This window comes from Aplidium turbinatum, chromosome 7 (assembly GCF_918807975.1).
Source record: "Aplidium turbinatum chromosome 7, kaAplTurb1.1, whole genome shotgun sequence".
NCBI classification, from domain to species: domain Eukaryota; kingdom Metazoa; phylum Chordata; class Ascidiacea; order Aplousobranchia; family Polyclinidae; genus Aplidium; species Aplidium turbinatum.
In genome coordinates this window covers 27,754,455-27,898,633 of record NC_137478.1, presented here as the reverse complement: position 1 = coordinate 27,898,633, position 144,179 = coordinate 27,754,455, and the positions used below count along the sequence as shown (strand labels likewise).

The 144,179-nt window shown below is 37.5% G+C and overlaps 7 protein-coding genes across 9 annotated transcripts in view; 3 read left to right on the top strand and 4 right to left on the bottom strand.

Annotated features, from left to right (window-relative positions):
* Positions 1 to 2,895, bottom strand: part of LOC145774708 (WD repeat and FYVE domain-containing protein 2-like) — a 10,386-nt gene extending 7,491 nt beyond the window's left edge. Inside the window, exons 1-3 of the mRNA XM_082586000.1 lie at positions 2,697 to 2,895; positions 1,773 to 1,840; positions 554 to 627 (exon numbers count right to left, since the gene is read on the bottom strand). Coding sequence (XP_082442126.1) covers positions 554 to 627; positions 1,773 to 1,840; positions 2,697 to 2,836 — 282 coding nt within the window. The 5' untranslated portion in view covers positions 2,837 to 2,895. The remainder of the gene's footprint in view (positions 1 to 553; positions 628 to 1,772; positions 1,841 to 2,696) is intronic.
* A 9,552-nt stretch (positions 2,896 to 12,447) lies between these two features.
* Positions 12,448 to 19,255, top strand: LOC145774790 (ninjurin-1-like). Its single transcript, XM_082586101.1, has 5 exons — positions 12,448 to 12,674; positions 13,854 to 13,958; positions 14,078 to 14,171; positions 18,309 to 18,459; positions 18,962 to 19,255. Exons 1-5 carry the CDS (start codon positions 12,531 to 12,533, stop codon positions 19,011 to 19,013), a joined length of 546 nt encoding a protein of 181 aa, XP_082442227.1. The 5' UTR covers positions 12,448 to 12,530; the 3' UTR covers positions 19,014 to 19,255.
* A 364-nt stretch (positions 19,256 to 19,619) lies between these two features.
* On the bottom strand, positions 19,620 to 42,788 carry LOC145774185 (transcription factor EB-like). The gene is made up of 14 exons (XM_082585356.1): positions 42,660 to 42,788; positions 42,248 to 42,323; positions 41,378 to 41,509; positions 34,308 to 34,458; positions 33,743 to 33,819; positions 28,384 to 28,467; positions 27,827 to 28,004; positions 27,196 to 27,271; positions 26,561 to 26,708; positions 24,749 to 24,881; positions 23,348 to 23,538; positions 22,981 to 23,164; positions 22,202 to 22,317; positions 19,620 to 21,460 (listed from the first exon to the last, which is right to left on the bottom strand). Exons 2-14 carry the CDS (start codon positions 42,293 to 42,295, stop codon positions 21,365 to 21,367), a joined length of 1,614 nt encoding a protein of 537 aa, XP_082441482.1. The 5' UTR covers positions 42,296 to 42,323; positions 42,660 to 42,788; the 3' UTR covers positions 19,620 to 21,364.
* Positions 42,789 to 70,249: 27,461 nt separating this feature from the next.
* Positions 70,250 to 71,382, bottom strand: LOC145773904 (uncharacterized). Its single transcript, XM_082585029.1, has one exon. The coding sequence runs from the start codon at positions 71,380 to 71,382 to the stop codon at positions 70,300 to 70,302; it is 1,083 nt and encodes a 360-aa protein (XP_082441155.1). The 3' UTR covers positions 70,250 to 70,299.
* Positions 71,383 to 82,531: 11,149 nt separating this feature from the next.
* Positions 82,532 to 103,848, top strand: LOC145774835 (serine/threonine-protein phosphatase 2A 56 kDa regulatory subunit gamma isoform-like). Its single transcript, XM_082586159.1, has 17 exons — positions 82,532 to 82,560; positions 85,725 to 85,829; positions 86,678 to 86,728; positions 90,015 to 90,180; positions 92,525 to 92,724; positions 93,380 to 93,490; positions 95,412 to 95,504; positions 95,920 to 96,050; positions 96,525 to 96,584; positions 97,008 to 97,116; positions 97,643 to 97,696; positions 98,230 to 98,400; positions 99,435 to 99,562; positions 99,917 to 100,018; positions 100,331 to 100,403; positions 100,797 to 100,943; positions 101,893 to 103,848. The coding sequence occupies exons 2-17, from the start codon at positions 85,791 to 85,793 to the stop codon at positions 102,025 to 102,027; spliced, it is 1,770 nt and encodes a 589-aa protein (XP_082442285.1). The 5' UTR covers positions 82,532 to 82,560; positions 85,725 to 85,790; the 3' UTR covers positions 102,028 to 103,848.
* LOC145773903 (zinc finger BED domain-containing protein 5-like) lies at positions 83,978 to 84,397 on the top strand. Its single transcript, XM_082585028.1, has one exon. The coding sequence runs from the start codon at positions 83,978 to 83,980 to the stop codon at positions 84,395 to 84,397; it is 420 nt and encodes a 139-aa protein (XP_082441154.1).
* Positions 103,849 to 104,196: 348 nt separating the features above from the next.
* Positions 104,197 to 130,764, bottom strand: LOC145774002 (endophilin-A2-like). 3 transcript variants are annotated; one of them, XM_082585129.1, is made up of 12 exons: positions 130,631 to 130,764; positions 130,170 to 130,241; positions 125,336 to 125,455; positions 124,584 to 124,680; positions 124,075 to 124,208; positions 116,515 to 116,572; positions 115,188 to 115,253; positions 110,796 to 110,896; positions 107,455 to 107,589; positions 106,995 to 107,109; positions 106,367 to 106,515; positions 104,197 to 105,702 (listed from the first exon to the last, which is right to left on the bottom strand). In XM_082585129.1, exons 1-12 carry the CDS (start codon positions 130,673 to 130,675, stop codon positions 105,652 to 105,654), a joined length of 1,143 nt encoding a protein of 380 aa, XP_082441255.1. In that variant the 5' UTR covers positions 130,676 to 130,764; the 3' UTR covers positions 104,197 to 105,651. The 3 variants fall into 3 exon arrangements, with proteins under 3 accessions (XP_082441255.1, XP_082441257.1, XP_082441256.1); XM_082585131.1 differs by lacking the exons at positions 110,796 to 110,896; positions 115,188 to 115,253 and adding an exon at positions 114,210 to 114,310; XM_082585130.1 differs by lacking the exon at positions 115,188 to 115,253.
* Between the last annotated feature and the right edge of the window lie 13,415 nt (positions 130,765 to 144,179).

The following is a 144,179-nucleotide window of genomic DNA, read 5'->3' as shown; positions in this document are numbered from 1 at the left end:
GATGCAAACAAGAATTTTAAGTATACCGTAGTTAGTACGTAAAAAGTATTACAGTAGTTTTGAATTGTTCTAAACCTGTTTGCAGTTTTCAAAAATATAATCATTTCAAATAGTCCATAACAATCCCTAAGAACGTTAAACCTTAAAATTTTAAGTAAGTTCAAGACAGGTTTATTTCCAAAAAAACACAATAAACATAAAAGGTATTTCAAAGTTGCTTCAACTACAAAATAACAAATTCTAATGCAATCAATACACACAAAAAATTACATTACATATATATACAACATATAATCATTTCATAGAATGGATAATAATTAACTTAAGTCGCTCAATTCATTAGTTATAAAGCAACATGTAGATTACAAAATGTTTCTCAGCAGAAACAAGTTCATGTTGGAACAACCATAATACCATTGTTGTACAACAAGTACCAAAATTATACAAACATAATCGCCTATATAATTAGTTGAAGCTAACCAAAGACATATATATATAAACATAACAACAAATACTACAGACCACACTTTTAAACCTGCAATAAAACCAATACCTCAATATTTCCACTGTCCTGTCCCACAAACAATAGTTTCTTTTCAGGAGAGAAACACATGGTTGAGCAGGAAGCTGATCACAAGGTTATATTAATTAGCACAACACAAAGAAGGTTTCTATTTAGGGAGCAAAATTTTAAAATATCGTTGCCAAATGGATTGCAAAAGCCGGCTTGATACAAAGACGTTATGCACTATGCAACCAGACAGTGTGACACTAGACTATCATATGAGCTGGCTCAGCTTTGGCTGGCTCCATCACACAAGTAGTGAAGAGCCAGAGGCAATATAATGGCGGAGACAGGATATTCTTGCTAGGGGATTGTTGCTCTGACTGGAGCTTCCAGTTTAAAATGGATCGATTCGGTGCCTCCAATTGGGAGATATCCTGTTTGGAAAGGACCAGTTTGGAGCAGACGCGCTGTCAAACAATGTTTCCGTGCGAACAAGCAGCGTTTTATGGTTAAATGCAATTGACTGTAAATGGATGGAATTCTCTAAAATCCCACGATGGCATCTGTTTATTTAAAGGAATTATAAGAGACATTATTCAGGGGAGTAATCAACTAACTTAAAACCTTGTTTCTTTATATCGCTGTCAAAACGTTTCATGATCAAAATAAAGCTAATTGTTTGTATGGAAACAGTATTGAAAACCCACGATAGGATGATCTGCTTATTTGGATAATTATAAGGATTATTCAGTGAGCGATATACATATTCTAACAAATCATTTACAAATAAAACCTAGTTGTATAGAAACAACAGTTTTAAGTAAGTGTGAAGTGCTGCATTTCGCATCTTTGTAAATTAGCGCTTGACAATATAATTATAGGCCGAGTCATTCATGAAAAATTTGAAAACAAAAAGACGTATGTAACACATTTGCAGTTACGTTTATGTAATATCGAGATGAAATTGCTCTTATTTCTTTTATTTGAAAAGTTTATCGAAAAAAAATGTGGCAATCAGTAAAGTATAGAAATGTGCTTCATTTAATAGTTACAGATATTAATGATAATGCTCAAAGCAAAGCATCAACAAATTTTAAAAAAGAAAAAAAAATGAGTTTTTTGCCTTTTAGTCCAAAGTGTAAAAATGCACTTATGACTTTTTTGTTTTCGACCGTCGATATGTACTGTATGAGTATATGAAAGTAAGGTAATGACAAAACTGAAAAAATATACAGAATTGCAAAAAGAATAACTCCAAACTTACATGTTAAAAAATGGCAAACACTTGGCCAGTACTGCCCAGTTTCACGCTTCAACCATACTCTTATTGATCTGAAAAATGACAAACTTAAATTTGCTTTGAATCTAGTCTAACAACACAGCTAGTTGATACCAGGGATATCTATAACTACGGGATTGGAAACTCTATCCAGTGCTATACATCAGTACTTCAGTAGGGTTATCACATTACTACGACTACAGAAAGATTAACAAAATAAAATACCGACTAAAAGATATACAAAATTCGATTTTACAATAATAATACAAAAATACAAAATGTACACTCACATTAAAACTTAATTGATTATAAAAGTACATTTACGCTGCTAGAAAAAAAATGATGAATCTAAAAAATGAAAGAATGCAACGAGTTCAAAAACCGCCTACTGTTGTTCTTTAGCATTTTGGTTACTGCAAATCGGATCAGAAGTAAATGAGGAGTGTTCAGCAATCAGTGAAATATGCTGTTGTATCATCAACTTGTTCACAGACCAATCCAGTACGAAACCAATCCGTTTACGATGTCATCAGATCTTAAACCAATAGTCATTCTGGAAATTTTTTAAGCAGCAAACAAAATACATCATGACTGCACTAATGGAATACAAACAAATAAACAAACCAGGCAAGCGTAGTCCTTACAATTTACAGCAGGTGAATTGATTGTTACACTTTTGGTTGTTCGTTAACCTACCACTTGCTGCCCTTTAAGGTCAATTTATGTGATTATTTATCAAAGCAGCGCCCAAAGAAAAGTGACCCTACTGGTGTATAAAATGGTTTTGAGTTTCACATAGTTTCCAATCCGGTAGTTATAGATATCCCTGGTTGATACATTTAAAAAAACTGTCAAGCAATTTAGCAAACAGAAACACTGTGCATACTGCTGTAGAAAAAACGTTTTTACTTGTCTTCGCTGACAGTGATTAAACCATCTTCATTTGGAGTAAATACAGATGCAGTAACCACATCCTGAGTGTCATCTTCAATCCGACTTATTAGGGTTGGCTGCACTTGCTGAGACTTGGTTTGAATAGCAGCAGCCATAATCAGTCTATAAAATAAGTTTCTAACAAGCAAACAGCATTTATTTTCAAAACATATACACTTTTAGCTAAAAAAAATACAAATTTTGCATGGTCAGCAAATCAGTCCAATAGATCCCTAAATTGTAACTTAACTGCGTTCATTCCTTTGAAAATTCATTATATATGCCACTACTTTCGTTAGTGTCTTTAACTAATTCCAAGAAAGGACATTATTGGATTCTGAAATTTAAGATAACCCTAGAAACTTTTTCTACAGATTATAGCCCGAAATAAACACTGTTTCAGTGTGTAAGTGGATTAAGATTTATAAAATAAAGGATGCAGGATTACAGGGTTTACCACTTTAACAGGTTACCTTTATAACAAAAATTACAACAATGATAGGGGCATGTGCCCCCAGTTAAGAACCACTGCTATACAATGAATTACAACAATGTTCAAGTGAACATTTGTGACTTGCTATCAAATGGAAAACATTCCCAAGCCGTTCAAACAACTTATGCTGTTTTAAATGTATTTGAAGGGTCCTGTAAATATTATCTTATGTGGTTGGTGTTAGCCATGATCTGAAACATGGCTTTCGTCATGTGCTGCAAGTAAGTTAAAAGCTTAAAACCTACAAGACACCATGTCTCACTACGTAAGTTTTGTTATAACTGGAGTTTGCATCTTAAAAGGTGAAACTCTTCAAGAAATTGATTTTATAAAACATGTGTTATAAGAATATGTCAGGTTAGAGCTGAGTTTTTTTTTTTCTGTCATTTATCGGTCATTGACCGATTCTTTTAGCAAAATGTCCGAAAAAAATATAGTCAATTCGGTCAAAATGTCCGAAAAATTATATAGTCATTTGACTATATATGACCAAACATGACTAAAAATGATCGAAATAAATAAAAAATGGCCGAATTTTTTCAAGTCATTTCGGACAAATGACCGAAAAGTTTCAGCGAAAAAAAAAAAACCAGGGTTAGAGCAGTGGTTTTCAACCGGTAGGTCATGACAACTTCCAGTGGGCTACAAAGTTTGACAGAATAAAGGCAAAGTAAAATGTAGCGGCAACTGGTCAGAGTAGTTTATAAATTATATGTATACCGTACCTATTACTTATCATAGAGGCCACTTCAAATTAATTTTTGAGTTATTTTATATATGTTTGTCATATACTGTTTTTTCGTTGTGATGGTCAGAACTAAAAACAAACTACACTGAACGGCCACAAAAATGCGTAGCCTAACGATTGAGTCACTTCGGGTTTGAATTTAGTTTAAAAAAAGAAACACCTCTTGGTGGTATCGAACTCATATCCTTGGGAGTACGAGCCAGACAAAGATCGCACGCGCCACAGATTCACTTGGCAAAAGCGGTTGAATTTAGAAGTTATATACAGTAGAACTCGGTTAATCCGGATTCGATTTGACCGGCAATTCCATCCGGATTAGGCGAAGATCCGGATTAACCGATGACGGTTCTATCAAGCCTGACGTTACCTAGATAGAAGGGAATCGGTAAAAATCACCGAAATTGAACGCATTAGTGTGGTCATCTGCCAATTCCGAGACGCGCGATCACCATATTAGCGATAGAATTCTTTTAAAATGCAGTAGCCTATGCATGTAAAACGATTGTAGGTTTGTAGACTCTGCGTCTAACGCAAGAACACACTGGCAAAAGTTATATCTTCAGACATGCGTGTAGGAATAATCTGTAGTCACTCAAAACTTTTGAAAACAGTTACGAAAGACGAGTTTCTTTGGAAAACTTAAAAAAATCAAACAAAGTCTTCTATTGGAAAAACATCACCGACATACCGCCGAAAATTCCACCGACATCTTTTCAAGTTACAGTACTAGTTTGGGCATTTGCGCAGGAATTTTGCGTTAGGAGGGATTACTGTTCATGAAAAGAAGAAATCCGCAATAATTTATTGCGTCACATTAACGGAACAATAGATAAGAAATTTCTCGCAATAAGCCACGTTACGTTTTAGCATAAAATGGCAAAACTGTCTGGAAAATCCGGATAAAGCGATAGAGAAAGCGCAACTTTTGTCCGGAATAGGCGAAGATCCGGATAATCCGAAGCTGTTTCTTAAGAAAAAGATTACAAATCATTTGTACTTCCAGTTTCATCCGGATTAGGCGAAGATCCGGATTAACCGAATCCGGATTAACCGAGTTCTACTGTATATACGCACTTTTTTTCATTTGTTCTTTCGAGAAAGAAGAAAAAATACACACCAGCGCGCATGCGCAGTAAAAGCGACATAAAGATTAAAAAAAGGCATAGAACGGCTGTATTTATGGCGTCGTAAATGTAGCCAAGTGCTTCCTATTTTATATGTTAATAATTATTTAGAGTAACATCAAAGATTTTATTTTATTATTCTCACCTCTACCTAGGGTGTACTGTAATAAATTGGGTGGGCAGAATTGCTGCAGAAAAAGCAGACGTGAGAAAGGAACTGGCCACCCTAATCTCCTTACAGCTGAAGGCTTAACTAACTGTACAACGAGATATTGAGAACCTTATCTTCTCATACCCGACATTTGAATCAAGTATGAGACCAACTTTACTTTTACGGGCCACCACTACCGATAATTTTTACAGATTTAGTGGGTCAGGAGCAAAAGAAAGGTTGAAAATCACTGGGTTTAAAACCAAAACAAGCCATGGGCCTAATACATGATAAAAACTAAAATATGTGACACTGCCAGAATTACTGTTGCAAAAAGGCTTACTCTGTACGAGGAAAAAAGAATCATACAATCAATTATTCATTATATCCTACCTTAGGCTGTATGTATATTGTATAGCCTACACAGCAAGGCAAACTGCAAAGACCTTGCCAATACACAAACTGATAATAATGACAGAAAGCTGGTGTGTGTAACTTTTCTTTCGAACTCTACCCTAAAGGTACTATGTATCACTTTGAAATGATGGTTTTAAGAAACCAAATTACCAAGCATATTTACTGAATCTGGATCCAAAATCACAGGAAAACTCCTGGCTGAGTTCACAATTTACATCTCACATGATCACATCACTCATCACTCATCACTGAAGTCACTGAACAAAACGAAAAAAAATTGTTACCTGTGTTGCCAAAAACTTTTCGGATTTTTAGAAACAAGGGACAAAATCTAGTTCAGCGTTGTATGCCATGTGTGGGGACAAGAGTAGGGCTACCCAGTGTTGGGCGAGACAACTCATTTTTCAGTTACGCGATATCGATAAACGAAAAATACCTAAAGCGATAACGATAAACGATAAATCAAAAAAAAGTTAAGCGATAACGATAAACGATAAAATTATCGCCGATAATGTCCGATAACGATAATTTTTTTTTCTTGATTACCGCTGCCCCATCCCATGCAGCACGAACTGTTTTCATCAACATGATGAAAAATCGAACATAATATAGGCCTACTGTAAAGGGACAAAACTTTTTGTAAGTTATGCATGAATAGAATCGCAACAGCGGCATTGGGTATCGAATCTTCAACTTCTTGATCCAGAATCAAACCACTGAGGTAACCGCCGTGCTTATAATTATACCTTCAGATACCAGTTGGATGCTTTTATCAATTGAGTTACACTGCCGCTTACGTGCAGTAGGAAAAATAATTAAATCAAATGAAAATACCATAAAAATTCATACTTTATATTTTGCTTTCTGCTTAAAGGGCTGTTTACAGCAAAGTCAGCAATAACTGAAAAAATTTCAAAAAACGCAAAATGCTTAAAAATTTATCAGTACGGTAATCTTAAGCGTTATTGGTAGTAAAAATGTGCATACTGTGAAATCCATCAAGCTTGTCAAATTAGTCGTGCTTGTTTTAGAACAATAACATAATTATCGTAATTTTCTGATAATTTCAGATAATTTTTTTGTTTTCTTTCTGAACACTATCATTAAACCAATGGCAAAACGCTGACTTGTTGAGATAAGAATTACAATATAGGCATTGTATTAATGGAAATAAAAATATTTGATTGAGGTAGGCTATGTCGCATAGGTAAATGAGAAAGGTTATACTGTACTGTATTTAGCATAATTTTACCACGCAACTCGATGCGCCTATTGTCATGCAAAAACTACTACAAGATGCAAAAAATGTGATGTCGGTTTGCATGTCAAATGCTTCAAGCAATATCATATTCCGCAATGACTTGTTTCAGTGATGTTGTGTTACTTTGAATTGTTGCCTGTATTTCATTGCATTGCAATTTGCAACTCTAAAAATGATGGTGTTGTCAGGGCCGTCGCTGCAGGGGGCGTACCCCTTCCCCTGACAACGACCTGTGCACACACACTTCAGGCACTGAAGAAGAACTGGTTTCAATTTTAGTTTCATTAACTAGGTGACTAGTAAAAATATTACTTTTTATGGACTTTCCACTTGTGTATTGATCCGAAATAAAATTTATCGGCGATTATCGGCGATAATCAAATATTACCTTTGGCGATAACGATAAACGATAACTGAAAAAATAATTGAGCGATAACGATAAGCGATACAAATTTATCGCCGATAATGCACATCACTGGGGCTACCATAATGTCCTCTTTTTTCAAGAAAAAGGAATTGTTCTCTGCGGACACTAAAAAATGCTCAAATGTCCTCTTTTTTGACAATTTGGGTTTTCATGCTTATATTTTCAACGGGATTATATTGCTTGATGACGTTTCAACGACGGCTTGTAGACTATTTGTTTTCTAAACATTTTGTATACCAATGTAACATGCTGATTTATAAATTCTACAAGAAATTGGTGCATTTTATGGAACCGTTGTTGAACGTTCATTGTGTGGTTTACTGTAGGATATTAAATGACATTTCGAAGGCCATGCTCACACTTTCACAAAAAATTATTCTTTTACCTACATACGTTTTATATTGGTACCGTACAACGCTGGTAGACGTTGTTGATTACCGTACCAACTCAGTTTGGTACTTGAACAAATCGAAACGAATGTCTAAAACTGCAATGTGTATAACACCTACAGCTTTGCAAAGGAAAGGAACAGCTTTTTAGTTCACGCCGTATCTTAGCACGGTAGGCTAATGTGCAGCCTACTGTTTTAGTCATATTTCCTGCAAATAATTTAACAATTTCGTTAAGGCTGACCAGTGCCCATTCCTTGTTGAAAAAAGTTAAAGCTTGACCTGGAGGTCGTGCCTGATTTGTCACATTTTGCAGATTTTTGCAATCATTGCTGTCTGACTGAAACTGTCTGAAAATTAGGTCTTTTTTCACTTTTTGCTTAAAAATGTCAAATCATTTGTTGTCGTAAGGAAGCACTAGAAATGAGAAAAAATACGTTAAACGTTCAGTCAATCTGTTTTCTTGTTTTTTTTTGGTAACTTTTGCAGCGTAGTGCTATACTGTAATGATCTAAAAACATGTAGGCCTAGGCCAGGGATATCTATAACTACGGGATTGGAAACTCTATCCAGTGCTATACATCAGTAGGGTCATCACGATCACATTACTACGAGTCTACGACTACAGAAAGATTAACAAAATAAAATACCGACTAAAAGATATACAAAATTCGATTTTACAATAATAATACAAAATGTACACTCACATTAAAACTTAATTAATGTATAAAAATACATTTACGCTGCTAGAAAAAAAAAATGATGAATCTAAAAAATAAATCAATACAACAAGTCCAAAAACCGCCTACTGTTGTTCTTTAGCATTTTGCGTACTGCAAATCGGATCAAAAGTAAATGAGGAGTGTTCAGCAATCAGTGAAATATGTTGTTGTATCATCAACTTGTTCACAGACCAATCCAGTACGAAACCAATCCGTTTACGATGTCATCGGAACTAAAACCAATAGTCATTCTGGAAATTTTTTAAGCAGCAAACAAAATACAACATGACTGCACTAATGGAATACGAACAAATAAACAAACCAGGCATGCGTAGACCTTACAATTTACAGCAGGTGAATTGATTGTTAGAAGCTACTTTTGGTTCTTCGTTCAATCTACTATTTGCTGCCCTTTGAGATCAATTTATGTGATTATTTATCACAGCAGCGCACAAAGAAAAGTGACCCTACTGGTGTATAAAATGGTTTTCACTTTCACAGAGTTTCTAATCCCTTAGTTATAGATATCCCTGGCCTAGGCTAAAAGATTCTTCAAGAGTAAAATTTACTTGCTGGCGAAATGTGTCCTCTTTTTAGGCGAGACAACAGCAAAAAGGACACCAAAATATACACAAAGACTATATTTATCAACTATTTAGGATTTATCACGTTAAAGTTGCGTTGTTTTACCTGTGTTCAGGAGCGTTGACAGGGGGGTCTAGGTGGTACTTTTGGACCCGGGCCCGGAATATTTAAGGGGCCCGGATTTAAAAAATTCCCCGCGACTTCAAACATCGCCCAGAGCCAACTCGCCCAGTGTCACCAAGTTGAGTCCGGTTCATGCTTGGATGTCGTCTTGCCATCGTTTTGGTTGTCTGCCACGTTTTCTTTTTCTTTCTACTTTGCCTTCTGTGCAAACTTCTGTGCAAACAGTTTTAAATAAAACATGCAATATTTTTTATGTCTATTGTTGGAAGTTTTGGAAGTTATTATGTCTATCTTATGTCTATTGTTGGAAGTTTTTACGTAATTTAACGTGGAAAGTAACCGCTCACACATCATTGGGCAATTTTTTAAAATATTGCGTGTTTTATTTTTTCTTGCCTTCAATCGCACTGCAGTATATAACCTGGTGAAATTTTATTTTGTATGTTATTCGCTCTGAGGATGCGCATTGTCATGGTGCGCGAAACGTCAGTGAAGCAATAAACCATCTTGTTTGTTGTTAATTTTACTTTCAATTTCATCAGATGAATGTAGCAACTAGTGCTAGAAACGTTTTATTTATTGTCGCTCTACAACAGCTAAAGTCTTTTAGCTACAGGGCTCATGTTTTAATTTTTAATAGCAGGTTTACGATGTTATCACATTATTACCCGATTTATTCTCACTGCGTTATGCAAGAAAGAACACAATCGGTACCGTTTTTAAAGTCTTCGGTTTGACCCGACCTGGAATCGATCTCAGATCTACCAGCACCAGAGGCGAAGGAGAAACCACTCCGCCACTGAGCTGGTCACAATCTGTAGTGGACCTCGATAAACTTGATGAAGGCTTATGAAAGCAGTCAAGAGGGTTTGGGAGTGAGTTGTTCCTGGCAGTTTTGTGAGGTTAAGTGGTTTTTGAAGCTTTATCCTCAGACCGACAAAACCTGTCTTCTTCTCTCGTTTGACTTGTAGTAGCTTAGATTGGCTAGTTGGTGCATCATGGCTGCCTCATCGTGCAGCCATGATACGGTAGTTGGGTTCAGTTGTCGAATACCAATGATTCCACTTGGGGGCCGTAAGATGGGGCATTCGTGGAGTATGTGTTGCATTGTTTGTTCTACCGCTCCGCAAACACATATCGGCGTATTATGCAACCCCCACCTAACCTGTGATAAAACCTGTGATAAGTTATTTCTGGCAGTTCTGAGTGAAATTGTAGAGGTTTTGACTCACTGATAAAGAGTCGGTTACTGAGATTGACAGAGTGAAGTTTTCCGATTATTGAAGCGTTGTTGCCGGGGAATTATTCTATACACAGAGTGCCGCTGAATTAGTATCAGCCAAATGGCCGCTTTATGCAACTGGCTCAAATTTTTAAGTGATTTTATTTATATTTTAACCCATATTTATTTCTTGCGTTGAATAGACAAAACGTAATCTTAAATCCAGAATGGACGTGCGTAAGAGCTTTTAAATTTAAAAGTTTGAAGTAATCTGCGCTTTATTACTTAGACCAACCCTACAATTCTTACTATAGATGACTGATAAGGACTACAAAAAAAGATTGTTTTCGCAAACATGGTTCACACACAAAAAGCACTACTTCTCGACCGAACTGATGGTCAAATCTTGTCTTCTGTTTAAAAACAAACTTTGTTTGAGATTTACGACGACTTGGCCTATTCCAATTGCACACATCTATATTCCATGGAAATTTTATGTTATACAGTAGTTTCAACTTCAATGTAATAAGAAAAACTCGTACGCTATTGTGGAATGGAACCAGCCATTTCTCCTTGGAAATGTGTCATGCTTCGCTTTTGTTTACCAGATCCATTAAAGATAGTCTAATCCGAGTTGAAATTACGCAAAATTACGTTGCTGCAGAGTTGTTCTAAAGATGTCACCAATGACGAAAGCTCCCCGCGGAGAAGACATCTGGTGTTCGATGTTGAATCCTCTGAAAATTGAAAAACAGCTTTGCACAGTGAAAGTCGTGTTTTTCTTTGGATAGTGCAGAAGTCGAATTAGTGTTATTTATTTCTTGTAATATTCCGTGTATTTTATTTCTTTGCATGTTTGCGCCAGAAGTGAATAATAATAAACGCTGGTAGCTCTAATAAATGCTGTTTTTTTGTTTTGTTTACCATAAGCATGCTCGTTGCCAGAGGTGGAATCAATGCAAACCAACTTAACTTGTAACATGTATGCTGGGTTCAAACGAGAAAATTAGTTTGTTTTTACATTGATTCAATATCTACAGATGTAAAATCAATGGAAAAATGACTTGATTCGTGGCTGGGTGGGCAAAAGATTGTTATTAACTTTTATTTAATATTCATTCGCATCAGACAAGAGTGTCGATATTCAATTCAAAAAAAGAGAAAAAGACAAAATTAAAATGCATAGGCTACAGTCGTATACAAACATGAAACAGCAGCGGTACGAAAGTATTTGAAATGAAATCAAATTTTGTTCAATAAAATCAAATTTTGCTCATTTTGTTCCCATTTCCAGTCCCATTCCAGGTCCAACTCTTGGTGATTGCGCTGATTTACAAGCAACAAAAATCTAAAACATTGAAATGTCAATCTCTGTGAATGATTGGGCCTTTGGGCTATCAATGATTCAAAGCCTTTGCAAATTGCAAGTAGGGTATCCAAGCTGAGCAAAGTAATTGAGGTGTAAAGTAACAAAAGTGAAAACCATTGAAAAGAGATTGTTTGCAAAATTAGTTAAAATTAATGTTAAGAAAAACGAAAAAACTGAGGTATTTGAGGAGAAAAACATTGGTTCAGACCAGTTTAGTCTCACACTGTCGCTATTGAACTATCGACCATTGCTGACTGTGCATCACTGCGGTATCAACAAAAGAGATGCAGTGTTACGCAGCTTGTGAATATGCAGCATCTGTCATATCAAATCATGTCTAAATTTAGAGCACCCGCAACGTGCCTGCAACAGTGCAGAGGTGATATATTACTTTTCAACAAGCGCTAAGACTTTTGGAAACCAAGGATTACGCTGCCACCATCATTTTTGTAAGTATTTTGCAGCTAAACCGTAATAGAAAGCAGGTTTTATTATAAAAACAGGCCCTACCACAGTTTGCAAGGCAAAGTTTTTGTGAATGTTTTTTAGAACGAATAAAAGCAATGGTTAGAAGCGCATTTCCGGCCAACAAAGCAGACCTTTTTTGTTGGTTCAACGTCTGCAGACTTGAATTAATGTAATAAAAGGACTGACTTATTGGCTGGGCAACTTGATTGTGCCACTTTTGACAGCTTTAGCGTGTATAGCATTGCAAGTTTTGTTGCTATTTTCGTGTTTGCTTTTACTTCAAAAATCCCAAGATATCTAAAGCAATCAGCATGCAGCAAGATGAAAGTGACAACGTTGTTCCTATAGTCGACATTACAGCAACAGCGAAGAAACAGGATAAAAAGGAACAAAGAAATTACCGCAATCCTGCAAGCAAGCAGGAACCAACTCGACCTGTTATTTACGAAGAAAAGGTGGGATAATTGCAGAGTTCTTTTTCTTTATTTTAAGTTTCCAGAAGTAATATGATTGTATTTGTATACGTAGGCTACAGCCAGAGATGGGCAAGATCACTAATTTTGGCGATCTTAAAGATCTAAATCACCAAGAATAGGTGATGTTGAAGATCAAGATAGATCAGATAACCAAAACAATATGATTTTAAAGATCAAGATCGTGATCTAGAAGATCAAGATCACATTCAAGATCACTTTTTCTGCACTTGAAAAAATGAAGTTTTTGATCAATGTTGTTGCAAAAAAAAAATACTACAGTTTCAGCAACCTGGTTTGTACTGCTAACTGTTGCTTTTAACTACTAGATCGCTGACCTAAGAATTGTATTAAATTAGTGACTGTTGCTATTTACATCTATCAATCGTTGTCGCAATCTTTGCTACTGTTCTTTACTACCAAAAAAGTTTAGAGGTCTGCGTCAGATGAACTGCTCCAAACAAGAATAACAAAGCTATACAAAAAAAAGGCACCATATGTTTTTACATTTAATATATATGTGTTTATATTCAGACCCTGAGCAATTCCTGATCTGGTTGTTTTGCCTCATTAGTCTGTGAAATATAGACTCATGATTCCATTAGTCTACTATAAAATAATATAAAAAAATAAAAATCATTCTACAATATTCCCACGTTCATACATGTCAAAACAAAGTTTTTAACTTAGTTGTTTAATTTTCGAAATCAAAGTTGGGGACGTCACTTTCGAAGAAAAGCACTTTGTCGGGTGCTCTTTCAAACTTGAAAAACAAAAGGAAATCTTTTTTGTGTTAAAAGAAGGCGATGTTATCTCATGGCATGTATGTCCCAAGTTATGTTTCATGTCCCACACTGTTTCACGACCCGAAGTTTTGCGCCTTACATTCCAGATCTATAGCTTACCTCCTTAATGTTTTTTTCAAGAGCGTATATAAAAACAAACAGTAGGCTAGGGACTTCAATTTTTTCTGGATTTGCTACCCCCAACAGCCTACACACGATAATATGCTTACAGTCATAAAATGATGTCGCTTTAACAAATTTATTATGAAAACAACATAGTAGCTAGCAAGCAATTATTTACAAACACGTATAAAATAAACAAATAATTCTTACGATATAGGCGTAACAACAATTTAACAAAATTGAAACATTTTAGTTCAGTTATGACCGATTTTCCACGATAAAATCTGCGGCTGTTGGGCTACTGGACGTTGCGCTCATCGTGGAGTCCGCGTCACTGATAAGAAGAGTTGTCAGTTTGGTAAGTGTCATAAGATTTCATGGTTAGGATGCATGTCACGTTGAGAAACCTTTGCTCAATGGTTTATTGCCTGTTTTTAGTCAACGGTAATTATAAATGGAAATATTTTACGTTTTTAGGGTCCAAACACGAATTGGTTCTTGCCAATGCTTATTTTGCTGTCCATTCAACTTGGATTAGAAGTGCTGGAAGGAATTTTACTTCTTGTATTAGGTAATGATCTTTAGTTTTCTTCATTAGTCTAAGTCGTCAGCAAGAGCAGAGAACATTGATTCATGGCACCCAAAAATATCGTTTGTTGTTTATTCTCCTTGACATTCTGAGGGTGTGCGCTTGCGCAACGCACTTTCAGGGACAGCTCGTCGTTCAGCGGCACCTAGTGGATGGAATATTTTACAGACAACAGAAATACTTAAACAATAGGCAGACATTTTACTTTGTCAGTCTCCGTGACCAAATAGTCCCAGGATAAATATTTCCATCTTTCAACAAATACTGCGTAGTTATTGATGTACTACATTTACTTTAGTAGAAAAAGAGACTTTTACAATTTTGGTAAAGAGGTGATGTTCTTGAACCATAGACAATGTAGATCAGTGTTGCAATTTCAATTTATGTAGAATATCAGTCGATTGGTCACTTGACAAGAGCTAACATGAGTAGATTTGGCCGACAACGTTTGTAATTTTTAGTTTGATTTAATGTTACAGTATTATATTATGTTAAATGCTGTGTGGTTGTTAAATAGACTATTGTAGCTAATTTTCATATTTACGGTACTAAAAAAAGCCAAAACTTCGTTGGCTGGTTTGGTTTTGAATCTCTATCCTCGGACTGACAAAGCCTTTGATAAGTTATTCCTAGTCATAGGAGCCAGAGGTGCAGGGGTGCAGTGCAACCGCATCTCCAAACGTTTTAATTAAGTTAGTCAAAAATTTGGGCAAATTTGATAAAATTAGGGGCTAGGAACTTTCAGCATGTTTTAAATTTTTATTAAGATTGAACTTAGTTTTGATTTTTGCTTACATAATCAAACTTAAATTTTATGTTGAATTCAATGCATGTAAAATTAAAAAATTGCACTACAATTGAGCATGATTTAAGTTGTGAGAGTTAAGAAGTAAAAGTGTAATTTGTTGAGAGTTCAAAAAATTTAAGCAGAAAATATCTAGATCAGTGGTTATCAATCGGGGGTCCGCGAAGCGATTTTAAGGGGTCCGTGAAAGTTTCCGAGTTTGCAACATGATTAATAATAATTTACGAAATTTAAAAATTGGTTGTGATTTATTTGTGTATTAAACGTGATTCTCAAACTGTACGTTGCAACGCACTGGTGCGTCGTTTGAAATTTCAAATGACATCGCACAAAGGTTTGGTTTCCTAACTAAAAAAAATCATACAAATGAATTACATTTTTTAATAAGGCTATGTTCAATTTAATTCTTTTGAGACAGCGGATTGTTGATCAATGCTTAACTTAGAAATGCAAACGTTAGTCAGCAGGCTATTAGCACTGACAGTTTTGCCATGATTATGATTACCACAAAGTATTGATTACAAATGAAACAAGGGAGAAATTCTTTGTAATGGTCGCAAAAATTCTATTACTTTTTGATAAAATTTATAGAAAAACATTAAATCAGTATGTATCTTACTGAATTTTGATCCTGTGTGCCGACATATAGCTCATAACATAATTTCTTCAATGTCATCCATTGTCATAAGTGCGTCACGAGTTAAGCAAATTCTTCTTAGAGGTGTAAAACTTTGAAATATTGGATTCTATTAGGAGACGCGATACAGGATACCAAAATTTCAGATAAATTTTGTTTAGGGGTCCACGACCACTTCGAAGGTACCAAAAGGGGTCCGCCAAGACAAAAAGGTTGAGAACCACTGATCTAGATGTTTACAAATTTTATGAAAAGTAGCTTATATCCCAATCCAATGTGCTCTAATGATGAAAGTAATGCCTCAAACGCAGGGGAAGGCGGGGCAAGCTGTGCAACGGGGCAAGCTGTGCAAGTCCCTGTTTGAAAGGAAATAAAGAGCGTAATAAATCTTTATCGCCATTATTATATTCTACTCATAATGCCTTTAAAGCATATGAGTCGCAGTTATCAGTTTTTTGGGCAGGTTAGGCTTGATCAACAATAGGCTATAAGGTGTTTAGGTCTTAGGATCTAAATTCGGATGCAAACGAAATTTTGATTTTTTGGATGCATAGTAGAACAAGTCAAACTTTAGCATCAGTAGGGGTCAGTAGACATGGGATGTAGTTGTATTTTCGCAGTTAAAATTTTTTCGTACACTTGCTAGTTTTCTTGAAATCTTCTGTTCTTTGAAAAAAGTGTAAATGGGGCAAGTTGTGCAATTGATGACGGGGAAAGTTGTGCAACTGCACAACTTGCCCCGTCAACTGCACAACATTATCTGTTTTTTATTTAACTCAAGTTGACGATTGGTTTCAGATCAGATTAGGCCTAGGTCTAATTTTTGATTTCCCGGAAGCTTCAACTAGGGGCTAGGATCTAGGGTGATGGGGTGTTTACTCCCCCCCACACACATACACACTTGAATGGAGGGTGATTAATACAAAATTACCCTCCCCACTCATTTGGCTTTGGCACATCGCTTGACTGAAAATCACCCTCTCCTAATTCAGAAAGTGATCCTAGGCCCCGGCTTCAACAACAAATGTATTTATTTTACTTATTTCTTTTTTTACAGAGAATTGAATTTTTGAGTGCCTCAAATTTTTTTTTTAATATTGCTGAAAGTTCATGTAAACCGCCTTTGTTAATAGCCTATTAGCCAGTTTTACATAGTTTCAAAGTCTGGAAAGGTTTAATCAGTGTAAAAATAGTTAATTTGTTACAATTGTCTGTGCTTTTGCTGGCCGTAATATGTTGCTTAATTTCCCCCTAGTGTTGCACAACTTGCACCATGGTGCTGCACAACTTGCCCCATGGTGCTGCACAACTTGCCCCGGAAAAAGAATTCGGGGCATGTTGTGCAATCGTTACTTAAGCTCGAATACAGTGCAAAATAATAAATAAACCCAACCAGTTTTTGTCTTAAAACTAGGCTTATTAGCATGTGTTTGAAATGCAACTTGAGTCTTCGAAAAAGTTAGTGAAAAAAAAAAAGATTTAAAAAAAACCCTTCTCAACTTGCCCTGCCTTCCCTACTTACAATATCAACGTGCTCAGCTGAATCTTTTATTCTTTTTTCCAGCCACATTTCGTATGATTCTGGCCTCATAATATATTGTTTAGTGTCCGTGCCTTTTTGTATGGTATACCAGTGTAGAATAGATCCCAACTCCACTATCACTAGATTGAAGCTTGACTACATCAAGGTAGTTATCAATTTCCATCCTGCCGTGATTTACTGATTTATTTATCAAACATTCTCTATTTCACCAAATACCGATTTTTGGTATAGGCCCCTACCCTAATGCTTATTTTGTAGGCCAATTCGTCTGAGTCTCTGCACGATTGCACTGACTCAGGCCTATTCTAAGCGCTTCACAGCACAAAACAGACTAATGCATAGCCTAAGCTTATTTGCAATCGTCTCCGTTCGTATGAACATGGCCACCTAAAGATACGGCCTGATTTGTCACATTTTGCAGAAACTTCCAGGTTCTTCTAACTTTGGGCGAACGTTTAAATAAATTTTTCTAAAAATTTGATTTTTACGCTTTCTTTATTCTTTTCCCCAGATGACACAATAGGTTTTAACATTCTCACATGTTGAAAAACAAAGAAAATTTGATTTCGAAGATTTTAGTCAGACTGTTGATTTTCAATAACAGTCTGATTTTACGTTTTTCAACTTACTTTTTCTCATTTGCTACTGCTTCCCCAAGGCAACAAAAAGTTTTTTGTCATTAGGAAACCGCAAAAAGTAAAAACATCTAAAAAAATGTCAGTCAAGCACTAGCAGTAGGCCTAATCAAAATCTGCAAAATGTGACAAATCAGGCCGCATCTCCAGGTGGCCATGGCATGAAGTAGAAAATTTTGGTCAATCGAATGGAAAGACTTGGGGCCAATTTTTTTGTGAGGTCATCAAGTTTGCGGAAGCCTGTGATACCGTTGAGAGCGGAATAGCCTACACGGGACAGCCAAAGACAATGTAGGCCTACTTGGCTGTTTGCTCCGCACTGGCACGGAGCCGAAACCCTCATGCCTCAAAGTGGCAAGCAAGCGTTAAAACGCCCAACTCCCGTGCTCAATCGGTTTAGCGTAACCCACTCTCGTCTCTAAGCTTGTAAGCCTTGAAAGCTATCCGCGATGGACAAGCTACAAGGCTTCATCTCTGACATATTTTACATTTATTTTAGGAACGCAAAATCTGGAAAATCCTGCAAACCAAGTAGCTTTAAAGCGAACAAACATCTTGAGCACAATTCTTGCAGCTTTGATTGCAATCCTTAACTTTATTGTGCAACAAATAATTGGTGACGCAGGAATATACGCTTCAGTGAACATGACGTAAGACAAAGGGGCTGGGCATATTATCATATAACCTTATGGTCGAAACATGTTTCTAATTTTTACTTTTAGTGTGTTATTAAAATTATGCATGCACCGTATGTACTTTTACGATAGTGATTAACGTTTTAAGCTGATAAGGAAAAGGGCTCAGTGACACCGGTTAAAAAAAGAAAAACATCACAATATCGTCAGTGTAAATATTCTAAGAAAATGTAAACAAAAAATGGGTGATCAAACAACTTTTGACTCCTTGTGGGCTACCTCATCATCATCGGCCACGCCCGGATAAGGCGTCGGCTACTGTGATTTTCCACAACGATCAATCGTCTGTTGGCTACCTAGTTTTGGTAAAAACAAGCATTTTCTTTCAGTTTGGGAACATGTGGTTAAGTAGGTTTTCCCGTGAATTACTACGGTCAGGCACGATTTACAAACAAAAAGAAAGGCCTGAAGCCTAGTCGCTAGCGATACAGATAGTGTAACTGGCATTTTGTTACAGAAACACCATCAATACGCTGCCAATGTCACCCAGTGAAGGATCGGGATTTTAATCCAGCAAAAAGTAAACTTGCATGTTGTACAGACACCGAATTGCGGACTGCAATGCTTTCGTGGCGAGGAAAAACAGCTTTTAATACAAATCATTACATTTTGAAAAAGATTGTGTAAATTTCTTAACTATAATTTTATGAAAACATGTATCAAACTAAATAGGGGTCACTTGGAGACAATTTTAGTGATATTTTGGTAAATGAATGCCTTGCAACATAGTCCTGAATGTTTCATGCTAGTGACGAGACAAGTAGAGACTTGGTAGGTTTCAGACTCTTTTAAATTTTATATTTTCACTCAACAACAAATTAAAATATTACAGTATTAATAGAAAGTTATAGCCTTACTTGTAAGGCCAAGCCTCGATAAATTGAAATCGACTTCAGACGAACTATCAAGTAACAAAAAAGAATTTGGCTAGGAAAGATGTGACAAGGTGCATGCAACAAATGCAGATTAACCATGGCGTCAAATTTTGATTTTCAAATAAAGCTCTTCAGAGAAAGCGTAAAAACCCATACAGCAAAGTCCGCCATTTTCACACTGATTCAACGTCTGCAGACGTACAAATGAAGGATTTTACTGTTTGGGATGTATACTAAACATTCCAAGTTAATAAGCTACGTTCTCACAACCTTCTATTGTTGTTTAAACTGATAAAACTAAAAATCGGAACGGTGAAAAAGACGCAAATTCTCTTATGCTGTCGGGTTTAGTAAAACTACCTTGTAAGCCTCTTCAAACCATGGTCGGTTCAGTATACGAGATAACACAAGACAAGCAAATTCGACTGATTTTTATTGAAAGATTTCATTCGAGATTCGCTACAGTTTTAAGAAACGAGTTATAAAAATGGCGGAAGAGGCAATGTTCAATGATCAGAAGTTGTGGAAAAATGGAGTTGCAACATAGAAGCTTCTCTTCTCAACAAAGAATCTTCTGAATATTTTTTCCGCAGATAAGTTACAGCGCTCATTTTAATTTGCGCACAAATACCATCCGACAACATATAATCGACAACTAAAAGTTTGAAAAATAGAAACTGCAGCTTCTGAAAGTAGACCGTCTCTGACGTCAATATGAGATTTTTCGTCAACATACCTCACTCCAATATTACGACTCTGCCAACCCTTCATATTATAAGGGGGTATGTGATATCTAGAATCCCTTGACATGCAAACCATCATCAACCCATATTGTTAAAAGTCAATATGTTGATTTTAACTTTTGTAAATCTGCAGCTTTTCCAATGGTTAAGGGAGGTGCAGGGTTCTTCCTTTAACGACACTTTTTTCATCCCAAAAATCTCTTGGGACTAAGTTAAAGTTAACACTTACATGAAATGGTTTAAAAATTTTCTTGCGTTTTTAACGGGAATAATTTTTTGAATAAGACACAATCAATGCTATATTAACAATTTGTAACACAATTTTAAAACGTTAAACATTGCACAAGTAAGCAATAAAATTTCAATTTAGACTTTAAAATAATATGAAAAATTCAACCTCTTCTTAAAATCAAAAACAACTAATTTTCTCTTATAATAATAAATACTTCAACGATTTTAAGCAGCGCAAAATATTTCCATTAATTAAAGTATGTTTACACTGTTGCAATACAGTGTGTTGGTGCTTCTCACATCACATTAGCATAATATTGAAAAAAAGAAATCATTGAACTGTTCGTTCCAGTTTAATTTCAGCAACAACTCTCCAAACAGCAAAATCCATTATTTTTACATTGATTCAACGTCTGCAGACGCTGAATCGATGTAAAAAATGACGGATTTTGCAGTCTGGGGATCTGCACCGCTACTGATATGCATAAGTGATTGGATACTAAATTCTTTCCAGAAATCAAAAAAATATTTTCAACAACTCCAGCGAAAAGACGAAGAAAATAGTCAGCTTACCCAAGCTAGAAAAAAATGTTGCTTTTAACGACGTTGAAAAGATGTAAAATGGCCATTTATGATAGCAAGGGTGGCTTCATTGAGACATATTAAATTGCGTATTGCCAGCTGGACACTGAGCAATTAATTTTTTTCTAAGGTTTACTTCCTCTTTCTCTGAAAGTCTAAAACAAACAGCATCTACTTCATCTGTTGCTAGAAGCAATATCACCAAAACTTACAGATGGTTTGTCATGGCCGGCGCTGGCAAGTCACAAGACCAAAACACACGAACCTTTCGAAGACTTAAAAAATAATTTTACGCTTGAATGAGTCAATGATCATGTGACCTTGATCACAACGCGTCCATCTCAAGCCTCCTGGCACTGATCCAATCACAACGCTGCTATATGATGACATCACCGGTTTGGCAAGCACAAGTAAACGGCTGTGTCTGGATCATTGCATTATCCTTCTGTTGGTCTGATTGTTGGCGTCCGAGAGAAATATATCGTCTTTCAAAATGGTGTCGTCGTCCATTATGACGTCACTCAACTGAACAGTAAAGTTAGCAATAATTTTTTTAAAGATGCTGTCAAAGTTAAAGCAGTGACGTAGCTGGAAGGAGAATTTTAGCGAGCTAAAGCAACTTATGGGGGAGAAAATGTTGGAGACAGAGGTTCTCTCTCTTTTCAGTTACCAACAAAAAGTATACAAACGACGTTTAATCAATGAAAAAAATACAACTGCCAGCTAGGTTTTCAAGCACTACCATGAAGTAGTTTCAACGTTTGCTGAAGAACATGTGTTTTCCTTTCAGACATGACCGCTGTTGGTTCAATAAAATGTTTTAAGTTGAGGCCGGCATAATTCCCTCAAAGGGTGGAAATTGACATCGTGCGTCAAATGTTCATGAAAAAAATTTTCAAATTCAGCAAACGAGCATTGCTAGAAAGAAGTATACAATACAGTGTATTACGAATTGCATGACAAACAGCAGGTTCGTCCAAATCGAAAAATTCCAATAACAAACTGGCGCCCATCCACAGAAAGTAGCTTGGCAGGGAGGTGACAATACTTCACTAAATCAGTCTTTTTTGCAATGCAAAAAAGATGATTCGTTGACTCGATATGTCATCAGTTGACTTACAACCTCGAGCATAGGCGTAAGAAGATGCAATCCAGCACTAGATGAACACCTCTAACAAAATCGTCCTAGCAAGTTTTGGACCAAATTGTAAAGATACTAGGGGCAAATTACTGAGTCGATCAAACAAAAGTAAACGGCACACTCACTGTAGGATTGTTGCTGCTAGCCAACAGAGCACTGAAGCCACCATCAACCAGAGTAGATAGGTCGGCGTTGGAAGGGTTGTCATACGGAAATGCGGACATATCGACATCGACGAGATCTGCAAGCGAGTACAAAAGTCAACATATTCAACGGTGCACTCAACAACGTGATATCAACAGCCAAAATACAAATTGATGGATTGGTTTATTTTGCTACGAGTATAACAAGATGAGGGTTAAAAAAAGAACAGTACATATTCAAAAATTCACATTTACAAAGCGATATCAAATAAAAAGAACTGTCCTTTAGAATGGCTGGCTATTAAAAGCCTTCCCGTTCATGTAGCACCTTTTGCGGAGATAGACCACCTAATAAACGGGATTATGCATCACTGTTTGAGCGTGTTAAAAACTATTCGAAAAAATTGAAGTGCAAAGTATTTTATTTTAAACTTTGCTTGAAATCTAAAAATTTGTCAAAAAAATAAAATTGTGGAACTTAAACTGAATTAGTAGACGCGTTTTAGAACGAGAAACCACCTCAACACTGTTAGTCTGCGATCTAACATGGGGTTTATTTCATTATTTTACATTCAAGTGCCACGTATAGTTAAGAGATTATTTCCTTGCCAACAACAGAATAAATTTAAACCATAGCAGTTAAAAATCCCCGCGCTTCTTCGGGCAGAGTTGGCATAAACTCGATGAGTCATAAAATTCAACCTCAGATTTACTATTATGGCATTACAGGGACAACAGACGAATGAGACCAAACAAATTACCTGACAGACCCAAATCGACATTCGGTAAATCGGAATTATGCGCTTGCTGGATATTCGCCACTGAGTGAGGTGACGTGTTGCTCGATACGCTACCTAGCGGCGAGTATGGCATCTGATTGTAGGAGGTATTTTGGGAAATTTGTTGTTGCTGATTTGACAGTGGATTGGAATCAATAGACAATAACTGGAAAAACAAAAAACATGTTATAATTAAAAACGCTGAGTAATTCTACGTGTCACCACATAATCTCACAAATCGTGACGCATCAGCATTGTTGCTGACATCATCCTGGTCATTAAGAAAAGTAATTTTCAAAAAAGGTGACCAGCGAAAAAGAAAAACATCAGTAAGGAATTATAGACAAACCTGCTGGGAGTGGAACTGGTCTTGCGACTTCAATTGGTAGCCCCCAACACTATTCGATCTGGAAGATTGGCCAGGCCGTATGACACCCATGCCTTGCTGCTGGCTTGGAGCCTGGGTTACCATGACAACCGGTGACGCGATGTGCGATGATGCGGGTGTAGGAGAAAAGTTTGGAGTCCGCACGCCATCCTCTGTGAAGAAAATTAGAATGTGAAACGAGCTGTGGAGTCATCCGTAGCTGACGACTTCAATGGATGTATATTAAGAACCATTCTCACACACGTCTCGGTTGTGAAGAGAGAAGTTTTTGAAAAAGAAAACTTCGTACGTATTGTTAGGCTCACGTGATCACTGTCAGCCAATCAATGAGGTTTATTTTCGGTCTAACTCCACAAACGGTCTGACCGACGTTCTACAGGATGCGGGTTCGACACCTATTGAGACCATGTATTCGCAAAACACTTAGCCAGACCTCAAAATCCGTCATTCTTACATTGATTCAACGTCTGCAAACGTTGAATCAATGTAAGAATGGCGGATTTTGTCATCTGGGTAATGACATGCTTGAAAGAAGACACCGAGAATCGAAGATTAGGTTACTGGCTTTCCCATACACTAAGAAATCTTTACACCAGCAATGTAATCTGTACGCGATGACACAAGGTGGGAGGGCATTATGAAACGCAGATAGTAAAATACATAGCCGGTTTACAAATAAGTTGAAACTCAACTGCACAAAACCTCAAAAAAGCCGTGAAGATACCGGCTATTTGGAGACACGCCTTGATTTGTCACATTTTGCAGATTTTTACGACTGTTGTTGTCTGACTGAAATTTTCTAAAAATCAGATTTTCTCATTTTTAATTGATTGGCAATGATGATATAACAGCTCATGTTGCCTTGGGAACGCAGTAAAAAAGAAAATGTCAATTAGACTAAGACCAAATGGCCTACAATCTGACTGAAATTTCCTGAATCAAATTGTGTTTGTTTTTCAAAGTCTGGTGATGTTGAAACTCATTGTTTCACCTGGGGAAGGCAGTAAAAAGGCGTAAAAATACATTTTTTGACAAATTTCGTTCTAACAATTGACAAATGTCTGCAGAATGTAACAAGTCAGCCCGTATTTCTAGTCGGCTATGTCCCAAGGCTCAGATGTTCCAAGCAAAAGACTTCTTTACGAACGCTTTAGTGAAATGTTGAAATAACAGAAATAGATAAAATCAATTCAAACTTCTTCTTATTCTCGAAAGCAAACTAAGGAATATCAAAATAAATTTGCAACTTACGACAACAGTGTGCAGATGGGAAAGCCACAAGTACAATAGTCAAATCAAGAAAAATCAGTAACTACAGTAAAACTCGAACCAATAAAAATGATTCTACAAAATGAACTGCACCTCTCTTGAGAGCGGAGGCGCCTGCATTGGGAGCGGGGTTGTTATAATTTAATATCGTGTTCATCATGTGCTGTTTTTCCACGCCGTCAGTAACAACGTTGAGCCCGTGTTGCTGCATGGTCATTTCCAATTTCTAAGGAGAAAGAAAACTTCTACTTTGGTCGGTTGAAATGGTGATGTTTTCAAATTGAAAAAATAATTTCAAAATCTTCAATTTTCCAAAGGATGACTAGTTAAGTAGTTAACTACAAGACATTTACGAAAAAGAAAAGTGAACACCCGTGAAAGAATCGACCACCACCGCTAGTGGGGACAAATGGAATTTGGATGATGGGCAATGCTTCCAAACACCTGATGGATCCCCGCGTAACGCAAGAAGTGCCAAAATGGTCGGAATGGCCCGTTTCGGTGAGTCCGATTCGTTGAGTCCGATTCGGTGAGTCCGATCTCTATTCGGTGATTTTTTCAATTTTTTTTTTTTAAATTATCGGGTACCGTAGCCTAATTATAATTGCCGTTTTAGGGTTAGGGGTTCGGGTTAGGGGTTAGAGGTTAGGAACTCACCGAATCGGACTCACCGAATAGTAGCAGACCTATTGTAGCCAAGATATTCGTCAAGTAAAAAAACAAAAACAATTGAAAACCTTTTAAAAAACAAGGTTCCGTAATCTACATTAATACATAACGTTGTAAATATTCCAAACTTTATACTTTCAAGTCAAAACTGATTTCAAATCAACTATTTTTTTTTTCGATAACGACTTTTTGCTTGAGAAATTGAAAACAAAGTGTTGTTAATTCCTGGAAGTAGCAAATTATGCACCATGCTTTCCAATCATTTCCAACTACATTCGTGTTCGCTTGAAAAGTATTGGAGAGAAGTTAAAGCCATTTTCTTTTTATGAAGTTGCAACAGTTTTAAGAAATATTACTCAACTGTCTGTGAATCAACACAATTCGCTTCCGCGTATTTCTATTGCCAGTTTGCGGAAAAATCCCTAAACAGGCAGTCGCAGCAACAATACAACTAACCATGAAATTGCATTTGAAATTGCTGATAATTTGCTGCTTTTGCATTATTACAATAGAGTTTAGAGTAGACTAGCTATTAAAGCAAGAAATTTCACGTCTTGTTTGAAAATAAGGTATAATTTTACATTGCAAAGGGTATGTGTGCTCTCATTGTCTCGCATGAGTACACAAAGGTAAAGGCCCGGCCTTCTACCATTGCAACTGCTCAAGTGAAGAGAATGAATTAAAAGTTTTTACTAGTGAATCCCCCTCCATAAGTTCCAAATATCAAAACAATTTCAACATTTTAATAAATTGTCAGACATTCAAGAAACGGTTGGGGAATTCTGGAACATTAGAAATAGTTGGATTTGCTGTATTGTATAATTGTCGGTAGTTTTTTTTGTGATAGAATGCATTTATTGTGAAAAGAAGTTTCGAAAAATCCAGTTCAAAATAAAACATTTTAAAATTCTTTCGTGGAAAGACGCAAATGTAAGAAGGTGCAAGAACTTCTTGTGCAATGAAACTTGCCACACATGCCGCGTTGTTGGAAAGGTTTGACCCTTCGTCGCAATAAAATAAAAGTTTCGATCAAAATTAATAAGAACATCAGTTGGAAACTCTGGTAATTTCTAGACCAAAGTAGGGCCAACTCTTATTTTAGAACCCTTACACTGGCAACTTTGATTTTATCAAAACAAATATGACTTAAGCAGGTGGCATGAAAGTACAACTTCTTGCGCAATTGAAACTAGCCAACGGATGCCGTAGCAGGTGGCACAACTTTTCAACGCTTACCTGGACGCGAAGCAAGAGCTTCTTGTTAAGAGTTTCTAATTGCTTGTTTCTGTGTTCGATCAGTCGCCAACGATTTTTCTCCTCATGCAAGGAACGAATGTAGTCGACTGCTGCCTTCAATATCGATCCCTTGTTCCACCTCATGTCTCTATGATGAGATAGGTTTTTGAGACATGAATGTAACAGTGGAAGGAAAGGTTGATCCTTAAAACCGATAGCTAGTTTCTTTCACCTAACTTTAAAGATATCTATACGAAGATTTTTTCAACTTGTCTTCATTTCCGAAATCCGTGTTAAAAGTTGCAAAAGTGAAAGCTTTAATCGTTGTACAAAATGCCAAACTTCAACGCTTCAGCTCGAATTAGAACCGTCATTTTTATTACGAACTTATTAGAATTGCTGAGTTTAGGAATGAAAAACGGGTTTAAACGACAACCATAACTAACTGCTTCTTTGAACCATAAAAAATGTCAACAATAAACAAAAAATCACCGCTAGCGAATCCTGATGGTCCCACATTTAGTTTCACTGAATTATAGAAAAGCTTGCACTTAAAAATGTCATCATGAAGTTGGGCTACATGATAAAGACAAGGTCTCAGTGCAAGAAAGTTGAAAAACAAATTCATCACTCACGGGTCCAGTGACTTGGGAACCATATTCCCAAGCTCCTTAATACGGTCGTTGATGTTATACCTCCTCCGCCTTTCAACTGAGAAAAAAAAACTGACATTGTTTACAGTAGAAAAAACACGGATGAAAACATTCCTCTCACAATGTTTTCGGGTTTGGTGGCATTTGTGAAGTGGAATTATACCCAAGTGCTCCGTCACCAAACGTTGTCGTTTATGCATCTTTACACATCGTTTCAATGTCGCCAGTAGCCTAACTACTATACCAGAGGTGGTCAGGCTATTCAGAACAGGGCCTCATTCAAAAACTAAATTAGTGAAATAATTGATTCTTAAATGAATCAAAACTAATTTCTCTTAGAAAGGTCGTCGTTAACTTCCACAAAGTAATGTCAAACAACAGAGATTTTACTCGAACACTCAACACCGCAGTCGAAAAAGGCATCACTCAGGTTGCATAGAAGCTCTTGGTGGGCTCAGTGAGTAATCTTTGTCAGGGGCCCAGAGAGCAAAATCCGTCATTTTTACATTGATTCAACGTCTGCAGATGTTGAATCAATGTAAAAATAACGAATTTGGTTGTCTGGGGGAGTTTAGCCTTGCCGTACAAGAGACCTTAAACGAGAGTGACCTACTTATGTTGTGGTTGTCTTTCTTGATGCGGTCTTTATTGAACAGCCGTATGCCATCATCCGTGAACTCTTGCTTGATCACAGGGCATGAGGAGGAGGTGTTCTCCTTGATCATCACAGGGAGCTTGGTGGTGGACATCCGACCAAAGCGATCAAGCTCAAATGGAGAAACGGTGGAAAACTGGAAGATAAAAATTTTATTCGTTCACTTTTTCACAGTTTTACGTTATTTTCTTGGTAAATTACGTTACAGGATTAAATTTTGTTTGCCACGTTTACCCAAACGGCAAGTTCAACTGCACCTTAAAAGATGAAGACTTTAAATATATATAACTGAAAACTTGCACCAAGCAATTTCAGAGCTGAACAAGCAAGTAGATAGCGACAAACAATGCTAGCAATAACTCTGCGACAGAAAAGTAAGAAAAAACGAAACGGTGCTGTGAAACGCAATGTATGAAACGCTGACAATAGCATAACCGGAGCATTTCAAGCGCTTTGAACGGTTTTTAGAATGAAAGCAAACTTTTAAAATCGTCTTAAATAATAATGGCTCTCACAGTTGTCGAAGGTCTGTCGTATCTCGCATGCTCTTCGCCGAAGCTGGACTCACGGCTCACAATGTCGTCAATGAAGTCATTCACCTGAAAACCCAAAAGAAAAATCAATCCAGTTACCAGTGGACCACACCCCCCACAGCTTACACCCATCTCATTAAGCTAATACCATATATTGATAATTACAAAAAACAACTCATAAAATAGCATTAACGTTTCCAAGAGTAAAAACATAGTCTACTGTCATTCCTCAGAGATTCCTTTTGCGGATCCAGCGGTATGAGGTCATTACGAGTGACGTTGTTAAGGACTGAAAGCACGTGGTTAAGTATTAAGTAAATTATCTTCTACCTGGTCACTGGATTGCAAGGCTTGGTGATGTGACCACCAGGAGCGCCACTGTGCATACTCATATTCATACATCCAGGTCATGGCGTAAACACAAATATTACTAAACTTGCTAAAACTGTGAAGAACTGAAACTGAAAGCGCAATTTATGAGTCACAAAAATGGCTTTTTCAACTGTCAATGCGGACTGCCAGATGGGCGCAGAACCCTTTGTTTACATTTACTGCCTCTACTTCCACATACAAACGTATGCAGTTACTTGGTACCTGACAAGCACACATTATCTGACGTACGAATGAAAAAGCGGAAAGCAGGTTAAAAAAACTGGGAGAAAATTAGTCCAAAAAAATGTGACCAAGTTTCGTTCTTGTTTTGCTATCAATCAGCACTGGAGAGCGGGGCTAAGATAGTTTAATAATGTAATTTACAGATCACACTGCAATGTACTCCGCTGTGTTGAAACTGTCCGACACGCAAAGTGTTGAGAACAAACCCTATCTGTGATTTGCGTGGCGTGATATAACCACCAGTGGTGTCATCATGAATTTCAACACAATCGTTGAATTGCACCATTTTGCAACAGGCGCGGTGCAGTTGAACCATTCAAAATGGACATCAGACAGGATACATCTTCAACTATAGCTAGCCTAGGTATAAATGCGATTAGTTTTCTTTTATTGCGTATTTTGATTTCAACATGCCGTTTGGAATAGACAATATGTAACACAGATCAACACAGTTTTAACTTTTGCAGTTTGGATACAATTGAGCATGTAAAAACATAACTGCAAGTTCTGCTTTGTGAAACTTTATTTTTCAATAAAACACGTGTCTATGATAATGATGCTAATTAAACTCTGTTGATACTATGAACTACACTTGATTCGCTCCTGCAGTGCACAAAATTCGAACTAGCGCTTAACTTCTGGTAAAGTTGTTAACTTCTTCTCTACTCCGCCCACACATACCACTAACTGTCATGTTTTAAAACTAAAGTGAAAATATCACTTTTACAATAGATTCTGAATACCAGTATATCAAAAGCAACAAATTTCATTTAATTGTTGAACCAAAATTTTAACATCGTTAAGAAATGGTGATGGCGACAGTCTCAATTTCAATGCTTCAAATCTACCCTCACAAACTACAAGCAAGTTTCTCTTCAAAATCTCCAAGAATCCCGAAAAACTGTTAAATAAAATTTATCTGGCAGGTTGCATTAATAAAACAACTTTGCACAATCACATGGGCAGATCATCCTTCTCTAAAATTTGCCAAAGTTGAAAAAAGCTATTAGCACTGGCTGCACTAAATCCATGGCAAGAAATTATTCTTTAACTTTGGAGTAAAATAACTGCTGCTATATGCTGTCTAAGCTATCGAGCAAGGAAAGAACAATTATTGGCCACATGCTTCCGCGTATACTGAGCTGGACAAGCTATCACAACATTACTCTGAAGGAAAAATGAGGTTTAAAGTCCACGCGATGAAAGCAATTCCAGTTCTTCATTCGCACGAGACAAGACGCACAAGCGTGCTGTTGAAATGAACGGTTTGAGAAGACCGATGCACAGTCACACAATATAAAGGACTTTCTGACAAACAGGAACTGGACCAAAGCCCCACACGTGCAGGTACCACCCACTTGATATTTTTAAAGCATTTTAAGTAGGTCAATTTGTAACGGTGACTAATGTGCTCGCCTGCAGTTTAAACCAGTTTGTTCCAGTAACTGAAAACAACGCAACCTCATAGCACGCAGATTTTTTTTTTCGAAATTTCTGAAGAATCATATCAGGCAGTTCTGCCTGGCAGCTCGGTACTACCGAGGACTTCCCACAGAAGGTGATTTATCTAAGGGATTTTTATTTCACGAAAAAGGGATCGAAAATTGAAATCGAAAAAGGAATTTCGTTTGTGATGGCAAGTATCTTGAGTTACCATTCTTCATTTGCGATCTCCAGCTGCAAGATCAAATTAGCTATTTCCTTAATCAGTCAACGTCAGACCATGTTGAATAGCTGTGAAATATTGAACAGTTATAACGTTTCCCAATATTAACATCCGGTTTCTTAAAGACGTAAAAGCAGTGAATTGTGATTCAGTGAAGACAACTCCGTCCAAACTTTCAAACAATGCAAAGAATTGGGCGGCGGTTGTCAGTCATTTCCCTGGCTCTATCCTATGCCGTTGGTGACAGGTGCGGCGGTCCATAATGAAAGTTTCGCTCCTTTGCGCGTATTGCAAGAAAAAGGCCTGTGGTGTGGAAATCAAACCAGATATAAAGGAAATTGTCGCTTTTTCCATTAAGACATTTGAGACAAGGAAGGAAAATGTAATCGGGCGATTGCCCTATTGATGAGTACAAAGGAATAAAGGTATGAAGATTCCACTTGGTTGAAAGAATACGGAAACGGTAGCAATGAATTCCCTCAGAATGTTGATTATTCGCCACCAAACACGCATACGTTTGGTGAAGATTGCCATTTTCATTTGTTTTAAGATAGCTGATGACATTTTTGGGGCCGTTGTGATAAGCATTGAAAAAGTATAAGAATCCTGATTACATTCATTTTATTTCCAAAAAGCTAATTTCTCTGAAAACGATTTTCAGTGAGTCATATGAGACACAAGTGCAGAACAGATCTGTTAAGGCGTGCTGTTGCAAAATAAGATATTTTATTGTATAATGCAAAACAATGTACTTTGAGATACGATACAGTCCAACATTTCCAATTTTCATGAGGGAATCAAAAATACGACTGCATCGACTTTGCTATTCTATGAACAAACTACACAACTTTCACTTGTAGTGCAAAACTCAACTAAATGTATCGTATGAAGTTTAATGGGTTGCAACCACAGCGACTGTAACACCGGCTGCGCAATCGAGAATCATCACAAAACCAGAGCATTGCCTTAAAAAGCAATCGCCAGTCATCTTGCATGGCCACAACTTCAATGCATCATATCATCAATATGGGCATGTTTCGCATTGTGGAGGATGAAGCTAAAATTTCCTCCTACACTGTTTTTGTTGCGTAATTAACTGTATATAACTATATGGCACAATGATGCAACATTTGAGAGGTGATATAGCTGTAGCCTACTGAGAGGTAGCTTGGTTAGTAATTCAACCAAGTGCCCGATACATCACTTTTTTGGTCTCTTTCGTTAACACAATATAAAAAAAATCTGGAATTTAAAAAATTAAAAATGGCAGCACCCGAATCGCACAATATTTGGCGCAACGACAAGTACTATGCACAGTACGGTACGCAATACCACATATCACAATTTTGTAAGACAACTTTGGCCTCTAAACGGACAGTGGCTTCAATTTTTTTTGTTTTAAAAACAGAAAAAAAGCGCGAAAACTGGTCAACTGGCAGCAATTTACAAACTTAGCAAAAGTTGCAATTTTTATGACATATTTTCTGAGCTAAGAATTAAAACTACATACAAACAGGCTTTCCGCATTACAAAACAGTCGATATATATGCAAAACATTAATAGAGCAGTTTGTGCACAAATACCAGCCAATGCGTAGACGAGTCAAAGTGCTTCTTCAGTACGTTGCAAAGTGTGTTGCAATCTCGTGAAAATGCAACGTTAAAAACACGTTTTGACAGGTTTCTACGACGACTTTCAAACGGGGTTCTATTGTGATGAAAACAAAATTTCATGGCAATACGCCCCTATCTCCAGCAAAATGCCATTATTGCCAAACTATTACGTTTGTTATGGTCGATACATCGAAATTTCGTTGGATGAAATACGAATTGCGCAAATCTGCGTGAATCATGAAAATAGAGCATTTGTAATATATAGAAACTGACGAAATCGCTTATTTAACCGGCACGCCGGGATATAAAAGAATGTAGGCTAGATGTATATAAATATAATTATGAAAGTGTTGAGTCACAGACGTGTCGTTCAAAGAGCAGAGTAACATGAAGTAAGCAGACATACGTGAATCATATGTACTCCGCAGTGCACGTGCACACTGCACACACAGTAACATACCATAAAAAAGAAATGGATATAGTTTGTGTTGTATCCAGACTACTGACCGATAGGTGAAGCTTTAGATTAAATATTAAATGGACAGGAAAGTCAGGAAGCAAACCTTCCTGTGCGCCTTCTAATATTCATAGACAACGGTAAACGTATTGGTGTTGTAGAGTCTTTAAGAATAGACCGATCATGCAAACAAAACACTTTTACAAGGAAGTATTTTTGCTTGCCAATTGATTTTCTCCGACCCTGGTTAGAAATCTGACATGAGTTGACTGATGAGGTCTGTCTATTGTGGGTTACACGGAAGGAATTGGACTGATTTCATGACTAAGAGTTCGAACAGCGATTGTTTAGTTTTTCAACCTCAACGCACATAAATACTTTAACGTGAATGAGAAATGAAACATCTTCTTTGGTCTCACTGCAATATGACTTGCAATAAAGCAAATTTTCAAGATCAAGTTGATTCACATAACGGCAAAGCACAATTGCAGAAGTGAAAAGGAATTTTAAACATTTTCATTTTTAATGCTGATAAACAAATAATTTTTATAAATGAAACAATTCTGGTGGAAAAGCTTTTTTTTAAACTGCAAGCAACCGAATCTAAGCAGCGACATGGCATTTAACAGGATATAAAAAAATTTGAACGTTTTCGGCTATTTGTCGATTCAGTCTTTGCCAAACCTTTTTAAAAAGCTCCTTCTCAATGCTCGAATAAGAAATAATACAGCGCCAAGGTTTCTTTCTGGTTTCACAAATAGACTTAATATAAAGTTGTTCATTGCTATCAGCAGCAAACAAAGGCTACTAATCGCACCCGAAGTATCAAAATGAGATAATGTTGTCGTTTTAAGAAGTAGCGATAAAGTCTTATTCTACCTTCAGTTCAGAAGACAAAGTCCATTAGAATAGAGTGGACTCACGTCTGCTCAGTGCACGTAGCCGTCAGTACAAAAATAAACAAATTATTGGCACTTCATTCACACTTACGTTTTCGCCAAGGTTATCGGCCGATGAGGAAATATTTAATCGGGCCATCGGGCTTGCCGGTGTGCCGCCATGATACCCTGCGCATAAGACGTCATTAACGCTTTGTGGTAACAACTCTTCCCTTTTTCGACTGACAACTCGACAATCAAATACTAAACGAAAGAATAAAATAAACGTCCAGGTCTGAGTTCACAAAAGACTATAAAAATTTACTAAGATTATTATGTACAATATAATATGCATTACTATTACTTTATATCGCCCGTACCTACACGATCCTTAAAATCTTTTTTTTTTTTAAAGGACTGTACTTAGTTATGTATAAGCTGTTCACAATAATTAATAATCGGGGCATCCGAAACGAAATGCTGACGGTCAATGTTTCAGTGTCGGGAACACATGTGACAGTTTTGCTACACCCTTCCGCAGCAGCTATTCTGCGCTAGATATATGATTTTTAATACCAATTTACAAATGTCCTTTAATAATTTCTATTCAATTGAAAACGACCATTTGAAGATATCTTTACCCTAGTGACTGAGTTTCAGTGCCGATTAGTATTTACCTCCGCCGCCAGGAGGCGCACTAGACTGGGGTGCGAGTACTTGTCTGACAAACTTTGAGCCATCATGCGACTGGCTGAGGAATTCCTTTACTTGATTTCTTTGCGTCTCTTTCACGTGATATTGCGTTGGATTCTGTAACCCAGTCTCCACCTTTAAACAAATACACTTGTTAAAGATAATCTGATTTAGACAGTAAGCAAGTGTCAATGATAATATACAAGTTCTATTAAGAAGTTCTATTATACAAGTTCTATTAAGAAGAGAATTTCTCTATGGTTCAACAAAGCAAACTCTCTACCAAAGCTTTATTCTATTAAGAAATGCACTAACGACAATGAAAGCAGCAAAATCAACTCCACGACTCTTGTTATTTATCACATTTTCAACTTTCATCAATTTGATTTTAACTCGGACTAGCTGAGTCGAAATACCACTTGTTTAAAATTGCAACAGCCGACACAGAAAGACCAAGAGGCTTCGCACAGGTGTGGAAACCATCAAAATACGAAAGTCTGACGTGAATTACGAAATGAAATGCAGTGATCCACTTTATCAAGTAGGTTAAAGGAAACTGAGAATGAATTTCGTGTCTTATGTTAAAGACACGAGAAAACAGTGCTGCAGAATTACTGGCATCTAAAATATAAGGTAAAATCAAGCAAGGGTAAAAAGAGCAGGGTTGTGAAGTCGAAGTGATTTGTCGCCACTAAAGTCGATCTTTAAAACAAGGTGGAGTGATGGTAGTGTTTTAATTCGATTCCAGAATGGTTAAAAATTAGTCTTAGGATCGACGCACTTGCATCTGCCAGAGTAGGGTTGGTAATGGCCTCCAGACAACACAGTATTAATACCGTGTTGAAGGCTTTACCAAAACGTACAAGTCTTATTTAATGAATATCAGAACTTTTCCTTGAGATTGTCACAGGCGCCCAAAATATGTGATGACATCTATCTAGTCCTTATCCATTCAGTAAAGCAGACATAGAATCATTGTAAAAAAGGTCTGGCTTGCTAGGAATGTACAGCGCACATATTACAATTTATTGCGGCACACCAACCGCCTACTTTTTATTGGTTCAAGTATGACATTTTGTCATTGCCTAATCTCTCAAACGCAATGGAGTCACACCTTGCGTCCAGCGCTTATTTCCTACTACGTATATGGGATTTTTACATGCCTCAGAGGTCTTGCAGTCGGCAGAACGCAAACAATCAAAAACGATTAAAAGTTTGAATTTTCAGCAGCGCTTCTGATGCTGTGATGCAATATACTTTGTAAACAACAAAATATTCCCCAAACCAAAGCTAAAAATGACCTGGCAATGGTAGTACGATCCATAAACTATGCTTTGTTTCAAGTGGCTGTCGGCTGCGAGTGGTGAACTACAGCTGTGAGAATCTGGCGATGGACCAATATCGTTTTCCCCATAGTTTTGTGAATCTTCAACTCCGGGATACGAACAAAGATTTCCTTCCCAAGTCCATTCTAGACCATCACTTTGCCACAGTCTCTCGCGATCACCATTCATGCCGTACAAGTCCTTCTTGTGGTAACAGGGTGAAGGCATGCAGCCCAAAGATCCCAGTTGGCATGGTGATGGGAAATAACCAGGATGGTCGTCACAATCTCCAAGATGCATGCAGCAAGAATAGTTTCGAAAATTCGAAAGCAGATTATTCTGCCAATCTGGAAAAGTATCACTTCTTGCCATTCGTTGTTTAGTAAAGCAGCGCATGCAACATTGCTACCGTACTGGGGATTTTCTTAGCAACAGTGGTTACTAATTTCAATTACTCATCGAATTTTTGTAAGTTTTTAACGTAAAGTATGCCATCACACATGGCTGCGTCTTTTCATTTCTAAAAAACTGATTACAATTATTACGTTGATTACAATCATTATAGACATGCAATTATTAGACTGATTGAAAGTACTACTGTGGTACTATTTTTCTAAGTAATAAATCTTTTTGCAGAAAATCTTCTATTTCAAGTTAGAATTTCTGCATCAGAAGTCTACAAAGTAGCCTGCCTACGTATCCACATGTTCAGTCAATAACAGGACTCAGCAAACTTGATAATCTGACGAAAAACCGGCCCCAAGTCCTTCCATTCGGCTGATCACAAACTTTCTGCTTCATACGAACGACGACTTATTTTATTAACTTTGCCAATGTAAAAAAATAAAACATTGTTTCCAAACGTATCATCCGCAGCCACAATCTGACGGAGCGTTATTCCACCCTTGAAACAACGAAAATTCCTTTATCTGCAGCTAATGGAATTTCACACTTTCTGATCTGCATGGCGAATGTTTCTAAAAAAAATAAAGTGCTGTGCAACAACAGATGACTTCAGAGAGTGTGAAAAAGTAACTTCTCTCGCAAAAGGAAATCTCATATTAATTTCATATCGAATTAATAAGCTGGGCTGTTAAGACCTTCGCAAAGTTAAAAGGATTTGATAAAAGAATCAAGAAACATAGTCTTGCAAACAGCTACAGCAATTGCCGTATGCGGACTTAAGCAGAAAACCCGATTTGCAAAATTAAGCTAGAGTCAAATGAGGAAAGAAAAGACTTTGATAAGTCAGTAAATTATAGCTTTCAACATTGTTACAACGTACAAGAACATTGCATTGCAAAACCCGACAATAAGTATCACATCGACCAATTAATGGTCAAGGAAGTCGGCTAATGAAACTAGAAGATATTATAAGCACAATCTATGCTGTTAAAAACAACGCATTACTTAAATTTCGAATAGAAGCATGCAAAACAAGAGTTGTACTCCAACTTTGGAAGCAATTATGTTTTCGACTACACAAAACTCAACTGCTAAACGTTGCACTAGAATTAAATCAATCAGCTGAAATTTTCAACACTCATCAATACAGTCATTTTTATGCATTCCAATAGCTCGGACCAACGTCTCTCCTCTCTTTATAAATCTCAACAAAATAGTACCATCATTTTATCGAGAAAAAAAGAGTACGGTGTTAAAAACATGAACTGGCATTTGTGATGATGAACAGCCAGGCGATTACCGCAAAAACTTAGAAACTAGGCTAGCAAATATACGGTAAAATATTGACTTTGGTACGATAGATATTGGCACTGTACGGCACTCACAACTATAAGCTTCAGGGTTATCTGAAACAAGGCTCGTTTATGCTTAACACATTAATCCGTAAGAGACGGTTCGTAAAAGTAAAAAAGAAGATATTTTGCATTTTTGTTTTAACCACTCGTAAGCCAGAATTATTCAAAATTTTCAAGAGCATCTTTGCTTCCAACATTCCTCATAATCAGCAGCTTTTATTGAACGCAAAAGTACAAATTGCTGATGTTATTGGAAATTATTGAACTATCTCTCACATCAACCATCGCTCTTAAATCTCATTACAAGCGTTTGATGTTGAAAGCAACTAAGCAACTCGCCATAACAAACAGTAGCCAGTCAATTCATCGAAATCACCACAAGTATTGAAAAACTGACAATGGCTTGTGAATGATAGTGAAAAATAAGCTACAAATTAACTTACCACATCACTGGCTTGGAACGGTCATAAAGCGCTAGTCAATTAGTAGCTAAAGGTCATTTACTAACCGGTGTTTTTGATACCACGAAGATGTGTGTAGTCCACAATAACAATTGTCACTGAAACTGCTCTTAAAAAGCAAATGTCTTTCCCAGCTAGTAAAATCCAATATCCAATAAAAGATCTAACATGCCAGCGAGTCTTTGTCTTACAACAAAATGACAGGAAGCACCGACTAGAGTTAAACAGGTTGTTCGTTACAAATAGGTCAGTACTATCTGTGGCGTGAGGCTAATAAAGGCCGAATAACGTAAACGCGCATTAATTATTATCTAAAATTACTCGCAAAAAAGCAAATAATGTACATTCCCTCGGCATGCCTAATAAAGGCAGCACTGCACGAGTGTCTAAAAAGAAACGGATGATCTTCAAAACGACGTCTCCGAATCGGCCATTGCGACTGAATCACAGCAGACTATTTTCATCTAGGAAGAAATCACCTTTTTGCAACAAGTCAGCAATCACAGTTCTTTTTCCGCACGCATGTGTACTGTGTAGTTGCTTGAATAAGCTGTCATGCACAATTGTTTACAAGCATTGTTTACATTTGGCGTTTCATCTAATTTGAGTTTTCAAATTGCTTCAAAGCAATGCGTGCCACATGATATTTTTTTCAAATACCGTATACGAGATACGTAGTGGTATGATGTTCAGTAAATCGCTTTTTTTAGGTGTTGCAGCAGAAAATAATTTTTGTAGAAGTTATATCATGATTACGTACTTCAACTAACTAGGACCTAAAAGTAAATGATAACCTCTGGTGTAGTCAGCAGATCTGACCATGTTTTTTTTTTTAATATATACTTGGCTATACAAAGCACACGCTTTTATAACAAGTTAAAATTTCCATTAAGCTTTTAACTTCTAATTGGAAGAACCATTTTTGGAGGAATTTGATGATTTTACATCAGCAACTTACAAGCGTGATTAAACCAACGGTTAACAGTGCCACACAATGTTGATGTGTAGCTTTCGCATTATTTGAGGAAGCGGAAGTTATCAGAAAATATTGTTCTGACACAAAAGTTATTCATTGGGATATGTAGAGACACTAAAAAGTGCTTGGTGGGCTAATCTTTTTTTCTCTGCCGACGTAGCTAACAAAATCTATTCTAATCACATTGATTCAACGTTTGCAGACGTTCCACCAATGAGAGTGACATGAGTTTTGCTAGCTGTAAAGGGATCAGAAGTTCAGTATGGAAAGCCGAAAAAATTACCCATCAATCGGCATGAAAGCTGAGCTTTAAGTCTCTAAAACTGAATTAAAGATTGCCTAATGCAGTGGTTCCCAACCTTTTTTGTTGCGTTCCTCCCTTTGCCTATTTTGGAACTATTCATTCCTCCCCATATTACTAAAAACAAAAAAGGGAGTCCTAAATTTTAGAAACCCTAGAATTTTAACAAAAATGGTTTCTCTACAATTCCCCCAGATTGTAATAGACACCATTATGTTAGGGTTCTAAGACTCTTTCCTCATTCCGATCGGAAGTAAAAACGGAATCAGGGACCGCACAGCCGGCGGTCTATAAAAATGTCCGGATAAGCCAGTTTTCGGTTTGGCTTATCAAAACCATCGTGTCGATCATCCTCATTCTGCGCAAGCGGAACCCAAGGTATGTGAAGGTTTTTTAGTGGCGTGTTGGCCAGTGGCGTAGCCAGAAATGTTTTTGGGGGGCCAAATATTTGATGGATCGAAGAGAACGACAAAGTGTTTGATTAAAGACATCGTCACCTCATGTGCAGTGGCGTATCCTGGTGGGTTGAGCAAGAGAAGCAATACAAATGGTGGGGGGTTAGAGTGTGCCGAAGGCACGCGTATTCTAGGGGGGTCCGGGGGCATGCTCCCCCGGAAAATTTTGCAAAATTGCACTAAAATAATGGATTATAGCGCTTTCTGGAAACACTTTTAGGGTAATATTTGTATGAAATTTATTAGCAAATAAACAGCTATTAACTTATTAAACGTAGCTCTTTCACACGAACGGGCAAAAACTGAAATTCCTCCCCTGAACTCATGAAATTCCTCCCTAGGGAGGAATTCCTCCCCGGTTGGGAACCACTGGCCTAATGAAAGGAGCATAAGCATACACCAACTTCTTGTGGTGCTGTATTTTGAACGTTTGTTTTCACACACTGTATATCATATCGATTGCATAATTGGACAAGTCTGCCATGTGTCAAGCACTACCATGCCGATTTTAACATTAAAATGAAGTGTCTTCAACGTAAAAACTAACGTTACTTTCCTGGTGAGGGTTTCACAGAAGCCAAGTTGTTTGTCAAATATGAATCATTTTCGAGTTAAAGTGTGATGAAGCCCAGCCAGCAAAGCAGTCCCTTTTTTGGCAATGATTCAACGTGCACAAACTTTTAATCAATGTGAAAAAGGATCGGCTTATCGGCTGGGAACGGTAAGCCTTGTTCTATCACTCTGGACCTTCTACGACCTACGTTGGTGGTAAGCCCAATAGTAAGACATGTAAAACGAAAGTCATTGCGCTGCACAAATGTGTCTTGCTCCAAAATGCCGTCAGAAATGCCCATGTTAAACATTGCTGGGGGTAGAATACAAAATAACCTTCCTGACGATTATCATAGCAATGGTCGCTTTTGTTGCGGCACAGAGGTAGAAAAGCGGAGTGCCATTTCATATACGGTGATAGATGAGCCCATGGCCCTCACTAATGAATTATGCGTCAAACAGTCATACTTTTTTTTTGTATTATTAGCAGCACCTTGACGACCAGTTCATGAAACCAGCACATATTGAACGAATTTGTATCGCGAGACCGTTACCGACCAATTCGTGAGTGCATTAATTAAGTTAGAAGCAATCAAACTAGGTTTCCAGTTCAGCATGCTTTTGCAGTTGAGATTTATTTACAAGTTGTGACAATACCAAAGTACGGATAGGAATATAAAATTAATTGGCATATCACACAACCAGAAAACAAACCAGTCGTCTATAGACGTTGGATCAATGTAAAAAGCGATTGATTTGCTGTCTGGGCGTGCATTACGCAACATTACATTTTCACTTCTCGTTTGATGTGATGTAAGCCTGAAATCGTCATGCCACGGCGCATGAATGCTGAATGGTACAAAACGTCTTGGTAAGCAGATAATTACTAACACTTCTGATTGGGGACAACACTAATCACTAGCATGCACAGTGTTCTTTGTCTAATGCATTTAAAAATTCTTGTGTCTGTACAGTGTACATACGTTCAAGGGAAACATGTTATCAGTAACTAAGGCTTTTACTTCCAACCTTGTCTTGATGTGGAGACAAAGTGGTCTTCAGGCCTTAAACAGCACTGGTGTTGGTTGAGTAAAATATAGCATCGTTTTGAAAAAAAAAAATTTTTTTTCAGCAACAAACATCTGCACAGCATCATGCAAGTCAATCGACTGTAACAACATAGAAGCAGTATGTTTTTCACAACATATGTACTATGTATAATACCTTGAAAATTTGCGCAGGAAGTTCAGGTGTTCCCACAAGCAAACTTGGCAAGCTGATGGCTGGTGTTGCAGCACTTTTAGGAACAGAATTTGCATTACTCCTTTGAAAGTTTTGCTTCTCCGCTTGCAAAATCTAAGAAAACGACAGGTTAAGCAGTTGGACACATTAAAAAATTGTCAAATTATATAAATATCACAAAACTAGGTGTACTATCAATCATAGATGTCAGTTTATGGTTGAAGGTTTCAGATTAAAGGTAAGGTAAAGGTGGGTCCCATACTTGATTCAAGTGTCGGGTATGAGAAGATAAGGTTCTCATTGTACTAAGCCTTCGGCACTAAGGAGAGTAGGGTGGCCAGTTCCTTTCTCTCGGCCGCCTTTACTTCAGCAACTACGCCCACCCAATTTATTACACCCTGGGTAGAGATGAGCGGTGTTTTCAACAACCAGCTGAAGCCGGGATTCGAACCAGGTTTGCATAATTGGAAAGCCAACGCCTTATCCGTTGCGCCATCCCACCGCTTCAGATTAGTGAACACATAAAAAATGAGCCAATTTTCACATTTCCTTTGTATATATGTCATTAAGTGTCTTGCTAAGATACAGTTTAATAACCTTGGTTGTGATTGAATTGAATAACTTTTTAAGCTTAAAATTAGTGCTTTCAAACTTGACTGCGTATGAAATGTACCGGACATAGACCATTACATATAGCAGATTTTATCACAAAAGGTTTAAAAAAAATTTCTTAAAAGTTGATTTAATAGAAGGTTTATTAGCTGGATACAGATAAAGTAAACAGTTGATCCAATACAAATATTGAAAGACAAACCAACTAGCTTAAAAAAATTAAAACTTCAACACATTTACCCGATCTCTCTGCAGTTGCATCTTCATGTTCGCCCTTGTTCCAGACATCTTGTCAATTTTGTTCACTCGGACAACACTAAAATCATATAGAAAAAATATTACCAAAAACCGTAGGTAGCCATCACACATGGTAGCCTAAAATATATTAGGCTACCATGTGTGATGTGTACCATGCATAGTTTGCATACCTTGTGTGATGAAGTTGCACGGTATATACATGCAATTGTAAAGTAAATGCTGTAGAGAAAACTAGACAAAGATCACTATTTTGCAAGCGAGTTTAACCCAAAACTGAAAGAATTTCAGAAAATATATATATAGCCTATACTAGAAAACTACATTTGCTTCACAAAGCAATTACCATAACCATTTACTTATGACACACATCAAATCTCCTGCTTGTTAAACCCACCAATAAGGTTTGGTTGAGTTGAAACTTTTGTCAACAATACTCTACTTTCTTCCGATGGTCGTGTGCTTGATATGCCAAATAAACAGTTAAGCGGGCATCAACTACATGACCTTAAACAATGACATGCCTAAACAAGTGTAAAACCAGGTGTAACAAAGTTAGTTTTTACCAAGTGAAGCAAACTGTTATCATAGTCAACACAGTTCCAAGCTACCATGTGGTAGTTAGAAAACGATGTTTGGAATTCTCAAGAGAGAAAGAAAAACAAATACAATGAGAACGTACTACTCAATGGAGAAGACAAATCTGTCATAAAATACCTATGCACATAGTGTAAACGCAGCCGCATGGCACCAGCCTGGTTTTAATGTCAACACTCAACAACCTGTTTAGTTTACTGTTGAAAGTTGCTAACTTGGAAGCACAGAACAGATGGTCAACAGTTGTGAAAAAAACACATCTCTCTTTATATGTACAGTTTTGTGCACAAATCATTCACACAATCAGGGCTGCGATTTTTGCCTTTTTCGGTGACGAGGTCACTCGACACGCGCCATCACTATTCGACAAACGCCGTGCCTTACAAAAAAAAAACGAAAAAAAAAAGGAAAATAAAAAGGTAAAAAAAACTAAGAGAGGACTAAACGTCGTCAGGTCGAGGAACAATCGGGGGGGGCATCACTTGATGCAATCATAAGAATGCTGACTTACGTAAACTTTCTTGCGCCAGATACTTCAAGGCAAGGTCTAAATGTGACGCTTCACACGAGAAACTCCCAAGGCGTCAGCGCCGCCATTTTGAACGCTGCGGGAGAATGCTTTGATCGAAGTTCCAACGCCTGGCATCAAACATTTCGCCACACACGTTTTGTGCTATTTGACACAACGGGTTTCTTTTATAGATAAAATAACCGAAGTAGGCTACTTTAATTGTCAACGTGCTTGCAAGTTTGTATTTATGTCTGACTTATGCACTTGTTATTCCAAGCTTGCAGTAATGTTTTGCAATGTGAATAAGGAATAGTAGACAGATAAACACGGTTGCAACTTGATTTCCATCCACTAAAAGGATTTCTGTGATTACGTAATGGGCGATTTTGCATTTGCATTCACAAAAGCACACAACCCAGCTGGCAAAACCCGTCGTTTTTACATTGATTCAACGTCTGCAGACGTTGAATCGAAAAACCGAGAAGCGAAAAATATACTAGAGTAGTCTATCACGAGTCACGACCGCACTGTTTGATTTGTAGTGATGTACCAAAAGTAGCGATACGCACGCTGTTACGTTAAATAACTCAGGGGGAAAAGTAAGTTAATTTTGGGTTGATTCAACGTTCGAGTCAGCACAAATCTATTAATTTTCCTGGCGGGTTACATTGCGTACCCAGACAGCAAAAATGATCATTTTTGCATTGATTCAACGTCTACAGACGTGAAGTCAATGCAAAAATAGCGAATTTTGCTGCCTGCGTAACAATGCCCAAGAAATTTACGTTTGTTTTACATTAATTCGACATCTTGCGACTTTGAATTATCATAAAATAACGTTAATTGTTCAATCAGGTACCGGTAACAAATTAATATCTCATTGCGAGATGATTGCCTCGATTTATGAATTTACGTTTGTTTTACATTAATTCGACATCTTGCGACTTTGAATTATCATAAAATAACGTTAATTGTTCAATCAGGTACCGGTAACAAATTAATATCTCACTGCGAGATGATTGCCTCGATTTATGTTTACACTAACATAATTTCGGCACAATTGAGATACCGCGAGCAAACACGAGTCTGTTTGATAACTAACTAGCTGTCAGAATCGGAATCATAAGACGCTGTATGGGAGGATGAGGTTGTCGCGTCATCACTGAAATACTTGAAGACGCAAAACTGCCCGTTCATGAACGCGCAATGCCATATGATCAGAATCATTATTTTTCTTTTCTGCCGAAGAACCGTTTATCTAATTTCGTATTACTTTTTTAACTTGACCCTGTAGCTTTTCTAATTCCGATTTGTTTCCGTCATAAAATTCTTTACAAATTTTTCAAAATACCACACTAACTTTTCCTTCTGTTTGATAATCTATAGCAGGTAAATTCCACTTTTTAACTGTATCTTCTTTCACGATGATTTATATTCGCAACGACACCGGTAAACAATAAGCATTCGATGAAAGAATAACATTTGCGTAACAATTAAGCCAGTATTCATAAGGTGGCAAACTTTTTACAGTTCACAAGAGCATTGTCAGCGCATAAAATAGCTTGCGTGATGCTCTGGGCTACCGCCGTGTGACACGCGATGAAGAAGCGCATAAAATTTCGTTTGATTAAACATTAAAGCATACGGCAATTGTCGCAGCAATCTAAGGTGTGTTGATTTGGCGACTGCAATGTTTTTGCCGTCGTAGATGGAATCACTCAACCAGCGTGCGATTAAAAACAGTAAGTGACTCTGACTCTGATACCACACAACTTGTGCGGTAACTCGCGGCCAAACGCTTATAATCTGACTCTTGTGACGTCATATTACTATTCGACAAACAAGCGTAGAATTTTTGGTTGTTCGACAAGAAAGAAAAAATCGCAGCCCTGCACACAATAATCAAAATGAGTTGGAGTGCTTCATAACATGCACTGCATCTTATTTGAAAAACAAAGAAATGACATTACTCATCTCCACAGGACATCTGCTATGCATCCTGAGCACAGGTTGCAGCCAGATGGAACTTTACTTAATCTGTTATCTTTTGCAATTACTTCTACTCGGGATGGAATGGTCGTGTGGCGAGTGCGTATGAGACAACGCTCCACTACATGAATTCATTTCTATAGAGCATATGAACCCTGGCTACAAGTTGCAAGCATAATGGTGTGACTTTGCTTGTTATTAAACCTAGTCAGGATTTTGACGGAAGACTTTAGCCTACCACCCGCTTGAATATAGGCTACGGTATATTTTTTACTGATGTTTAGTGTAGTTATTATTTGACTAAAAGTGAAGTCAGTCATGTTCGTAAACTTGAATAAGTTATTGATAAAGCTTTCGCCGACGCAAACCTGGACTAACAACAAATAAATGGCGAACATACGCATTAAAATACAATATATTTTTCTGTTCAATATAACATTTTGTCTGAAAAGCATTGCCGGTTTAAGCAGCTTCACTCACGGAAGCCATCATGACATATTTTTCTGTTCAATACAACATTTTGTGTGAAAAGCATTGCCCTACCTGCCAAGCTGATACAATCTGCAGACTTTACTAGGCATAGCACCTAAATGACCGGGCGCCACAGTGCTCCGCACCTAAATATCCAGACGCCAGTGTGCTGTGCGCGCCTATTTGACCGGTGCCTTACTGTCTGCACCTAAAAGACTTGTTCCCACATTCACCAGGCTATTCTTTACAATTTTTAAACACTATTGGCTGATTGAAAAAGTCCACACTTTGTTTGCACTCACTGTTATTTCTCGGCATAAACCTTCAAAATTAACCTATAAATACAGCTACCGCAAAATGACTTCGGACCTTTTTGCGTACAGCAAACTTGACACCAGGTTTGTAGCTGTGCGTTTTACATCAAATCATACGACTAACAATAAGCATTTATGACTAACAATGCAAAAATTGTGAAAAATGTAAAGATTTTAATAATGCAATATGACAAAATATTAAGAAAAGTTTTTATTAAAAGGTTTCTTTGTATACAAACAGATTGTTTTTCTTGAAAATTAAGAAAGGTCCGAAGTAATTTTGCAGTAGTCTACATTTTTATGTTTCAGACGTAAATATTTATAATACTAAATTTTCAACAACTGTGATTGAGAATGTTTATCAATTATATAAAAGCAGTAATCCCCAAGCATGTTATGTAAAACTGTGTCATTTCTAACACATATACGTCCGGAACGGCCCGTTCCAGAAAATCCAATTCGGAGAAGCTGATTCGGGAATATCCCATTTCAGAAAAAAAACAGTTTCGTGAATTTTTGAGAATTTGTAAGGATTATTAGGTAAGCGGTTTTGTGTTTACCTTTCCATTCCTATACAAAAGGTTAGGCAATTAACTTGACCCATAACACAGGTCAACAAGGAATTTTTAAAAGACAAACTAACCATTTTCAAGCAATTCTGGTGCTCAAGTAAGTAATTCAATACTAGGCCTAATACGCAGCCAGAGCTATGCTTGGTCAAAATTCATGAGGTAGCTTTCAAGTTGCTGTATTTTTGTTATTAACATAGCTGGCAAGAGCGACTGTAACAAGTATGAGTGCTAGACCAAGTAGCTCAAAACGAATTCAGGTCATGTAACACCAAAACTCAGGTTTATTCTAAACTGCCACAAGATTTTAACATTTGATTATGAACATCAAACGCTGTTTGACCACTGCTTTATTTTTTGGCTGAGAGTTTATTTAATTAACCTCTTGACATTTTTAAAATCTTCAAAAAAGGCTTTCTCCGAATTGGGATTTCTCCGAATAGTACCAGATCGATATACGACACGTCACGTCGTCAATAGCTATAGAGCAGCTCCATCTAACCATGTAATAAAAAATAATATCAAATTGTTTTCACTAACTCTAATGTCATAAGCAATTAAAGATCTTTGATCATTTAGGCTTCTTTATAAGCCAAAATGTGACAATTTTATTAACAAGAAAGACAAAGCGTGGAGCGACTGCCAGAAATAAGCACTCAATCTAATCTCGTCAATCTCACTGCAATATGTTGCGTTCCTACAACTGAGCAGTTTCCAACTATCATTCATTGCATAAAATTTATCTTATATTTCATGTATATATATATGCCAGAGATGGATCTTTGCTTCCTGTTGCAGATATGCCAACCTGTGCTGACTGTCAGGATAAAATATTCTAAAATCACATTTTTATGTGTTGTTAATGCTTTGCCCAAATGACATAATGAATTTTAAAAAACAAAGATAGTTTTACACAAGAAATTTCAGTCAAGACTGTTGCCTCTAGCTAACAAGCTGATTGAAGATTTTTAAATTACATTTCTAATATTTTATAGCATTTCTATGGCAAAATAAGCTGTATAAATGGTGAATCCCATATATACACCCAAGCATCCAAGGATGAGAAGATAGGCTTTTCATTATACTAAGCCTTCAGTACTAAAGAGAGTAGGGTGGCCAGTAGGCTGGCGCAAAATCTCGAAAAAAAAATTTTTTTCTTTTAAATCTTTCGTCAGTTTGGAATATTGTTCCTTTTGGTAAATGTATCTGCTACACCAAATTTCACAAAAAAATATTAACGTTTGACCCTGGTTCACTTGGTTTGAACTTTTTCAAAATATCGAATTTTCGCTTATCCCTGAAACTGCTCACCCGCTATCTTCTAATGCACTCTAGCATCTTAATGGACACAATAAGAGGCAGTAACACAAACTTGTAGCAAGCAAAATGGTTTAATTAGCAACTCCATGAACACTGACACATGTATTTCTCTCAAAATGTCGAATTCTACCACACTTCAGACATGATTTTCTTTGTGCACTCTTCACGTAATAAATATCTACTGCTTTCAGTTTCTTGAATCCTTTGACGATGTTTATCGATTTTCACAGGCCAACAAAAATTTTTTTATATAAAGACATGTGAGAGTCATTTTAAGGTATTTTGAGGCCCCTGATTCTAAAAATGCACTAAGTTTTCTCGAATTGGCTTTAGATTTTGAGTTACAGCAAAAATATTTTTTTTTGCAATTTTGAGTCCCTATAGATTTAATGTCGTGTCGTTTACTACATAGACAAAACTGGAAGTAATCCCAGGCACATTTCTGAGTTGTGTAAACGCTATTTGGAACCAATCACGCTGATTACAACCCAAACAAACAGCTATTTAACGTTTACTGGCCTAGTAACAATCAAAATATGATGTGAAGCAAGCCTGAGGATACAAGATGTAGAATATATAACTTGCGTTTTGCATTAATATATTTGTTGATTTCAACAGTCTCAGACTTACTAAGTAAGCTTCTAAGTACAAACAAAATGCATACATTGTTTTGCTTAACAAACTAGACAAATAAACAAAACAAAGCTATCGATGAACAAACGCAACTCTTTATTATGATTGGCCTACTGAGCAACACCCATCAAGGTTTGAAGGCCATTTATATAATTACAGAATACAAAGTTATGTTCTTCAGTAAAGTAGCTGCTTAGAATTTTATCCTTGCTGCGGAAGAACGTAATCTTGGCCTTGGAGTCAAGAATGTCATGTTTATCGAGATGAGGAGCCAAGATTGCAGCTACCACTTTTGATAACTAAATCTTTAACTACTACAGTAGGTGGTAGAAATGGTTTTGAGAAAAAAACTTGACCTTGCTCCAAAACATTACTGAAGGTATTGAAGTTACTCTCAGTCATGCCCGTTTTCCTATTGTTTCAAGCAAATCACCACTTGAAACTAGAGAGGGCAAACAAAAAACAGAAATAGCAACATCCATGCAATGACTGCCTTGCACACTCCATGTAAACATGATGTTCCGACTTCCTTCGAACATCCTCACCGTGCAGAAGTATCAATTTTCATGGTGATTCCACGGCTCTCTTTATGCCATGGCACTCTGAACTTCTTAGCCTTGAGCCCATCAGAAACGGGTTTGAGTGCAATGTTTGCATACTTTAGGAGGAACCCAGGACTTATCTTGATCACCCAGCTTCATGTCAAAGTAATAATAATAATGCTTGTTTTCATATAGCGCTGTATCTATCGCAGAATGTGTTGGTCATCTGCGTTGCCTCATGCAGCAAAATATATCTGGGTTGTTTGTACAGCATCCTACTTGTCAAAGGCATATTTTATTAGCCTATATGCCATTTATTTAGCCTATAGACCAGAAAAAAATTCTTGGCCTTAGCAAAGGCTTGGAATAAAACTTCGTTTGTACAAGCATCCATTTCAGTAGGCCTACCTTTTCAATATAAAGCTGCATTCATAAACACATGACTTTCGGGATATTTTTCTTGTGATGTAGGCCTACTGATTCACAACTGTTTTCATTGAGTATTTATGTCTCCCTTGCGTTAAACACAGTTCATTTCAACCTTTGCTTGCGTTTTGAACTTTCGTGCAATATGAACCAATTGAACTAGACAAGTGCAATTATGACATCATAATGGTAAACAGGGCTGAAAATAAGTAATTTGCTAATTGAAAGCTTTTGAGAAACGATTTCAAAAATATTTTCATTGTCGAATATCTCGAAAACTAGAGCCAATTTGAAAAAACTAAGTGCAGTTTCGGAATCAGGGGCCCTGAAATACTCTAAAATGACTCTCATCTTTTGTGCCAAAATTTTTTTGTTGGTCTATGTTATAGATTCACTGACCGCGAAAAGGCTGTAAAATCAACTAAAATGACACTAAAAGCATGCACTATTAGTGACTCTCAGACTTGGAGTAGGGTGAAGATGTTCCACGTGGAAGTTAACAGGGGAAGTGACGTCAAAGTCACGTGGTCAAATTTTGAGAAATCCTCTCTTCAGATACTGCTAAACCACTTCGAAATTTACTAATTTTTCAGAAAAATTCAGAATTTCTCCTTGGGTGAACCAGGGTCAAAGGTCAAAACCCAACAAAAATTTTTGGTTTACAAATATCAGTGAGCAAAATGGAACATTATTCCAAACTGACAAAAATTTTAAAGAACATCAAGGAAAATGAGCCACCCTAGTGGCCAGTTTCTTATGCAAGCTGTATACTAATCAGCAAAAAATTAAAAAATGGTTTTTCAAAATTTGCATTTGACAAAAGCAGTCATAAAAATCTGCAAATAAGACAATCAGGCTGTATATCCAGGTAGCCACCGCTGCAATTTATATCTTTTTCGGCGACGACGTTGCTCGACACGCGCCATCACTATTCGACAAACGGCCTTCCTTAGGGAAAAATAAAATTAAGAGAAGACTAAACGTCGTTAGGTCGAGGAACAATCAGGGGGGGCATCATGTGATGCAATCATAAGAGTGCCGACTTACGTAAATTTTCTTGCACCAGGTACTTCAAGGTGGTGCACGGTCGTTTGGTCGACAGACATTTGGTCGACAGGACGTTTGGTCGACAGGACGTTTGGTCGACAGGACGTTAGGTCGACAGAACGATTCATTTTTGGGTTAGGGTTAGAGTCAGGGTTAGATTAGGGTTATGGTTAGTTAACTAACCCTAACCCTAAAATAAATCGTTCTGTCGACCTAACGTCCTGTCGACCAAATGTCTGTCGACCAAACGTCCTGTCGACCAAATGACCGGGTACCCTTCAAGGCAAGGCCTAAAAGTGACGCTTTATGTGAGAAACTCTCAAGGCATCAGCGCCGCCGTTTTGAACACTGCGTGAGAATGCTTTGATCGAAGTTCTAACGCCTGGCATCAAACATTTCGCCACACACGTTTTGTGCTATTTTACACAATAGGTTCCTTTTTGGAATGGCCCGTTTCGGTGAGTCCGATCCCTTAACAGGGATTTTTTAATTTTTTTTTAAATTATAGGGTACCGTAGCCTAATTATCATTGCCGTTTTAGGGTTAGAGGTTAGAAACTCACCGAATAGTAGCAGACCCGTTTCTTTTATATATAGATGAAATAACCTAGACTAATTTTAGTTGTAAACGTCTATGTTCAATTGTTCATTGTATAAGCCAATTAATAATATTGCTCTGTTAAAATGAATCAGTTGGATACTTGTTACGAAAGTTTTTCACATCTAGAAAAGAGATTAGTTTCCGACCAGATGTTCAGAAATACAGAATAAAAATTCCGCTATTTTTATGGAAAGGAGTTCTCTTCCAGAAGAACATTTTGAACACTACGGGAAAATGATTTGATCGAATTTCTAACGCCTGGCATCAAACATTTCGCCACACACGTTTCGTGCGTTTTGTGCTTTTCGACTCAACGGGTTTTTTTATAGATAAAATAACCGAAGTAGGCTACTTTTAGTTGTGAACGTCTATGCCAGTTTGCATTTCGCCGTATGAACCAATTAACAAAATTGACTCTGTGAGATACTTATTGCAACAGCAGCACGTCAGCACGCTCTTCAACACCTACAAGTGATGAGCTCTCTGGTTTTCGCCATTTTCTAGAGTCCGCGAGTGCGGATTTTAACCAGGAACGCCTCATTTCGCTGTACCACGCGCTTTATCAGCGCCTAGTATCCGAAGAGTCGTTTCCTCCGATTGAAAGTTTGTGGTACAGTCGAAATCGGCTAGTCGCATATCGGTTAAGAGCATAAATCGCTTTAGAGCATAGCATTGCATAATCCCAAACCATTCCCATTCACTTGTGAAGAAAATTCAACGGTTAGTCGCATAATGATTAATCGCATAAATCGGCTAAGCGATTAGGAATTCTTGATAGATTTGTAGACTTTTATCACTTAACCGCATATTTCCTTTGGCAAAGCAAGGTTGCTCAAGATAACACCTCAAGACAGACAGTTAGCGCCTACATGATTTAAACAATAAAGCAAAACCGCACGAAAAAAGGCCTTCTCTTCTATGATTTGAGTACAGTGCTGTATGAATCACAAGACCACATTTCATTTATGGATTGTTACATCATAAACAAGTATCATTACGTCGCAGTACGAACTGTAGAACCACAAGACTAAGGAAAATCTAAATCGCATGATTAGTGAATTTTCTTTCTTGCTCGCTGAAGCGAATTCGTTACGGTTGGGTGATCACGGCAGCTACCCGAAAGCCACGAGGAACGCGCGTGAACAGTTGTTGCTGCGTCACACTTCGCTGACCAACAGCCAAACAAAGTAGTACCGTTATTTGGAATTCGGTTGTACAGTACTATTCTAGAATATTCTGTAAATCTCCTAACACTCCGGGTTACGTATTAAGGCTCAATGCCTTCGTTCATCGAAAAAGTCCAGCGGTCTGTTTTCACGCTTTTGCGTTAGATAAACGTTCGGTATTGACGTATAGGATACTGTCAAACAATGTAAACGATTAAGCGCATATACCGTTTAAGCACATAAAAAAGCTTGACAAATTGACTATGCGCTTAAACGATTTCGACTGTACAACGTCTTCACAAATGAAAAATTTTACCAGGATTTAAGTGAGCTCATGCACTTCTGCTTAAAGTACCTGTTGTGCTGTTGTAACAAATGTATCGTTGAGACTTTCTGCTCCAGCTATGCACTGCACAACTCCCGATTAAGGCCGCTGTCTGACGAAGCTATTCAAGATGAACTATTCGTTGGCATGTGCGGCCCATCGATTTCACTGGCGAAACCATTGTTGCAAGCACTAAGCAGTGTGTGACAGTGAGCGTACGTAGTGTTGGGCGATATATCGAATTTTCGATACGATACGATATCTTTTCAATATCGATATTTATTTCAATATCGTTCGATATTTTGACTATTACAGCCCTAACTCGTAACTGCAAACTCCTACAAAAACGTTGCCAAGGCCAAACGACAAAAGTTGAAATTGCCTCGGCAATTGCTGTGAACGTTTATTACGAAAAAAAACTGTACCAAAACATGTAAAACGAGAAGCGAAAAATATACTAGAGTAGTCTATCACGACCGCACTGTTGGATTTGTTGTGATGTAATAATACCAAAAGTAGCGATAAAGCGAACAACGCGATACGCACGCTGTTACGGTGATTCACGTTGAATAAAAGTAAGTTAATTTTGGGTTGATTCAACGTTCGAGTCAACACAAATCGATTTAATTTTCCCGGCGGCTTATATTGGTTATATTGCGTAACAACAATGCCCAATAAGAAATTTACGTTTGTTTTACATTAATTCGACATCTAGCGACGTTGAATTATCATAAAATAACGTCAATTGCTCAACCAAGAACCGGTAACAAATTAATAGCTCCCTGCGAGAAGATTGCCTCGATTTACGTATGCACTAACACTGGTTTTTTTTTCGGTCATTGACCGATTATTTAGCAAAATGTCCGAAAAAAATAGTCAATTCGGTCAAAATGTCCGAAAAAAAGTTTGGTTGAAGTTTCGCTGATGAACGTTGAAGAAACGTTTGTCTGTTCCAACTTTTCTCAGATAAAACACGACAACGTTTCTCAGCGAAACTTAATGTTGTAGCTAGTCAGGAAGTGCAAATTTTAGTTTGTATCAACTACTTGAAAGGAAATATATCAGAAAAAATGACCGAAATAAATAAAAAATGACCGAATTTTTTCAAGTCATTTCGGACAAATGACCGAAAAGTCTCGACGAAAAAAAACCCCAGCACTAACATAATTTCGGCACAATTGGGATACTGCGAGCAACACAAAGTCTGTTTGATGAAGAACTAGTCAGAATCGGAAGCATCAGATGCTGTATCGGAGGATGAGGTTGTCGCGTCATCACTGGAATCAGACACACCAAGAGGCTCATCGCTTGGCTGTAAATCTGCACTGTCTTCACCGTTCGCAATGAAGCATCCACTTTTTGCGGCTTTCGTGCATTGATACCCATCCACACGCCTCTTTCGCAGAGCTCCATCAGGGTGTTGACTAAGGAACAAATTTATGGCTGTGGCATTACGACTGGGAGGAATGTCTAACCCTAACCTTACAAGCGCTCGTGTGGCCTCGGCATTTTTATTGCCGACGCTAATTTCAAAGACTGAGAAACTCTTTTCTTATAAAGAACAGAAATATCGAAAAATATCGAAATATCGAGTATTTTTTCAAATATCGTATCGTTTTGTTTTTTTCAATATCGCCCAACACTAAGCGTACGTGCCATGTGCATCTCAGAAGTAGCCTAATTCATGTTCCAGAGAAAGCCATGCGATCAGCTGCTGTTTTGGGAGCAAGGGCAATGTAGGCTGTTTTTCGCTTTCGGCATTCTTTTAGTCCGTTAAACTTTAAATGATCTAAATCTCTTTCGTGAAGTGTTTTATCTTTGAAACACCACTTGTAATTAATAGCCATTTTTTTGCCCTTCAACTATAAATTTACAGGGGGCGCCACTCCCCGGAAGTCGGCGCATATGTACTATTCGACAAACAAATGCAGAATTTTTGGTTGTTTTACAAGAAAGAAAAAATCGCAGCCCTGGCCACAGCCCAACTAAAGTACAATTTTAGAGTTGGTACTGTTTATGCAAAAGCTCTGTGTCAAGCTCTAGCAAAATCAAAGAGTATTTAAAATGTGTTTTTTTTTTGAATGAATTAAAATGACCTCTGAAACAATTCCAATTACCCATAAGTTCCATAACTCCCATCAAAATACCCAAAAGCCCAGTGTAACGGCCGAGGAATTACAACAGTTGCCAAACATTTTATTTAACTTTTTTTTTAATAATTAACTTTTTAACCTTCCAAACGCATTGACAATTGTAAGCATATTAAGCTTAAATGAAAAAGTACAGTATGCATTAATTTGAGAGCAACAAGTGAATTAAACATGCGTAGGCTACTAATTGCGTAGTTGCAAGCTTCCTTTTTATATGATTTGTGGACAGGCCAGGCACCTCTGGTAACTTCGAGTCTGATAGTACTAGTACGGTAACTTCTAGACTGCAGTGCTGACTGCTTAGGTAGCCGTTCAGAAGAGGTGCAAACTATTTTGTGTCATGAAAAGGTCGAGGAAAAAAATAGAGCAGTGCCGAAGTTGTTAATAGGAGTTTTTGCAAACTTTTTTTCTTTTTTAATATAGAAATTATTAAGACAAAAAATAGAGCAGCATCAAGTCACTGATCGGAGTTTTACAACAATTTCCAAATTCAAATGTGACTGAATGGATGCTGTCATTGCATTGTTGAAGTGCACACTGCAAGAGTTGAACAAACCATTAAATAGGTAACACTAGTGGCAAATGTGTCCGCAATAAATGTAGGCCTACCGTATATACTTCTATTTAGAATAGAAACACAGTAAATTAATTGATTATGGTGTTAAGTATTAGATTAGGCTACGGTAGCATGTCATTGCAGTTAATTTTTTAATCAAAAACAGCTTGCCAGCTGATTTGAACCAAAAACTGATCTGACAAAATTGACTCCAGATCCTTCCATTCTGCTGATAACAAACTGTCTGTTTCATAGGAACAGAGGAGCGTACATCAATGCGTTTAGGCTGCTTTGTTGCTATCTCTATGTTTGTACTTTGTTGCATCTAGTAAGCATTTGGCATGCTGCCAGTGGCCAAAAGATAGCTAAAGTCACATCAAATATAGCCAAAAGCTATATTACATCTATAAATATTACTCAGACAGGCTTACTATTGCAACTTAGCCTGCCACCAAACGTAGACAGTTACCAGTTACAACAGAGGTAGACAGTTGCAGCTAAAATTAGTTTTAAGATCAGCTTAGTGGTTAAACTAATTTTAATTTTTTTAAAGCAAAATTGGACTGCAGTGTCATTTTTCATAACCACTCATTTACTACATAAACATCCTGTGGTGAACAAAACTGACTGAAAAGCAAGCCTGCAGAAGCCAATTGTACAGTAGCCTACCGTACCTCCACTGCGCCCTTGGTGCTCACCTAACTTTACAAGAATGCAGTCACTCCTAGTCTTAACGAGCCAAGATATTCTTAAAACTGCAAAATTAAATTTCTTCAACCAAGTTGATCGCCATCATCTAAAGCTATTTGTCTGTTGTAGTTATGTATGATTTAGCATTGAACTTGCTTGCTATTTCTTTCTGCATTCAGAAATTGCATCAACATTCAGCAATGAGCAAGCAGCAACAGGCAGTCAGGCACAGCCAAACCAACAGGACCAACCAATCATTGCGTGGGCACGCTTGATTGCGTTTTTCTATCAGGTCTCTTGTTCACTTTTCAAAAATAACTTCGGGTTTAGAAATCTATCATCAAATCAGAGCCTTACGATTTTTTGCTTTGCACAAACTTGATTTCAGTGGCGGCCTTTGGGGTGGGCAAACTGGGAGACCGCCCAGGGCCCGCAAATTTATGGGGCCCGCGCTTATACAAAATATGCACAAATAAAATATGCAAGAAGAAAATCTGTTAAAAAAAATGCTCTGAAACATCTCCAGAATTTGCTGGAGACCTTGACAGTGAAGAACTTTCCACTGAAGTGTTGAGCTTCACAAGAATATATTCACCATTGAAAACAAAAAAAACCACAGTTTTCTCTGTTCTACAGTATCTGTATCAAAACAAACTGAATGTTGTGTACCCTAACTTGTGTTTGTTACTGAGACTATTTCTTACTGTGCCAGTTAGCCTACTGTAGCTTCAGGGGAAAGATCATTTTCTAAACTAAAGTTGATAAAAATTACCATCACTCTACAATGAGCCAAGACCGCTTGATTGGACTAGCTGTCGTTTCAATTATTGAGCTTAACGTGGGCAAAACATTGGACAATGCTTCCCTTAATAAAGAGTTTGCCGCAATAAAAGCTAGAAAGGTGCATTTTGTGTGCTGCAGACGGGTGGTGTAGGACTCTCACTGGGTGTGGTGGTAGGCTACAACATAGCACCAGAGTGATGTGAAGATATCACAGCATGAAATACACCTTTCTCGCTTACCATCGCTGATTGCTGTTGTATCATGTTAATTTCTTTTTGTGTTATTGTGATTTATGGTTATTTGAGTTTGCGTACCTACTTTAATTTGTCGATACCGGGCTGTAGAGGGCCCTCATATTACTTCTTGCCCAGGGCCCACAAAACCTTAGGCCACTTAAACTTGATTTGATCATTATTTGAATGAATCTTGCCAATGACTGTTTCTGTTAACTTGATAGCTGAATTTGACGATTGTTTCTCAAATCGGTTGGACTGAACAGTTTTTATCACTGCATATCGCTTAAATTAGAAATGGATTAAGCTGTAATCGCAGTTTGTTTGCTTTGCTGCGTCCTTAATGGTAGCAGCTAAAAAGTTATTGTTTTGTAAAGTTGTTTTTCATATTACTTTTGTGAAAATTTATATTTTTTTGGCATTTGCATGAAACCACAAGATGTTAGGCTACTGGAGTAGGCTACCGCTTCATCAAACAATTTGTGTCTGTTAATTTTTATTGATTGAGGAAATCTTTATTCTCAACAGAGAAAGCTTCTTTGAAAGCTTAAACTTGGTAGTCTGACATACTTTTAGAAGATTTGAACCACTGACAGGGCCGGTCAACTAGATTGACAGAGTGAAGCTGACGCATTCTAAGGACTGTTCTCCATTCAGCGGTAGACTACCTAATGGATGGAATAATTCCCCGGCAATAACACTTCAACAATCGGAAACTTCACTGTGTCAATCTTGGTAACCAGCCCTGTGTCAACTGACACAAGCCTCTACAAGTATGAGAAATTACCAGGAATGACCTATCAAGGCTTTGTCAGTCCGAGGATAAAGATTCAAAACCAACTAAGTTTGAAGTTTTGCTTGATGTTGAAGTGTTGTTGCCTATAAATTAATCCATCCACTAGGTGCCGCTGAACGGAGAGCTGTCCTTAAACTGCGTTGCTCAAGCGCACACCCTCAGAGTCGAACCAGCGTCGCTTGATCTTGAAGTAGCTAAACCTTACCTTTAGTTCAAATGCAGCTTAATAGGCCGCTTGACATTTGTCCCAGTAAGGACACGGGAAGCAGCTGACTCGATGACGGATATAGTCTTTCGCTGCTTCTTGCTTGTTGTGGAATTTAATTTTTTATGGCGCTAAATTTTTTTGCATTGACAATAGGCTTAGGCTACATGTAGGCCACCGTCTCCTCCAACAGATGAAATAACTTTTTCTTTTCTCTCTCTTTACATTTGCTACATATTTTATACATAGGCTTATACCTACATGGGCTACATAAAATTTCGAAACAATGGCAACATTGCAACTTAAGCGATATTCAACAGCTTGCAAAAACCATCTACCTGAAAAACATACCTGCCAAACGAAGGCTTGATTACTTTCACGAGTACCGTTTTTCTTGATTTTGTTCCAATTTTAGTCACAATGGAAGGGCTGATGAAGCTTGAAGCAAGTTTGTAAACTTTAGCAGTAGAGCAATTTTTAGTACTTTTTTTACTGGTCTTCTTTGGCAGCAAAATGCAAGGTATTTTTTTTTCCACACTCAAATTTTTAGCTGGTTTACGCGCTATACTATCACTAATAGTTGAAGTTCCTTCTTTTGGACAAATTATTTTGTCCACATTTTGTCGGGTAGTGTTTATTGGTTGCGAAAAATAAAAGTCCACGTTTTGTGAAGACGATGTTGGCAAGTGCTCTTGCTGAATCACTGCTGAATCACTAAAATCCGAACTGTCAGTGCAATATCCTTCCGATCCAAGTGTAGAAGTTTCATCTGTGAATTGTCCAGAAAGCGGCGAATCAGACAAATAAGAAAACTCTTCTTCAGAATCATATATTACATCATCCCAGTCACTGAAAATAGGTGCATCTCTTTGACTACCTTTGTTTAAATGTTCATTGGTGTCTAATTTGTCCATGAAGCAGCTCTGTGTGCTTGCAGAATGACGAAGTGCATAAACCGACGTCTTCGTTTGATTTGACGTTGCATTGGATTTGAACGTAGTCGACGTGACGTAAGAATGGTCGTTGACAACGCTAGATGTGTTTAGTGACTTTTCGGTACCGGTACTGAAAGTGAAATTTGCACAATGAAAGGTTGAACAAAAGTAGCTGTAAGATCAAAGAAATAACAAAGATACGACCACAAAACTGAACAATGATAACTTGGGCCATAGAATATCACAACGTGGCCAATCTTGGTAAAAGGGTGATGATCACACTCCAATTTTGGAGATGTGTGTTACGTCACGACTTATAACATTATGATAATAATTCGAACAATGACATTATTATTATATTTCGACTAATGATATTAAGATTGTTGGTTCAGTTAGCTTAGTGGTTACGTGTCCGGCTCAAGATCACGCGGCGCTGGTTCGACTCTCGGGGTGTGCGTTTGAGCAACGCATATCATGACTGCTCTCCATTCAGCGGCACCTAGTGAATGGAATAATTCCCCGGCAACAACAATCAACAATGGGAAAACTTCACTCTGCCAATCTCGGTAACCGGCCCTACGTCAAGAGCCTCTACAAGTATGCGAAACTACAAGGAATAACTTATCAAGGCTTTGTCAATCTCAGGATAAACATTCAAAACCAACCAACCAAGCTTACATTGGTGTTACACACGCCTTAAGGGCCTCCCGGTTTAATTGTCTTATCCTAGCTATGTTATTATCTATAGTAGTAGATTAAACATGCAAATTACATAAGACTTGTTCAGTGTATTGATGTTGCCTACAACCACATTTGACTAGGAATAAGCCAGGGGTAACAGACTAGAAGACTTTCTACTAAAACGCAAAAGTAACGTCATTTGCCAAGAAAAGATTGCTCTGCTGCGAGGCTCGTTTATGACTGTTTTTGTTTTGAGGTAGGGAAAACAGAGATACGAAGGTACAGCGGGAAATGAACTGCACAAACAGTGTTAAATTACTGTTTCACTTAGTTCACTTTAGCTCACCGATATAAAAACATTAAGAAAATGTTAAAAATGCCAAATGTGTTGCTAGTATGAAACGCAGCACTTTTAATGTAGCTGTAATCCCCCTTGAATAAAATGGATTTGCTCGATTGTAAACAAAGACGACTTCTCTTGCTGCTCAAAGAAACTTCTCGAACATGTATGCAAATAGTCTAAATATAAAACTATTAGTACCATCACATTACTAACTGTTTTGATGATAAGTAAGGTTACGGTTAATTATAATTACTTTTCACCGACTGCCAACAAGAAAAATGGCTTTCTCTTACCTCAAGACCGATGCTCCTGATAAGGTAGAGCTTTCAACTTTGGATAATTTTGCTACAATGGGATATGACTCTAACAAACCAGCCATGGAGCGTTTTTTTCCACAAAGCATTACTTCTTTTTACTCAAGCTACGTTCTAACATACCACCCTGAATTTTTTAGGCCTAAGTGTGGTATCACAATCTTTCCTTCCTGCATAAAATGAAATCCTGTTTATAGTAAAAAAGGTCGTAATCCAGTGATGCAGCGCTTATGTTTCCATGCCATGCTGGATAGACATGTCCGGTTCGATCATTTTTACGTCCATAAAGCGTCGCATGATGTTTTACAAACAAAAACGAAACTGTGCAATGCTAGTGAAAAAAAACGTGCCAAGACATACTTGATGGATCTCCCTACACGCCATCTTCCTTTTATTAAATCAGGCCCACCTAAAAAAATAAATCAGCACTTTTTTAGTCAAACAAAATGCTATTGCAAAACTTTCTAATCAAAACTACCACTTCAGACAAAACATAATCATACAGTACTCAAACTCCGCTGCGCACAACAACATCTGAATAATGTGTAGTTAGTTTGCTGCCTTTTACTTTCCAAGCTCTTGATCAAAAATCGATTCGAGAAAATTCTGGCGATTACTTGTTCAACTGCAAAGAACTCTATCCGTAAATTTAAACGAGGGACGTTAATCAGATGTGTTCGTTTGTTTCCAGGGCTAGTTTAGTACATGGACTGCCAACAATTTTGGCTTAACACTGTTTTTTTTAAGCAGCTTTGGGCAAGAGTGGATAGTCTGGTATTGATTTTTTAAACAGTGTTATGGCTTTCTTGTGCCTACGAAGAGTACGTCTAATGCAATAATTTCTTCTGTAAGAGCATCTACGTGAAACAGTATTTCATGCGAAATGTTTTTGTTGCAGGTTAATCGTTGCTTCCTGATGTTAAAACAACGTATATTTTATGGGCTCATGTAGTTTGTAGTCTAAAATAAACACTACTGTTTTGATTTTTTGACCCAACAATGACATTATTGTCACTATTCGTGGAGGAAAGTGTAACTGCTAATAGGCCCATCACCTTGACCATTTGCCTTATGTTAGTTGGCCACTTCAGTTGAACTACCACGGAGTATAATTTTCACCTGTTTTGTGCAAATGAAGTGGAAAGTTGCCCCGGTTATGTGGAAAAATCAAACTGTCACTTATGTTCATTTCGATTTAAGATCACAACCGAAGAAAATCAATGAACTTTACCTTGAATCCACCATGGATGATATAATGATCAATAATATTATTAAAAATATGTCTTGTTGTATTAGCAGTCAGTTTGATTAAATCCATTCATTTACCTACACTACGCGATGTGCTGCGTGGCAAACGCGCAAAAATGGTCACAAGTCTTTTGCACTTCAAACGTATTGTCCAAGTCAACAAAAGTAAGTTTTTTTGGATTAAAGCACGTTGAATAAATGTAAAATGAACTGGTACTGTTAACTGGGGTAGGACAGCAACCATAAACAAGGAATGCAAACAGTGCCACACACTCGCAAGGTAGGAACAGTTTCATTGTAAAAAAGTAAACGACTACAAACATCAGCAGTGCAAATACTGCTTTCAATACGTTTTGAAACTACAGCAACTTTTTCCGTACAATAAAGAACCACGCTCTCAGGCATTAAATCCAGAGATGAAGGCTACAAAGAGGAAAGTCACCCTCTCCCTTCTTGTAGCTATGTGACAGGGAGAAAAGCTGAACCTCCAGAAAACGATTATTTGAGGGGCTAGTTTGAACTGTTAAAAAAATTTACTATAATGACATTCTTGCACAACTTTGACCTTGTAATTTTGACGTATTTTTAGATTTTGTACTTCACTATATACTTTGAAAAATAATTGTGATTTCATTTCCAATTAATTTTCCAAAACACAACTTTGCTTCATTAACTGATAACAAGCATAAATTTTCTCTGGGACGGCGTTTTTTTTTCGATCAGATATAGGCTACAGTGTATATACCTGTGTAGCCTACTGATTATATGGTAGGTAGGTTGTATGGTCGGTAGATTATATGGTAGATTATATATATTTATATACTATCTATACACTTCCTTGCAATAGTTTTAATTAAAACAGCACGCACAAGCTTTATCGTTTCTCCAACTACTTCATCAGTTTCAAAAGTGAAAAGCGACTGAATCGTAGGCTACATGTTTCTGAAGATGCATTACAAAATTATATCACATGTCACCAAAGTACTCCCTCCGTTAAAGGTATTCCACATGACCTTTAAATACCGAAGTCCAGCTTCTTTGCAGAGCGACTAACACCTGCACAGTGACATTTATTGTTATCTAACAAGACTATTAAATTTTCTTGCTAACAATCGAATAATGACAAACAGAATAATATCGATTATAATGAACAGATGTAGGTCACGAGTGATTTTAGGATAAAGTTATTCAATTTCGTTACATAATTTGTTTACTCATCAAACATTGGTCTTCAGAAGCGAGTTGGACCCACAATATTTAGTGAGGAAAAAGAGGAACGAGATAAAACGCCAAAACACATATCGTATCGTATCAGTAGTAGGCCTACATTGTATCGTATCTAGGCTTTCGTCTGTGGTGATTTAGAGTGAGTGGACGGAATGGCAAGCAGGTCAATCTTCGCGTCCACTTTCGGTCATAGGCCTACCTTTGAGTGTCCCGCTAAAGACACAGCCGCATGCTCTTCAGCGGTGTCGAAAGGGCACTACTAGGGCTCTCACCACTCGGCATTTCAACCCACACATACATTGATAGGAGTTTTGTTGCTCCGTAATAAGCGTTTTAAGTCGTCTATTGATGGCCTCAGTGCAACCTGTTCGACTCCGACCGAGAGAAAGCCACGTGCCTTGTTCTTGGTGATGAATGACTTAACAGGAAAATAGAAGAAAATTGGCTTCATTGCTTTTCCATTCACTTAATCCAAATACTTATTGTTAAGGAATCAGCTGACACGATAATTTTAATAGTCTTTCATCTCTTCCTGGCTGTGTAAAATTATTGTTCCTCTATTACGTTACTTGCAGCTGTTTTGCGATTGCGTTTTGCCTGTTGTTAACTACAATATCAATTTTACTTTTGTCTGGCAATCCATTTCATCTTATTCTGCTGTATAAAGCGGAAATAAATAAACTAAAAACAACCGCTTTAGTAACTTGTTTTTATTTTCTTACCTTGCCAACGAACGTTGCAGACCTATTTTGTTTACCACTACCTTCAATAAAACGTAAGCGATTAGAAAAAGTACACTTTAGCTGCTTGAACCCAGACAAAAAATCAGTCGCTTTTCCACAGACGTTGAATCAATGTAAAAACGACTGATTTGCTCTCTGGGAATTGTCCTGCTTTAAAACTTATGCAGAAACAAGTAACTGCGTTGTTTGCTGCATGACTGTACCTTTCATAACACCTGAATTCCAAGTCAGCAAATAAGTGCTTTCATAACTAGAACTGCAAACCAACTTGCTGACCGGGTAAGAAAGTTGGTTAATATGTTTCTCTTGCATTCCACGCAAGTTCCTTCGAGCAGCTTGCTCTATCGCTTATGAGTTTCCAGAAAATGCTCCATTTATGTACTATGCTGGAGAACAGTAAAGTAGTTTTGTTGCCTGCAACATTTATAAGAAAACTATTTTTTGCAAGCACATTTCATCAGTAATCGACCTTGACGAAATGTATACACTCTAGGCTGCTTTCCGAACTTTAGTTTCACTTCCTAATCTACATATAGTTTTGATAAAACGATAAAACTATGCTGAACGCACCTTTTTCACTACGATTAAAGTTGTCAAATAAAAAGAACAATGAATTTACAAGCAGCTGATCATTGAGAAACTATAGTTACAATCAATAGCAATACCCTACAAAACGCTAACAATAAAATGTGCTGAAATAAAAACTGTTGGTTTTGTGTTTTCTACCATAAGGTGAGAAAAAATCTTTAAAAGCTAAAAATCATGACTAAGCACTTTCAAGAGATCAGCATAATATACCGAAAATGCTGACCAGTCAAAAAGTGTTACACATGTTTTGTGTATGACTGCATGCGATTGTTGGTCTCAATGGTTTTCGTATTTTATGAAGTCTTGTGATGGTAGGCGATGTGGTATTGAAACATTAAAATATTTCCAGTCATTAATACTCAAAGTTCAATTGAGTCCATTTTGCCATAGTTTTGTCAGCAGTTCGAATTTTATGCAAGGCTGCAATTTACATTGTGAAACATTTTGCAAGTTCGCCCGTTAGCTCAGTGGTTACGTGCCCGACTCAAGATAATGCGGCGCTGGTTCGGCTCTCAGAGTGTGCGCTTGAGCAACGCATTTCAGGTCTGCTCACCATTCAGCGGCAATTAGCGGATGAAATAATCTCCCGGTAACAACATTTCAACAAACGGAAACTTCACTCTGTCAATCTCGGTTACCGGCCCTGCGTCAAAAGCCTCTACAAGTAAGTTGTGCGAAACTACCAGGAATACCCTATCAGAGCTTTGTCAGTCCGAGGAAAAAGATTCAAAACCAAACAATCTTCTATCCCTGGTTGATGTCTGGTTCCATCTACAAAGGTTTGGATTAACTAATTCAAGGTTAGGTTTTGTGTTTAGGCAGACAGTTGAACAGTATCTTCCTTGCAAAATAAACTGGGCTACTTACAAGTGCATTATGGAACTAACTTACTTAACATTTCCAAATCCCTGACGTTACCGCGGCTCGTGCCCCATCCCTCAAGTAAACGCCACAAAAAGTGGCTCCTTGTTTAACAAAAAATTGGTTCATTTCACTAGTGCTGAGGACCTTCACTTTTGACCTTGTGGCCTCTTAAAGAGGGCAATGAGCTTCGCTTCAGAAGCTCTAATCTAGACTTGCCGTATACAATATTCATTCACTTCTCACTGCTTCGTGCTTTTCGTAAAACAATTACGATATCAGTATCATTCTAGATGTTTTCATTGTGAATAGCCCATCAGCCCGATCTTTATGGCATCGATCGCACAAGTGCAAGATTGACATTTTACTTGGTGCACAGTATGTCCAGAGTCCACAAGCGTTGTGATTATTGGGCAATTTCAATCACTGCACTTCTTTGCTGGTAGCTGCAATTCAAATTAACTCAAAATCTTCGACGATGAATCAATGTAACATTCACAGCTTTTACTAGCTGGGTTTGGTAAAAGTCGTTTAATTCACCGGCAATGGAATTCCAGGACAGAATTCGATCGATGCGTAATGTTCAAATTCAAGCAAGGCAATGTGAATTTAGCGATTACTGCATTAGTTGATGTTGCGTAACGTATTGGATGAGCTTTTGTTGCTTGTAAAGTTGGAGCTTACACTTACGTAGGCTACAATACTCAGCGGTGCAACTGAGAAGAGGACTGAATGCCAAACAATCTATCTCACAAGGTAAATGTGAGTTAAACACTAAGCCCTCTATTTTTATTTTATTTTGCTTCAAAATTATGTCATTTGCATAAAAGTGTGACGATCGAATGAGCTGCTCCTCTTAGGTCCAACTAAAAAACCGTAATTACCAAATTTTGCAGGATATTCCATAAGGCTCTTTATTTTTATTTGATAACACTGCTAATTTTGTTTTGTGAGCAAGCTATTAGCTAGCTTACCTGCGTTTCTCATTTACAAAACTAGACTTCTAATTTTTGGGTTAAATAGCATCATCTGGAAGTAGAAAGCTGGATCGACTGGTTTTACTTGTAGGCCTACGTAGCCTACGTGCAAGTGCGTTGTTGAGATTAGTTCCAAATTGTTAGGCCCTGCTCTAAATGTACCCCTTGGACCTCTTAGTAACGTTTCTTCCGTTTTCAATAGCCTACGTCTACATTATCTTTGACTGTCATTGCTCAATCCTACTGTGCAATAGCTTTGACAAGGGCTTTCAGGAGGCACTTTTTGAATCGAGCCGGGATGAATTCAGGATCTCGTAACCTTCATAAGGGGCCGGTAAACTTGAAAAAACACCCGTGTAGGCCTATTCGTTGGATACAGTGGTTTTTTCGTTGATGTGTCTTGATTTGTGGCCCGAGTATCTCAGTGGTAGCGGGCCCAAATTATCATCTCAACGGCCCTGCTTCTGTGTGTTATAACATTGTTACCATTCTTTATACCAAAGTTTTTATCCAAAAGCAATGTAGGCTACAATTCTTGACTACATTTTTATCCTAAAGCAGACTACGTCCGCCTCGATAGCTCAGTTAGTTAGCGCGTGACTTCTGGAGCAAAAAAGCTTCAAGATCAAGCGGCGCTGGTTCGACTCTCGGGGTGTGCGCTTGAGCAACGCACGTTAAGGACTGCTCTCCATTCAGCGGCATATCTAATAGATGGAGTAATTCCCCAGCAAACAAGACTTCAACAATCGGAAACTTCACTCTGTCAAACTCGGTGACCGAGCCTGCGTCAGTAATTCAAAGCCTCTACAAGTATGCGAAACTGCCAGGATTAAGCTCTGCAAGAAGCTTTCCCAGTCCGAGGATAAAGATTCACCCAATCAATCAATTAACATTCCACAGCTGATTCACTCATTTTATAAAGAAAAATACAGCATTTTATACAATCAGTTTATTGTTATTTAGTTTATTCTGGTAAGCTGCTATACCTACAAAACTTTCTTAATCTAAAGTTATTTGCAAAAATCTCACTTATACCTTACTTGCTGGTATTCGAACTACTTTAAAACTTGCTGCTTCTACTTAGTTAGAATATCAATTTAAATCAGCTTGTTTAGTTGCAACAGAGAGATACGGGTTGACAGAGACAGCGTCCACACCAATTTGTTTATACCAAGGAAATTGTGATGCAATATTTCTATTGAGATATACACTCTTCCCGTGTGAGTTGGTCAATGAAACGGCACAGTAGTAACAAGATTAAAAGAAAGCCGCCGTGTATAGGAAATAACCTTAAATATAGCTTATTGTTTTTACTGATTACTGAGGTGACATCTTGCATATACACTGGGATGTAGGCTATCATATTACATTGGCAGATATTAATCGGTTGTATGCTTGTACCGCTGTACTATTATGAGATATGGTAAAGCAGTTTAACAATTTACTGATTGATTTATACAGCGATGAGTTACATTAAATTTGATAAATTGTTGTTGTTAATTGCTATTAGAAATAAAAGATCTTAGTTTTACCCTTAAAAGTCTTTTCTTGTCCAAACGAATACCCAGGCAACTAAAACCTTTACAACCAACATTCGTGTGTCTGTAAAGAGTGCAATATGTTACTGGATCATTTTTAAAGTAACCCATTGCGCATCTGTACACACCGCATAAGATCTCTTATCAGGGTCTCTTGTGGATTTAATGGATCTCTTAAGAATGCTTTAACACAGGGCTCGGCAATCTTTTTCGCACCACGGACCGGTAGATACTCAGACAGGCTTTATTTTGCTGACCGGCCTTCAATAAAACACAAATGTTTGATGCATGTAAATATATTTCAACTTATTCAGTCATCGCAACGCTACTTCCGGGAGAGCACTAGGCGTGGTTTGCAGCGACAAGCCTACTCCCACCAGGCGCGGATCTAGGATTTTTTTTGGGGGGGGGGCCAGAAAATTTGAAAATGAATTAAAAAGAAAAAACAGATATGAACAATTAGTGGCGTAGGCAGAATTTTTGGAGGGTTTGACGGCCGGCAGGCGAAGCCCGACGGTGTGTTCGCCAAAAGCGACACTCAGCGATGGGGGGTCTGGGGAGCCTCCCCCAGAAAATTTTGAAAAATTACTTTGAATTTGGTGCATTCTGAGAGCATTTTCAACAAAAATATGGGTATAAATATTCCTGTAAAATGGTGCTGTCCGGTGGCATAGCAAAAGGATAAGATCATATTTTCTACGGCATTTTTTTGGTAATTAAGCTAAGTCTCTATGTTTTCTTGTTGCTAATTACTGGCTGAGATGTTTGAATGTTTGGTATTGGCAAAACTCGCTCTTTTAATGCAGTTTCGCTTAAAATTAGGCAAACTTTGTTTTAGAGACATAGAGACTGAAAGCATCATTCTCAATATCGTGACGTCACACGCGTTCCAAAAGGCGGTTGTACCCCCCCCCCCCCCCCCCCCCCCCCTTGCCTACGCCACTGTGAACAATGATACTACGACATATACGATATGCTATAAAATAGGCATTAAAACAGCCATGTTCATCAATAAATTTTGCTGGAATAAAAATTGCTAAACATGCAAAGTAAACTTGAAATCTGGTAACCCTGTATGCAGTGTCTATGACCAATTGAATATTTGTATGTTTGCAGACATATAGCCTACGGGAATTGATTGAAATTATGATGAAGACTAAAAACTATAAAACAATTCAGGTTTCAGATTGTTTCAACTGACGTCATTTGGCTCAGCGTTGGTTTCAGCTGAGCCAGCTCCAACAAATGTTGCGATTAAAATGTATAATCGATGGATAATTTCAACCTTAATAATAACAAAAAATAATTCCCCCCCCGGGATAAGTTAAGTCCGCTGTGGGACTAATATCAGCTATTTAGAAGCATATCATACTATTCAACAATTTCTCACAAAATTTCGAGGAGGGGGGTCCGGGCCCCTTGGGCCCCCCCCCATATATCCGCGCCTGACTCCCACCTAGGGATTATGGTAGTCAATGACACCCACAGTGTGTTCGTTGTGTCCAGCTTACTTCGTAATGTCTTTTTTGCTGTCACCACGTAAAAACCAGCCTCGCATAGACAGGATGTTGGAAATAGTAACAACAGTTTTGTAGCCTACTGTTATTGCGAGGTTAGGGTATCCTGGCTTGATTTTTACCCACAACATTGGTAAGATCGTTATCTCAAATTTACTTTTAAAAGGTTCCCATCATTTGTAATTTCCAGCAGCTGATCCTGTTTGTTGTACAGACATGGCCGATTGGGTCATTTGCGCTTGGGAAGTAACTCTAGAATTCTTGTGAAAGCGAAGATAAGTGATTATATAGGTAGGCCTACGTAAAATTAAGAAGTCAAATTTACTCTTTTGTGATGAATTTGTGGTTATAACAATGTGAGGTAACGTATACACATGAAATATTTTGGCAGCATACTGCATGATGAAAAAACAGCGATTTTAAATGCAACAAGTCAAAACCTGCAAGCTGGTACACAAACATCATTGCATTGGCTACAATGGAGGACTTTGCAAATTGAGGCCTCCTCGATCTTTAAAAGCAGACATTTTAAGGATACTGAGTTTAAATAAACCCACATACTTGAGACAATTATCACTGAGACAATAGTTTTATCTATCGTTTGGATGTTTTTAACAACTAAGCCATAAAACTAAAAAATGTTCAATTTTTTAGGGCCACTTTGCTTTGAATTAACAATAGAAAAATAGAAATTTTTATATTTCAGGACAAGGATTGAGGTCCGATATAGGATCAAAGATTTTTCTGTTAATTATAACCAATGTGATGCTAAACTAGTGATGATGGAGGGAAGAAAGTTCGAAAAAATAAAACAATAAAACATTTAAAAGTGAAATGCAGTAGTAATAAATTGAATTGACTTGTATTTACAATTATTAGAAGAATTTATTTAGTGAAATAGTTATTAACCCCATTAGAATAATAATATCTAACTTATGGATTTAAGGCAGTCACTGCTTTTGGAAGCGTGCCCCTGGGAGAGACAGTGAATAACATTTTTATCAAATTCTCGTAGAGAAAAATCAATTAACCAACCAATGGTTAGTTACTTTAAGACGGTTGATCAAAGACTATAACGACGGGCGGATTTTAAATGCGGTAAATAATAAGCATAAAATTCATTCATACTCCATTTCACTAGGCTAAAATCCAAGATCTACTTCCTCTATATCCAGTGTGTTTTCTGTTATGTAGTTCAACAAATCTGCATTTTGCATAGATTCTACGACAATACCTGTATTCTCTGTTGCAGGGAGCAACGGACTGGACTTGCAAATTTGAGATGACTTGGGTTTCAAATCAATCGTTTTTATTTTAGAGGCTACATCACTTACGTCTTGTTCAACATCCAACAAATCATCTTCATCTAGATCTTCACTGCTTTTGCTCACCATTGCAGGAAGGGGTATTTCTTCTTCGTTTAATACAATAAGTTTATCATCATTTAAAGAAACATTACCAGTCAAATCTTCTGTCTCAAACAACCCCACTTTCCTTCTGATATCAGGATCCGTTGATACGCCCAAATATTGGCTCCCTGTTTCGCTGGTATTTTCATGTCTAGGACTTGACACCGTGATCTCAGTTTCATCTTTGAACAATTCCCCATGCTGATCCCCATCCGTGTAGTCTAATTCGTCAAATAAATCAAATGTATCGACTTTCTTTTGCTTTATCGTTTTTTCCGTTTTGGCGTTTTTAGGAGTTTTATCGGTCATCTCATCAGTTTTTGTCAACATCTTCTCTCCAAGACCAATAAACTCACGTAAAAGTTTGGATGAAGATATTTTAGTCGTGCTAGCACACCATCTCATAAACTCATCAAGGCATATTTGTTTATCTCTGCTTTCTTTCCATAATATTTTTTGTGAACTAATAAGTTTATTTTCTAACGTTTTGTTTTTGTAAAGACTAGGAACAAAGGTTCCGCAATATTTTTTGTCCAAATCATTTCGAAATTTAACAAAATCAGAATACTGTGAATCAAAAGAAAAATGAACAGCTTCTTCTTCACATGTTCTGTATTTTTCTTCATCTTGAAGTAAAATTTCTGGACTAAGTTTTACAACAACAATAACATGATACATCACTTTTGGTGCTTTGAAATATTCTGCTTTTCCATGATTTTGAGAAATGGTAAAGTCGGGAACAGTAATATCTATTCCCGTTTCTTTATTCACAATTTTTCTTGTCGTCTTTACAGCTGTTGCAATCCTATTCGTCATACTGATTTTTTTAAACAGTGGTAAATAATATAATTGATTTTAGGCTATAGCCTATCAGCAAGAAAACGCGCAGTAGGTACAGTTGTGCGGTAACTCATGTGCTATGTCGCGCTATAGGCTACTGCTACAATAACAGGTCTAAAGGTAAAGTACAAACAAAATGATTAATGATTGATTTATCGATTCTGTAACACACAGTCTCATCTCAAACTGCCTCAATATATAGGCTAGCATTAATTTCCGCTTTGTCTTGTCGTTTTTTTCATGCTTTTAAAATATATAGCCTATACATGTAAAATAAACAAGTCAAAGCATTAAATGTTTTAAAAACTTTTCGCTTACGCATTCGTCTTATGCTGCAATGATTGAACTGATTTGATTGCAATGCATTTCCGGTGCAATTCTACACAGTAAAACGGTCTGCAATTGCTACGTAGCTCAATCGTTGGAGCCAACAATGGGAGATGTCGGTTTGTTTAAATAACTGAGCTATTTAAATTTTCTGTATTTAAACGTAAAGAAAACTAGCCTGTTTTTTAGTTATTCGTTTATTGCAAATTTCATTTCAGCAAAGTAGTTTAAAGATCCCACACTGGTTGTTTGAAAGTCCCCACCCCAATGGAACCTTTAAACCAGTTTTCTAATAATATTAAAATCGCTGCAAATTCATTAAAAATATAAGCTAAGTAGAAAAAAATATTCAAGGTAATGCTTCTCATTGTTACGTAAATTGTTGTACGGTATGAATTTTTTTTTAGATATTGTTTGAGAAATAAACTTTTGAGCCATGAAAACCTTATTCAATAATCTGTATTTTATCCTGCATTTTGAGTAAACCCGTTTGAAAAAACAAACAAAATAAAACTATTTTGTTTAATTACGAGTTTTTGATACGAAAGATTGCCGCAAAAATGAAAGCTGATAACTAAATTTGACTTTGCTTGAAGCACCTGATTAAACAATAAGTTAAAATGTGATGTAGTTTTGTATATGAAAAAAAAACAACAAGATTTGCAAATAGCCCAAACAGCGAAATTGCATTCGGGGTTTTACTTTAACCTATTTCAGTAGGTAGTGAACTTTGCAACTGAATAAAATCCCGGATTTTGGTAGCCTTCCACAAACGCAAGTTGTTTCTCAACATGGAGGCCACTTGTGCCGCTGAGAATCCAACATCGAGAGCCCTCACTGTCACTGGCGTGTAGTAAAGTTGTTGTTGGGCGATAAAAAAAAATTAAAAGCAAGGTCGGTAATGAGAAAAGGAACTCCGAACTGGTTTCAAGCTCTTTGTGAAAACTTTGTTAGGCCTACTCGTCTGCCAACAGTGCATTTACCAAACAATAGCTTATCAACCAACTTTTAAATAATTATCGAGGATCTGCAACTTTATGGCTTAGCTTTTCCAGTTGGATAAGCCTAAGACTCGTTCAAAATTTGGAGTGTGCGTTCGACCAGGGCCGTGTGAGCACCATTCCCCCTCCCCGAAATACACTAGTGGGCTCCCATGTATAATGATTGCTCTTAAAAATATTACCAGAAAGCGTTTAGGGCGGCAAACTCTTTCAATGCGGGGAAAAAAATTACATTTATGATTTTAGTTAGGCTAATATAGGCTATACCAGTGTTTCTCAACCTTTTTTGGCCCAACGCCCCCTTTATAAACTGGCGAAATTTTACCGCCCCCTAACAAAAACGATAAATTACGAAAAGCAAATATATATTTGCGAGCATGAAAACAGTATCTTGGTAGTAGTGGTTATGTCATAATGAAACTCACCAGATTTTGTGATATACTGAAAAATTACTGAATTTAAATTTTAAATAGATAGCGTTTGTAAACAAAACGATTGGTCAATCAAATACGACGATGGTGTAAGAGAAATTGTTTTGCTATTGTGCGAGCATGTAGAGTAGCCTAGATTATCCAGACAATGATGTAACGAAATCGTTACGCTAGTCGGTAAAATGGGTTAAACCAGAATGCCTTCTAATAATCAAAACGCCCCCTCAAACCGAGGTAATCATACCGCCCCCCTGCAAAATCAAAACGCCCCCCGGGGGGCGGTACCGCCCCCGTTGAGAACCACTGGGCTATACCGACAATGCAGAAGGCATGTAGAAGAAGGTTGGGAAAGGACCAGGGTTACAACAAAGTAAAATTTATAACATAAATGAACAAGGCAATGCAAAACTTAATGTCCAAATAGATAAAGCGAAAAGGGGGTGTGAGGAGCTTGCTCACCAGAAAATTTTGACAAATATAATCTTGTTTTGGTCACTTTTTAGGCATTTTTAGAAACAATATTTTTGTTTTATCAAGATGCACACTTTGTAGCCTATGTAACCAAACTCGTCAAATTAAAATTGGATTGAGGTAGAAGTTTTGTTTAAAATTTAAGTTAGCTTAGGCCTACCATTTCAATTTTTTTTTTTATTCATACCACAGAAGGATTTTAATAATTTATTTCGTGAAAGTTTATATAGCCTAGTGTGTTGTAGCCTTTCAGCAGGCAGGCTAGACCTTCGACAATTTTACTTGAGGTGTCCCCATCTTTACGGATAAAATTTTCACTTTATAACCTATCTCGATTCACATTAAAATTTATCAATTTAATTATTATTAATTAATTAGGCTAGTTTAGTGAGCTGTGTTTACTTCGAAATATTGCATCATTCTGTTACTTTTTTTTGGCACGAAATACTTTACAAACCAAAAAACGCAAAAAACTTTACAAGCCGAAAAACGCTTGATTGATTGATTGATTGATTTTATTTCGTTGTAGGTAAATATAATACAATAAATACAGCAATAAAAAAGGAATTTCCAGCAACGGGAATCTGCGAAGAGACCATGGGTCTTCGAGTCAAGCAGATACCCCAGATTCTAATAGAAGTTCTAAAATTGCGATAAGAATAATTCAATAACGAAAATTGAGACAAGGTGTTAGAAGATGGTCACAGAGAAATATATTTAGTAGTCTATCGGTAGCATAAAGGTAATACAAATTTAATCGTGCTAATATTTGGCGATGAGTGAATATTTGTGTTGTTTTTTAAAAGAATAAAATGACAATTTACGCAAGCTCGTTGGTAAGGAGTTCCAGACTTTCACTCCGGCATATTTAATGCTGCGCTGGAGTCGGGATGAGGCGTAACGTGGGACAAAATAACAATCATTGGAAGAGTGTCTAGTAAGACGTGCATTATACATGAGTTTGGTTTTTTCAAAGTAGTGTGCGAAAGGCAGAGGCAATACATATACATACATCCGTATCAAATTTAAACATGAATTTAGCAGTTTCGTGTTCGTACAAATCTTTAAGCTTGAGTATGTTAAGTTTCTTATAGAAAGGTGTGACATGATCAGACCACCGGCCACCTGCTACTATTCTGACAGCCTTATTTTGCAAGGTGCTAAGCTTGTTCATTTGTGTCTTGCAGCATGAACCCCAAATCGTTATCCCATATACGATATGAGAATGTAGGCCTACCAGTGCGTAGTATAATTGTAATAATGTTTTGTTTGGAAGAATGTATTTGAGTTTCGACAATATCCCTACAGATACAGAAAGTTTCTTGTGGAGCATATTAATATGAGGTTCAAAATTTAGACCATTGTCAAAAATAATGCCAAGGTATTTGGCAAACTTAACTTGTTCGATCTGAGCGCAATTATAAAGTACATTGATATCTTCTGGGTAGCTGCATTTTTTAGGAGGGATCACAATGACATTTGATTTGGAAGGATTGATAACTAATTTATTGGCATTAATCCAGTTCTTGATGTTAAGTAATTCAGACGATATTTCCTTTTCTAAGTAGGTTGGATTAGGAGCGTTAATTACCAGGCAGGTATCGTCTGCGAAAAGTCTTGGAACAGAAGACGTGCAGTTTGGTAAGTCGTTTACGTACAATAAAAACAGTAATGGACCCAGCGTTGAACCCTGAGGTACACCGTGTGTTATGCATCTCTGTTCAGATTCCTGTTCATTAATCGCGACATACTGCATTCTGTCTTTTAGGTAGGAGGAGAATAATTCGTTTGCTGTACCTCGGATTCCATAGTGGTTGAGTTTGTATAGTAGAATGGGATGGTATACCATGTCAAAGGCTTTTTTGAGATCCAAGAAAACCAAACCTGTGTACAGGTTGCTTTTATGTGTTCATAGGTGGCACTAATAATATCAATAGCGGCATATGAAGTAGAGGAGCCAGACCGAAATCCAAATTGCGTAGGAGCAAGGACAGAATGTTGTCTAGAAAGGAAGAGACCCTTTTATATATGAGCTTTTCCAAATTTTTTCGAAAGACGATAAAAGGGAGATAGGTCTATAATTATTTACCTCAAGTTTGTCTCCAGATTTGAAGACGGGTACAACTTTGGCAAGTTCAAATGTATCTGGGAAAATACCGAACTGAAAGGAATAGTTAATAAGATTTGAGAAGGGCAGGGCAATAATCACGGAGGCGATCTGTATGAAATATGCTGAAATGTCATCGTAGCCAGTTGCTTTGTTGGGTTTTAGAGCTCGGATTTCTTTGAATACCTCATCGCCAGTCGTTGGTTCAAGAAAAATAGAAGAAGGAACGTGGTTTGTAAGGTAGGATGTGAAGTTGTTATCGTTGGCAAGCGGAACGCTGTCAGAGATCTCTTTTCCAACGTTGCAGAAGAATTTATTGAATTGGTTCGCCATTTCGATGGGTTTGTTTGATGACACTCCATCAATATTAGTGGAATTGATTGTTTGCTTTGATTTTTGTTTATTTGGCAGCAGTGAGTTAATGACTTCCCAAACTTTACGTGGAGAAGATTTGTTCAGTTCAATTTCCGATTGTATATAATTTTGCTTGGAAATGTATTTCAATTTGGTGAGCTTATTTGCGTATTTTTTGTACTCTAGCCTGTCTGTTTGATTCCCTTTCAGGTAGTGCGATTGGTACATTTTTTGCTTATTTTTAATTGAAGTAAACAACCCACTGGTAATCCACGGCTTCCTTTTTAACTTGCACATTTTCCTTGACATTTTTTTCAGTGGAGCGTATTTGTCAATTGCGTTTTTTTAAATCTGTAATAGTTTGCTATATTTATAATCCAGTTCCTGAGGTTGTAATGATTTATTACCCAACAGAAACGTGCCTAGTTGGGAGTTCAAGTCCTCAATGAAGGAAGCCGAATCAAGGTTATGCTTGTCTCTGTAGAAACGAGGTTTGTGTTGATGCGAGTTGTCAACATGGGAAATTATACAAAAAGTAGGGTAATGATCAGAGATGTCAAGACTTAATTATTCCAGGTAATACGGAATGAGAAACATCGTTCGATAAAATGTGATCAATTAGTGTTGACGATTTATCAGTAACTCTTGTTGGCTGAGTAATTATAGGGCAAGTACCATTGCTGTTTAGCATATTTAGATAATTTGTGACCGGTGAAGGGAGAACGTCATTTAAAATATTGATATTGAAATCACCTAAGATATAGTAGGTTTGATTCATTTTGTTTAAGTTACTTAGCACACTGTCCAGAGCATCAACAAAACGTTGGATATTGGTGTTTGGGTGACGGTATACTACGCCAATTTTCATGTTAGCGCTTGTTGTGGTGTTACTTATATTAACAAATAAGCTTTCACAGTCAACACAAGGCACTTCAAAAGGTTTCAAGGGAGTGATATTATATTTGTCTAATGCGTAAATCAAAACTCCACCTGCAGAAGTAATGGAGTTAACGTATTTATACTCGTACCCAGGTAGAGTAATATTTGACAGAGGAGTGACTTTAATACGAGTTTCAGTTATGCAAATAACATCAGGAAGTTTGTCGAAGTTAGCAAGAAAATCGTACAAAGAGTCAAAATTTTTTTGTAATGACCTGATATTTACATGAATAACAAATAATGATGCACTACGAATTGTCTCAAAAGTAGGAGAGTTGATGTTGTGGTATTCGCAGTTATTGAAGTTGCGAGTTAGTGACCGATTAAGAGAATCGCATAGGTAGAACGCATTTTCTGCGTCTGAATCAAGAGCAGCAGCCTGACTCGAGGACACATGGGTCTCTGAAATGTCATTATTGGTACAGTTAATTACGAGATATGTGGATCAGCACAGTTTGACGCGGTAATCAGCACGCAGGGTTTATTCAAGATATGAAGAGCACGCAAAAGAATAGCATCACGTGGCATCGCGGAAGGCCAAATGTGATGTAGCCAGACATCAATTCAGCACTAAAAAAACATTGAATCATCACTAATAATCCACGCAGATGCATGAGTGAAAGACATTAGACAAATAACAAGCAAACAAATGATAAGGTTTTGTAAAAAATCAAATGTTACTATTAACAAAAATCAACACAGAGAGAGCAGAAGTTAATCACAGTTCGCAGGCAAGTATGCATAGGCTATTCATGCCAGGGTAATGGAACATAAAGAAGTATAGTACACATTCGTGTCTACAAAATTAGGCCGTTGAATGAAATGTCCGGAGTATTCAAAGGAAACTATTTTACAAACATAATGTCAATGATTTCCATTGCTTCTACACTTAAAGCAAAACAGAATCAACCAGTGCCCACAAACACCGAAAGAAAACTAGTGCCCGGAGCACCGAAGGAATCCAACAATGCCTACGGCACCGAAGGAAACAATCAGTGCTTGCAAGCGCCGGAAGGGTTCTCAAAGCCAAGGCGAAACACACTTGCTTAGTTTCACAAACTGATTTTGCTATGGGATGCAATTGAGTGAATGTTGCATATCTTATTCATTATACACATATCTTAGGTACACTAAACATCAACAAGCTTACCGTTAATATAAAGATTTATATCACCGGGCGAGGTAACCCACTTGAAGCTTTCATTATTTTCTTTAGCTTCCTTTAATCGTGGGAGCAATTTCTTTTTTTTTTAAGTATATTTGTTTCGGAAGATGGTCAGTGAAGAAAATTTTACGGTTATGTCGTTGATTATAACTCTTGAGAACTTTTAGTGACTTAAAGATTTTATCTTTTACCAACACACTAGAAATTTTGAATATGATTGGTCGTTGGTTAGACTTACTTGAAGTTTGTTTAGAGCCCAGTCTGTGGCAGTCCAGCAGTTCAACATTATTACAATCAAGGGTGTTTTCTAAAAGTTGTTTGACGATTTCTTTTGTTTGGTGTTTCTTTTCGTCTTTATCTCCTTCGATTCCGTGGATTAAGATGTTCAGCCGTTTTTCGTAGTGCTTCTTAGCTAAAGTTTCTTTTCGACTTTTTTCTTTAAATTGATTGAGTTCGAGATCTAGAGCTTGATTTGAGTTTTCTAATGCTTTAATTTGTGAATCTTGGCCGGAAATTCTAACTTCTAGGGCAGTAGTAGTTCTGTTCAGTTTCTCTATGGACTCCATTTGAATCCTAACCTGCTCCGAAAGTCTACTTTCGATTACTTCAAGTTTTTTGGTGAACTTGTTCTCAAAATTCTCGAGCATTTTAACAATACTTTCAAATGAGCCTTGCTATGTGTTAGATTTCCTGCTTTTTTGCGACATGGCACAATGCTTGTAGCTTTCTAATTGTTTTCCCTGTCGTGCTGTTAGAGAAGCTAGCAAACCATGCGGTTGCTTGATCAGAGAAGAAAAAATACCTCCGCTTGCTAGAACGACTGAATCAGAATGAACGAACTAATTATGAGTGGGCCCTTAGTTAGAGGTAGAACACCCAGTCGGGGGTTTATAAAGCATTAAACACGGCTTTGCATGAGTTAGGCTAATTATTTATTGATTTATCAAGCTTCTGTAATATTTCTTTATTTTTTAAATAGTCCAAAAACATTAGACCAAAGGTATCAAGAAAATGAAGTATCTTCTGACAGGTGTCAAACCCACAACAATGCTTGATATGAACGACTCGGTGACATGTCTTGTAATGCAAAGAAATTTATTCTCACACGAGTCAGTTCAATCATATAGGCTATTGCTAAAAATCGATTTCGATCATGATTGCGCGGTACGGTACATTTAAGTGTTTAGGCTACTGTTAACTTGTAAATTTAGAAATGGCTGTCTTATAATTTCTAATTAAAACACTCTCACCCAAACTCTAATCTTAGAAACGTGTATTATCCTCTTTTGCAAGTATAAGAACATTAATCATACGGGTTGCGTTTTGCGCGAGTTTCTGATATCAGATGTAGCCTACTTCAATGAAGCAAGAAAGCAAGAAATAGGGGAGACCGGGGCTAAAAGTAACAGGGGTAAGTTGTAACACTATCATTTTCTCCCCAACTAAACAGAAAAATGTATTTTTCTATTGCGCCCTCTATCAAGTGTATTGTAGCTAAGTTACAGATAAACCCTCGTTTCAATATCTCTCCGTACAGTTGAGTTATAACGAAAAGCATTTTTTGCCTACTGAAAGTAAAATTTTAGAAAAATAAACTTGTAGTTACTACGACAAGAAAAAGTAAGCTAAAGGGCTGGTCTTTTTTTTTTGATATAACCATTTACTTAGGTATTTAAAAAATTAAAGGTGACCAAAAATATGTGGCATTTTATTGGTGAAATATCGAACAGTTCATGGCTAACTGCTATTGGGGCAAGATGTAACAAGAGCTGTGTTATGTTCTTTGGCAGTAAATGAGCTAGATTACTTGGTAACTGTTACAATTATGCGTAATTATAAAAGAAAAAGTGAACGTGGGAAGATTCCACCTGCTGTATTAAAACGTGCTGCTGAGGAAGCCATCACTGGAAATGAGTCTATTCGAAAAATTGCCAAAGATTACAACATATGCCATGTGACTTTGTACAGACTGGTTAAGAAAGTTAAAGGTAAACTTAACTAGCCTACCTAAGATAGCTTACTGATTGTAAGAAAAAACATTGAACACCTGTAGGCCTATGTCTTTCGAGCGTATTCGAACAGTAGACCGGGAGAAAATTGGGTCAGGTGTGAAAAGTGCCATGGTTGGTCGCATTCTCAATGTACCGAGGGATTGCCAAAGTATTATTGTCACCTTTGTGAGGAGTAAAGGAAAAATGTGAATTTTTGAAATGCCTGTTATATTGTGTGCAGTTTTGCTTCAGTGTGTACCTTCTGGTGAAAATTTTCTGACCTTGAGGAGTGAATAAACCTTTCTTGAAGAAAAGTGAATGTTTAGTAAAGTGTTTGCTATTTATTCGCAGGAAAAATATTCTGTTACAACTTGCCTCTGCCTGTATTACAACTTGCCCCAGATCCGGGGCAAGTTGTAACGCCCGATTAAAGTTTTTCTAGGCCAATTTTCTCAAAATCCTTCATATATATCACAGGGCTTTAGGTGGAATAATATGCGTAAATAGTCTACCTATACAACTAATCTCCAAAAAATTCGCTCAGACTTGTTTTTACAGACACATAATAAATAATTCAAAAAATGTTACAACTAGCCCCGGTCTCCCCTATTACTGATTGACTGAGTCTTGAAGCACGAGTATGATAGTGCGGAAAGGATGTGAACGTAACAATGTGGAAAAATGTGCATTGTAATGCTCTCGGGCGCTACCTACACAATACAATTAACTTGAACAGGTGTGCACCCCTGCACTATAGAGACAATAAACTATTAGACAAAGAAAGCAAACAATAAATGCCAATTTCTCGGAATATAAATTCGCCATAAATTACGTAGCCTAGCCTACAGTAGGCGATTAAGTTCAAATGTTCAATTGATAAGTTCAATTTATCCGCACGGATAGCTCAATTGGTTAGCGCGTCACTTCTGAAACGAAGAAACTTCAAGATCAATAGCGGCGCTGATTCGACTTTCGGGGTGTGCGCTTGAGCAACGCACGTTAAGGACTGCTCTCCATTCAGCAGCATCTAATGGATGGAATAATTCCCCGGCAACAATCGGAAATTTCACTCTGTCAATCTCGGTGACCGAGCCTGCGTCAGTGATTCAAAGCCTCTACAAGTATGCGAAACTGCCAGGATTAAGCTCTGCAAGAAGCTTTCCCAGTCCGAGGATAAAGATTCAATCAATATAAGTCATTTTAAGAAATACAGCGCGGGCCACTTAGAACCTTCCCGCGGGCCACGAGTTGGGCACCCCTGCATTAGACAGACTACAATGAGTGGGGACCTAATCAACCGTGCACTTTCCCGGCCGGGGGTAGCCTACTGGGAGAGGTTAATATCGCCCTGCGTTCGAGCAAAGCATTTCAAGGACTGTTCTCCAATAGACTCAACATCCCACCTCAGGAATCCCCCCGGCAACTAAAGTCAAGACACCCCTTTGTGCTAGCTGCTGTTGAATTAGCTGCTGTTGAATTACTACATCCATTCAGCGATCATGCCATCAGCGCAGCACACTTCATGGAAGACGTTTGGAATGCAGCGTGGTGCGCCACCGACACCAAACTACATGGTTTTATACCCCGCCCGGTGGCGTGCCCCTCCTGGTATGGACCTGCATCGGCCGACTTGGGTCAAGCTCAACAGAATCCGAACCGGAGTCGGTCGCTTCCATTCCAACAAGTGGGGTCTGGCTCCCTCATCGGCCTGCAAATGCGGCGCGAAGGAACAAACAGCTGACCATGTCGTTCTCGAATGTCCCATCTACAAGGCACCAAATAGAACGCATGGTATAGCAACGCTGGACGAAGCTACACTCACATGGCTCTCCACCACCTGCCCTGAAATTTGATCTAGTCTCAAACGAAAGAAGAAGAAGCGGCACCTGCTGGATGAAATAATTTACAAACAACGAAACTTCAAGAACACGCGTAAATTCTGTAATTTAGTGTGTAAATTTCGGTAACCAGGCCTGCGTCAGTGGTTCAAGTCTCTTGCAAATATGCTCCATTGCCAAGGTTTTTTCTGTCCAAGATAGAGTTTACTTTCATTACAAGAATAAAGATTTTCACAAATAATAATCAAACTTTTTTCTATCTTTTGTGAGCTTGATCCCTGAACTTCAAATAAAGTCACGAGCTTCAACCCTGCTTATAGACTGTTTCGATTCTGAAGCAATACGACATAAAATGAAGATCCACCGGATGGGCAGAACGTAAAACCAGAGATTAGGCTACTTTATCTTGGTAAGTCATCAATGGTAGCACTACTTTCCATCATTACGGAAAAATAGGAAAAGACTTATCCGTTTTTTCTTGCGGTGCAGCAGAAAAACCGGGGAGTGGACTGGAGTTGAATAGGGTCAAGGTAAATAAATGTATTGTTTAAAAATTTGGTTTTGCTAAAGCTAACGTTATTGTAGTTCTACTTAATGCAACAGTCAGTGAGCATTTTAGCTTTGTTGCAACGTATCGATCACCCGGTAAAAGAGCCAATAACAAACGGTATCCATCTCTGTGTTCAATCAATCAATTTTAATCTGCTCTAGTTGTCTGTCCATTGAGTTAATTTTTGAGGTACTAGAATGATATGTGCAGATTTTCAAATATTTATAAAAACAAGTTTTTCAGCTTTATTGGTAGGCCTGCCATGCTTGTACATGAAGAAAGCTCATTCATCAATCAATGGTCTTCTTTGCTATGAGCTAAACCAGGGGTTCCCAAACTGGGGTACATGTACCCCCAGGGGTACATTTCGACTTTTCAAAGGGTAGGCTACATTAAGAATTGCTGGGATTTTTTAAGGCAGTGGCTATTTGACCGGCTCCGGTCTTTGAATCTGAAACACTATTTGACGGTCATGACGTCACTACATAAGCGCTTTTTTCTTTTTCTCTTTCAAAGCAACAGACGAGAAGCGCCGATATAAGTTCTAACTTCAACACGTATTCTTCAACTCAGTCCGTGGCGCGTGCGATACGTCTCCGGCTGCCAATCTAGAGGGGATAAGTTCGATACCATCCGAAAGCATTCTTTTTTTTCTTTTTTTTTTTATCTAAATTTTGACCCGAAGCGCATTTTTGTGGTCAATTTTTAATTTGAGTAGCCTACAGCCCATTTTTTATGTCTTTTTAAATGTGAGTAATACTGTTAAAGTTTTTTTAATTTGCTGGAATTTGAGAATTTCTCTTGGTAATTTTCCGATCGTCATAAGTGAACGTGTGTTGCCGAACGACCCTACATTTTTCTTTCAAGTTAGTTATATACAATACTTCTTTAAAAAATGGTTTTACCATTATCATTTCTTTTAAAAGAAGTATTGTATATAACTAACTTGAGAACTATACTTGAGAACTATTAACTAACTTGGACTGTAGGCTACTCAAATTAAAAATTGACCACATAAATGCGCTTCGGGTCAAAATTTAGATAAAAAAAAAACGAAAAAAGGAATGCTTCCGGATGGTATCGAACTCATCCCCTCTAGATTGGCAGCCGGAGACGTATCGCACGCGCCACGGACTGAGTTGAAGAATACGTGTTGAATTTAGAACTTATCTCGGCGCTTCTCGTCTTTTGCTTTGAAAGAGAAAAAGAAAAAAGTGCTTATGCAGTGACGTCATGACCGGTCAAATAGTGTTTCAGATTCAAAGACCGGAGCCGGTCAAATAGCCACTGCCATTTTTTAAACAATCAAACAAATGTGAATATTTAGTCACTTAGTTGAGGGATGATTTTTTATTTTGATCCTTGCCTACCTTGTTGATATTTTTGATGCTCAGAATATGCTAAACACTAGTCTCCAAGGAAAAGACCTAACAGTGTGTGAATTCATAGCTAAAGTCAAAGCATTTCTGGCGAAACTTCAGTTGTGGAGGGGAAATGTTTGCTCTGGCAACTTTTCCATGTTTAGTACTGTAACAGAATTTCTGTGTCAAAATCCCCAATTTGTGATCACAAGGTTCTCGGAATTGGTCACTGAACATCTTATGAAGTTGAAAAAGGAAATTGACGGCTATTTTCCAAGTCTTGGTGAAGTCGAAGTTGCATATCTTAGGAATCCTTTCACCGCGAACGCTCAGACACTGCAGGCTGGGACAGGGATGCAAGAGGAGCTGATTGAACTCCAACATGATGGCTTTGCACGCGATGTGTACTCTGAGAGAAATTTAAGTGATTTTTGGTTTACGATGTGCAAGTCGTAGGCTACAAAAAGATTGCAGAACCTGCTATTCATGCATTGTTGTTGTTTCCATCAACATGGTTGTGTGAGTCAACGTTTTCAGTGCTGCTTGGAATCAAATCAAAAACAGATTACAGCTCAAAACACCTGAACAGTAAACATGATCTTCGTTGTGCTGTTGCTAATATTTCACCTCGTATTAATGAACTTTTTGCTAAAAAGCAGGCTCATCCATCACATTAGCTAGGATTGCTGGGCTTATTCAGATGATATATTGTTTGTTTGATTGATGGTAGTGTTTGTTTAACCTTGGATTACATTCTTATGAATAACTTTGTGTGCTTTAATTAATACAAAATATCATGTATGCAGTCTTCTAATGCAGCTCTACTGTTAATTTGTTGCAATATCTAATAAACTTTCTAAAGCCAAAAATATGAGAAAATTTTGGGGGTACACGAGCAAATCTATGAATTGACCAAAGGGTACCGATGAACAGAAAGTTGGGGAACCCCTGAGCTAAACGCATCAAGATGTGTTCCCCTTACGACCATCAGCACTCTTGATAACGCACCATGGCCGATCTTCATAGCAACTGTCCATACAAATCTTAAACATATATGCTAAAGCTATGTGGGCTAATAAAGCTATAGCCTAAATATATGTTGTTTTTGTTTTGTAACATTTTATTTTTTATTTTCCCTTTATATCTTAAATTTTTCTGAAGGTGTTGCGACCGTGCCAAATTTCTTTCAACTCAATAACTTACTTCGGTCTCAAGCACGTTTTAACGTTCGCGTTTTGTCGCTTCTACCTTTTTGTCGACCTTTGCTATGCTGACGTGTATTGTTTTGATATGATGGTCAGAAATAAAAAAAACAACTGAACTGAACATCAGAATGATGTTTAGGATTGGAAGATGCATGAAAATAGAAATCATACGGTAATATACTCGGCTAGTAGTGGTGAACGGAATATTTTGATTTATGTGTGTCTTAGGCATAAACTTCAAATGTTTTAAGAGATGTCGAAAAGACACATAAAGTACCGGTATTTGCTTTACACTTTCACAAATATTTTAGGAAGTGGCTATTTTTCCACAATCAGGTGTTGCCAGAGTTAGGATTAAAGTTAGGAAGGGTTAAGGCAGGGGTTAGAGTTAGGAATAAGATTAGGGTTTTGATCTTCCCAGGACTAAAAAAAATTTCCAAAATACAAGTTTTTGTTTTCAACAGCTTTAAACTTTTCTCAAATTAGCGCAGAATTCCTTTTCTGGCAACACTATTCAGGCTATTATTACACTTTATAGTGTAAATATAGCCACAGCCAATATTTTAACTTTTATTTAGCCAGGAATGTTATAACTGGCTTTTTGTGATCAAGAAATGCTATTTTTGACTTGAATATTTACAACAATGCCAAATATAAAAGGAAAGAAGGAGAAGCAAGAAAAGGTAATTGCTAAGCATGTTTATTATGTTATCTGCATGAAATGTTGGCCTAGGTCAACCAAATATCATTAATATATAAATAGACATGCTATGGCTTTGTCAAGACTGCCCGATTTGATACTAGTAGGCAGAAATGCCTATGCAATGGAAAATGTTCATATTCCAAAGATGGTGTAGTGACCATGCAATGTATTTTCTTAACTGTGTCTTACGGTATAATGTGGCTACCTCTTATTGGTTAAGTCTATGTGCAAAGTTTTATAGGACTCCTGACACAGCTCAGTGGCAGGTTTTTCATATTTTGAAAAACTTGATTCAAATTCAAAGCAGCTAATGTGATCGTAGTAATAATGGTGTTGCAAGCACAGAAGTGCTTTTTCACGTTTCATGATAAATTACATAATGAATACAGTGGCAAAGAATGCTATCAAAGGAAACCATAGACAGAAAACAAATATTAAGGAAATATTAATCAAGTCATTAAGTTTATTAATGTTTTCATATTTCAACACAAGTTGCCTTTTACCTTGTCAATATAACTTACCTGTCCCTCCTTTATAAAAACATTACACAATCATAGTACTAACCATTGTAGCACTTACAAAAGTATGTGCTGAATTTGTGTTTAGTACAAACTACATTCTAGCTAGTATGTCTCAGGAATCATTGCTTCATTATAATAATAATACCTACTGTTACTGTTTGAAGTAACAGTGATCAGCGATCTTATTGAATGCTTTTAATTATACTGTAGCGGAAAATTTTCAGTGAAGAATTTTTAAATTAAGATATTGTTTCACAATTGTCATAGTCTGTGAAAGTAATCTAATAATAGTTGGACATTATTTTAGGGTCAACCCAAAGTGGCAGTCAGTACCCTGAAGCCCAAAGACGAGGAAGAGGTAAGTGTCAATTCCATGCATTTGTTTGATTTTTTTACTGTTCATGCTGTGTCGGCTGAATAGCCGAGTAGTGAGAGCCCTGGAACGACATTCAAAAGTGCGCCAGTTCGACACGGTACACGACAACTGGACGAGACAAAGTGGGCGATACCCACTTGGGCGAGACCAGGTGGGCGACGAGACAAGTGGGCGACGAGCCAAGTGGACGACGGACCAAGTGGGCGACAAGCCAAAGTGGGCGACGGAAGCGAAAGTTTAGCCGTTCGGAAAAAAAATACGACTTTTGATTTTTACTTTAAAATACAATGATTGATTTGTGGAAGGGAGGCAATGAGACTTCTCGCGCTGAGTTTCACGAAGCATTGGAAGCAACATTTTCATTATTTTTTGTAGTCTAGTAATAGCGCTTGCTGTTTGATGTTAATTTGCATTGTGACATCATCTTGACACATTATTTTGCAATTTGCGGCGTCAGGGTTTATCGTGAAGCTTAAGAGAAACCTCTCAGAAAAGAGACAAACGAATGGCCAAAGAGTGGTTGAAGTCAGTTATGAACGCTCCCTAACCGTTATCAAAGCTTGTCAGTATAAAATATGACTTTTAATTTTTACTTTAAAATACAATGGTTGATTTGTGGAAGGGAGGCAATGAGAGTTCTCATGCTGAGTTTCACGAAGCATTGGAAGCAACATTTTCATTATTTTTTGTAGTCTAGTAATAGTGCTTGCTGTTTGATGTTAATTTGCATTGTGACATCATCTTGACACATTATTTTGCAATTTGCGGCGTCAGAGTTTATCGTGAAGCTTAAGAGAAACCCCTCAGAAAAGAGACAAACGAATGGCCAAAGAGTGGTTGAAGTCAGTTATGAACGTTCTCTAACCGTTATCAAAGCTTGTCAGTATAAAATATGACTAGGGCCATTTTGTTTATGACCTAAAAATTGAAAAATATGACTTTATTTTTAGAGCATCAAAGTTATGCTAATCTTCATAGTTAATGATTCGTATGTAAGTTTTTGCATGTATTTTAAACAATAACACACTCGAACAACTAACAAAAACTTCTGTTTTGCTTGAAAACCACTACAAACATTCCAATATCTAATGCATGTACCTACCAAACCAGCTACTTAGTAGTTAAGATCTCAGCACTGGCTGACCTAGTGACCTACCGCAAGTGTTTATAATATTCAGAGACTGGATGTTGCAAAATAATGTGTCAAGATGATGTCACAATGCAAATTAACATCAAACAGCAAGCGCAATTACTAGGCTACAAAAAATAATGAAAATGTTGCTTCCAATGCTTCGTGAAACTCAGCGTGAGAACTCTCATTGCCTCCCTTCCACATATCAACCATTGTATTTTAAAGTAAAAATTAAAAGTCATATTTTATACTGACAAGGTTTGATAACTGTTAGGGAGCGTTCATAACTGACTTAAACCACTCTATGGCCATTCGTTTGTCTCTTTTCTGAGAGGTTTCTCTTAAGCTTCACGATAAACCCTGACGCCGCAAATTGCAAAATAATGTGTCAAGATGATGTCACAATGCAAATTAACATCAAACAGCAAGCGCTATTACTAGACTACAAAAAATAATGAAAATGTTGCTTCCAATGCTTCGTGAAACTCAGCATGAGAACTCTCATTGCCTCCCTACCACAAACCAACCATTGTATTTTAAAGTAAAAATCAAAAGTCATATTTTTTTTCCGAACGGCTAAACTTTCGCTTCCGTCGCCCACTTTGGCCGTCGCCCACTTAGCTCGTCGCCCACTTGGTCTGTCGCCCACTTGGCTCGTCGCCCACTTGGCTCGTCGCCCACTTGACTCGTCGCTCACTTGGTCCGTCGCCCACTTGTCTCGTCGCCCACCTGGTCTCGCCCAAGTGGGTATCGCCCACTTTGTCTCGCCCAGTTGTCGTGTACCGAGTTCGACGGGTCTGCTACTATTCGGTGAGTCCGATTCGGTGAGAGCCCTATTCGTTGATTTTTTTGAATTTTTTTTGAAAATTATCGGGTACCGTAGCCTAATTAAAACCCCTAACCCCAAACTCCCTAACCTCAAACCCCAAACCCCTTAACCTCAAACCCAAAACCTCAAAAACCAAAACCCCAAAACCGCCCAAAACCCCCAAAAACCCCAACCCCCAAAAACCCAAACCCCCAAAAACCCAAACCCCTAACCCCTATAACGGCAATGATAATTACGCTACGGCGCGCAATAATTTAAAAAAAAAACTCACCGAATAGGGCTCTCACCGAAAAAGGCTCTCACCGAATCGGACTCACTGAATCGGGCCATTCCGGAGTTCGACACCCCTCAAGAGCATGCGGCTGTGTCTTTGGCAGGGCACTTAAAGGCATGCCTGAAGGTGGACACGAAGATTGGCTTCCTTGCCTTCCCGTCCACTTAATCTAGATCTTCAACCACCGGGTGTAAGCCTGGATACAACAAATAAAACTGTTCATGTTTTTGAGAACATTTAATGCACAATGCTAAATTTGTGTGGATTGGTGAACTACGTACTGAACTACTGATGATGGTGAACTATAATATCTGAATCTATTTCAATTCAATATATGACTCGGAATTAAATTTCGGTTATACTGTATCATGTTTTTCCTTAAAACGCCTCTCTTTGTTTTTGGTTTTTAATTATAAATTGTACAACAAGTGGATTTAACATATGTGCACGATACTTACTGGCTGATAACAAGACACTAACAACTATCATATACTTTTTCAGCTTTTTTAAATTATCATAGATTAGCAGAGTATTTGACTGAAGCTGTATGTCATCGTATGTGTTTGTGTATGTGTGGCTTTTCGTAAACTAGATGCTAAGCATGTAAGTTTTGTCTGCATTTTTGGTGTTGTACGTACAGTGTCCCAAACTGTTCTTGGTTGACTACAGTTAATACTCTGTTAAAACTTTGATAAAAATGTTGTTTGCTGTCTGCTCCAGGAACACCTCCCAAGCAAGCGACTGCCTATGTAGAAATCTCATTTTCTTTCTGGATGTTATGATCAAGATATTTTAGTTGTTTTTGAGCTGTGAACCTTGTGGCTTTATGTAGCTGTGAACCCTAAATTGATGTTGAAGTGGTTTTGTGTTATGTTTTGGATTGGATATTGGAGTATACCAAATACGATTCTGTTTAAGTAATGTAGATTAAATTTTAACGCGCTAGAGATTCAAAATACAAAGCAGCCATTGTAACTGTACGATTAACATTAAACAGGTCTAAAGTTTTACTGATGTCTGGGTATGATTTCAGAAAAAACCTGGACCTCATCATAACAATGCTGGCCCTCCAGTTACTCAGCTGAGTAAAGTGAAATATCAACCGGGTGTTCCACTTGTCAAGAAAGAAAAAAGACAAAATTCATCTCGCTTCAACATCAGTAAAAATAGAGAGCTTGTGAAAATGCCTGCATTAAAAGGTATGCACAGTGAAACTAAACTTGTCCAATCAAACTTCATAAATTGCCACAGCAGTACTTCAGTAGTAAGAGATATTCATAGGTCTTTTGCATTATGTCGACAGAAAACGCAGTCACATACCCATTCCTTACACTCCATTTCCCTTGAAAAGTCACAAGAAATATGTTTACTATTGAAAAACATAACAATCTCTGTTTTGATCCTCCATACTCTTGTTATCACTCTTCCTATGCTTAACCAGCACCCACTTGTGTGGTAAGGCACTTCCGTACAATCCGCTTTAATATCATCCAAGAAACTACGGAATTGCCGGTGTTTGTCCATGTGCTCTGATTGGTTATAGGTGAATTGTTCATAAACAGTTGTTCGTAAAACAATTGTTCGTAAAACAATTGTTCGTAAACAGTTGTTCGTACAATTAATTCTTCGTAAAACAATTCTTCGTAAATCATTTCTTCATATATATATATACATCAATTGTTCGTATAGTGAATTGTTCGTAAACAGGTGATAGGTCAAATGTTTGTGAACAATTTTTCAGTTGTTACTCAGGGGCGCCGGAAGCGGGGGGCAGGGGGAGCATCATGGAGGGACATGGGGCAATGGTGCCCTTTTAAAGTCATGTAAGCTACTGCACATTTTGCAATATAACAATTTCTGCTATTCGCTTTTAGCCTAATTATAACATGGGCCAACAAAAAAATTTTGGCACAAATAAAGGTGAGAGTCATTTTAAAGTATTTCAAGGCCCCTGATTCCGAAAACGCACTTAGTTTTTTCGAATAATTGGCTCTAGTTTTTGAGATATTTGACAATGAAAATATTTTTGATTAAATCGTTAATCAAAAGCTTTCAATCAAATGCTCAAAATAATATTCACAGCACAAATTCTGCAACACAGTAGGTTACATCATTATAACATAGCCTGATGTCCTTCTTTGTATACCGGACACTTGTATCATTACTCGATAGTGAGCTGATAGATGAGCATTATCGCTATATCTTATCTTAAAAGTTTTAAAAAAATTGGCCTTTCAGCAACAAAAGTGCCCTTTTTCATAATCCTGCCCCCCTAGTCAAAAATTGTTTCGGCGCCCCTGTTGTTACTCGTGCAGGACATTTCTTTTGATAATGCTCAAATTTCCAATAAGTAGTTTCTTGCCCTTGTGCGTTAAGTGCACTATAATCTTTGTAAAGCTGGCCACCATACAAAGGTTTTGGATTTCCTTTTTCGCTGCCGTTGTGAATCAGAGACTCTACACTCTGTCTGCTCGTCTACAGCGTCACATCTAGCACATCTATAGCATATACGCTACCCTAATTAATTGTTTGTAAAGAATTGTAACTGTTTTACGAACAATTAGTATTAGGGTCAATTGCACGCACAAAGAAATGCTTTACGAAGAATTGTTTTACGAAGAATTAACTTTACGAACAATTGTTTATGAAAAAAACGTCGAACACCGCTCTGATTAAATTCACTGCATGTATCACAGGATCCATAACATTTTTGATTTGCAATGATAATGTTCAGAGGCTTTCTTGATATATCATGCAATGAAAATTTAACACAATGTGCAATGGTAAATTTTCTCTAATTCTATCGGTCATAAGTATCAGTCAAGGGGGAACAGACCATTACAATGCGATAAAAAGACTACTATTATAGTATTATTTATTTTTATCTAGATGAAATATATTAACAAAAAGTTTTATTAAGTCATTGTAGTAATTAAAATTTTCAAGCAATTTTACTATTATTTTTTTTTTTATATAATTGCTTTAGGCTTTCGCGGGCTGCACAGAGAATTGTCTCTGGCCCATATGATATACTATTGGCAATGTTTATACTTGTAAAATTGCTTGGGATTGTAACTTGCTCCAGTTGGAGACAAAACTTTTTCAGTACTGGCATAACCTTTTCTTAAATAAACTTAGTGTACGATACGTTACATTTACAATCGATATTAGCACAAGTTTGGCTTGTGTATGTGTTTGCTAACTTGCCAACCTTAGTCTAATAACATCTCATAAAATCGTAAAATCCTTTCAACAAGTCTAAAAGGAAAAATTTTGTCAAAATCATCCTCAGGCAGATCAAACCTGGTTGTTTAGTTGTGAACGTTGGCTTGCTTTCTATGTTTTTCTACGTTGTTGAAAGATACTTTGACTTCGTTAAATAGTCAGTGTTTTCATTAACGTAAACTCAGAAAGATCACTTGATTAATAGGACAGTTAACAATGTACCAGTGTGGCAAATATCAGACTTGGCTAACGACTCAAGAGGCGACGGGTAAGTGTATATATTTTATTCCAATCGATTGAAATCTCGCTTTGCTTTAGACGCTGCGCCTGGTGATGTAGAAATTTTGTTCACGCGTAAGTTACAACAATGCTGTATTGTCTTCGATTTCATTGCTGATCCACTCAGCGACCTCAAGTGGAAGGAGATTAAGCGTGGAGCATTGAATGAGATGGTGGAATATATCACTCACAACCGGGGTATTGTAACAGAAGCTATATATCCAGAAGCTGTTCACATGGTAAGGATGCAAATGTTGTCTGGCTCATGTGTTGCTTACTTCTCACAACAAGAAGTAATCTTCCCTGTATATATGTGATATCAACAGTAGATGTTAGTGTAAAGTTTGGCCTGACATGCAGATAATACTGCATGTATGTATACAAATATATACATGCATAATATGCTGTGTCATCTTATGCCAAATCATAAAAATCTTCAATCAATCAACCGCAATGCGCACATGCGACATACTTAACTCATGGTTACAGTAATATTTATCCTGCAATTTACAGTGTGACACTCTTAATCCACGACCATTTTCAAACACCAGACTCAGCTACACACCGACACACCACACAAAATTTTAACAAAGTTAAATTAGAAGAAAAGTGCATCAGATTGTGACTATCAAATTTGATCTTTTTGCAGCAGGTATATATATATACACATTACACACCACAAAAAAATAAATACGGTATTTTGAAAAAAAAACACTTAACATGTTGCAGAGTAATTAACCGCTCCCTCCTGGAACATGCAAACATTCTGATATATTGTTTGAAGATCAATATTGACATACAAAAAGAAGCATACCAAACAGATTTTTTGCAAAGCGTTTGTCCGGGTGTTCACATTCTTAAGCAACTTAGAGATAATTAACAATCAATTGACAGTTTGCTGTGAACACATTTCGCGCTTTGCCGCCGTCTTCTAATCCTGCTGGTGCTGAGTTCGACCCCGAAGAAGACGAGCCGACATTGGAGGCTTCATGGCCACATATTCAGGTCAGAAATCATTCCATGGTGCTTTCTAATAGCAGTTATAATGTACAACTGAAGCTTTTCATACCAGCAGTCACAGTACAACAAAGTCAGATTTGTTATACAACAAGGTTACCTACAGTATTACAGATGGATGTAATTGTTTGATTTGATGTCAGTTTAATCGATATTACTTATTGTACTATGTCAATTGTCAGGGGTGGGCAACTTTGTCAACACAAGGGCCTGTTAAGAAATGCAATGCCCACTGAAGGCTCTGTTTTGTATCATTGTCTACTATGAACAATATGATACAACTGTACGTTACGGTATTATCATGCGGTGCGGTATGTACGTACTAGCATGTACGGTACACTGATGAGTTGTAGACTAGCTAGGACTCGTCAGTGCAGGTGGTAGGAGTCATTCCCATTCCCAGTCCCAGCCACCACAGAGTGCATTTTTGTGAATGAGTTTTCAACGAAGCGCAGTGCTATACAGTCGGTGACCACTTGAACACGTGTTTTCGATTGGTTTTGTGTGATATCATGCCTTATTCGTGCATGCTTTTCCTAATGCTTAGATTGAACAAACCCGTGTAATGTGTTGTCAGAGGATTCTGCCGCAGTTACACTCTTCTTCTTCTTGCTTATGAGGCAGCAGTTTAGGCAACATCTCCCAATTGTTGCCACCACTGCGATGTCTTCATACCAGGGTCTGCAGGTCGAAACTCTGGGCAATGATTTAAATGAATGCGCAGTTACAATGATACGCTGCCATAACCCAGATAGCAATCCTTTACAGATACACTATCCTCTTTTATATTGATTTAACGTCTGTAGATGTTTAATTGTTTAATCAATGTAAAACCGATAGGTTTTGCCGACGAGGATTAAGCCAATTGCCACATGGTGATTGACATACGGACATTACCTGATGTACAGTTTCCAATATTGCGAATATATTGAGCGACGAAATATGAGAGCCAACTTTATATCAAATCCCAGCACTCTCTTCTCGCGGATTAATATTCTCTGGCAGCAAAGTCCGTCGTTTTTACATTAATTCAACGTCTGCAGACGTTAAATCAATGTATAAATGACGGATTTTGCTGTCTGATAAGTTATCTGTTCAACCCACACAGCAAATCACTGCAGACGTTGAATCAATGTAAAAACGGTTGATTTGTTGTGTGAGAAGTGTGAGCCGCCAACGTGTTGTGTGTCTCCCGACGTAATTATAACACTTGACAGGGTTGATGCGTAAGATCTTACGTTGTATTGACGTGGTCACGCACGGTACGTGAGAAATGTGGACCACGCACTCTCTCGAACACCATTAACCATTATGTGAAAATTTTAAGCCTAGATTTTAATGTCAACTTTTGTTTAACATTTCCTGTTGGCATAAAATCCAGAACAAACCTTATTTTGTTTTATATAGCACCAATCCCTTGTTATCTTATCCAGTGTTTCAACCGGGCTTACGCTTGGTTTTGGGTCAGCAAATCGTCATAAAATGGCTTGATTTTCTTGGAAATATTTGAAATTAACTTCTTTCCTACATTGAGCTTGGTTTTCTATAATACAATTTATAATTTTTTGAGTTTTTTTGGCATCCCAAAAGATAGAACACAGTTTTAACACCAAAAGTGTTCGGTGGCCCATGAGTTTGAAAAACGCTGTTCTAATTAATAATTTGTTGATTGCTATTCTGAACAAATAATAATTTCTGCACGAATCTAGACTTGTTATCAAACATCAGTGTTCATTTTAAATTTCCTTTATCACTCCTGAAAAATTTATCACAATACAAGTAAAACTCATCGTGAGCGATGCTCATCATGACTGGGTGATTTCAAAGACTTTAGTCTCCTTGGCAAGTCTATTTTTGTAGTATTATAAGAGAAACATCACATATTGACAAGACCTGTCATGCTTTGCAGTTGATCTATGAGTTCTTTCTTCGCTTTTTGGAGTCACCTGACTTCCAGCCTCACATCGCAAAGAAGTATATTGATCAAAAGTTTGTCTTAGAAGTAAGTTTGTGCTACTTTAAGTTTAATAGCAGCCAGGCGTCATTGATAGAAGCATGACATAAGAGAAGACTCTGGTGTGGGTTGACCATAGGTTTGCATTAAGCAACTGGTAATAGGTCGTCACCGTTTTTAAACTCAACTCAGCGTATCTTTGAAGCTTGGTAGCTGAGTGTGGCATTTTCTAATAAACCCTTTTTATTTTGGTTGTCTTGTTCATTGCTTACCGAATTTGAAACGAAATATACTCAATTGATTGTGTGGTTCAATCTCATCATCTATTCGAGTGTACCCAGGAATCATAACATAGTTTTTCCAAACATCCCCGTCCCTCACTAAAGTCTTGGCTAAATACCAGTTTAGTTTATCACCATAATTAGATGATAAGTTTCATAAACTGTTTATTTATTTGTTGCAGCTCTTAAACTTATTTGACAGTGAGGATCCGAGAGAAAGAGATTTCTTAAAAACGACTCTGCATCGAATTTATGGAAAATTTCTTGGCTTGAGAGCTCACATTCGAAAGCAGATTAACAATATATTTTACAAGTGAGATGAATGCCCGAACAGCAAAATCCGTCATTTTTACATTGATTCAACGTCTGCCGACGTTGAATCAATGTAAAAATGACCGATTTTGCTATCTGGGTGTGCGACTATCGGTCACGCATGATCAGCTAACGAGACGTGTAATGCATCAACAGTTGCCCGATCGTTGACCAATCAGAGTCAGCACCAACCCCTTCCGCCATGTTGTGGGCAGTTGACATAGACATTCAAACAGATTGTTTTCAAATGGCAAAACCATGCTCCCATGAGGCGGAGAGGTTTCATTGTTTCTTCATGCTGTGCCATTTACAGAAGTGCTTTTTGATCATCCGTTTGGAGTATTCATTTATAATTCATGCCTTACACCACGAGCTTTAGCCCTACGTTGCTCTTACGCCAGCTTTTATGCTTGTAAAGAATAAAAGCTGAGAATGTTTACAATGAAAACAAAAAAATAATATTTGTCCACTGCAGGTTCATATTTGAAACTGAACGTCACAACGGGATTGCAGAATTGCTCGAGATTTTAGGAAGGTACCTGTCTTGAAAAAAGAAACTTATTAGTGATTAGCTAACTTCGAATCGTTTTATGTATGGTCATAAGTGTGTCCGATAATTATTAGCGATGTACCAACAGTCAACACGCTAATGAGTAAGAAAAGGTGGCATAACCTTCGGGCGATCAAGCCACTATCATCTCAGGCTCGGAGCCGGAGTAGGAAAAATTGTACTCGTTTGGCTGGCCTGAGATTCTTTCATCGCCAGATAATATACGAATTTGCTGATGGAAGATGTTGCCAGTTATACGACAAAGATAATTTTTGCCAGTTTCAAGGCTACATTACTTGAGCTCCCTAGCAGTTAGCTGAAGTAACTTGAGGCGGGAAACTTAAGTAACAGTTCCTTGCTCATACAAGGACGACATTGAGATTATTATTGAACACATTTATTTTGAAGCATCATCAATGGATTCGCTCTACCTCTGAAAGCTGAACACAAAGTGTTCCTGGTCCAAGTCTTAATCCCTTTACACAAGGCCAGATCTTTGACCGTCTATCACCCACAGGTGATTTCTTAGCCTCATCCAACTAACAGTGTGCGACTTTTTTCATATTAATTCGTTATAATTAACTGCATGGTCGGTTCGTGGCAGATTCAATCCGAAGTGGAATTTTTGTTCAAGTCTTGCCTTTTGAACCTTACAACTTTGTCTATTTGTGATTGTTGTTTGCAGCAGAGTTGTTGTTTACATTGTAATATCGGTATCAACCCTGCCGACAACAAGTGTTGTTTTAACATTCTTTCAACGTCTAGCGTTGAAACGAGTGTTCAATCGTCATCAGACGTTGAAACGATGCAAAAACGACAAATTTTTCCGGCTTGGAAACGTAAGAGCAGAATTTTAATCTCAGACCCACACCGATCCTAAGCTGATGTGGATTTAATAAGAGGTGGATTTAACCACCACCACAACAGGATTGAGTACAATATCAAATTAACGCCCCAAATCAGATTAACTTTGATATGCGAATGCAATTTTGCGTTTCTTATTATCTTCAAATGACATCTATGACAACGTTGTTTTTTTTCAGCTTGCGTACTGTGTGGTACAGTTTCTAGAAAAGGATTCCACGCTGACCAAACCTGTGAGTCCAACTTTAGTCTTTATCAACATTCAACAATAACTATTGTGTTGCTATTCTCTGAGCTTTTATAAGCTTTGTATTTGTGGGAAAGCCAAGTAAACCCCATTTTGAAAACTCTGTGAATCTCAGATGGTCTTACGATGTATCTTCATCTCAGATTCTTTTATACGTAGCCATCATGCAAGAGTTGAACTCACAGCTCAGCTCCAAAGAAGGACATTTTCATGACAATTCATATGATGTTCACAAGATGACTTGTGACCAGTTTGTGCAGTTAGAACGCTTGGCTATTCTGAGTACAAAGTTTAAACTGGAAACTGTTCTCACCGTTATTGCTATAACTGCATCAAAATTGAAATCTGCAAACGAAATCAGTTTAGATTTTTAAACTCTTGCTGATGTTGATCCGTGAGATAAGTTATCATTAGACTCCATTTTTTAATTGAAGATTTTTTTTTTGAAGGTTTTTACAGCATCGAAGAAAACATTGATTCAATCTGACTCTGCGTTGATCTTCATCTTTCTTCCAACAGGTGATTGATGGTCTCCTGAAATTCTGGCCGAAAGTCCACAGTCCGAAGGAAGTCATGTTCCTCAACGAGCTGGAGGAGATCCTGGATGTGATAGAACCCGCCGAGTTTTCCAAGATCATGGTTCCTCTCTTCAAAAAGTTGGCTCAATGTGTGTCCAGCCCTCATTTTCAGGTCAGGAATTCATGGTCAGGAGCTTGTCCAATGTCCACGAGACGTTGAATCAATGTGAAATACATGAAAAACGATTTTTTTTTTTGAAAACGATAACCTTTAGGATGAAGACAATGTGCCAGAATGTGAAATTAGTTTATAAACAAAAATTCTCTCAAATAAACTTTAACTTTCTTACGCTTTCCACGCCATGTATCAATCCAAACCTTTTCAATTTCTGTCATTTCATATGAAGTTAATACATTTGAATAGCGTAAAATCAATACTGGTGCAATGTAATGGTGCTGTGTTTTAGTCAGCAGAATCCCAGTCAACAACTCAGTTCTTTTTTACATTGTTTCAACGTCTGCAAACGTAAAAATCCATCGACGTTGAATCAATGTGAAAAAGGATTGAATTGCCGGCTGGGACAGCTGCTCTGCGCTTGCCTAATTTTTTTGGACATTTTTAAAAATTAAATTAACTCTTATTCTGTCTTGGGTCATAAAATGTCCAGATGTATTCCTTTGACGAGTTACTGATTAACGAAATAGTTGAGAAATGAAACTAAGTCAATTCTTCCCTTGTAATTGGAAAGCTTCGTTAAGGCAATTGGCGTTCACAAACAAATACTGTCCGCTCACAATTGATAATGATATTTCATCCGCACTTGACACGTAGAGTTATTTTATTTACGTCACTATTCAATAACGGCGGGTGATTGATCGATGCGGATTCACAACAATGACCTTTCATCCTTTAATGGTTCTTTAACCCAACGCAACCGATTTCCCGGCAGCATAATTTTCGTTGACAATAGTCTTGTTCTTAAGGATTTCTAATTGTCTCACTCTTTAATATGTATGATATTTTTGCCAAGGCAACACCCCCAGCACAGTTTTCCAAGACAACACTCCCAGCACAATTTGCCAAAGCAAGCCCCAGTACAATTTTCCAAGGCAACACCCCCTGCACATTTTGCTATGGCAACACCCCCAGCACAATTGGCCAAGGCAACCAGCCCCAGCACAGTTTGCATGGTTTCTCGTCCACAGGTTGCAGAGAGAGCGCTCTACTATTGGAACAACGAGTACATAATGAGCTTGGTCAGTGACAACACCGCCACTGTACTTCCTATCATATTCCCAGCTTTGTACAAGCATTCTAAGACACATTGGAATAAGTAAGTTCCAGTTATTTTTTCACCTTCTTCAGTTTATTATTTACTGTACCGTATGTGAATGATACACTTGGTATCAATTTTGTTGATTCGCTTAGCAGTTATAATTAGCGATACTGTAGTATTAAAGAACTCCATACTAACTATAATATAATCAATGTTTTGGCAATGCTAATCTAAGTTAGTTTGGTGCATTATTGTTTTTGTTTCTACACTTTGTTTTCAAATTGCTGAAAACAAAATCAGTGGCTTTTGTGATGTAACTATTCATAAGTTTTTCATTTGGTGTGGTTCGTCTGTTCATTGATGTACGAAGATCGGTAAAATTGATTTGTTTTGTTATTCCACGCTCTCCAGGACCATACACGGCTTGATATACAACGCTCTCAAGATCTTTATGGAAATGAATCAAAATCTCTTTGACGAATGCACACAGCAGTACAAAGCGGACAAGCAGAAGTGAGAAGCGATTTTTATTGCAAACTAATTTCTGTAATTCTTCTCCAGTTCCGATGTTTTCCGAGTCTCTTCGTCATTTGTATCCATCCTCTGCATTCCATCTTCCATATCACCTCTCTTCTTCATCTTCGGTTTTCTTCCTCCGCCGCGATTCTCAATCCTTTCCCCATCCGCAGTGTCATCAAATCCTTAGCAAGGTCGAAGCCAATGATTTTTGGCTTTAAATCCAACCGGCCAATGCTTGTCTTGAGTTGGTTTTTACTTGAACAAATCTTGTTCAACCTTGAAATCTTTCATTTTGATTCCACACAGGGAGAAGCAGAAGTTGAAGGACCGAGAGGAGCTCTGGCAGAAAGTCCAGGATGCCGCTCTCAAGAGTCCGTTGGTTAGTATGTTTGTAGGAGTATTGGAATATTTAAAAAAATGCAAAGTTTAAGGGCTGTACAAATGTTGTGTGATGCTTTTTTGTCTTCGATCAGTCGCTTGGAAGTTGTCTTTGTACTAATCGTTATTGAGCTTTTCGTTGTGATTTGAAAGAGGATTTGTCCTTTCAATAAAATTAAACCTTTGCTGTAATGGTAGAAAACGGCCCCGACCGTGTCAATGTTTTTACCCTCATTTTGCAGGTGTCACCAGCAATGACTACAAAATTTCATCTCGAAATTAATTGTCTTGTTTTATTTTATAGAAATTGTTTTATAGTAAGTATTGCGGAAGCTAAAAGTCAATGGAATGCTGAAAATTTGGTCGTGTAGTTCTCATTCATCGTTATGAACAGGCGAACCAGTTTATTCCGAACAGTCTTCCTCCCAGCCAGTCCTTACCTGAAGGAGGAGACGCCAGCGCCATGCAAGACTTTCCAGCGGATGCCAATTCCATTGACAGTGACCTAGCGCCGAAGCACGTGAGAAAGGAAGCGGAAGAGGTGAAGGGAGAACACTTTTTGATTACTATCTTTATGAATAACATGCTTTTGAAACCTGGGTTCGATCCCCTATCAGGTCATACCAAAACCTCGGCACTAAATCTCGTTCCCAGTGAATCCAGGGATATAAAACAGCACATCTTGTAAATCAAATTTGTCTTTATTTCAATCCAACGACATTTTTGCTGTTTACAAAAAGGATTCTTGCTTTTTTCATTCCTCTTGATGCGAGGCCACATGTGGTGCCTTTGACAAACTTTATCACTCAATGTGATGTTGCTGCTACCCATCATACAAGCAACTAAACGTGAACTAAAGCCAGGGATATCTAGAGAAGGGGATATGAAGGCTCGCAGCGATTGCCTTATTCTCGTGACACTACCAGGGCGGTAGTTTGTGGTGCTTTAAACATGTGGTTCTTTTTAAAATCGTAGAAAGTTTTGTAGTGCAGCTGGTACAGTGAGCTACAGGAGACAGTTAGCAAATGTTACGTAGAGCATATTTAAAGAATACTTGCTTACAAAGACAGTTGAAAAGTTACCAGTAAGCTGGTTTTTTGAACAAAGCCTTTGCAGTAGGCTAGATGTAAAGCAAGTATACAAGTAGTTGAATTAACAAGCAACCATGAGCATGCTGTGAATATCCAGGCCTGATGCTAATAGCGCAATGCAAGTTATCATAACAAAATTTATTAAACTACTATCGGTGCCAATTGTCATTTTACGATAAACACAGATTATTTACGATAAACAAAAGCCCTTCTATTGTCAGACGTAATAAAAGCCTTCGTATCCCCTTCTTTAGATATCCCTGACTAAAGCGAAGCCTTGATGTGCTGACCTCGGTTGATTTTTGTCAACGATTTTCTTCTACATTGTTTTCATCCACTAAATGCCACCATAACAGTGTTGCCAGACAATAAATTACGATTAACGTTTTTTCAACCCAGGCTCCTAAAAAAGGCAAAGCGATGAACTTGGTGAGACGAAAGTCTGAACTGCCTCAGGATCTTTTCACGACGAAGGCTCTGGCGTCGTACAAGCGACCAGAGGACCACCTGACGACCAACACGGAGAACAGCTGAATGTGGTGACGTCAGCACTTAGCGCCCGTCCTTCGACCATCGGATACTCGCTTATGGACAACACGCTGGCTGGCACTTTGTAGCAAGCCTGATGTTCTGCCAAGACCATCACATTACGCCAATGTAGGATAATGTTGTCTTTTAGTTTATTTCGTCCGCTCTGCAAATGCCGCTATTCTGAGCACAAGTTTTCAGAAACTGCGCAAACGTTTTCAATTTTAAAAGAATGGCACACCGTTCTTGCTACCTCGACAGAGGCAATTTTGGGTCAGCTAAATACCACTCGATGTATTATAGTGGAGCATTTGCTTTAAGGAAATTATAACCCATGGACAATTGGACATGTTTTAACGTGGGCTGTTCACATCCTTTGATTTTTCTCACCCATTTCGTACGTAACCGTAATTTCTCAACTCTATACGATGGCTTTGCCGCAGGACGTCAGCTGATAATTGAACAGTTCCTAACCGGTGTGTTTGTCAAGCTTACAGGTTACACATATTGTACATACTTACAGTAACAGAAGCTGATATATTATTTTGTTTATCCAACATTAGACTACGGTAATTGCGCTACCTTAAACCGAAACTAAGCCTTTTGTAATTGAAGTCTAAATTCGTGAAATGCACTTTACCAAAAATGTTAATTTTCATATGAATTTAGGACCTTGTCGTCCAACTTCGTGAAAGACATTTTCAAAGAATAAGCAATTGCATGTAACGTGGTCACGCCTCACTTGAAACGGTTCGTCCAATTGTAAGGTGTTGAGATCAGGCCTTGATGCCACAAATCTTAACTGTCCTGTTGTCGCCTAGTAAGCAGACTACAGCATTTTCACATTGATAACAGGTCTGCAGATCCTGGATCAATGTAAAAACAAGGATTTTGCTAGTTGTGCAAAAATTTAAATCACTTTTATCCTAGCAACATCTCGTTGGAAGCTGTTACTACACAACTTTTAAAATAGTCGTAACGGTTTTCGGATACGTTTTCACCTACAACCGATTAGTCAAACCCAGCGTTTTCACTCACAGTAGCCTGCCTAACGCTATCTCCTGCATCCATTGACATGTTTTTGCATTGCATGAAGTTACCCGACGATAAATCAGTCCTTTTTTACGTTAATTTAACGTCTGCTGACGTTGAATCAATGTAAAAAGGCTAGTTTGTGTGTCTGAAAAGTATGTTTGTCAGATTGCGTGTGTTGAACAAGACGTGATTCACAGCTGGGCTGTCGACCAACTGAAGCCTTATCTGTTTTTTGCGGATACATTTTCTCAGACAGCAGAATCCATCATTTTTACACTGATTCAACGTCGAATTAATGTAAAAATGACGGATTTTGCTGTCTGGGATGTTTTGTAGTTTTTTTCTACCCCACTGGTGTCATCTTCCAGTAAACAATAGTTGCTTTTACGTTGAGTCAATGTTCAGTGACAATACCAATTGTGGTAGAACAACGTTTAAATTCTGACTCGTGTTTATTTGTTTGCACTCACCTGTCTTGGATGCGAATTATTTAACCCAGGAAATAGGAAAACCAAACGTTATTTCATTTCAGTTAACAAACCAGCCTTTTTTACATCGATTCAACGTCTGCAGACGTTGAATCGATGTAAAAAAGGCTGGTTTGTCGCCTGGACACGCCCACGAACATATGCTGTTAGTTTCCCAGTGACATTATCACTAGTTCACGATAGTCGCTGGCATTGTTGCCGTCAATTTTTTGAGTATTCTTGCTGTTAGCTGCGTAGGCGAGAATCTGCTGGTATAATTAATTATGCACCAAATAAATGTGGTAACTGTTGACACCGTTTTCAACCTGAAGTGGCAAGAAGACTCTTAATTTCCTATGAAATCACAAGAAAAGTTATGTAAAGTGAAAGGCATTAGCACACCTAATAGGCAATTCGTTCTATTTACATCGATTTAACGCCAGTGCATGTTGAATCAATGTGAGTGGCCTGGTCTGGTCCATCTTGGATTTCGCTCGAAAATACGACGTTTTGAAAATGTCATTTCAACTGGCATTACGCAATTTTACATTGATTCCACATAATTCGCTAGCTTGGATACAAAACGAGTCTGCTAAACCGGGTCGACATAACCACCGGTTGCTGGGATACAGCAAAATGTAGCACATGTTAGATCGCAATAACCACACGCCAATAAGTTTCTTCCGTTGATTTATTATTACTATGAGATTATACAAAGGTTGATGTGGAGTAGGAACATCATGCGGGAAATCTTTAATCATTGGAAAGTGCTAATTCAAGCCCAAGACAATAATATAATTACGTACTAGACAGCAAATCCGTCATTTTTACATTGATTGTCTGCAGTATTTAACCCAGGAAACAGGAAAACCAAACGTTGTTTCATTTCAATTTACTGGAAACTGCATTTCCCAGTGACAAAATATAACAATCTGCAAAATATAATCGTCTGCAGACGTTAAATTAATGCAAAAATGACGGCTTTTGCTGTCTGGGGTACACTATGTTCACAAATAGGAAGCAAGAAGAAAACAACAGACATTGTTGTTATTATAGGAAACGTTACTGGAGCGTTTTTACAAAATCAGACCAGAAAAGTGGACACAAAAATCCAAAATATTCTGGAAGCAGTTGAGAAAGTGACATTTGCTGCTCAAACAAAGTACTCGGCCTGTGTTTTTATAACACTCGTGTTTTCTTGAGGACAAAACATTTAGAATTGCTAGCGACAGATAAATATGACAAAGTAACTATTTGAGTAAAATCAGTGTGAAACGCGGCAGTAGGTTTTCCATTGAGCACTGTTTGTAAAATATTGTCACTCGACGATAATGACGTCAGCTGAACTACCGTGGTAGGTTGCAAACTTGGTTTTTATGTGATTGTCAATCACAATTCCACAAACAGCAAATGCTGAAGTGCTACTAGATGAAGGTAATAAATGATATATTTCAAGAAGGAAGAAGCCATACTCTGTCAGCATATCAGTCCGTTTTGACATTGAATCAGTGCAAAAAAGGAATGATTTTCTGACTGGCTAAGCTTTCTTAATAAAAGGCGTCACAAAATTTCATTGGTAGCACGAAATTGAAAACAACTTTAGGTGGTTTGAACATAACAAAACGTCTTCTGAGCTCAGATAATAATAAAAGCTTCACTTCAAACAAAACATGATCAAATTGTGCACTTGCTCCGTTCTAAGTAAGAACATACAATCTCGGCTTCAAACTTTTAGAGTTGAGTGGCGCAAATGGTTGATAAGGATGATGCAAAGAGTATACGTTGTAATGACAGATAACTTGACCTTGAATTTCAGGTCTGTAGAAAGACAAGCGCCTATGCTGCAGCTGAGAAGTTTCCATTAGTTGTGGTTGTCGCAAGGCATCTTTCGGCAGATGAAAAAAAAATGGTGTTTTCCAAAAAGAAAATAATTCCTAGAATAATTTTCAGTTTAGACGCTCAAGCGATGTAACAATAACTGGATAAACAGGGGATGTTTGCAAATTCTCTTTTCGTCCTGGCAAGCAAATTTTATGATCATTTTACATTGATTTAACGTCGCCACTCGTCAGTTCAAGGTAAAACCAGATAAATTTGCTTTTCATTTCACGGAAGGTCGCATTGCCGTCTATGGCAGATCAAGCAGAACCTCCACGTATGTGCAAGGGAAGTACCCGGTCTGAAAAAAAACAAACGATGGTTAACATCGCAAACAAATCAAGTCACAAAATCATATCCCTTCCAATAGTGCGACTTATCCGGTTCGCGCGAACCCGTTCTTGGAATCTGAATAACTTCCGCTAACCGGTCGTTACCAAGCGTATCTATAGGCGCTTGTCACTAAGGTGTCACATCTAAACCTGTCATTGCATCTATGTCGGGTCGATACAACATGCTGCTAAAGTGACATCATGCTGTTGTTAAATCATTTGAACTCTTTCACTTGCCCAATTAGCTAATTGGACTTCTTTACATAAATTCAGTCTACAATCGTAGTACAGTATAATATTATTGTAAAAAGATGGGTTTGCGGGCTGGTCTGTCAGTCAATTACATAAATTTGCATTGATTTATCCTATGTAGACATTGTCAAAAGACAGCTACAAAACCTACAGCTGTCGAGTCATTTGAATAGATTGCTTAAAGGGTTGTTAAAATATCCTATGATACTATTTTATTGCTTTTCTTTTCCACCCTTACAACCTAATTCCTGCAACCTGAGTATGATGATATTTACAATCACAAACGGTGTCGTCTGATATCATAAACAGCTTCTTAGAAATACTGGAAACATGGGTTGCTTACATTTTGCATGGGCATGTACAGCAATGAATGGAACATACCTCTCCTTTAGTGTTCATGCCCTCATACCAATTTTCATCGATTCTCGACACCAGCGTGATGACTTCTCCCTCAGAAAAGGCCAGTTCTCCTTCGTTTTCGGGCTCGAAATCATAAACCGCCTTGCAACTCGGCTGGTTTGGAGAGGATGCTGAAATCAAACCGTCACGACATCATCACAGTCAAAGATGAAAGTTATATCACTAGTTCTTCACAGGAACAAAAAGATGAAGACCTAAAAGGGGACGGGAGATAGGAGGATGGACGACAGGAGGATGAGAAAGACTTAACATCTCGAACAATCCACTCCGGCAATTCCAAATGAGCTAAATGAATGGCGGAGGATGTATTCGCTGGGCTAAGACGGCCTGCTGTGTAACACGCTAAGAGCAAGGTACAACTGCCAAGAATTGAGCACTACAGAAAAGCACGCTTTCTATTATGACGATTACTTGATCTACACAAACCAGGAATGCAGAACTGACTGACCAACGTAATTCAACATCTAAGTGATGTAGAAATGTTACAAAATTTAAGACAACAAACGTTGTTTTGCAACCGCAAGACAATCAAACAAGTTGTTGTGCATCATGGGAATACAAAAGTAGGAATTAGATGAAGGGCAAGTACCTGGCTTAACAGGAGATGCAGGAGGAGGATGAGTAGGAGCAGCGGATAACGGAGCTGACATGGAGCGATCGACGGGAGTCATGCTCGGAGTCCGGAGCTGTCGTTTCGTCCTCTCCTGGAGAGAGAAGTAATGTCTGATGAATGCTACTCTATGTTGGTGAACACATGAAAATATCCAAGATGGTTTAGTGTTTACATTTCATCTAGCTCGCAAATTTCGGCCTTTCAATCAATGTAAAAAAGCCGAATTTGCAAATTATGAGTGACAGTGGATAGTCCTCAATGTTTTAATGTTTTCAAGTGGAACAGTTTAAGGCCTGTGAGTGAAAATAAAATTTAAAAGGTTTACGTTTATCTAGCCAGCAAATCCTTTCCGATTTTACATTCATTCAACGTCTGAAGATGTTAGATCCGTGAAACAAAGGTATGATGTGCAAACTGGGCGTAGCTGTGGTCTCACCTTTTCCGGTCGCATGTTAATTTCCTCTACAGACCGCTTCAAGTTGTCCAACAGCGACTCCAAGATATCACTGGATTGCCGATGATACTCCAGCTGGGTTTCGATCAGAGTCGCCAGTTGATTGACTTGCTCAACCTATGACGTATCACATTTGCTGTCAATCAAAATTTCTTTCCCCGAGAAACTTTTTCTCAAGAGATGACGCAGAAACCAAACTTGCAATTGTGAGACATAGACTGATGTGTTTGCTTTGCACTTGTGAACAACCAAATCGTGTTTTTGCTGAACCGGAAGAGGAAATTTATGAGTTAAGTGCGGTAGGTACCTCAGCGAGGAACTTCACCAGTGACTGTGAGTTGATCAAGCAACAACCCAGACAGCAAATCAACCGCGTTTACATTGATTTAACGTCTGTAGACGTTGAATCAATGTAAAAAACGGTTGACTTGCTGTGTGGGTGTGTTGTGTGAATTGCCATGTAACGTTCAAAGAGCTTATAAGGCGACAACTTTTATTTTCTTTATATTAAAGACTTAGGCTTACACTTAAAAGGCTTAGAAAATCATTTAGAAAAACAAAAAGGCTTAGGTGTAGGCCTGAAGATGCCAACGTAGGCGCAGGTTAATTATCACAGGAAACTGAGCGACTATGGACATTTTTAGACGCTATTAACGTCTCCTATCGGTTACAAACTGCGACTAACAACCCATATTCCTCAATCCACCTTCCGAAACGAAAAATAGCCACGCACAATCCTTGCGGCTCAACACTGGATTTTCACATTGTTACGCATTTCAATTTAGTATTCTTAGCCATCTAGAAGGCACACCGTTTCGCGTCTACGAAAGAATCTTAAGTAAACAGATAATAATTGCAATCCATGGTAAGTAAATACGATCAACGCGGTCTACACTGTTCCAGCTATAGAATGTACAAGATTTTAAAGGCGTGGTTGGCTTTGTCCAAACAAAAAAACAAAACTCTATGGCGCGATTATCCCTTTCCAAGTTCAATATATAAGAAGACCAAAGTACACTAGTATACGATCACATGAAAACTATAGTCGTGAAAGCTATGCGCATTTCCATATTTTTTACGCTACTCTTAGTCTTACGTCAGTTCATGAACTGAAAAAAACGTTGTTTGTGAGTTCATGGCCGTCTCAAGTTGCCAGGAGGAATCAAACCTTCGGTTTTCCGGGTTGAAATTATGGGAGCAAGTCTTTTAGGCGCTGACAGTTAGGCGCTGGTCTAATAGGCGCGCACACTGTGGCGTCTGGATATTTAGGTGCGGAACACTGTGGCGCCCGGTCATTTAGGTGCTATTCCTAGTAAAGTCTGTAGATTGTAACAGCTTGGCAGCTTGCCAGAAAATTATATCATGGCTTCCGTGAGTGAAGCTGCTTAAACCGGCAATGCTTTTCACATAAAATGTTGTATTGAACAGAAAAATATGTTGTTGTTTTATTGATTTATTATTGTTTTATTTGTTGTTAGTCCAGGTTTGCGTTGGTGAAAGCTTTATCAATAAATTATTCAAGCTTCCGAACATTATTGGAAGTAATCCTACGGAAGTATCCCTACGTCGTAAATCATGGCAGATCCATAGTCTTTGCCTGTCCTTTTTTGGCTACGGTAATAATATAATATTTTGTGTGAAAATCATTGCCGGTTAAAGCAGCTTCACCCATATATTTTTCTGTTTAATATAATATTTTGTGTGAAAAGGCATTGCCGGTTTAAGTAGCTTCACTCACGGAAGCCATGACATATTTTTCTGTTCAATTTAACATTTTGTGTGAAAAAGCATTGCCGGTTTAAGCAACTTCACTCACTGAAGAAATGACCAACAACGCACACGCATTAACAAAACAACATATTTTTCTGTTCAATATAATATTTTGTGTGAAAAGCATTGTCCTACGCCCCTACCTGCCAAGCTGATACAATCTGCAGACTTTACTAGGAATAGCACCTAAATGACCGGGCGCCACAGTGCTCCGCACCTAAATATCCAGACGCCACGGTGTGCGCGCCTATTAGACCAGCGCCTAACTGTCAGCGCCTAAAAGACGTTGACCCGAAATTATAAACGTAGGATTGTGGGTCACGTCCAAATAAGCAAGCTTGGTTTCTGCGCACCCCTGTAACAACTTAACTTATTTGGATTTCTTTTACCACAGTAACACAACCTTCACTGAAAGGGGCACGGTCACCGGATATTTTAGATATATATCTGTGTCACTTTGTTATGGTGAAAAACAATTCGATAGACTCCATCCAGATGTTTGTTTTCTGGGTTGAAATGATCAAAACTAGCAATGGAAACCCTCAACGTCTCAAAACAATTATACAGTAAATGTCTGTTGATACCAACAGGTCATATATGTATTGTCAAAATCGTCTATACTTACCGTATGCACAGGATGTGAAATTCAAATTAAGTAAGTTGGTAAGCACTAGGACAATGCAGATAAGCGTTAAGTGTTGTGGGAAATCGAAACACAAAGCAAAACTATGAGAAATAACTCAGCAGTGGTGCAAAGATTAGTCAATGGTCGGTAAGCAACTCAACGTACGAAAAATGTGAGAAAATTAGTCACTAAAATCAACAGACATGCAGGTACAAAGCATGCTACAAACTGGTGGAAATGAACCTCAACGTAAGACACTACACGTCAATTGCAAATGCATTAATCAAAAACTTTAAATGGAAGAAGACTTCGGCCAAGTTTATTATTCAGTGGTTTGCGTTTTTGACGCAAGGTGGGCAGTTGTTACAAGTGTTCTGTTTTTATCATATGTGCGATCAGAGTCTATCACTTTCTAATTTTAAAACAAGTGAAATATGCATGCCGTGAACTGACGCGGTGCTTGTTAAATGTGACGACATAACAGAAAGACCACAACGATGTAGCTCGAGGCACAGCTGGCTGCAGCCGCAGCTAACCACAATGTATATGATTTTATTCAACACCTGAAGACGGTGAATCATAGAAAATAATCAGACATGCGTGTGTGGTTAATTTGGGATGCTATGAATTGCAAGTGATACTTTGAACAATGCTTTCAGTCAGTGGATCCTTTTCAAAAGGTGTACCGGTCCTACTTTATGTACCATTAACTGCGAGATGATTCCATGAACAAGGGCTTGTATTCTCGACAGTGAATCAAACCAATTTGGCAAATGTGAAACTGTTGTTTTCGAGGCTAACATGCCGTGAGCGCACTTAGAATGAACCGACTAACAATATTTTGTTACAGAAGGGTGTGCAACGTGCTTCCAAGCGACCGGGTGCATGTTGTTAAGGTCAAGTAAAAGTTGAAAGATCACCAACTCACGTCCCCAGAAAGAAGATTGAACATGCTGCTGTCCGCCAGCTCAAGAGACTCCTCCAGCTTCTGTTCGGCTTGGCTCACCTCCTCCTGAGGAACCTTGGCTCCTGCCGCCAACGAGGTACATTGATTGGAGCCGATTACAATCGAAAGCGACACAGATTTACGACAATCGGTTATCAAAGCGTGCGGATCAGACGCGTAAACTGATTAGATTGGTACGTTTTGCGCTCTTGAAAACTGTCATTCCTCTTTTTGAGCAAGTTTTCAAGATTTTGTCATTGTGAGAATAAGAACTAATCAACGAAAGTCTCAACCAGGGTCTTTTTTTAATCTGAGAACATGTTAAAATTTTTTAAAGGGCAGTGGCACACGCACAAGTCTAATACACTTGTTTCACGTAAACAACTTTTGGACCGTCCCATGCGTTCATAGTTTCGTACTCTAGATGTACAGTGCCCTATCAGCAAATCAGTCCTTCTTTACCTTAATTGAATGTCTGTAGACGTTGAATCAATATAGAAAAGTACTGGCTTGCTGGGTGCATATTTAACTAAACACGGTCAGACAAGGATAGGTTAAATAATGATCGCAATTTCAAACTATATAAGTAGTTAATGATAATACGATTAAGAAGGTGCATACGACAAAAAGCTTAATTTGGAACAACCAGTTGAAGCTAAACGTTTTCTCCAACTAGCAACATTTGTCAGTGTTATAATAATCATAATAACAATATTTATATTTCATAATAATAACAACATTTATATTTTCAACAATATTTATTAATATTTATCTTTCAGTCATAATATTCAGTGTTAAGATTGATTCAACGTGTAAGGACATTGCACTAGCGTAAAATAAACGAATTTTGCTGGCGGGGCTGGTGGAACAGCAGTGACAATGTAGTTATTGACTATTTCAATAAACAATAATAATTTAGAAGCCAAATAAACAGTTCCGAACAAGAGAGAGCTTAAACCAATCTTGCTTTGAGATGTAAAGCTTCAGGTTGTTCGACGTGACTGTACTTGATATGAACGCCATTATGTGTCACACAATAGGTCGGTAAATCGTGGTAAATTTCCTGTAATTCAACTTAAGTACAGTAGCCACCGCTAGTTCCAAGCACCACCAAGTCATGTGATGAAAAATTTTCGCCAGTAAATCATGACTAGGAATAGACTACGTGCAACCGCTTTGCAGTCACATCAACATAATGAATATCAGTGTCACATCAATCATCATGACATGTATTTCAATACATTCTGTTTTGATCCAACTAGCACACTGAGTTTGCCAGTTTAAAAATAGCACACTCTCTCATGGCCTATTTGAGAAAGAAATAAAATCAATAATTTGGTGTTGAAAAAACACACTGCATAAGTAAACAATAAATCTGTAAACAATTGTGCTAAATGAAAGCAAGAACTTTAAAGCGGACAGATGCTACTTAGATGTCAAAATCAATGGGCCACGTTGCAGATATGATTTTGGACGGAATGGCCCGTTTCGGTGAGTCCGATTCAAAAATCGTTAGCATTTCGTATCATCTCTGAATTCGAAAAATCAAGTCAAAAAACGTACATGAGCCCGAATGTTGTCCAAATGATCACTGATGGCATCTCAGTGCAACACTTCAAGAGTTACAACAGTTTATTGTACTCACTATTTTTCTTCTTTGAATCTCACCAACTCGTGTAAATTTGTTAAGACTGTGTGATTGTGGCAAACATAGCGTTCAAAATTTGTGGCCTGTTTTGTTTGTATCAAAAAACATTCTACGGTATATTGATAGCTATCATATGTGGGCCTGACTTTAAATGGGGGCTGATGAAATATCTATCAAACAAAACTCAAAAGCAGCTCAAGAACATTTGGAAAGCATGATTACAAGCCATGCAGAAACACACGGAAAACCATACACAAATTAGCCAAGTGAGTTTAACATATTAACCGTTACAGCTAAGGTAGTTTAAGATCACAAAATCCGAAGTGTGTTAGGAAGAGTTATTCATCCACCCCTATAGCTCAGTTGGTTAGCGCGTGACTTTGTGAACAAAGAAGCTTCAAGATCAAGCGGCGCTGGTTCAACTCTCGGGGTGTGCGCTTGAGCAACGCACGTTAAGGACTGCTCTCCATTTAGCAGCATTTAATGGGTAGAATAATTTCCCGGCAACAACACTTCAACAATCGGAAAAACTTTACCCTGCAAATCTCGGTAACCGGCCCTGCGTCAACAGCCTCTGCAAGTATTGAAAACTACCAAGAATAACCTATCAAGGCTTTGTCAGTCCGAGGATAAAGATTCAAATTTCAAAACCAACGAACCAACCAGAGCAAAGACGTGTATATATTTTTCTTTCGAAATACAGTACAGTACTTAGTACGTCTGCAATTGATTTTCCATATACTGTATACCGATTGTTTCGGTTACTAACCAAATCTAAATACACATGGCGATCACAAATGTTTTAGAAACAAATTTGTGATATAGCGTCATTTTTCATTGACTGAACAATGAGTGTTTAAGTTTTAATCAAAGTAAAAACCAAACCTTGCTGCAAACATTAGCCATAAACCAAACGTTTGCAAGAAAAAATATGGTGGAACCTCGGTAAGCCAAGCATATATGGGACGGAAGTCAAGCGGTCGTGCTAGTGGGTTAATGCGGGATTTTCCTTTACTGAGCCGACGTGCCAGAGAAAAATGCGGGACCAAAGTGGTGGTGATACCGGGATAGTGGTCAATTAGAGCTATCCAGAATAGTTCTCATCTATGCTACATTGCTACAACTTTTGTTGTTATGTCTCTGGGCTTCCGGAACGCCATAAATTGCCATTAAGTCTTATCCCAGTTACATTTAGGTCCTATTCAGCTTACGACGATCTAAGCAAAAAACAACTACACGATAGGAAGAAATGCAAGATTCTAAAAATGATTTTGCTTCTAGAAGGAAAGTTAAATCAGGGGTATATTTCAAGAGACTAAATAACAATGAAATTATCTTTTCATTTCCAATTTTTTAACAAACAAATGTTACATACTAGCCAAGCTGTACTTTTACATCATTTCAACGTGAAGCGACATTGAAACAATGTAAAAATGGACAAATTTGCTAGCTGGGATAGCGATGTTGCCATGCGTTGGAGTAGGCAAAAGTAAACTACAAAGGGAAGACTTTCATGGCAAATCTCAAACGCTCCGAGTAGAGCCAACTATAAAGTGCTAGCAGGCAAATTCAGAAACCATCAAACCTCTAAAAATGTGTCGCAACCCACAACAAAACAAACCGGAATTAAAAGATAAGCATCAGCTATTGAATATTGATTGAAAAACTCTACAAGTTAGAAAAATGCAACCAATTTCAAAACCAAACTAAGCCAAGAAAATCACGGGCTGGGATACAAAGCCACTCACGTCACTGGCTAGGATGTTGGCCATAGAGTTATCCGACAGCTCTAAGGCTTCTTGCAATTTTACCTCAGCCAAACGAAGCTCCCCTTCCGCTATTTTATTACCTGATGTCGAAAATGGAAATTTGCCAGTCAAGCAGCTCCTTTCATATCAACCAATTTTTAACAAGGCGTAATTCAGCCATCTAATCTTGTAACCTATTACAAGATAGACGCTGGCCAAAAAATACTTTTACCAAAAAGAAGCTTAACTAATAGGCATGAAAACACAATGTATTTATAAAGTTTAAATACTTAACTTTCAAACCATGCATTATCTTATTAACAGAGTGAAGCCAAAAAAGGTCTGAGATTCATCATATACCTTCCATTCAAACTATAACATGCCAAAATAGTCTTTTAGCGTTGTCTATCAAAATCTAATCAAAAATTTAATTCTTTCCTGCACAATGAGCCAAGACTTTAGTTGTAAATCGAGAAATCTTATGCTTTCAATAATTCAGATTATAAGTGGGGAGCCCATCAAGTGTATGGTTAACCACAAAAGAGATTGAACTTTGGTCAGACTCTGTGCTAAAGCATGTAAAACAATTTCAAGTGTTTAGTAATGGTTTTCATCATTCAGCAAAGGTAAGCAAATGATGCCAAAAATAGACTGCTAAAACCTGTCAACTGATTACATTGCTCATTTTTGCTTACACTTAAAAACGTCAAACGATAAGATTTTTATGCTAATCTAAACTTTAACTTCTTTTTGGCTTTTGCATGCTATTAGTGAACTACTGTACCTCATGGCCCACAACTGCAATTCGGATCAACACCTGATCACCAACACCTGCAATGTACACTGCATCTTGCTGATTACTCTTACTGGATAAAAATTCTAAAGCACACAATTTATGGCATAATAACTGCACTTGCGCACTTTTGGCAATAAAACTTAATACTCCGTTTTTTCACCTCATTTTCAATCTGCTCTCACCGAATTGATAGTCTCGAAAATCGTGAAAACTTTTCCGCTTCTCCTGTTGACTCAATCGCTTCTTTTCTGAGATAACAAACAACACTGTACCTCGCTTGCCCCTCCAAACAAAGAATCATAAAGAAGTAATTTTAAAGATCACATCCAGATTTTACGAAAGTATTTGAACAGTCGAGATGCTTATGACAGCACATGTAACATTATAAAGAAAAACTTTAACATATTTGCAAATGGCTAAGTATGCAATATACATGGCCAGGCGCAGGTTGGGTATATTGTATCATTACGGCATACAGAACGCTTAGCGTTAGCAGATGTGTTTATTTCTTGTAATTTGGTATTAAGTTAGTTGTAAAATAAGTGGTAAAACCTGATTGGAGAAGGGTGCTACAATAGCGTGAGGTCTACCGCCAAATAATGTAGGACATAATGGAGGATTATGGTTAGTCAGTGACAACAAGGTCATTTTCACTATTAAAGTAATGAACGATGGATAATTCAGTGGTAGACCGACATAGTGACACTTAATATCATTCGCAACTTTGACGTAAAATTTAATAAAAGTAATTCCAAACTAACATCTTAGTTCTACTAGCTCGTTATGACTGTACAGTGTACACGTGAAAGTACTGTACTTTGACCTCAGCATTAAAAATTGCCGTTTTTATATCGTTTCAACGTTGAAATGACATAAAAAAGGCAACTCTTGCTTGAGAATTCTTTTCATTGGCTACAAGGTAGTTGCTGGCAGCTAGAAATCAAACAGTAGGCATTGTCTTTCAACCGTACGCATCTGAGCGTTGCAGCATGTAAAACAGCAGCCATTTTTGCCGGTGCGTGTCAGACTCCCATCACGTGACAAACTGGTATTTCGTCAGAACGACTAGGCTAGGTTGATATCAAAGGACAGGTTGGTTAAATACTGAATTATGGTTTTCTGGAAATTCTACCGCAGAATCGATTTATTTTTTGTGCGAATATATAATTGGTTTCCAAACAGCCAATCGAACCATTTTTTACATTGATATAACATTTGCATTGAATTAATGTAAAAATGGTTAATTTTCTGTTTGGGTTACAACCAGTAATTTTTTATCTCATCCTATTTAACAAAAACCATCATATTTAACAAAAACCAGACAGTTGTAAAGCACCAAAAACCTGTGACATAATTTTGTCATCACGATTATTTTACACAACTCCACAAAATAAGGTAATACAGTGAGGAAACAATTATACTTTAAACAAAACCAAACATTTATAGCATTAGGATGGGATGCATAATTATACTTAGCTTGTTTTAAAACGAAAAAAAAATCTTTCAAACCTTTTTTCCGTTTGTAGTCGTAATCCAGTCGTCTTCCGGAGAGTTTTTTCCGATGATGCTGAAAAAAATGATTTAAAAATGAATATTTTGAGTTTAGACATGAAAACGGGTTTAATACGGAGGCTGTCCATGCAATACTACTAATCTAACACCAAAACTATCAGCATGATTAACCTTTCGCAAAGTCAATGACATGGGTCAGTTCTTTTGACATAACCAAGTGTTGTCTTTGCAAACACACACTTGCAAATGCTATGGATATTCAAATGCTGTCATTAAATGAAACTTACTCTTGTTATTTCAATTTTGCGCCAGAATCATGGAGTTGAAAACAAGATAAACTTGTCATTGGCTGCGCATGAGTTGTAGGACGGGAGGATAACTCACCCCATATAATCAGTAACTACTCAGAAAATTCTAATCTCATAGTCTTCTAACACAACATGGTTTTGTAGGCCAGGCCACATGATCCAGATATTCAAACAATTGGTTATCTGTGATCAGTAGGGGGCTTTTATTTGGACAACACCAACAATCGATAAACTGCTTCATTCGAAGCCCATGCCTTCAAAATTGAAATTTTGAACACAACTCAAAGCAAAAGAAAGCTTTTTTACATTGATTTAATGTCCATCAAACGTTGAATGAATGTAAAATGGGGCTGATTTGCTACTTGGAACTGGATAAGAACTTTGATGGTGAAAAATTCACCAAATCGAAGGTGGTTGCAACTCTACCTTGCAAAAGGTAACAATTCACATTAAAAATAGGAAATTTTACCAGCAGGTATAGAATAGTTGAATGAGTTTCGCTTTTAGCAGCATGATCGTTGCTTACTTCAGTGTAGATTCAAACGATCTGTTATAGCCTGATGCTGCGGGTTCTTTTTGGCAATATCAAATTACACTAGCTTTCGGAACACAGTTTCCTAGTCATGTGCTATGACGAATGGTGTTGAAGTCAGTGAGTGGTTCTTTAAAGTGGCTCTTTGGTTTAGCTTGAGACTGCCGTCTGTTGAGTTTCTGTGCTGTTAGGCGTTATTGCTGTGAGGTTTTGTTGGATCAGTTGATTAGTAGATTAGATGACGTAGTTCTTCCCTTTCGGCGCGGTTGTTGATTTTAGGATTTTGTCTGCTAATGAATATGGCCTCTTTGAAACGTAATTGTACCGCGTCATTTTCTCTTGCAATAATTTTAAATTCAAAGTCTGCGTGGCATTGTTGTTGGTGATCAAATACCAAACTTTTATCCGAGCTGAGATGTTCTTTGAGGCGGGAGTGGAGTGGGGAGATGGGTATCCGATACCCCAAAGACTTCCTTAAACAACCACCCAGACGACGACGACACCGACAAAGCAAACAACCCTCCCCTCAGACACCATACAACCCAATACATTTCGAATTTCCTTATATGAGCGACGACGCGGACCGTAAAATAAAGAAAGTCTTCAAAGACCTGGACTTACCAGTCCGCCTCTTTCGGCGCTCTGAACCCTCCGAAACGCACTTAAAAAACCACAAAAACCCGAACCCTGCCGGCTGCAAAACTGCCAACTACGGAACGACGACATGTGCAACACGGCCAACACCAAGAACTGTGTCTATAAGATTATATGCAAAAAATGCAGGGAAAGTTACATAGGCAGCACGATCCGCCCACTCCATTCCCGCCTCAAAGAACATCTCAGCTCGGATAAAAGTTCGGTATTTGATCACCAACAACAATGCCACGCAGACTTTGAATTTAAAATTATTGCAAGAGAAAATGACGCGGTACAATTACGTTTCAAAGAGGCCATATTCATAAGCAGACAAAATCCTAAAATCAACAACCGCGCCGAAAGGGAAGAACTACGTCACCTAATCTACTAATCAACTGATCCAACAAAACCTCACAGCAATAACGCCTAACAGCACAGAAACTCAACAGCCGGCAGCCTCAAGCTAAACCAAAGAGCCACTTTAAAGAACCACTCAATGACTTCAACACCATTCGTCATAGTACATGACCAGAGAACTGTGTTCCGAAAGCTAGTGTAATTTGATATTGCCAAAAAGAACCCGCAGCATCAGGCTATAACAGATCGTTTGAATCTACACTGTGATGTATAGACATAGCCGTACGAGCCAGGGGGGGCAGCTGCCCCCCTATTGTTTCAAAACGTCGCGTATCCGGGCAAAATCTTGCAATTATTAGGGCAAAAATTGCTGTATGAAAAGCTACAAAATTGCATGAATTAAGAAAAACCATAAATTAATATATTTTACCTATCAAACTAAGTACAGCCTCTTATTTGCACAAGAAATGTGCCGCAAAATTTTTATTTGGCACACCCGTATTGATGTATTGCACTGCATGGTGATCAAACTGTAGTACGAAATGCATTTAACCAACTGCATCATGCCAATTTGGGCAGCCACCAAAATATGTCTCTAATACTTTTGTGAAAATGCCCAAATCAAAATGCAAAATTTGCTAGACCTATATAACTAATTTTTATAATTTTCACAAATGCATCGTGTTGATTTGGGCAGCTGAAAACATGAAATTATTCGATGAAACTGATTAGTCTGTTTATACAACTGCCCAAATTAGCGTGAGGCAGTTTTCCCAAAATGAACAAATTCATTAATTTTTCCCATTTACATAACTGTATCGTTTAGATTTGGGCAACAAAAAATAAGTTATGAAATTATCTGATCATATACTCTATTTATAAAACTGCCCAAATTGGCATGATGCAGTTGCCTCGGCATCAAAATTTACATAGTGTTTAATTTTTTTCGTAATATCCATAAATGCATTATCTTGATTTGGGCAACTACAAAATATGACTGTATATAAATCTGGTGAATACTTTCATACAACAATTCGGGTGGAGAGGTTACAGTACTTTTTCTTCCATAAACAGACATAGCTAAGCAACACCACAACATTTAACAAAAAAATGTTATACCTGTTAAATGTAATGTTAATGTTGTGGTCAGGGTTGAGAAAAACTCGGGTTTTTTTAAAAAAGCCCAACCCGCATGTTTTTTTTTTTTTAAAGCCCGGGTTTTTTTGGGTTTTATTTAAAAAAGAAGCAAAAAAGGTAGATTCATGCTTATTTCACCTCAAATACTACTTTTTACCAATGAAGTGCCTCTCACTCACAGTACATGCTGGCATAACTCAATAAAATAATGCACTATAGGGCTGTCTAATTATGAGGCCTTCTTGCATAAATGAGTTTTAGCGTAGTACAAAGTGGCATTACTTGATTTTTGTGTACAGAAATATCCACTGTGTTTTCAATTTATCCTTGGAAATTTCCTTTACAATCACATTCTTAAGTCCTAATTTGAAGTTTGTTTTAAGTACCTTGTAGTACTTTTTCTCAGGTTCATTTTCTCAATTTTCTGATAAAAATCGGACAAATATGATGCTCTGGGTTTTTTTATGGTTTTTTTTGGGTTTTTTTAAGTGGGTTTTTTGAAAAAAACCCACCCGGGTTTTTTTGGGTCAGGTAAAATACCGACAACCCTGGTTGTGGTGTTGCTTAGCTTTGTTTGGTTACTTTTATAAAACTACCCAAATTAAAATGATGCAGTTGCGCCCCAAAATAAAAATAAAATATTTAGTTTGTTTATGCAACTGTGTCATGTTAACTTCACTAACATTTAAAATGCTACTGCTGAAACATATAATCTCAAACCAATCATAATATATTCATTTATTTCAAAGCTTTCCAAACTTAAAACCTGCCATGCAAGCTGGCAAAATATTATAATTTCTAGCTTCTAGGGATATGTGCGGTTTAATTTGGTCCAAAATCTGTTTGTTACTTTTGCAATCCAAGGAAATTGCAACTAATCCAATATTTAAGTGGGGTGGTTTTTTATTTGTGGTGTGTAAAACAATATTTGTTACTCCTACCTACCAATCTACCATGCCAAAGTGCAGAAGCATCGAGCAATGTACAAGCAAGGCATCTTCAAAGATTAATTTAGTTCTTCTATCTTGATTACGGTACTTTGGTAAGAAATTTTGGGAGCAAGTCTTTTAGGCGCTGACAGTTAGGCGCTGGTCTAATAGGCACGCACACTGTGGCGTCTGGATATTTAGGTGCGGAGCACTGTGGCGCCCGGTCATTTAGGTGCTATTCCTAGTAAAGTCTGTAGATTGTATCAGCTTGGCAGCTTGCCAGAAAATTATATCATGGCTTCAGTGAGTGAAGCTGCTAATACCGGCAATGCTTTTCACACAAAATGTTACATTGAACAGAAAAATATATTGTTGTTTTATTGATTTATTATTGTTTTATTTGTTGTTAGTCCAGGTTTGCTTTAGTGAAAGCTTTATCAATAAATTATTGAAGCTTCCAACATTATTGAGTTCATTTTTAGTTAACTCTTTCGCGACCATGGACGTATACACACGTCTTGGAATTTTTGCCATGATGACCAAGGAAGTATCCCTACGTCCAAGGTTAAAAGGTAGCCTATTTCATTATTTCAAGCAAAAAAATAATGTAAATGATGGCAGATCCATAGTCTTTGCCTGTCCTTTTTTGGCTACGTAAAAAAAAATATTTTGGCGGTGCAGTTATCAGATGAGGACTTCTTAAAGATGGGGACACAGTGGATTTTTTTTCTTTCACTCATTGGAATTGGCAGTCAAAACTGGCTAGGCAACCCCTTACTTTGGAATTTCTCGATCAAAAAGACTGTAGGCTAAATTACGTAAACTTTTTGCTTAAAATTTTCCAAATTTCTCCATAATCATTCTGCTGTACCTCCTAAAGCATTGCGCGCAGAAACAAAGTAAATTTTTTCTCATGTGCAGAATTGTTTTGGCATTCGATTAAACTACATATATTTTCATATTATTGTATCATGCTTGGGTAGTAAAAATTATAATGAAGTACACTTTTCTGCCAATTTTTAATTTTTTTAGAAATTAGAAAAAATACCTTTTGGAAAGTTGCTAGTTGTACATAGAATGTTTTAAATTTTATTGCAAAGCTTTGCATCTTCGGATAGCTGAAGATGTATGCTTTCATTTGATGTCAAGATTGTGCGTCTACGTCGATCACATGACATGTTTTTACCGCGTAAATACATTACAACAGATTTGTGTGAAAAATGTCTGGTAATTTAGATTAAATATAAATTACTTCTGTTCGGGATGGATTGGCCATGTGACGAGAACGCGTAAGACGCTCTACTAGTGTTCACATGAATACATTTCTACAGGGCATATAGGCTACACCTTGGCTACAAGTTGCAAGCATAATGGTGAGACTTCGCTCGTTATTAAACCTAGTCCGGGTTTTGACGGAAAACTAAGTTACTCTTCACTCAAGCCTACCGCCTGCTTGAGTACAGCCTACGGTACATTTTTTACTGATGTTTAGTTATTATTTGACCTAACTAAAAGTGAACTCAATCTCATACATTTTCGGAAACTTGAATAATTTATTGATAAAGCTTTCGCCGGCGCAAACCTGGACTAACAACAAATAAATGCTGAACACGCGCATTAAAAAAAACAACATATTTTTCTGTTCAATATAACATTTTATGTGAAATCATTGCCGGTTTAAGCAGCTTCACCCACGGAAGCCATAACATATTTTTCTGTTCAATATAACATTTTGTGTGGAAAGCATTTCCGGTTCAAGCAGCTTCACCCATATATTCTTCTGTGTAATATAACATTTTCTGTGAAAAAGCATTGCCAGTTTAAGCAACTTCACGCACTGAAGCCATGATCAACAACGCACACGCATTAACAAAACAATATATTTTCCTGTTCAATATAATATTTTGTGTGAAAAGCATTGCCCTACGCCCCTACCTGCCAAGCTGATACAATCTACAGACTTTACTAGGAATAGCACCTAAATGAACGGCGCCACAGTGCTCCGTACCTAAATATCCAGACGCCACAGTGTGCGCGCCTATTAGACCAGCGCCTAAAAGACGTGGACCCGAAATTTTAGCTAGCTGGTGATCTTGTTATGTTAGTTTTTCACAGTTATCATGCACTGCATACATTATATTTGGGCAATTTCTATAAAAGCGTGCATATTTGGGCAAATTTACGTTCTGCCCCCCCAAAATGATTTGGTCTCGTACGGCTATGGGTATAGAATAGATCGGCTTACAGTCGACATGCTTAATCTGAAATGTTTTTGGGAATAAGCTCACATGAGTTGGAGATGAATTTCTCGGCCTGAACCTGATTACAACGTCAGCGTTTACGAAACCTTTGAAATGACCAACGCAATGCATTCTTGTTTGGATTTACACTTTGACTAACGGTTATGCAAGCTAGAAAACCATGCCTCATTTACAGTCAACATCTGTACACGTTGAATCAATGCAAAATTTGATTTGTTGGCTGAGTGAAGGCAATTTAACGAATCACCTACAATCTCAATCAATTCGTCCTTGGTAACCTAATTCGGAATGAATTAATCAGTTTCACACCGCAGTCACCTGTGATTGCGTAAGGCTTTACTATAGGGCTTTATTCTGAATCATAATGTTATTATTAACACATAATCGAGCTGGAGTAATTTTAGCCTTCAAGATGTTCGTTATCGCTCGGACTTGTACAATTTGTACAGAAATTAGTCCAGCTTTTGCATGCAGATTACAGACAGTGTGTTTCATTATCATCAATCATTTTATTTTTTGTTGTTCTGTTTTATTCCAATAGTTTTCATGTGTGCTGCCTTTCACTGTTAAAGTTCTCCGGAGCAAGTAGCATCAAAAAAGAGCCTTAAGTTATGTGATAATCGCAGATATATATTATTGAAATGTAATAGTAGTACATGTACCGGTAATGGCAAAAACGATTTCTGTCCAAGGGAAGAAAATGAAAGACCAAAATAGAGATGACTGGAGTTGGTGAGAGAAGACGTCAGTGTAAGAGATCCGGATGGCATCAACCCCAATAACCGAGAAGCATGTTTAAGTCACAAGTACATGTCACCACCATTCACCCATTTGTCCCTTTAATAGATGAGATCTGGCTTTTGTCCCCGCTAGTAGAGGTCCGCCAGTATGCAGTCTTTTGTCATGCTTCTCGGTTATTAGGGTTGATGTCATCCGGATCTCTTACACTGATGTCTTCTCTCACCAACTCCAGTCATCTCTATTTTGGTCTTTCATTTTCTTCCCTTGGACAGAAATCTGTTTTACCATTACTGGTACAGGTACTACAATGCGATTAGAATAGATTAAACCAGACACTCAGTAAACCACTTCGAAAAGCAACATATTATATAATATGTAGAAAATTTTAATAAGTTTTATGCTTAATTATGTTGTGACAGGTTAAGCAAAGTTTTGATTTAGTTTCACTCTTCAAAGTCACAGTTTTTTGGTTTTGTGGTTTTCCATTGTTTATATTTGAAAATATAAACACCATGAAAAGATGATAATCGCTGTGAAGTGTATGAACACAAATTTCGACCTGTATTTTTTCAAGCTACTAAAAATCTAAAGACTACACCATCAAACAATTGACCATCCACTCTGTTTGTAATTGATATTCTGAACATTTCACCAACCATAACTTCTTTAATATCTTTATCACAGAGCTGTTGCAAGGGATCTAAAAAGTCCTGCTTCACGCCGACATCCAAGGAGTCTTTTATTTCTGAGAGCTGTGCCAATGCTTCTCCGGTTTCCTTCAAGGCGTTGCCTAAGAAACATTCAGCAATTCATTTCCAATACAGTTTGAGTACGATCGCAGTAGTAGTGCACTGGCGAGCTCAATGATTGCTCGCAGCAGTTTTGTAGAGTATTATAAGCCTGGTCACCGAATAGATTTCTGTATCGACCAACAGTCCACAACAAGGTGTCATACCAGATATAATGAAATAAACCAAGAAGACCGGCATAGGTTTCTATCAAGTCTCAATTCATTTACGTAACACTGCACACAATCTATGAAGTTACTTTCTAACGAAACCAAACAAATTGTTGTCATAGAATTTATGCCTGATCACGAGTACAAAACAGAAGACACTGCTTTCTCATGCTAACTTCACCTATTAGTACAGTTTGAGTGACTTACCGAAATTTGAGTCTCCACCCAACTCATTGCCGTATTTTGTCATGCATTCTCCAAGAGTACCTTCTGCCTGGGGGTACTTCACATCTTTTTGCTTACCCTGGATGAGTTAAATATTTGTAAACTCACCACATTCGCCACATAGATAAAATTACATGCTCAAATTACAGGTCATATCAAAGACAGAATTCAATAGTTCAAAAAATCGCCAAGTTGGCCGAAATAGCAACTAACTAATGTTTCACAACTAAAAGTGACACATTCAAAAACTTGACTTGAATATGGTAATCAAATTGTCTTCAGATGGGGATGTACCAAACCTAAAATCATAAAAACACGAATCTAATGTAATGTCTGTGTTTAGGTGTATGGTTGGACTAAGAGTTCAACAAGCACGTGTTCAAAACAAGTAAAAGGCTCATGAAGAATAGTGCTGAAGCATTGCAAACTTTGAAAGCAAAAGTTAAGGAAGTTTTAAATGTCACACCAAGCAAATGACATTTGCAAACATTAACCACATACCAACGGTCGTCAACATAATTATGTAAATATTCTGAACAGAACATGTCACACCGACACTCAATCAGAAAAATAACGTTTGTTACAGTTGAAAGTTATAACTACCGTACTAAAAAATACTAGAATATAAGCAATGACAATTTAACAATAACCGCATCGCAGTAACTGTCTTGGTTGCTATTGAGCTATTAGAAACTAACTTCAGTATCAACTCACAAAATTGAGAAAAGGGCTACCTGTATTTTTTGATAAGTGTTCATCATGTTCATCTTAGCACGAATTGTCGGATTAGGCTGAAGATATTCTTTTGTGAGTGTCATCATTTCAGAAATTGCCTTGTACGTCACATCAACTTTCTGAAAAATAAATGGCAACACAGTAACTCAAGTGTCCAGATTAGAATAGCGGTCTAGTTCTAAATACGATATTACAGCGCGGGGTCTAAGGCAGCTCCTGCAGCAAAACGTTACACATGACAGATCGCTCTCTGGAAAAAGAAATTGGTGATCGGAAACTGACTGGGACATCTTTGAGGTTTGAAAGTTAGTAACAAAAAAATTCTGGCCAGAACAAAGAACAGCCAATGTCATTCTTTTTCTTCAATTTGCATAAAAATATCAGTTTTTGTGGTACATGATTTATCAGTATTTTGTGGCAGTTACCAGTCCAAGTAACTGTATATATGTCTACTCTTATCACATAAACACATCACAAGTCGGTAAATTTAAGAAATGATGCAGAACTGTAGTATTCATAAAAAGGGGTAGCCTACACGACTTTTATGTTCAGACACCTGTCAGGCAGGCAACTACACGGTATTGGTAAAATATTACTGAGTTTGCCCAATGTGGTGCCGAATGGTTTCGGCGCTATCACACATAAGAAGCTTATCTGTTTCAAGAAATTTCACAAAAAATTCGCAGAAAGCAGGCGACTTGAGCAATAAGCAAATGAATACTGGATAGTTAGTGGATATGCGTGGTGAACAACATATATGCAACACCATCGATCAAGAAGGCAGTTTTAGTCAAACTTTAATTTTCACATAAGAAAACTTGTAATTGCTATTTCACTTTTTTGATTGTTACTCTTTTTTAGAAAAGTAGTACATTTTACGCATCACAATTTTTTGTATATTTTTTATGGTTTAATACAAAATTTGTGTGAAAAGCATTGACTTAACAGGTAAAAAAAAAATCCATGACTTAACTATCGTTATTTGGTTTAAAGTATATAAATAAAATATTACAATGCTACAATATAACCACAAAACATCCAGTAAAATATACTGTACTTGGAATTAAGCCCAAATCGGCCTGTGCCACAGTGAGACAGAACCACAATATTTCCGCGCCACATTGTGGGTGTCTACTGTCTACCTGGCAGGTACCTACAATTTTACATGCTTGAAGCTTGAAATCATGCTCCGCAAAAATATGCATGAAAAATTACGTTTCACACATATGCTTTGCAGAGTCTGCAACTAAACTTTTTCTTTCACGTTAAGCTATATTAAAGCATGGGGCATTGTTTCGACTATGGCTGTAACTTTACATGAGCCTGCCATAGTAACAAAACCTTGAAGTCAACATAGTATGTCACTATCTGTATTTATAAAGTTAAGTTAAACCTGCAGAATAAGTTAAAGCTGCAGAATCAATAGAAGCTTAATTTTTGAACACCAAAGTAGTTAAGGTTATTTAATTATAGCATAACACGCTGGCCATATGGAAAAACGCAGACCAAATGAGTATGAATAGCCCATTCAGTCAAAAGCAGATCATGTTGTAAATTAGATATATATCATATGGGTCAGATGCATCAATTTTGTACCTGTAGTCTCCAGAACAGAGAAAAAATTCAGAATGCTTGGTGCCATAAAATTTTGATTTAAAAGTCTTGAGATACTTCTCTACCAACTAAATCAAAAGACTGCCCCCAAAAAATATCATGTTTTTATACTGAAAATTAAATATCAGTGTGAGTATACCCATTTTATCAGTTTCTAGCAGGTTTACTGCAGTTGTGCGATAATGTACCTAAATATTCTGATACTTCAGCCAAAGTCATGTATTGTTTGACCTCAAGGTAGTAATAAATCATATGCTAGCAATAGTAATACCTACTTTTTTCATATGGAGCCATTGCCAATCAAATATGCGTAAAAAGCACCTCACAATCACAGCTAAATTAAAATTTAACAACTTTAACTGTATCTATGTTCTCTAAGATCAAAAATAGGTTATAGAATGCTTCAACAGGTATCATTTCTTATGAGCAACTTTTATAGTAACATTACATGTAAAAATAACTGTACAAAGGAGTGCTTACTGGTTTTACAAAAAAAAAAGAAAAAAAAAAGTTCTGGAGACTACAGTGTTCTGGAGACTACAGACAAATTCAATAACAAAGAAATTCCTAATCTTTTATTTATTGCGAGTCCTCTCTATGAAATCCTGCCAAGTGAGCATACTAGTCCATCACATACTGGAAGAATGTTTGCTATTTTAAACAGGGAAGCATACATTTTTTGTTAAAGTTTGTTCTGGAGACTACACAATTTTGGAGCCAGGCTAAATAGCTTCCATAGAAGAGTGAACTATTATCACACTTTTTAGTAAATCTGTTTTCTTGTTTTGTAGGTTTGTTTATATATAAATTTGCATCATTTTACACCCAAACAGGAGCACAGAGTAGGCATTGGTAGAGTAGTACCATGGGTCGTTCTGGAGACTACAACATAGTGGAGCCAAAATTGCAGATTTGTAAAATTGAGAAAAATACAAGGCCAAAATTGTAAAGCCAGTGTCATTTCAACATTAAAATGTAGCTAAAGCTGCACAGTGTTAAATAAAAGTCAGTTTAGCACTGCAGTATTTGCCTGTGAAAAATCACAAGGGAATTACAGAAGTAAAAACGTAAAAAATCCAAAAAAAGTGGGCAATTTTGTGATAAATCCAAAATTTTTGCTAAGAAGTTAACAATTTCCATTGAAAATTAGCATTACATAGGGGGGGCACATATCTAAACTGTAACTTAAAGCCTAAAAAAGTAGACTGAAACCTTAAGAGATACCAAAACTGCAAAAATGCGTTCTGGAGACTACAGGGTACAAAATTGATGCATCTGACCCATATATAGTTCATAAAAATGTGCATGTAATTTTCAACTACTGGTAATATGTTTTCAAATAGCCATTAGCCAGGCATATATTTTTGGTACGGTACTGTTTGTGAAAAGTATAACAGCACAAAATGATGAAGTTGAAAGCTACATCTGCTACTGCATTCAAAGAAAAGCAAATGCAACACATTACATATATACAATAAATGATTTACATTTATATATATATGGCTACGCCTAAAAAAAACACCAGTGATAAATCAATAGAATTTAGTGTATATATGTATAATTTTTAAAAAACATTGAATGTGGTGCACTATCGAGCAAAAGCTTCCTGAAACAGAACCACTGCAGGATTTCTTCAACAGTGCTTTTAAGGTACACTGGGAAGGCAGCACAAATTTCCTGGTTCAGGAAACAATAGCGTAGTCAGCAAAACAAGCTCTTGGTGACGTCAGAAAATGACAAAACTTTTGGCAGACAATTGTTGCGGGAAAACGAGAATTTCAACATGTTCAAGAATTCACAATGCTTATGCTGTGTGTCTGCAATTCATTGTCAATAAAAAGCCAAATTTTACCATCAGAGGTACAAAATTATTTTTGGTTTGTAATTTACAAGATTAAGTGACCAAAATTTCATTTCGTAACAGACCCTACAAAGTTCCAAAGTTTATCATTTTTGAACTAGAATAGGAAATGATGAATGATTCGTGAAATAATTTTATTTGTTTAAGCCTACCTTCTTGATCATGCTAAAAACACAGTGTATTATATACAATATAATTTCAAAAAGGATGCTGTTTCGAACAAGTCAAACTGTAGCAGTTTTACAGTACGAAATTAAATGCATTTTCTACAACCACCAGCATCACAATCGGTATACAATTAATTTAATTGGATCTTCCTTCCCACTAAAGTGACTAAATGGAGCCAAAGGTTTATGTGTTTTGGATAACTAGACAAACTAGCGTGGAGGCCACACTGGTATGGTTAGCGAAACGCAATGCTTGCTGTTCTAGTTTTAATCTAATCGTTTTGTAATTAGAGTGTTTGTGTGTTCAAACAAGAAAAATCGAATTATGCTATAGATGAATTTTCCTTCTGTAGTCGAGGTGTTAAACATTTTCGTTTTTACTAAGTAGTACGGCGGATAAAAGTACAGCCGACCAACATAGCAATCAACTTTCTTTTCTTGTTTATTATCGAGTTGCTTTGCTATTGTTTTTTGTTTTAACTTTCACCTGTTTGTTTTTAATTCGCTTGTACATTTCTCAAGGTGTTGCAACCGTGCCTAATCCTTGCATGAAGTAAATCATTTCCATCTCGAGCACGCTTTAACTTTCGCGTTTTTTCAGACTCCTGCTGTGTTATGGCAAGTAATATTGTTCGTTTTGATGGTCGGAAATAAAAACTGAACTGAAGTATGTGACTTTAGAAATGCAACTTAATGTTTGATATTATTAAGTCTTTCATGCAATAGGCGCTGTCAAATAAATATCTATTTTGTATTCTTCTCCATTCCGACAACATTATTTTTGTCAGTTCTGTTCATGTTCAGAATTTGTGCTGAAAATGCTCTCAGAACGCACCAAATTCAATGTTAATTTTAAAAATTTTCTGGGGAAGGCCCCCCAGACCCCCCGCTGTTGCTTTGCCGTCACTGAACACCCTGTCAAAGTGGTCACGGTACGCCACTGCTCATATCTGGACTTATTTATAACAACAAACTGAAACGTTTTGGTAAGCAACTACTAGAAACATCAGCATTTAACAACAAAAAATGCCATAATTCATTTATTCAAGTTCAATTGATGCTGATGAAATATCAAAACAAACTCAAATAATAGTTTAAAAATAAGTCTTGTTATAAGATTACTGTCGAAATTGAAATCTCAACTGAGCTATGTATAAGTGAGGAACTGACTTTGTAAAAGCTGATACTCACCCTTTCCATTTCAATAAATTCATCTTCCATCCGTGTTTTGTCATTTTCGTTTCCAATTTTTTCTGAAACATACTGCAAAAAAATGCACATTTACTGTAACAACTACTGGTACACAATTACTCCAAAAGAAATTAATTAAATCAACACGTGCTGAAGCACCAAAACAATTCAAAGCTTAAAAAATGCTTAAATATTAAAATATTGGATATGCAGTAAAATACATTGTGCAACTCAATTAACTTCACACAAAGAATTTAAAAACCAGATACTGAACAAGAAAACCCTACAACAAAACTTTTTAATACATAATTATGTGCTCACTCAGGAAAGCCAATTCTCAAAAGATAATGTCAAGTGCTTTCATTGCTGAGAAAAATGCCAACATTTAAAAAAAAGGTGATGTGTGTTGCCTACTGCACTGCAATACTATTACTGATATTTTTTTTCATGCAAATATATACCTGGTTAGCTTTATTCCACTGTTTCTTTATACCACCAAAAGACATGGTTAATTGGTTAAATTAGACACAGAAAAAGGTAAAACAATAAACACAAGAAAAACCTTACAATCACAATCGTTGATTGAACAATACCTGAAAAAAAGGAAAATTCTTTTGCATTTGAATAATAACTAGGGTCATTTTTTAGGTGGCCGGTCGATTGGTCGAAAGACATTTGGTCGACAGTCAATTGGTCGACGGACATTTGGTCGACAGGACGTTTGGTCGACAGACAATTGGTCGACAGACATTTGGTCGACAGGACATTTGGTCGACAAGACATTTGGTCGACAAGACATTTGGTCGACAGACATTTGGTCGACAAGACATTTGGTCGACAGACATTTGGTCGACAAGACATTTGGTCGACAAGACATTTGGTCGACAGGACATTTGGGTTAGAGTTAGGTTAGGGTTAGGTTAGGGTTAAGGTTAGGGTTAGGGTTAGTTAACCCTAAAATGAATCGTTCTTTCGACCAAATGTCTTGTCGACCAAATGTCTTGTCGACCAAATGTCCTGTCGACCAAATGTCTGTCGACCAAACGTCCTGTCGACCAAATGTCTGTCGACCAAATGTCCTGTCGACCAAATGTCTGTCGACCAAATGTCCTGTCGACCAAATGTCTTGTCGACCAATTGTCTGTCGACCAAACGTCCTGTCGACCAAATGTCTGTCGACCAAATGACTGTCGACCAAATGTCTTTCGACCAATTGACCGGGTACCATTTTTTATGACCTAAAAAATTGAAAAATATGACAATATATGACTTTACTTTTAGAGCATCAAATTTAGGCAGTGGCTATTTGACGGGCGCCGGTCTTTGAATCTGAAACACTATTTGACCGGTCATGACGTCACTATACAGTCCCTTTTTTTTCTTTTTCTCTTTCAAAGCAAAAAACGAGAAGCGCGTATATAAGTTCTAAATTCGACAATTTTATTCAACTTGATCCGTGGCGCGTGCGATACTTCGCCGGCTTCTATTCTAGAGGGAATGAGTTCGATACTACCCGGAAGCGTTTCTCTTTTTTTTTTTTTTAACTAAATTTTGACCTGAAGTGCATTTTTGTAGTCAATTTTTAATCTGAGTTGCCTACAGCCCAATTTTTTTTGTCTTTTCAAATGTGAGTAATAAAGTTAGAGTTTTATTAATTTGCTGGAATTTGAGAATTTCTTTGGGTAATTTTCCGTTTGTGGCCGTGCTAACTGCTGATATATCATCATTGTCATCCATTGTTGTTCCACTGTAGGATGAAGGCCTTCCCCATATCTTTATAATTTTGTCTGTCTTTGCACGTTTGTGTCCAGTGTTTGTCGAATTGGTAGAGTTCGTCTCGCCATCTTGTTTTCTGTTTCCCTCTTTTGCGTTTATTGTCAAGCGGTATCCAGTCAGTAGCTCTTCTTGTCCATCTGTTGTCAGTTGTTCGCATGATATGTCCTGCCCAATTCCACTTTAAACTTTTTATTGTTTGAATGATATCTTTAATTTGTGTTTGTTGTCGTATCCATTTGGCTGGTTTCCTGTCTTTCCATGTAATGCCTAAGAGTACTTTTTCAAGTGATCTTTGCGCAGTGCGTAGTTTGAGTGTTAGTGCTTTCGTTAAGTTCCATGTTTCTGCTCCGTATGTCATTGTTGGGAGAATGCATTGATTATACACTTTTCTTTTTATTGAGATCGGTAATTTACTTTTAAATATTGAGCTCGCTCTTCCAAATGCCTGCCAACCAAGTGTAATTCTTCTTTTAATTTCTTCTTCTTTATCAGGTGATGTGGTTACTATTTGGCCAAGGTATGTGTATTTGTTTACGTTTTGGAGATTGGCTCTATCTAATGTAATGTTTTGGTTTCCTTTGACATGGTGATTGGACATAACTTGTGTTTTAGTCAAATTCATTTTGAGATCGACCTCTTTGCTTGTCTTGTCGAGTTCAGTCAACATTGTTTGGAGTTCATTGGGTGTTGAAGATATCAAAATGATGTCATCAGCAAACCTGAGATTGGATAGGTATTCGCCATCTACTTTCATACCTTTTTCTTCCCAATTTATATTTTTGAAAATTTCTTCTAAGCCTACTACATAATTTTTCATTCAGGCACGTTTTAAACCTTTCAAGGTTTTGCCACCTTTTCCCGTTCATTAACGTGCTGGTAGGTCTATATCGATTTTTGTAGTTAGTATCTTTTTTGTCCGGACGCGTTAATGACGATAAATAAAATGATTGATTGATGTGACCGTGTTTGCCGAACGAAGCATTACATTTTTGCTCTCAACAAGTTAGTTATATACAATGCTTCTTTTAAAAAAATGGTAATGGTATGTAAATGTAATGCAACTCAAATTAAAAATTGACTACAAAAATGCACTTCACGCTTCCGGGTAGTATCGAACTCATTCCCTCCAGAATAGCAAAGTATCGCAATCGCATGCGCAATAGCAGGAGCCAGCAAAGTATCGCACGCGCCACGGATCGAGTTGAATAAAATAGTCGAATTTAGAACTTATATACGCGCTTCTCGTCTTTTGCTTTGAAAGAGAAAAAGAAAAAAAGTGACTGTATAGTGACATCATGACCGGTCAAATAGTGTTTCAGATTCAAAGACCGGCGCCGGTCAAATAGGGGAGCAAGTCTTTTAGGCGCAGGCAGTTAGCCGCTGGTCAAATAGGTGCGCACACTGTGGTGTCTGGATATTTAGGTGCGGAGCACTGTGGCGCCCGTTCATTTAGGTGCTATTCCTAGTAAAGTCTGCACACTGCAGATTGTATATCAGCTTGGCAGGTAGAGTAATGCTTCACACAAAATGTTATATTGAACAAAAAAATATGTTGTTTTTGTTAATGTGCATGCATTTATTTGTTGTTAGTCATGTTTCAGTGAGTGAAGCTGCTTTATCCGGCAATGCTTTTCACACAAAATGCTTTATTGAACAGAAAAATATGTCATGGCTTCGGTAAGTGAAGCTGCTTAAACCGCCAATGCTTTTCACACAAAATGCTATATTGAACAGCAAAATATATTGTTTTTTTTTAATGGGCGTGTTCAGCATTTATTTGTTGTTAGTCCAGGTTTACGTCAGCGAAAGCTTTATCAATAAATTATTCAAGTTTCCGAACATGACTGAGTTCACTTTTAGTTATATAAGTCAAATAATAACTACCACTAAACAACAGTAAAAAATATACTGTAGCCTATATTCCAGCGGGTGGTAGGCTTGAGTGAAAAGTAACTTAGTCTTCCGTCAAAACCCCGACTAGGTTTTGCCAAAGCTGAGCTGATACAATCTGCAGACTTTACTAGGAATAGCACCTAAATGAACGGGTGCCACAGTGCTCCGCACCTAAATATCCAGACGCCACAGTGTGCGCGCCTATTTGACCAGCGCCTAAGTGTCTGCGCCTAAAAGACGTGGACCCTCAAATAGCTACTGCCTCAAATTTATGCTAATCTCTGTAATTAATAACTCGTATGTAAGTTTTTACATGTATTTTGAACAATAACACACTCAAACAACTAACAAAACACTTCTGTTTCACTTGAAAATCACTACAAAAATTAAAATGTCTAATGCATGTACCTACCAAACGAGCTACTAAGTAGTAAGAGTCAAAGCTCTGAGCTCGAAAAGTACCCTTGGCTCTTAAGATCTCAGCACTGGCTGACCTACTGCAAGTGTTCATAATATTCAGAGACTGGATTGTGTGTTGCAAAATAATGTGTCAAGATGATGTCACAATGCAAATTGACATCAAACAGCAAGCGCTATTACTGGTACTAGGCTACAGAAACTAATGAAAATGTTGCTTCCAATGCTTCGTGAAACTCAGCATGAGAACTCTCACTGCCTCCCTTATCCATAAATTATCAAATTTCAATGTGTACAGGAGCTGTTTGAACTGCATTTACGAAGTTACTAGGGTTCAATCTTTGCATTTTAAAGTAAAAATGAAAAGTCATATTTTATGATCTAAAACAGACAATATGACTTTTTATGACTTTATAACTTCTTAAATTGACCCCATAACAACGTAGTTGTTTCACTGTTATCGGTTTGACAACTTTCTACACCAACAAAAAAAAATATGACTTTAATGACTTTTACTGGCCCTGCTAATAACCTTTCAACATTGATTTGTGCAGAAAAACAATTAATAATAATTAGTTACACTGAACTAAATCATACTGCATGTGCAATGTGCATTGCGCAATATAAGAATCTTCTTATCCTTTGTTGTGTGAGTCTCTAAGGCGGAGGCCGAATGGTCTATCTCCTTTACCGACCCCAGCTTCACTGCACTGAAAGGTCACTAGAGAGCAGCCAGTTTTTGGTTTCATCATCCAAGAGGCACAGACCTTCAACTCTGTAAGTGGCTTGAAGATGGTACAGTCATTGATGATGTGGTCTGCGGTCTGTTCCACGGCACCACATCCACAGAAGGAAGAATACAGATAAACAACAGTTTACACCTTGCAATGTCTGGAAATTAAATCATTGCCAGCTTGATGGTAAAACAGTGAGCTTTTTGCCAATAGTAACGGTGGCTACCAGTATATCTGACTACCAGAATGTCCCGATCAAGTGTAGCCAACTCATTGTTGCAAGTGCAAAGACCCGAATTCAGAATTGGCAGTTTTTTAATTGTTTATTTATATATGTTATGTAAGTATTAAATTGTATAATTGCTGTTTGGGTGATCCGACAAATGGAAGCGGCGGATGCAAAGCATCTGTGACAAGAAGGGCAAGGCTGAGTTGAGCATAATTCAGAGAATGCTATAGCCTACCACACAAGTAAAAAATTTTGTTAAAAATACAAGGGAAAGTCTATCAGAATTGTGGGTGGCATGCAATATAGTAAGATAGCAAGACATGGATACTAAGAGAGAGAGTGTACTGTCAACTCTAAAAAGAACGAACGGTTATGGTGAGAACAATGTGCGAGGAAAAACCAGAAACGAGAAAAAGATTGAAGCACTGATGGATTGGATAATGGATATGCTATAAATGAGAGAGATTATTGAACAACCTGCAAGGGCAAATAGAGTAAGCTCATTGGCGTCGATTTTTTACTGAAGTAAGTCAATTCAAGGGAGAGAATTTCCAGCTAATTCTGAAAGCAACTAAGGGTTGCCAATTTTCAGCCTAAACGACTATAATGCACTACGGTATTTGTGGACGCGCATGTCAGTCTGTCATGCAAAATTCTGCGCATTATTTAATTTGGCTGTAATTACCGGTATGTAATGTTGACCATTGGAAAACACACAACCTTTTAGTTTGTCTTTGGCAATTTTTGAGGTAATAGGTAAATGCTGAAGTAGCCTCATCATTAGGGTGCCACAGGCGCCCTCATGTGGCCGAAATCACCTGAACTTTTTTTGTGGTGTGACATTTCACATATTAGGGCACTTTGCAAAGTTTGATTGAGATTGGACAAAAATTGGATGTGCAGATTGAAAACGAAAGTCTAAACTGAAATACAGTAAAATTAGGGGATTTCCCTAGTTTGAACATCAGTTTTTTTGCTGTTTCTCATCTTTTTCTCCACATTGAAACAAGGTAAATTGAAGAATTAGGTTAGGAGACCAGTGCCAGTATGTCAAGATCTCAATTGAGGTCAAGCATGACAGCTCCGCGCCTGTTACATTGATTCACCATCTTGCAACATTGAATCAACATAGCTGGCTTGACCTCACCCAGGGTCTTGGAATAAAGGCTTCCGATATTACTATCAGGTATTGGAGGCTCAAAACTGCTTGGTGTTCCTTATTTGCCTGCACAAACATCCGATTCAAACGGAAAGCAAATAGCCAATGCAAGCATGGAATTGTTAAACAATTGGAACTGTACTGCATGTCTTGCTGCAATGGTGTTTGCAGGCCTCGAAATTCACGGCGGACACGGCGGACATGTCCGCCGTCACAGCATGTGATGTCCGCGGGAAGTACCCTCTAGATCGGTCATATTTGTCCGCCGAGAAATATCGCAGAAACTGGCGATACAAGTCGTCATTGCATAGCACGAACAACTGTTGCAAGAATATAATTTGCGCTGGGAATGCGAAATTATCGCATTCCAAGCGCGCATTTAGACAAAGTTAATACTGTATCTCTTACCTTCCATTCAAGCAGAAAAACTTTCGAATTTTACGTTGCTTCAACGATTGATGACATTGAATCAGCGTAACAGAGGTGAATTCTTAGCTAAGAATTGATGGGAGTACCGGTACTTCTACGCTAATCACGCGCAACTTAGTTCAAGTCTTATGTCACAATGTCTGGCTTTGATCTCCGAGTAATATTGATAACGCAAAGTTGGTTACAAAGTTAGATTATGAGAGTATAGGCTACTACAGCAAGATGCCGCAAAACTTAAGTTTTGGTATTACAGTAAGAAAGAAGAGGCCCAGGAAAATTTCTGAAAGTGAGAATGAGGGCGATGAACCTACTACTAGGAATTTTAGTGGTGATAGACGCATATATTAAAGGAACAACGAATGTAAGGATTAGCTCTGTCAAAGATCACAACGCATCGTTTACCCCAAGCCATCAATTTCCGGTCATCAAGGCCATCGACAATATGAGTGACAAAAAAAAATCAAATTAAGAGATTGTTTGAAATCGCATATTTTATCGCTAAAGAAGAGCTCGCATTTACGCTTTTCCCTCAACTAGCCGGTCTGGAGAAAAGACACGGAATAGATCTCGGTATCACGTATCTTAACGATAAGCAGTGATCTCGTGGAGATTGGCGCACGTCTTTGAAGATCGATGTTATTGAAGCTCTAATCATGCGCATATGCTTGGATGGCCTTGGCTGCGCTGATTATAACTCCGAGCCTGCCGTGGTCTTGTGGAATACTGATACTATTTTGGAGAGGCGACCGCATCACGGAGAGGGGAAAAAATAATTGTGCTTTTTCTAATGTTTTGTTTATTCTTTTCGTCACTTTCGCTCACATGACACGCAAAAATAAACCTAAAGAAAAAAGCCTAGTGAAACTTTGCACATCAGAAAATAGTAGCGTTACGCGTTAGTGTAGAAGTTTTCCGACTCGTGCCCAGAACATTGTGACGCAAGAAGCCACACGACCTCGTTCGGTGGAAGTTAATCAGTTATGCGGCGGATTATTTTTTTATTATTTATTTGCATCAGACACAAAAAGCCATAGGATTTAAATTTTTAACAATCATCATATTATCATCATCATCATCATATTTAGTAGCTACACGGCGTCAAGCGCACGTCGTTGGTCCGATGAAAGCTTTTCAGAGTGACTTCGCTGAAATTTTAAAAAGCCTAAACCGTAGCTATGGTTCTCAAATGGCGAAGACTTATCAAGATAAAGGGATTAAGTATGACGATCGACGTTAAAACTGGTGTGTCCGCCGTAAGACTTAATTTGTCCGCCGAGATAGCTGCTCAGACCGGACACGTTTGTCCGCCGTCAACAAAAACGAATTTCGAGGCCTGTGTTTGACACCACAAGTAGCAATACGGGCCACAAAACTGCGGCTTGTATCCAGTGCTGTATTCGTAAAAAAAGCACAGGGTATACTGTCAGATTTTCCAAAATGATAAATAATACACAACTTGCAAAATAGTCTTTATTTTACCATAACATGAATTATCAACAACCAAATTATACGAGTACGGAATTAAGTTCATGGTACACCCAGGTACCATTGGTCCTCAAATGGTTAAGTAGTTAGTTAGTAGTTGTCAAGAATCAGTAAGGATAGCATAAGCACTCTCTTTGGAAAACCAGAGGGTATACCATAATTGCTCGAAAAAGCAGAGAGTATACTGCGTATACCGCCGTATACCCTCAAATACAGCACTGCCTGTATCCAAATACAAGATCATCTTGGAAAAGGCCTACTTTAGGCAGCATGCAGGCATCATATTGGAGAGATAATACTGACGCATGTTTGGGAAGAACTCAAAATAGAAAGCAGCAGTGGACCCAACATTTCCATATTTCAACGCTTTAAAAGCAATTTTCAAACTCTCTGATAGCGCATCAGGTTGTTTTCATACATCAAAATCGCACGAGGAAATTGATCTGCTTGCCAGCAAGCGGGAAGAATTGTCTGAGCTGATAAATCAGATGAAGCTCCATCCAGAATCATCCAAATTTTTAAGAAGCGACTAATTAGAACTTTTGAATTTGTATCAATTGTACTTAAACATTGAGCCACCTACCAGTAAGGATGTGTCTCTCCAAAGACCTGGTGCATTACACAGAGCCAGGTGGATGAGCAAACTTATATATTCACTGAAAATTGTGCTCTTACAAGACGAAATTCATAAATTGCCCCAAAAAAATGCCATTATGAAAGCATCTCAACTCGAAAAGTTAAAGAGGTTTCTACAATTTACAGTTTATTTCTATGTATCATGGTGGTTTACATATGTTGAGGCGAAAAAGAAAGTTGATGCTTTCAGAGTCGTTAATGATGCCGCTGAGCGAGGCGTCAAGTTGGCCCATGACTTCTTGTCAACTTCAAACCTTGAAGAACGCTACCAAAACATTCTCCAAGTAGTCGAAAATGCGAGGAAGGTATTACCTAATCAACGTACTCGACAACTACAGTCTGAGGGAACATGGTTTTTAACCATGTAATTGTCAAAGTACTGACTGTATAACTCCATAAAGTGTTGTCAGCTTACACAACGTTGCAATCAGCATTATTTGCAGCCTGTCATAGCATACCAGTAGCCTATTATGCTGCATTTTACTTTGTAATTAGATACTAGATTATTAATTGCCATTTTACCTTACCATTTCACTATTATTGCAAGCGTTAAAATAAATGTAAGCCTCCATAAATTTTACGCTATTGTGGTTTTGTTGTTAAGTAGTGGATGTCTGGACTCTAAGCATTGTGCTTTGTGTTTATCTTTCTGTGTTTCTCGGCAGCCGATTTGTAGCAAGAATTGACAGCGATAGACACGTGTTTCGCCCATGAGGCTGGGCTCATCAGTATCGCACCGTAGTGTTAAACTGTTTTATTCGCCTCAACAGCGCACGGGTACAAATAATTGACATGGCGAGAGAGCACTAACAAACATACCCAGGTCGAAGACTTTCAGAAACCGGCCTGCCACACCCCGTGGCGGCGGGACTCTTATCTTTGTGGAAAGAAAAGAGCCAACAAAACCAGCAGGCGCCAGGGAAAAAGGCGCCCCTTTCTTCACAATTTATCTTTCTGTGTTACGTTTTTACTGACTATGTTTAGTGTGTAAAGATCCAAATTTTTGTTTTTGAGTCCAAGTTCCGTACAAACATAGCTGAGATTTTGATCTTCAAAGACCAAAAAGTTTTCAATAAACAAAAACGATTAGTTAATGAATGTAGCCTACTTTTGATTCTTCAAATGCTGTAGTAATTTCATCTCAATAGGCATTTTCTTTACATGGATCCTTTTTTATAATGCATGAAACCTCATATTTTTAGGCATTTTTCATAAATTGTTGAACATATACAATTGACACATGGTATGTACGATTGTAAATTAGTAAGTAAGTTCACCAGAAAGTGTTCGAAGTTCAAATACTCCGTAACTGAGAAGAAATGTCTGAGTTTTGATGATCTAGAGAGGGGATTTACTATTGAAATTGTAAAAATTTACTTTTAACAACTTTAAACCTAATCTGCACGTCCAAATTTTATCAAAACTTATTGAAATTTCTCACACATGCTTTTTTTACTAAGTGTCACATATAAAAAAAAGTTCAGGTGTATCGGACGCAATTTTAATTTTTGAGGGGCACCTGTGGCACCCTACTCATCATACAAAATATGAATTGTGTCGGCAAAAAAAAGTGCCAACTCAAATATCAAGCATTGTGTTAATTACAAAAACTCAGTTAGCAAATCAACACTTTTGACATTGTTTCAACAGCTGTAAACGATAAAAAAAGGGCTGATGTCCGTCAACAATTGATTATTTGAGGTGAATAAACAAGTCCAGTCATGGAAAAGAAACTTGTAAGTCGCTATTGCTATGTGAACGTGGATGACATTAAAAACAGATGAAGTACAGCCTTAGATCAAAACAATTGAGTTCAAACAAAACTAGGTCATATTCAGCTCACGCTTTTCAAAGAGTCCTCGATCATACGTAAGTGCCGAATCACTGCAGCAAGAAAAACAATAGCCTACCCTGAATGTATTCTTCAAATAAAACTAAAACAGCACTCTGCTACGAAAGTCATTCTCATTTCTTTGCAACTTTTTTGGCAAATTTACCAAATTCTGATTATGTTGCCAGACGCCACCAAACGAACTTTCCCATAGCTGCTTTGTAAATTCCTTCCTTATCGCTTTAATTTCACCAGCGCCTTGTTACTGCAAGTCGACTTCGTGTGCTCTCACGTCAAGTTAAAGGTGACCTATAAAATAACAATAAAAATTTTCAGGTTCTTTGGGAACTGATTTTCGGCCAATTTCTGCGTGATCTTTGAAAAAATGGCCTAACAACTTGAAATTTCGGCTAAATTCTATCAGAAATGACAAAACTTTTCGTCTGGCAACACGGATTGTTAATTTGGCAATTTTGGTTAATATGGCAACACCGATTGTAAGTTTGGATTTTTAATTTAATATCTCATGATAGAGAAGAAGTGTTGCCGAATGCCTCCAAGATTTTTTTAGTGTTCATTGTTCCAAAGTGTTCTTTGCAAAACACTGTACCTCGAACAAACAACCATTCTTGTTAAAACTGTTCAAAATTTTCCAAGCATATTTTCTCAAATTTTTATTAAAACGATGCTTTCTAAAATAATATCTTTACTTTTCAAGGACCGTTTTTGTTGCAATTACGCTTTTCTTTTAAAAAAATCTTAAGTCTACTAAAAGACTAGTAAAAGACGGTTTTGTTTATCTTGTTTGCTGAGAAAAATTGATTGGTTCTCATGTTATCATTCTTATTCGCAAAGTTTGTTGCTTTGTTTCGGTCATAGTAATGTGCCTGTTTTTGCACACCTGTGTTTGTGCTTATTGCTTCTGTTTGTAGTATTTTTCCTGAAGCTACGCGTATTTTTCATGGGCCAGGCCCAGAAGTGCGCAACCTTTTATCTTACCAGGCCATATAATATGCTAGGGCTTCATACATCATAGTTAATAAATATACCAAGTATATTTACCAAGTATATACCAGGTATATACCAGTATATACCAAGTATATATATACCAAGTATTACCAAGTATACCAGGTATATTTATTAACTATGCATACATGCGTATCCGGAGTAGATCGCGAGCCAAAGTTGCATTATTGTTGTTTATGAATTATTCCATAAACTTGGTGTCGCTGAATGGTGTGCACTATGCAGTCCTTAAAGTAGCCTACATTGCTCATGCTCACACTCCGAGTGCCGAACAAGCGCTGCCTGATTTTACTGTTCCTTTGTGTCCAAAGTCAGGCGCCTAATCAACTAAACTAGGGGTCAGCAATCTTTTCCAACCGCGGGCCAAAACCAAAATTTACAAAGCTTACCGGGCCGTAGCCCGCAAATTTGCCATTAACAAATTTGTTTTATAGTGATAATGTTGTTACCACACTTTCGAATTTGTAGAATTTAATCAGATTAAGTCCTGATTTTGTTAACAAAAGCATAAAATACAACATACTTTTATTGACAGTACAACATTAATGTGAGATTTGCAGTTGTTTTGGTCTGAAAGTTTCTGAAGTTCAAGCGGTAAGTTTAGATGAGAAAAAAAACATGACATCTTACAAGTGGTCGTCAGTTACTTTTGTTCTCAACTTGTAGCCTATTTGTGAGTTTTATTAACAAAAATATATGTTTACTTTAGCCTAAGGTGTTGCGACCGATTCATATATTACAATCACAGTATTCAAAAATTAGGGGTTCTATTATAAAATAATATATCACTAGGTCGGCCATATGATAATTTGTAAAGCGGCTGCGGGCCGGATAATTTTCTTTGGCAGGCCGTAGGTTGCCCCCCAAGGAACTAATTTATAGGCTAGGGGCGAAAAAACGTCTGCATAGCCTACTTGCAATTGTGCGTTCGTTTACTTCTGTAACTCAATGCACTTTTTTTTTAATATGTAGCCTACAAAATACAAATGTAACCCCAGGTAGGTCATAGTTGATTACTAGATTAATACAATTTTGGTAAAGAGGTCACTTTCTTCACTGTCACTTTCTTTCTACTAGATTAATTGTAGAAATCTTTATCCTCGGAGTTATTGCAGCTTAATCTTGGCAGTTTCGCATACTTGTAAAGGTTTGAACCACTGACGCAGGCACAGTCATCGAGTTTGACAAAGTGAAGTTTTGACTGTTGAAGTGTTCTTGTCTGTGAGCTATTTCATTCACTAGGTGCCACTGAATGAAGAACGTTGCTCAAGCGCACACCCCGAGAGTCAAACCAGCGCCGCTTGATCTTGCTGATTCAATCAAGCTAAGCGGTTGTCAGAAGCGATGGAATAATATCCTCTAGCATTCCACTCGCATTCCTTGACCCAGCATAAATTATCTCATAAAATATTCATGATTGGAAAGTGTGTTGCGGATTGAATAATTTCAATTAGTTAATATGCTGCTATCTACAATATGCTTTGCTCCTTACTAATGTACTCAAATGTTTTGACTATTTTTTCTATTTATTGAATGCACAACCATAAAAGGTTAACAAAATAAAGTTTCGAAACACTAGGAAGAACCTATTTGTTAGGACATTTGTCAAAAGAATTCTAACGTAGCTTAAATGTAAGTGCCAACTGTTCCATTTTGTTGCTTCGCTATTTCAACACAATTCAATGACTTGGCAGTAGTCTACAAAATATTTCGTTGTGGAAGTGCTGTATAATTAATGTGGAGTGTTTCTATGTAATGTCTTCATAACTCAGTGCTTTACTAAGTCTATCAGGCAGTTTCAGAGTAATTGAGCAGACGACATCATAAGTTAAGGCTAGCTTACTTTAAGTACATTTCAGGAAAGCTGACCACCAAACATAAATCAGTTGCATTTTTACAAGGACTCTAATAATGACCCGATAAGGCATCGAACTCACCTTTTTCGACTTAGTTGCGAGCACTCTGTCCACTTATCTCACGAAACGCTTTGACTTTATATGATGTAATTTTCTTTGGACTATCAGCAGTTTATAGGTGTTTTTTATGCTGTCTTAAAACCTGGATTTACATTCTTTATTGCTTTTGACAATACAATGCTGCAGATGTTTTTTCATGCATTATTGATTAGCAATTATTTCAGTATCGAGCTTGGCATATGGCAAGCTCTCATTAGAACAAATTTAATGATTACTTTCGACAGGCAAAATCTTTTCTGGTTTACACAAGTTAAATAAGAACATTTTCTAATAAAAGGAAGGCAGGTTTGGGTGTTTTAGTGTTATTGAGTACCGGTAATGTTTTTAACACATCGTCGGACGTGGAGAGGTTATATTTGAAAAAAGATAGGCTATGTCTACTTTTCGTCAGTCGTTAAAGCAGGCTGCCAGAACGACTT

Excerpts from the sequence above, each read along its gene's own strand:
- LOC145774790 (XM_082586101.1), top strand. The coding sequence starts at position 12,531 with ATGCAGCAAGATGAAAGTGACAACGTTGTTCCTATAGTCGACATTACA. Across the intron at positions 13,959-14,077 it reads TAAGAAGAGTTGTCAGTTTG|GGTCCAAACACGAATTGGTT; the intron begins GTAAGTGTCATA and ends TTACGTTTTTAG. Across the intron at positions 18,460-18,961 it reads TACGCTTCAGTGAACATGAC|AAACACCATCAATACGCTGC; the intron begins GTAAGACAAAGG and ends ATTTTGTTACAG.
- LOC145774185 (XM_082585356.1), bottom strand. The coding sequence starts at position 42,295 with ATGTCTGGAACAAGGGCGAACATGAAGATGCAACTGCAGAGAGATCGG. Across the intron at positions 34,459-41,377 it reads TTCCTGCGCAAATTTTCAAG|GTGGAGACTGGGTTACAGAA; the intron begins GTATTATACATA and ends ATTTGTTTAAAG. Across the intron at positions 23,539-24,748 it reads CGCCTCCGCTCTCAAGAGAG|AGGATGGCGTGCGGACTCCA; the intron begins GTGCAGTTCATT and ends TTTTCTTCACAG.
- LOC145773904 (XM_082585029.1), bottom strand. The coding sequence starts at position 71,382 with ATGACGAATAGGATTGCAACAGCTGTAAAGACGACAAGAAAAATTGTG.
- LOC145773903 (XM_082585028.1), top strand. The coding sequence starts at position 83,978 with ATGCTAAACACTAGTCTCCAAGGAAAAGACCTAACAGTGTGTGAATTC.
- LOC145774835 (XM_082586159.1), top strand. The coding sequence starts at position 85,791 with ATGCCAAATATAAAAGGAAAGAAGGAGAAGCAAGAAAAG. Across the intron at positions 96,051-96,524 it reads ATTAACAATATATTTTACAA|GTTCATATTTGAAACTGAAC; the intron begins GTGAGATGAATG and ends TGTCCACTGCAG. Across the intron at positions 97,117-97,642 it reads TGACCGTCTATCACCCACAG|CTTGCGTACTGTGTGGTACA; the intron begins GTGATTTCTTAG and ends GTTTTTTTTCAG.
- LOC145774002 (XM_082585129.1), bottom strand. The coding sequence starts at position 130,675 with ATGTCTTTTGGTGGTATAAAGAAACAGTGGAATAAAGCTAACCAG. Across the intron at positions 110,897-115,187 it reads TTTTCGAGACTATCAATTCG|GAGCCAAGGTTCCTCAGGAG; the intron begins GTGAGAGCAGAT and ends CGTTGGCGGCAG. Across the intron at positions 105,703-106,366 it reads GCATGAACACTAAAGGAGAG|ACCGGGTACTTCCCTTGCAC; the intron begins GTATGTTCCATT and ends GTTTTTTTTCAG.